General features: G+C 41.6%; 4 protein-coding genes and 1 long non-coding RNA gene across 14 annotated transcripts; 3 read left to right on the forward strand and 2 right to left on the reverse strand.

The window, feature by feature from the left end:
- Positions 1 to 7,626: 7,626 nt before the first annotated feature.
- On the reverse strand, positions 7,627 to 16,342 carry LOC145420699 (uncharacterized). 3 transcript variants are annotated; one of them, XR_013902017.1, is made up of 4 exons: positions 16,217 to 16,342; positions 13,537 to 13,609; positions 11,144 to 11,317; positions 7,627 to 10,470 (listed from the first exon to the last, which is right to left on the reverse strand). It is a non-coding gene; the product is annotated as an uncharacterized LOC145420699 (long non-coding RNA). The 3 variants fall into 3 exon arrangements; XR_013902019.1 differs by lacking the exon at positions 16,217 to 16,342 and adding an exon at positions 15,363 to 16,187; XR_013902018.1 differs by lacking the exon at positions 16,217 to 16,342 and adding an exon at positions 14,670 to 16,187.
- On the forward strand, positions 16,299 to 20,615 carry LOC113006397 (uncharacterized). The gene is made up of 3 exons (XM_026142351.2): positions 16,299 to 16,434; positions 17,703 to 17,978; positions 18,136 to 20,615. The coding sequence occupies exons 1-3, from the start codon at positions 16,305 to 16,307 to the stop codon at positions 18,807 to 18,809; spliced, it is 1,080 nt and encodes a 359-aa protein (XP_025998136.2). The 5' UTR covers positions 16,299 to 16,304; the 3' UTR covers positions 18,810 to 20,615.
- A 597-nt stretch (positions 20,616 to 21,212) lies between these two features.
- Positions 21,213 to 67,579, forward strand: pex7 (peroxisomal biogenesis factor 7). 7 transcript variants are annotated; one of them, XM_026142408.2, is made up of 11 exons: positions 21,213 to 21,283; positions 21,890 to 22,023; positions 22,354 to 22,411; positions 22,978 to 23,128; positions 23,196 to 23,273; positions 23,350 to 23,458; positions 38,023 to 38,129; positions 38,368 to 38,481; positions 41,944 to 41,999; positions 53,399 to 53,498; positions 66,225 to 67,579. In XM_026142408.2, the coding sequence occupies exons 2-11, from the start codon at positions 21,909 to 21,911 to the stop codon at positions 66,306 to 66,308; spliced, it is 972 nt and encodes a 323-aa protein (XP_025998193.1). In that variant the 5' UTR covers positions 21,213 to 21,283; positions 21,890 to 21,908; the 3' UTR covers positions 66,309 to 67,579. The 7 variants fall into 7 exon arrangements, with proteins under 7 accessions (XP_025998193.1, XP_025998192.1, XP_080146292.1 ...); XM_026142407.2 differs by having other exon boundaries at positions 21,216 to 21,427; XM_026142409.2 differs by lacking the exons at positions 21,213 to 21,283; positions 66,225 to 67,579 and adding exons at positions 21,441 to 21,709; positions 54,788 to 60,868.
- Positions 67,580 to 71,155: 3,576 nt separating this feature from the next.
- Positions 71,156 to 84,904, forward strand: slc35d3 (solute carrier family 35 member D3). The gene is made up of 4 exons (XM_026143438.2): positions 71,156 to 71,713; positions 74,423 to 74,633; positions 78,602 to 78,759; positions 78,840 to 84,904. Exons 1-4 carry the CDS (start codon positions 71,489 to 71,491, stop codon positions 79,569 to 79,571), a joined length of 1,326 nt encoding a protein of 441 aa, XP_025999223.1. The 5' UTR covers positions 71,156 to 71,488; the 3' UTR covers positions 79,572 to 84,904.
- A 13,517-nt stretch (positions 84,905 to 98,421) lies between these two features.
- On the reverse strand, positions 98,422 to 111,235 carry txlnba (taxilin beta a). Of its 2 annotated transcripts, none has more exons than XM_026142722.2 (11): positions 110,926 to 111,235; positions 104,837 to 105,065; positions 104,656 to 104,737; positions 103,889 to 103,974; positions 103,611 to 103,781; positions 103,147 to 103,341; positions 102,762 to 102,881; positions 101,931 to 102,005; positions 101,255 to 101,347; positions 100,860 to 100,955; positions 98,422 to 100,037 (listed from the first exon to the last, which is right to left on the reverse strand). In XM_026142722.2, the coding sequence occupies exons 2-11, from the start codon at positions 105,047 to 105,049 to the stop codon at positions 98,784 to 98,786; spliced, it is 2,385 nt and encodes a 794-aa protein (XP_025998507.1). In that variant the 5' UTR covers positions 105,050 to 105,065; positions 110,926 to 111,235; the 3' UTR covers positions 98,422 to 98,783. The 2 variants fall into 2 exon arrangements, with proteins under 2 accessions (XP_025998507.1, XP_025998506.1); XM_026142721.2 differs by lacking the exon at positions 101,931 to 102,005 and adding an exon at positions 102,055 to 102,129.
- Between the last annotated feature and the right edge of the window lie 32,944 nt (positions 111,236 to 144,179).

A 144,179-nucleotide genomic window follows, 5' to 3' on the forward strand; every position in this document is an offset into this window, starting at 1 on the left:
GCATAAATGACAATCAACAATACAAATCTAACATACATAAATACCCATCGCCAGTATGTACGGAAGACTAGGCTGAGTTATTTAGGTTTAACAGGCAGATTAGTGGGGGATGTTACTCCTGTTAATTGTGTGTGTCCGAGGTTTATTGAAAGGAACGTCATTAATTTGATGTGTTGGAATGAAGCTCTGTGGCATAGGTGCAGTTCAGCGTTTGGATTTTGTGATGTTTGAGTTATGAGATATGTGAGTTTTGCAAACAACAAAGTTTTTTGCAGCTGTTTACCTAAAAATGCAGTCAAGGCGTTTTTAAAATAAACATTTCAAACTATTTACAGAACAATTGGCTGTTCTGCATCAAATCTGATGCCACACAAATTATTTGTGCCACTGCAAAAAATAATTTCTGTCCACTATGAGATAAAGGAGAACAACAGCCTGATACCTGCAGGCCTGACAACAGGAGATGTATCACTCCACATCAGCCACGCCGCTTTGCTAGCTAAAACACCGGTGTCGGCACCTAAGGACGCTGTCATAGCCTGTCAACCACGTTGATTAGCTGCGTATATACGAATGGGAATCGCATCATGGACTATGGGATAAGGTGGCATCGTTCTAATCCCATACGGGAACAGCCAGTCACTTACTATTAACTACTCGATTTCAATCAAGACGCAACCTCTCGCGCTTTCTCTCTCTCTCTCTCTCACACACACACACACACACACACACACACACACACACACACACACACACACACACACACACACACACACACACACACACTCTTTATAACAGTCATCTTCAAGATAAAAAAAATCAAGTTCCAATAACTAGTGAAAAATGTAAAAACTCTTCAAGACAGCTTCATTAACATTAAATCCTAATAACTATAAACTCTTTTCCATAAATGATAAACTAGAAAAAGATTTCTGTAACATTCCTGTTAAATCAGAAATAAGATATTTGGAAATTCATCTCACAAAGGACCAAAAAGTAAATCGGTCATTGAACGTGGAGAAGAAACTAAAAGAATTCAAGACCAAACTGAACTCTGGGCTTTTGTCACGGTTCTGGGTCATTTTGACCCAGCATTTTCAGTTCTTATATTACTTTGCATTATGGTTTGTATCCCAATGCTTTTGTTATGCTTTGTTTATTGGTATTCTATGTTTCTGTTATTCTTAGTGAGGGATTAGTTCTTAGGTTGTGTCTCGTGTTTAGTATAGGTTCAGTGTCAAGTCTGCGTCTGTTTCTTGTTTCCTGTTTTATTGTGAAGGGTTGTCTCATGTCAGTGTGTCTAGCTTTGCTCCCCCGTGTCTCGTTAGCCCAAACCCTCCCAGTAGGGCTGTTCGATATAACGATATATATCAGATGACGATATAAAAACATCTATCGTTTCATTTTACGCTATCATTTGTTTCATGGTGTCGCAAAATAAACTGTTTACGGCAATATTTTTTCAGCGTTTTTTTTATGGTCACTGTAGTGGCTATATTTATTTCTTAAAGTTCTCTCTTTCTCTTATATTTAATATAACCACACTACGGACGGACAAGCGCCTGTTTTTATGGGTTGTCGTTAGCAACAACGACGGTAAAACCATTGCATGTCCGCTTGTTTATTTTCCACATAAACCTTTCACAATAAAGCTCAAGATCCTGTTGAGACTTTTCAACAGTCTTAAACTGAATCACGTGAAAAAGTATGCAGAGTATTGACGGATGAGAAGCAAAAAAAAAGAGTCGTCAGGTGCTAAAAAATAAACCTTAGACTCAAACGTTAGAACAGGCTTTTCCCCGCAGCACGCCGTGTAACAAATACTCACAAAGAAAACAGCGGCTGTTACAACCTATGTCTAAAAATGTGTAGTTTCATGCATCAGTTAAAACACTCGACTCCAGGTACACGACGCCCAGCTGGAAACACTTCACCTACCCGAGATTCACAGAATTTACAGAAAATATAACATTTTTTGTGATTTATATCGTTATCGGACGATAGATGTTTTATATTGGGATATGAGATTTTGGTCATATCACACATCCCTACCTCCCAGCTGTGTCTCCCTCCCCTTTCTCTTTCCCTGATTACTCCCCTGTGTATATAGGCCCTGTGTTTTCCTGTGCTCTCGAATTTATCTAACAAAAATGGAAAGTTTACCAAGATGTATCAATCCAACGCACACTAATGTCATTCCAGATAAATGAACAAAAGCTATTAATCAAATAAACTTTCATTTTATCTGGAGAAATAAACCTCACTACATGAAAAAGAAACATTTGATCCAATATACTAAAAAATGGACTGAAAGCTGTTTACTTTGACCTCCTTAAAAATAAACTGTTATGCATTTAGTAAAATCAGTTTATAATTTTGTGGTACTACTTTCTGTGTAAAGTAGAGAACACCAAGTGTGGTGTATGTGCGCATTGATATGCCTGTGCCTTTCCACAACATTGTTAATAAAGTAAGTTACTAACAACCAAACAGGTGTTGTTACTTTACCAGTTAAGTTATAAGAGAGAACATAACAAACTGGTTGAGATCCTGGATTAAAGAGGGAATGGGAAGAGAAGAGGAGTACAGAGGACTGATTGGTCGGTTCGTGAGGTGGTGTGAGGAGAATCATCTGAAGCTGACTGTGGCCAAAACAAAGGTGCTGGTGGTGGACTTTGGCAGAAACAGATCCCTCCCCTGTCTGCACTGGTGGGAATGATGTTGAAATAGTCACATCCTTTTAAGTATCTGGGAGTTCATCTGGATCACAAGTTGGAGTGGTCTGCCAACATGGACGCTGCCTACAAAAAAGGGTCTGAGCCAGCTTTACTTTCAATGAAGGCTCAGATGGTAAATGGGCTGGTTCTTATATAGTGCTTTTCTACTCTCATTGAGCACTCAAAGCACTTTATACAACTTGTGCATTCACCCAATCATACCCATTCACACAAGCACTTTATCTAAGGTTTTTAGTGCTTCACACTTGCATTCACTTGCATTCACACTCCGATGGATGCATCGGAGGGCAACATGGGGTTAGTATCTTTCCCAAGGATATTTGGCATGTAGACTGAAGGATCCTGGGATGAAACCACTAACCTTCCGGTGAGTAGGTGACCTGCTCTACAACCTGAGCTACAGCCACCCCCAGGGAGGTCCTTCAACATATGCAGCAGCTGCTCTATATGTTTTATCAGTCTGTTGTTGGCATGAAGCTCTCCACCCTGGAGGAGGTGATCTGTGACAGACTGCTGTCAATCATGGACAATGACTCTCACCCCCTCCATGATACACTGGACACTCTGCACAGCAGTTTCAGCAACAGGTTCCTTCAACCCCGCTGTCTGAGGGAACGTTACAGGAGATCGTTCCTTCTGCTGCCTTCAGACTCTTCAATTCATCCACTTGGTCAGATCCACACATGTGGAACAGAAATAATCACACCTCAGTGCAGCCTGTCACTTTGTACACCACAATATATTTGCACACATACTTGTCCTTTTATACTGGTATGTATATTTATACCTATATTTCCCTATTTATCTGAATATTTATCTATCATAACTTTGTTTCTACACTCACTTTATATGAGTGCTTGTTGTTTCTTGTATATTTGGTGCTATGACAACTCAGTTTCCCTCCTGGATTAATAAAGTTTTTCTGATTCTGAAATACAGTGAGCCATTATATTTGTAGTCTAACAAACAATATAAAGGCTCAGCAACCGATAGTGCCACAGCACGTCCCACTGGCAGCTGAAGGAACTTTTAAACAAAGGACTTTGTAATTTAATCTTTATTTATACAGGTAGGCTCATTGAGACTCAATGTCTCATTTACAAGAGAGATCTGTTCCAGACAAACATATTAAAATTACAACAATAAAAGAAAAGTTTGTGTAATGTACTCAGTCATATTAATAACGAGAACAAGTTCCCAGAGATGGTTTCACAAAAACATGTGTACGTCTTTTGAAGTCTGCAAGTGAAATCAACTGAGAGAGCCTTAAATCCTTCGGTTATGTTTTCCATGAAGACGGAGCAGAAAAGGAGAACGCCTTCTTCCCAAGCTCTGCACGAACTGATGGAACAGTGAATGTAATGATGTCCTGAGACTGCAGGCTATGACTAAACTGTTTGCCTAACATGTACTCTGATAAATAGATAAACAGATTTATAGATAAAACGATACTAATGGACCATCGTGTGTAAGACCAATGAGGACCAGTTAACCAGAGAACACAGAGTACAGTGGTGTGTTAAAGGTTTACAGACAGTTATAAATCTTAATGCCCCATGATGGACAAAATCCAACAGATGAAGAGAGCGAGCAGAGTCATTCATATAAATCATATCACTGTAATCCAGGGCAGGTAAAAAAAAGGTGGCAGCAACAAGCTTTTTCCTGTGAAACATGATCTGTTCCTGGAAGAGAAGCCCAACTTCAGCCTCAGTGTCTTTATTAGATGTTCAATGTGTGGCTTATAGGAAAGACTGTCATCAATCACAGTACTGAGGTATGTGTACGAGGCCACAGTTTCAATAGAAATACTTTGAGCAGATACAGGAGAAGGAAATAAAGCCGGACCCTCTTTCTGTTTGTGAACAACATGACTTTGGTATTTTTAAAGCCAGTCTGAGCCAGCTGAGACTGAATACTATCAACAGCTGCTGTAATGGTTTGAAAACTATGTTGATGGTATAAAATGAACAGATGAATCTAGATTTTGTGCCACACCGTTGACATAAGTAGCCCAGGACAGAACCCTGTGCACTCGTTTAGTGACATTTAAAAAGCTGGAAGAGAGACCATTGAGCTGAACGCACTGCTAATATCCAAAAGAACATTAAAGAACCAGCCAGCTGCTCGGTCTGAAAGGCCTATTTCCAGTAATCTATGACATAAAATGCTGTGGTCAGCAGCTCAGCTCATAAACCAAGGGACTGGGAGCAGCTGCTACTGAGTGTTGCTGGAGTTCCTGTGCTGTTAGATCCTCATCCTCTCCACGCACCTTGGAAGTAGGTGAAGTTGTGCCAGAAGATTTTTTTTGTGGTCAACAGTGTCAAAGGCTTTTGATAGATCAATAAAAAGAGCTGCATAGTCGTTCTTTGCATCCAGCGCTTCATAGATGTCTTTGAAAACTTTTATCGAAGCAGTTCCAGTACTGTGCAGTTTCCTAAAACCAGACTGGAAGTGAGATAAAATCATATTTTCATCCAGATAACTTTGAAGTTGATTATTTACCAGCCTCTGAAGAACCTTAGATAAGACAGAGTTTGGAAATTGGCCTGTAATTAATAACTGTTGAAGAATCACCAGCTGTCAGTGGGGGAGTACAGAGGCACACTTCCACATCTGTGGTAAAGCCTTCTGTTGTAGAGAAAGATTAAAAATATAAGACACTGGCTCAGCTATGATATTTGCAGCCAAGTGCAAGAAGGAAGGAGAACGATTGTGAGGACAGGCCGTTGTTAAGGTTCACATAATTGAGGAAGGAGAGTACAAACAACCAGGTCCAGAAGATCTTGGTCAAACAATTGATTTTAATAAATACACGCGTGGGAAGACCAGTCTGTACGCAGACAGGAATTAATCTTCGACTTAATCAAAGCATACACAGATTGTTATAGCATCAGGGTTTGAATTAACGACGCCCCTTCATACGTCACAGACAGAATATATACATACGTCAAATCAAAACCACAATGACTTTTAACACAGTTTAAAAGAACGTTGTCTTCTATCTTCATGGCTGGTACATCCTGTCACTGCCGGATGCTCTCTTGTCATCTTGACACATCAGCAGCAGTTCTGCGACAAACTGCTCTTTTGCAACCCCAAGCAAAACATGATTAAACTTCCACCTATAAATGATTCTCTCTAACTGAGTGTGTGTGTGTGTGTGTGTGTGTGTGTGTGTCTATGTCGTCCTCAAATGCTCTCTCAATTCACCCGTTGCACTTCTGACCTCTTACCAGACCAGAGGCTCATCCTTATGTGTAATAACCTAACTGAAACTATGTGTACTATGTTGAATAAATGTTTTAATCAAGAACTTCTACTAAAAGCTTAATAAAAGAATATAAAAGTATAACAGACAATTTGAATAACCTAGTAATTCAAATAGCCTCGTCTAACCTGCTCCTCAGAATAACTTAGACTCTGCTTTCACTTCTGCAAACTCTCTGCAACTTCCTGTCAACTCCTGCAACTTAGTCTTTCTGAAAGACACACACTGTTTAAACCTCTGAATACAATATCAATGCTGCAGATTATATTATTAATGCAATAGTAATGATGATGATTATGTACCAATAGCAGTAAAATAATTTCCCTGCTCCACACCGTGTTTCTGGTGTTGGGGCTATTCAAAGCCTTACAAACCTCTTCTACTGTGACAGGTATGAAGGAAAAGGTATCAGTAACGAGGAACTACGAGCAGAGCTGTGTGCAAGAGGTTTACTATCAGATACTGTGCTGAACAAAGAACAAGAAGCAACAAAGTGTTTGTTAAAGCAACATTTCAGTTTTGTCTGACACAGGAGTGGAGTCGATATTTAAGTGTGGAGGTAGCTCTGAGGAGTCACAGCTGGCAGAGACACTTTATAGTTTGCCAAAACCTCCTACGGTCGTTTGTACTGTCACTCGTTAAAGTAAAAAATAGTCACATTGGATCTTGATGATGGAGGCAGTAATCCGATTACACAGCTAATGAAAACGTAGCCAATCAGCATCAGAGCCAGACTTCCTGCCCAGGCCTGGTTTCTCTCATGTAGGAGGTCAGCCGGTACTGAACCAAACCGGGCCTGTCCCGACCTTTCACCCTGACCTGGCAAAAAGGGGCGTGTCTGTCCACAAAGTAGATACAACTCTCCTGTAAATATTCCCAAACTGACATTGTCAGCCTGTTTAATACGACCCCAGTTAAAACTGATGCGGGGCTCGGAGCATGAGATTTTAGTGTTTCTCACAGCACCAACTATGCAGTGATCATTCAGGTCGTTGGCAAAAACTGCAGATGTGGAAAACTTACGCAGCATATTAGTTAAAAAAAGGTCAATAAGAGAAGATTTATCTGGGTGTTTAGGATCAAGGCGTGTGAGGCTTTAAATAATTTGAGTTAGTTTTAAAAACAAGCAGCGTGCCTTAAAATCATCAGATACAGAAGAAAGCCAGTCCCAATGAAAATCATCCATCTGAAAGATGGATTTTCTGGGACAGTCTGAGCGCTAAATGTTAAATCCATCAGTTGCTACGTTTTTATCCAGTAAAGATTCGGAAAGTCTCAGAAACAACAATGATACCAGCACCGGTTGAACAGGCCCAGATTCCAATCATATCCATGTTAGGAAGCACACGACGTGATGCATGTGTAACCCAGACAGTTTTTAACATCTGCTTGTGTTTCACATTCAGCCAGAGGCCCAGGGTTAGGTTGGATACCAGACAATAATAAAAGCATTGTTATTAGACTCTAGAGCTCGTATTATAGCTGACACCACATGTAGAGTTTAAGTTCACACAGAGACGATGACATTTTTCTAAAACCAGCAAACAATAAACAAGAAATGTAACAAGAGTTTCAGAAGAAGCTGTTTTACAGAGAAATGATTCCCTGAAGACAAAATTATTATTATCATCCTTTATTTCTCCAGGTGCAAATTTAATTGAGATTAAAAAATGTTGTTTTCAAGAGAGACCTGACATCATGGCAGAAAGAGTTAAAAACACATAATAATTCAAACAAATACAAAATAGAAAAAACATCCTACATAAACTTCATAAAGTTTCATTAACAGACTTTGAACAATGGACTTCAAACTTCCCCCCAAAACAACAGAAACACATTTGAAGATAATGAATGACATTTATCCCTCTAAAGATTGACTTAGACTACGATTTAATATGAATGAGAACATGTTCATAAATGGATGAAACCAAAGATTTCATCAATCCCTGATTTAGAAACAACAGAACATTTGGTTTGATTTCAGAAGATAAGAATGACGACTTAGTTGGAAGATTGTTTTATGTTTAGTCAAATCTTTCACACATAAAGTTGGATTACAAAATCATCCCCTAAGTTTGTTGTTTTATTCAAGGAATTAAAATTATAGAGAAAATCTGTGAAATGACTTAAAGAAAACAAACCACAAAAACTCTATGATACTCTAAACCCCCTGGTTTAGGTCGGCAACCTTTCTGGTGACGAGTGCCATCTAAAATTTCCTCAGAGGTCAGTGTGCCATATGATTGCATTAGCAATAAATTTAATAACGCTCTATATTAACAGTTACACACTATATAGAACCACTTTATAGAATTATATTTGTGCGCAGATGTTGGCAGCTATCAGCGAATAGTTATCAACTATTTTGAAACAAAAAAAAGACTTTTTATCCATAACAGCAAATGAACTGTACAACAGAAAATACAAATGCTATTTATGGCCTCCTCACAACATTGATAAGAAAAGTAAACTGGGCCAATATGGCATGTTTGTTAATACAGAGACACACATGTCAATGTGATCTCTGGTCTCCCACTCAGAGACACAGGTCTCCGAGAGAAAATCTGCTCACACAGATATGTAGAGCCAAATACTGTCAATAAGGCCTCTGCAATGTTCTGAAGACAGTTAAACTTGTCAGGTAGTGATGTCCAGCAGGTGAAAATGCAGCTCCATGAACACGCACAGCTGTGGATTCCAGCGTTCGTAGTTCTGCAAACTTTGACCCCCACAGAGTCGAGCTTTTCAGTTCAATCAGCTGCATTTCGATGTCCTCTGTGTCCAGCCAGTTAATGCGACACAAATCCAGCTGCTCATTAAAGCTTTCTGGTTTGCTCAGAAAAGAAAACATTGGTCCATACACAAGAAAGTCCCAAAAACCCATTGTGAATTCTGACTCGAGTATCCGGATGTATCCGTGTATTTAGGTGGTGCTGATGCTCCTGAAGCTTTTGAAGTGTCTGAATATGGAACGTTCAACATTGCTTGAAAAAACTGCCAGCTAGCAACGTCCCTCTCACCGGTAGGCTAAGTTATTTTTAGCCAATTACAAGTTTAATCTGGTAGTTGGGGTTGTTAGCTAAGATACAGTCATTAAGAAGCGGCACCAAAGCAAATCACTGTTTTTCAATTTACAGAAATGTAATGTCCATATTACAATCAATTACTCTTTTTGATTCAATGTTTACTGTTTTTACTGTTGCCATTTTACAGTTATTAACTGTAATTTTTATGTATATTTCTTACAGTGTGGCCAATCCACCACCTTTCATCGTTTATACCGTTACAAAAAAACACAAAAAAAACAAAAAAAACCCCATCATTTTCCCCCCATAAAAACAAAAATCACCATCGGTATGCCCGATGGCCAGTGCAGCTATGATCGTGCCATCAGTTAACCCTTCACGTGCCAGCTGTGACACGCATGCCCAGGGTTGTCGATCCCTGCTCTAAAGCATCCGATTTGGATTCCTGAGATCAAATATATTTTCCTTTGGGGTTGTTTTCTTCCCATTTGTGGCTTTAATGTAGTGTTACATCCTGTTTGTTTGCTTCCATCTGTATACATGTCCAGATTCACTGTTATGTTTCTATTCTTACATTTCTGTGTGATCACTGTTCCCTCTGCTGACTGATGTGACCTTTTGTATCTCACACTGATACTTGTCATATTTGTATCTGCGCCTAAAAGATAAAAAGTTTTCCATGCTAAAACACAGCTCCACCTCCTGCAGTTCTCCCTCTGAACCACTAGATAACTCTATTATCTAAATGAAGACGTGCAGCACAGCAACCACAGCAGCCTCAAATCACACGAGTCCGGTTTTATGTATAAAAGCATGAAACAGGTGAGACAGGTGGGATCAATATTAATGTTGTGGAAATATATGAAAAAGCAACAGAAGAGCGAAAACATTTCGTATTTCTAGAAAGATCTTTCAGCTCATAGTTGCTCACAGACTGTATTTACAAGTGACAAACTGCAACTCTAAAGTACATCTACAGTATATATCAAATATATTCTGTATTCAAATCTATTGAGTGATGTTTGAAAGTCTTTCCAGGTGAGTTTGATCCAGGAGGATCTGAAGCCAGAGTCAGACAGAGACTGTGCAGAGACTGTAGAAGGACAGAGCAGCAGCAGAGCAGTCCAGATACACTGATGATCCTCTGTCAGATCCAGAGGGACACACAGGGATGATGCTGGACTCTACATTGTGTCTGATAGTGGAGCTGTTCTCAGAGCAGTTCACTCTGCAGCACTGACAGTCATCTGCACTTCTGCTTATTCCTCTGTCAGTCACTGCTGGATGAAGCTCTCCTCTCCACCTCCCAGTAACATGGCCCAGTCAGAGCATCTCTACACACAAGCTGCTGCTGCTTCAACCTCTCTGGATCATCAGGACACAGCTCCTCCTCCCTCAGCACACACACCGTCCTGTTTACCATCATCACCTCCACCTGCAGAGAGAAGAAGGAAGAGCAGAGGAGATAAACAAGTGTTTCCAGATAATCTTCATCAGCAGTCAGTCAGTGATGCAGCACATCCAGTATAAAGAGCAGCAGGGACTTCAGTGCTGGGACTGTACTAGGACTCATTGTTGCTTCACTTTTTCTAATCTTTGGATTTTTATTGAAGTTGATGAAAATGTTTTTCCCTCCTAGTTTGAGTTTGGACTTTCATTCATTAGAAGAACCTTGGTGTGTCCACTGAGCTCTGTAGGAACCCCAACAACAAGCCCAACAATCCAGATGGACGGTTCCAGCTGTTAACTGGAGGAATTCCATCCAAACATCTGCTCTCACTAAATTCTTCCTCACCTATAGACTGTGTTCTTCACTGCTTTAAACTTGGAAATGAATGCAGTCATTGGTCTGCGTGCTGCTTTGTTCAGAGAGCTGATTGGCTGTTGACAGTGTTTGATCAGAGCGTGTTAGCCGTTACTATGGTGACCATAAACTTCAGAAACAGGAAGTTTTTGTGTCCAATCCTGAAGCCTGTCACCATTCTCCTCTCACAGCTTCACTGAGAAGCTGCAGCTTTACAGGAAACACTGGATCTTTGTTTCATACTGACTGTGTTTAGTACAATACTGCTGACAGCACCACCCACTCACTCCATCACTCTACTGACCTCAGAGTCTCCAGTCTGCAGTCTGGACTCTGCTAAAGATCCCACAGCTGCTTCACATCTGGATCCTTCAGGTTGTTTCCCCACAGGTCCAGCTGTCTCAGATGGGAGGGGTTGGACTTCAGCGCTGCTGCCAGACAATCACAGCTGATCTCTGACAAACTACAGTCCATCAATCTGTATAAAGAATGAAAGATGTAAGTTTATTAGACAAAGTGTGAGCTTGAAATCATTCAGTGTTTCATCATCTGTTCAGAGCTGAAGAAGGTTCAGAATGTAGAAGTTTAGAAAATGGAAACTCCAAACAGCTGAAGCCAACAGGAAGGAGATTCAAACAAACACAACAAGAGAAAAAACTCTGAATGTTTCACATTAAAGTCTTACATTTATCATTAAAACAGAACATAGATTTTCAAAAGTCGTGTTTTTCCAACCACAAGGCTTCACTTTTAAACGTGAAGTGTGAAAGAAATGGACATATTTGGAGTCACACTTTTTTCCAGTCACATTATTAAAGCAGACAAACTACAAGCTCATTTTCATTCCAACAAGTCATGTTCTGACCTGGACTAACAACACTGGTCTCTGTGTGCAGCTGGCTGTGAGACCAGTGCTCAGGGACCATCTACAAAGTGCAACACTGAAAGAACATCACACACTAATTTGCTTCCAGCAATTTCACACAACCATCTACTGTCATTATTGTCACCAAACTACGGAGAAAAAAAACATGGGAGAAAAAAAAAATTAAGACGGACTTTTGCGAGATCTCGCAAAAGTTTTAGCCGCATTCTTCGGCCTTCGACCTCCCGTTAGCTCGAAGCTAACGGGAGGTCGAGACCTACTACAGCCAGGAGGAACACCGCTTTCCCATCACATCGTGCCTCGACCTCCCGGTCGGCTTCGAGCCGGCGTCCGAAGAATGCGGCTAAAACTTTTGCGAGATCTCGCAAAACTTTTGCGAGATCCCGAGTTAGTTTTGTGAGATCTTGCAAAAGATCTTCCTCCCATGTCCCCTGTGGGGCTCCGTACCAAACTCTGTGGATCCTTTATTGCAAATTCAAATGGGATTCAAATGGTCAGACAAAAGAGGGTTATGAGGAAATATGATGAAATGTTGTGTATTAGCAGCAAGTTATTAAATCATTTTCCTCAGAAACCAAACAAAATGATTGACAAACATGTTTTTGCAAACTCAGTGTTGGACTTGGATCAGCAGGATAAGCTGATGTTTAAAGGCATTTGAGTCCCGCTGTATGAGAGTCCAGTTATTACTCAATATTTATGGATGACGTTTTTTCAGTGTTGCACTTTGTAGACGCTCCCTGAGCCTCACAGCCAGCTACCCATGGACCAGCTGACATTACCCAGCATTAGAGGCGGGTGTAAAAAAATGGATTCTCCTATTTAAATCTTTTTAATTTGAATAAAGCGATGTTGATTCATTCAATCCTGAATCGATTTTTAATATTAATGTATTTTGCCAGGATCTCAGGTTAATGCTCCCAAAAGTATTTCAACAACAACCAAACAGATAAAACAGTAAATGAGAGCAGCTAAACACACAAAGATGGAAACACAGAGCGTGGATCGTTCACTCGACAGCATGTACACGGACACGCCGTCGGCGCTGAAAGTGGACAGCTCACAGATCCTGAAGCTGCAGGTTTCATCTGTCTCCAACCAAAACTGACTGAACCAGCAGCAAAAGAAGATCCAAACTACGCTTTACGTTTGATGAACATCATCATGAATTCTCTCTGACTTTGACGTTTACTTCCTGCACAGCTCTCTCTCTCTCAGTGTACTTCAAGAACAGTTTACCTTCAAAACTTTTTTTTTTGCATTATTCACTGCTTATTACGCACCAGTCTGCTGTTGTGTTCACTGCTGTCGGCCTCCGAAAACAAAGCCTCATTTCTGCTGTTCAATACTGAAGAAATTTAAACCTTTTAAAATGATGACAGATTACAAACTCTCAGCTGTGTCTGTAATCAAACCTCTGTAACTTTGCTTCACTTCAGCAGCATCAGGTCATGTTCACATGTTGATTCATGGTTTGCTTCAGAAGAGGTCTCTCAGTCTGGACAATCCACATTGATGGCATGGCATGAAACAGCCAGGTCGCTGGACTCGCTGCTCCTGTGTCAGCGCAGAGCAGAGGCACTTTGCTCCCTCTTCCCCCTCCTGTGTTTACATGTTGCGCTGTCACGTGACTTGACTTAGACGCGTTGGGGGTTGTTAAGTTGTTTACCAGGGCCGTGCAGAGAGGTTTAGAGGGGCAGGTGCTCAAAGTTAAAAAGGGGCACATTGAACCAGGCTGAATAACAACAACACACATTCATCAAGAATCTAATATGGGCAACAAGGCAAAGCAAATGTAGCCGATGCTTTACCTGATGGGTACAATGTTGCTGTTGAGGGGTTGCTGTGGATAGTGCTGGAGGGCAGGGCTGTGTTGATCTGAGACTGTAAACATTAAAAAGTCCATAGGAGAGATGGTAGCTGATTAAACAAGTGTCATGAGATAATAACAAAATGCAAAGATTGGTGACAGCGCTTGGAACCATAAGGCAACAAAAAACTGTGAGAAATAATTTAGGCTCTGCCTGTGAATCACTCTTTGCTTCTCTTCTTCCTTCCATCATTTCATATATCACTCTCCACTTGCTGTCTATCTGAGAACAAGGCACAACTTGCTATTGCAATAAACTATAATCTAATTATCCACACCTAACAACTCTTGCACTTAATCTATAATAAAATGATGACAGAAAAATGTTATAGCACTGCCTTTAGTAGCCTCACACAGCTCCTACTGTTTCCTCCTCATGTCCTTACAAGCCATGTCTGGACAATGTTATATCATGAGTAATATTTTTTTAAAAAATCCATTTCATAAAACACACACATGCACGCACACACAGTGATATTTTAGACCTTCTTCAGAATACTGTATATACTATGGGCATCATGGTGCTGATCCAGAATCTTTTTTTTTTATTTTTATTACTAGAGCTACAATAATAAAGCAATGAGGAGGGGGAAGTAATAAATATGAAATAATGTATTTATGATGATTCCATTTGTTTCACTATCCACTCTGTGCAGGGGCAAAGCTTATTACATTTTTAAACTGTAGCGATACAATAATTTTACTGCTGTAAAATCCAAATTTTGTCTTATTTAAAATATAAATCCAATATAATCTGCTTCTTAATGTATGTTCTTTAAAATACAGCGTGTGTTTTTTAATATATTATAATTATAATAATGCATAATTATGTGGACATGCATATTAGATCGTTTTTTAGTGAAATATAATCCCCCCAGAAAGGCAGGAAAAGCCCTGTAACTTACTTTAAAACTAAATATGTTCTAAATACTTTAAAACTAAATATGCTTCCTAAAACGGTGGACAGAGCTGCAGACCCATGACAGCCAGGTAGCCAGCAGATATGACAGCACTACTTGTAAGCCCATACTCCTAGGTGGTATACACTACAGTGTACGCTGTACACCTACTTACTGGTTTTGTCGCATCAGTCTGTGTCTCTGAGTTAACTTGTGTTTCTCCTACAGCTCCGGACCGGAAAAAATGCGCGTGCTCTTTGTGAGCTCGTTCCCGGCTCGTAACCAGCGCGTTCTGCCGTCGAGGGCGATCATTGGTTAAATGTGATCATGTGACTGATGCAAGCCAGATCCTTTTATTTAGCAAAACTGTGATTAATAGTTAAATATTATTGTTGAGGGGCACAGACAGGACTCCGCACGCACACACATTAAAAAAAAAAAAAAAAGAATAAAAAAAAAAAAAAAAAGCCCCTCTAGCCCCCCCTCTGCACGTGCCTGTTGTTTACATATTATTTATATTTTTACCAGTTATTGTTATTGAGAATTTTAATTGTAAATTTTGTATTATAGTTTCTCAACAGTACTTGTTTTGATTTGTTTACTGATTTGCGCAATTTATTGAAAAAATTTTATTAAAAAAAAAAAAAAAAAAAAAAAGTAAACTGCCACGGCAGACCTGATGGCATTTTCATGCTTCACAGCATGATTTATTCTTACAATAATCACATGGCTGCTGTAACAGTACATTCTGCTGCAGCTTTCCTGCTGCCAGCTGTACACATCACAATCAACAACAACACAGAACACAGCACAGGTTTTACGCCGGCGAGGCATGATTGTAGATGCCGCGCAGGTAAGTCCATCTCACCTGCAGCGCATCGCAGAACGTACTCCGCCACATACCCCCTTCGCCCCTGAGGCCGAATCTAACCTACTCGCCCCCTCCGCGAGCAGGCAAGGGAATCGGCCCGGATCATCGTCGCCCCAGGTAGCCTTCCATGTGGCAAACAGCGGCGGGGCAGCAGGCATGGAAGTGAGCCGGGGCTCACAGGCAGCTGAGCAGGCGGTCGGCGCGCAGTACTGCGCAGCGTGCTGCCTCTGTTGGAAGAGAGGCTGGACCGGACAGCACGCTGCCCTCGGGTGTGGCAGGACCCCTGCGCACATCTGTCTCCAGCTTGGCAGGTCCCGCTGACGCGCCAGCCTCCGGCTCACCCCAACCGGTCCTTGCCGTGCGCTGTCCACCGTTACAATAATCACACGGTTTCTCTAACAGTACATTAGTACAACCGCTGCAGCTCGCCAGCTGTACACATCACTAACAACAACACAAGCAGAGCACAGGTTTTAAGCCAGCCAGGCGTGATTGTAGACGCGGTGCAGGTGAGTCCATCTCACCTGCAGTGGCATCGCAGAGCAGCCACAATAAGAAAGCATTTTCTATTTAATTATAAACTTTATCCTAATTATGTCCTGGGTTTTAACTATTTAATAATAAAAAAGGAAACATCACAAAAAACACTTAAGGTTATAAAAATTAATTGAGATTTAGGAATTCAATGATGTATCCACCTTATTTATTGAAAAGTATTGGTATTGATATCGGCGATACTGGCCCGCATTTACTTGGTATCGGATCGATACCAAAATATGCAGTATCGCACACCACTAGCGAACGAAGGACTGAAATCTGGTCACTTTTTATACAAATGAGCTGTGACGCACCGGAAACGGAAGTAGTGTTTCCCCCCATTCGTTCTTTTATTTTCTTTCCAGTCCGGCTCCGCTCTGCCAGAGTTTTAAATACAGGAGAATGGAATACAAGCTGATCATGGCGGTCTCTGGCTTCCCGAGTCTCTACGACATGAACTCCCCGACCTATCGGGACCTGAACATGCGGAGCGACGCGTGGCGGCAGGTGGCGGAGATCGTCGGAGTCCCCGGTGAGTTTCAGAACAGCGCCGAGATCCCGGCGCGAACTTCAGCTCTCACACGGGAGCACTTTCGATGTGGGCGAGAGGGAAAACTTTCAAAACATGTCAAACATTCAGATTTTCATCAGAGAAAAGTTCAAAACAAATACGGTCCGACCCTTATTATGTTCCTACGCTCGTCGCCTCTCGGCTCCAGCACAATGGTTCCTCTTCAGAATTATCAGCACAGATTTATGAAAGAAACACTGTAAGAAAATCTACGACAACTTTAATCAGCGGCTTTTACTCATATATTGTAATTACTGGGAAATAACTGGTCGTAGTGGATTTTTCTAGTAATCAGAACTGGGGGAAAAAGGTGATGACGACCAAATATGTATGTGTGTTTGTAACACAAGTATTCATGTAGACAGTCTTTGTTAACTGAACTTAAAAATTTTCAAATACAGTAAATTATGGTTCGCTGAAGAAAAGAAAGGAAAATAAAATAAAATACAGAATAAAGGAGCTGTTAATACGCTTTTGTTATTTATGGGTTTATATGTTTTAACATTAAAAATTAATAATAACATGATAGAAATTACTGACGTTTTAAATTATATTTAAAAGCCTTTAAAATAAAATTCAACAGAAATTTTATTACTTGGATTTTTTTTTAAACAAACAGCCTAATATGTTTAATCATAAATGTATGGAAGGAAACATAATGTAAATTGTAAAAAATATCCCAAAAAATAGTTTGAATGTTTAAAATTTATCTGGATTCTGCATTTGTTTTTGTTTTTTTAAAAATTGGTTGTTATTTTATTATTGCCTTTTTTGGTCCTTTTAATTAATACTATTTAGTTAATTGTTTGTATTATTTTTAATCATTTTTTAAAATAACCATTGGAAGCAAAAATTATGATTGAAATTCATATTTGGCTAAAAGTCACACAGGAGTTTGGAGCCGTGAGTATTTTCACATGTGAGTAGTACTGTTTGTTATTTTCAGTCAAATTGCTTCAAATGTTGAATATTGTCCAAACACAAGTTTGCTGTGAAATATGACCAAGCAAACAAAAATAGTTCGGTTGTTTGGGAGTTTGTTTTAGTTTTTGCAGAATAAACTAAATTAGAGCAAAGATTAGTTTTAGTTTTTGTATGCAGGTGAAAATAAAGCGTTTAATGTGACTCTGTGTGTGTGTCTCTGGTTGTGGACACAGCAGGATGGTTTAACTGTTGGATTTGATGGTTTTATGGTTTAATTAAAGCAAACTTGTGGTTTTCCACATTAGAGTCGGAGTGCAGAAGGAAGTGGAAGACACTGAGAGACCAGCACAGGAGGGAGAGGCAGCGTGAGAAGGAGCGGCGCGAGAGCGGCATCGGGCTCTTTAACTACCGGCCATGGAGATACTCGTCCATCCTGTCGTTCCTTAATCCGTTCATCGATGCCCGGGCAGCCGGTACCAACGGCTGGGCCCTGGACCCACAGCCCTCTCAGGTCCAGGTGGCCGAAATGGTCGGCTGCAGCACGACCACGGAGACGCGGAGCGACGACGACGAGAGCTACGGTTCGTACTGACACTTCCTTCTGATTGGCCAGCCTGCAGTACTTCCTCATCAGCTTTTCCATGTGCAGTCCGAGCACCCGGGTCTCTGATGGCTTTTGATTAATATTTTCTCGTGATTCGACATCGATTTAGTTCTGATTGTTTTGTCTGTTTTCAGGGTTCGCCGTAGCTGACGCGACCACGACGACATCCTCGTCCTCATCCTCAGAGTTCCCGCAGAGGAAGCGGCCACCCTCCGTCGGCTTGGACCCGTCCAGGCCCAAAGAAGCAAAGGTTGAGGTGAACTCAGGCGCCACAGACACTGACGACGGCCTGCAGACGCAGCAGCACGCCAACATGAAGGAGCTGTTTGAGATGATGATGCACTCGGTGACATCTCTTGCTACGACCTTAGCTTCGTCACGCTCTTCCTCGCAGACCCCTCTTCTGCAGCAGGATCCGCAGAGTCATCATCGCAGCCCGCCGCTGTCCTGGACCGTGGCGCGGCTGAACCAGCTGAAGACAGAGGAGCCGGAAGGCGACGTGGACGAGCTGCTCGTCCAAACGGACGATGAGGAGGAGGTGGAGGAAGAGCGCCGCCCCGCTTCTCCCAGGCCGCTCCGGCCAAAGAGGAAGAGCGTCGACGGCCTGCTGGAGGAATTCCTGACGAAGACAGAAGCCAGGGATGCGCAGAGGGAGCGTGACATGGAGCAGAGGGACGACGTGACGCTGTTCCTGCTGAGCCTGGCTCCGGCTATGAGGAGACTGACAGCAGAGAAACAGTCATGGGTCCGAACCAAGATGCAGCAGTTTCTGCACGAGGCCGAGTTTGGCGCCACAAAGTTCCAGTGAGCCCACGAACGTTTTGATGGAAGCTCATTCAAAGGGGAAGGACTGAATCCTCCCTGTAGACTCCACACGTGCCGACTCTTCTTACAGGTGATTCAGGTAGCTCCAGATTTGATGGTCTGTCCCTGACCGATGACTCCAGATACTGGGTTTCTGTTTTCATTGATGACTAAACGGATGTCTGCACAAAGCAGGACTTCGGGCACATCGGGGTCACTGCAGGGTTAGCGCCACGCTTCAGTGTTGATGTCTGATTACTTAATGGGAACTTAAACTTCTGCACAGAGGACTCTGTGCACGTGCACATCCGTGTTCAGCAGCAGGAGACTTTCTAAAGTTTAGATTTCTCACAAGAATCTGTCCAGAAACAGTTTTTCCACGACCGACTTTATTCCTGCAAGAAGGCCGTCTGCAGATGTAAAACCGCTTCATCGGCTTGTAACTGTCAAAGTGGTGATTTGATACTAAAGTGTCTAAAATTTGAACCTTTGTAGATGAAGCCTACATCTGAATACAGAGTATTTATTCTGTCGTCTTACTCAGACGGTCAAACAGCGCAGCCGAGGACAGTAAGCAGACGCCTGTTCTCTGACTGTCTGCGTTTGTCCAGCCGTCAGTTGATCACAGAGCTAAGATGAGTCTGTGATCGAGCACCGTCAGCGTTCATACTCACTAAAGCATTCAGAGCACACACTTTAATACTTCACTACTGTACGTGCTGTACACACACACACACAGACAGACATGAACGGGTGCAGCTTGTATCATGTGTTTAATAAGCTGCAGGCTCCGCCTCCTTCATGTGTCCATGTAGCCTGAATCCTGATGCAAGCAGGTAAAGTGATAAAGATCTGCTGTTAAGATCTTTGTAGCAAATTAATTACTGTTGTTAAGTTTGTGGTCCAAAAGTGTCACACGCTACGTCAGGGCAGGTGGTGCACTCCAGCACTGCAGACACACTTTTCCTCCTCTTCTCTGTCCCCGACCAAAATACTTCTTTATCTGACGTGAACAAGGATCTTTTATGACTTTTGAATGATGCGAAGCTCAAACAGAGACGTGTTGGTTCGTGTTCCTCTGAGATCATCTCAGACTGTTAACACCACTCAATGTATTTTATGTACTTTTATTTTGAAAGGCCGGTCACACTGAGACCAAAGTGTGATCTTTGCTTTCTCCTCTGAATCAGGAATTCAGTGATGATCAATGAAATTGTAAATAATATTTGTACCTGTTACCGGTAACCAGTTGCAGCTTTCTCCTGGTTTCCATGGCGACGCAGTATTTATGGAGCTGTGGTTGCAATCACGGTTTCCTCCTGGCTGTGAGAGTGTGAGGCCACAGCGTCTTTGGTTATGTGTTCTGAGTGCAATGCTCCATGTGTGATGCAGAAAAGCACATTTTGTATTACAGAAAAGTTTCTGTCTGTATTTCTAAACAATCATAAGAGCGTGATTTTTCCCAGATAGCATTGAACGCTTCAGCAAAGGATTCCTTTCACTCTGGTTTGTGTTCGCTACTCTCCCATGTTATTCAGTCCTGAGTTGGAACATTTTTTATGTTTCAGAGTCCTGCAGCTGATTTTATTTTCTTTGTTTGTCCTGTTTTTGTTTTTTTGTTTAAAAACAAACAAACAAACTCTTCTTGCAGTCATTTGTGTTTTTATTTTAAAGTGAATGCTCACAGCTGAGTCATGCTTAGAGTGAACTTCATATGCAAACATCTGAGCAGACTGCTGCAAATATTATTGCACCACTCATAAAGTGAGCTTCAGGAGGAGCCGATTAAAACCTGATTACTGACTGAAAAGAGCTCTTAGTGTGCTGCTGTGAATATTTCACCTTAATTTGAAGTTTTCATCCTTGTGCTGTAACACCGATTCAGCAGGAAACTGCCGCTGCAAGGATGTTTTCTTACATATACAAACTATCATTTTCTGTTCTCTGGAATAACATGTGGATTACTGAACGCGCACAGACTCTGAACACAGTTTGAAGTCAGTTTCCAGGAAATTGCTGTTTTAAAAATAAAACTAATCTTTGGTCATTTCTGAGGAAATGAAAACTAATATTTTAACTGCACGAAGCACAAAAGCAGTGACCATTACTCCTTCCGTGAACGTGCAGATGCTCCATCTCGTAAGAAAAGATGTCATTTAATAGAAAATTATAATTAATAAAATATGAAGTTTTCCAGTTATTTAAAGCTTTTCTTAAATTTAAAAATGAAAATAAATTTTTACAAATGTAAGTAACATTACCTGTCTAGCTTCATTTACCTGAATGTCGTGTTTTTAAAGAATTATAATTTCTAATAAGCGCACTTGTTGGTTTTAAGGTAAAGAAATGTCTCCACCTGGCGGCAAACTGTACAACTACAAGTATAAGCACGTTCAATCCGGAGTCAGCTGATCAAAACACGGAAGTGGAGAAGCAGTGAGTGGAGTGAGAAGAGCAGCAGGAGCAGCGGGAACTTCTGTGGGTCTCTGAAGTTTTGAAGCTTTTTTCTCTCGATCCCACGAGACGACCTGGTTTCTATGAGTCACGTGACAGCCATTTTCAATTTAAATGTGATCAGGGTCCGTGAAGTCACTCTGTCACCTGCAGACCACACGAGAGCAGGTGCTGATCAGACACGGTCTGAGTCATAAAACGTTACTTTAGTCCCGCGTACTTCTTACGTGTGAACAGATTAACAGACTCAGAGCTTCACATCTCTGAACCCCACGGATTATTTGATAAAACACAACAGGGCGGGTTCAGAGCGCAAACGTGGACCGCGTTAACCGGAATCCCCGAGTATTAAGTTTTAATTAAGACCCTATCGCACCTGCTGGAGGACGAACGAGAGAAAGATTAATACGTGTGTGAAAAACGTGGTTAGAAAACCGCCCCACTGTGAATGTAAATGCACTGAATGTTTGTTAGGAAATTTGGCGTCTTACAAGTTTTGTGCACATTAATTGTCATATTTTCTAAAATATTTCGCCTGAGGGTCATAAAAAAGCTTCAAAGTAACAGTACATGCTGTAGTAAATAGTCGATGTCGTCTTTCCAGACTTTTTAAACCTTTCTGTCCATCAGGGTTTCTTTGTATGTGACGATGATGACGGTGAAGGTGTTTCGCAGTCCGGCCCGTCACGGTTACGCAGTGGAAGTGTCTCCGTATATCCCCAGCAGAGTGGCCTGTGCTGCCTCACAGTACTACGGGATAGCAGGTCAGTAGAGTTCAGTGGTCACAGTTTGGAGAACACACCTGGATGTGATAAAGAATGAATGCTCACTGCTGGAGCCTCGTGCGGACGTTAGAGGAACTCCAGTTTGTGGCTCTTCATCACTTCTGTTTCCTGACTTTTGATCCGTATAAATATTCTGAAATAAAATAAGACGTGCTGTTTGTTTCTGAACGTCGACCTCAGCGAGCTGAACAGACCCCGATGACGACGATGATCACGCGGTTTTCACACCGAAACACAGATCTGTGCGTTTCAGCTGTTTTTAAACAGTCAGCTTTCTCATTCCTATCCACTCTGTCTGTGTGTGTACAGGCTGCGGCACACTGCTGGTCCTGGATCAGACCGAGACCGGGCTCACCTTAGTGAGAAGGTAACATCTGTTTCCTCATCTCTCTCTCTCTAACATCTGTTTTTGTCCTTTATGCTTACAGATGATGATTATAAGAAGTTGCAGGAGGTTTAGGGCTCGGTTTCATCTAATTTCAGCACAGATCAGATTATTATCAGACTGCGAGGAAACCAGATAGAAACCCCTGGTTTTATGTGACTGCCACTGACTTCCAGGACTTCCACTGAGAGAGTGACATGGTCTAAAAACTCAGAAAATAATAAAAATGCAGATGATATATACAAATCAGTAGGAGTCACATTCCTCCTCATCTGCATTCTGAATGATGACGCATGTGTGATTATTCAGTAGATATGAAATCTTTGTGTGAAGTGTGCCATTTCTGAGGTTGTTGACTCCACATCTGGGGAAGACTGAAACACAGAGACTTGTCGGAAGCTGCATAGCTCCGTGCTGGAGGCGACTGCTTCACAACACCATTAAAACCCCCCCAGAAATAATCCTTTAAAGTCGAATAAAGGAAACAAGAATTCAGTCAAAGGTCAAAGATTAAGTTTTTATGTCATCCTCGTGTGTGTGTGTCTCAGCTGGGAGTGGAGTGACGGCCTGTTCGACGTGGCATGGAGTGAAGCTAATGAGCACATTTTGGTGGCAGGCGGCGGCGATGGCAGCCTCCAGCTGTGGGATACAGCCAATCACAGTGCTCCACTGAGGGTGGCCAAAGAACACACACAGGAGGTAACGCACACATGCTTACACACACACAGACACACACACAGGTGTTCTGACTGTGACGTGTGTGCAGGTGTACACTGTGGACTGGAGTCAGACTCGAGGAGAAAGCCTGATAGTTTCTGGATCGTGGGATCAAACGGTGAAAGTGGTAAGATGAAAGTTTCTCCTTTCTTCCCCTCTCCGTCTGCGTTCTGTCTTCTTCATGTTAGTTTTATCTCTGTCAGTGGGACCCTGCTCTCAGTCCATCGCTGACCACCCTCAGAGGTCATGAAGGGGTCATCTACAGCACCATTTGGTCTCCTCACATCCCAGGTTGCTTTGCATCTGCCTCAGGTGAGTCGGCTGGCCTGTCAGAGGGGTTTAAAGTGGCTGCTTTCACCATTAGATGGCGTTGTTGTGATGGTTTTTGGAAGCACGTCTGAACATTTTTTGAACTTTGCTTCAGACCGCTCAGATTCAGCTTCACTTTGGATTTAAAGCTACAAAGGAGGAAATGTTTGATGTCATGAAGCTTTTTCTCGGTGTCTGTCTGCGAGCACGAGTGCACCTGAGCTCTGGAGGTTTTCGTGGTATTCACTCGTGTTGTTTGTTGGAGGTTTTCCTCATCGTGTGCAGTGTAGGAAGTGAGGTGAGTCTGCATGATGCTAGTAAGTATACTACTGAAGGTTTTAGTCTTAGTAGGAATTCATAGTTACGAACGTAAATCTGTAATTTAAACACGACGTGGAAAGAACTGTGCTTTAATAATGTAATTCTTAAAGCACAGTATATTCAATATTCTTGATATTTATAACTGGGTGATTTGCATATTAGTGCTATTTCTTAAATTTGCAAATTCTGTAACATATTGTATTAGTTAATTAGTTTAGTCTGTTATTGTTGCTGCCTTGGAGCAACTGTAACCCACATAATTTCCTTAGAGTTAGTTAGTTCTGATTCTGATTTAAACCTGCTTTGGTGCTGATGCAGACACAGGGGTGTAGTTTGTAGCAGGAGGCGTGTCTCTGTCACTGCGATGTCATCGCTGGGTGCACGAGTCTGCCGTCCAAGATTGAGGTTGCATGTGTTTTTAGATTTTCTGCATGATGCACTTCCTGTTTCCTGTGGCACTTCTGTGGCTAATCAAGCAGTGAAGCATTTTAGGGGTTTTCTCCCATTATGAAGGAGACTGTGGTAATAGGTTGACTGCTTTGGGGATCTCCTCCAAACCTCTGTCACAGTGATTTTTCTCTGTCGTTGTGCTTGATTGTTGAGTGGTGGGATCTTTAAAGCAGTCCTCCTGGCTCTGTTTGCTGCTTCTGCTGTAGCAGTGCGCTCCACAGTGACGTCAGACTGCTGCATGTCTCATTGGGTCATGCTGGAGACATCGCCATCCGCTGTCAGAGCAGGACTTGACAGATTCTCAGAGACTCTGCAACAGCTTGAAACTTAACTTCCTGCTCTCAGACCTACAGATGTTTGGGGTCAGCGACAGTAGACAGTAGCCTGAAGTCTATAAAACTTGTCCCACACGAGCATAAATCAAAGGCATCATCTTTGAAGGATAAGTCGAAGGTGCTGCGGTGCAGGGCTTAAAGAGTTAGTTCCTGGTTGGGTGGAGACTGTGTGGAGCTTTCATGTGTCCTCCAGCAGATGTGCACTTTAGGTTACCTGGCCTCAAGTCTGGATAAAGAGTGGTCAGTAAGACCAGAGAAGCATGTAAAAGTCTGAGAAGTCGCTTTCTTGTGTGTCTGTCGAGAAAGTTTTCATCCACACAGTGATGTGAGTGAGTTTGTAGCCAGAGGGAGCATTTGGATGATCTCCTGGGAGTGTGTTTAAACTTCATACAGGGGCAGCAATTCATCATCCAATCTGCAGCAGCCGCCTTCAGCTCGAGCTCGGTTTGGGAGGTGCTGTCTGTCACGTGACTCGGCCAATGAGTTTGGGTTAATTGGTTTGTGAGCGAGCGGAGGTCTCTGATGAGATTCTCAAAGCAGGAAGATGTTAACCCCCCGCTGCTCACGGGGTAGTCCAGGTCCAACCATTTGACCTTAAATGAGTCTTTATTTTTGATTGAGTGTATATAGAACACACAGCTGGGACAATCCGTGAGGGTCCCAACTGTTGAATCCTGTGTTTGTGTGCTATAAAAGGTCTGTTCAGGTTGGGTTCAGTTATTAGAAGTGTGCTGCAGTGGACTCATGCATGCACCAGCAGTCCTCAGATGTGATTTTTAAGGAAGTTCTGGATGTTTTTCATTTGATTTTTGAACAAATTTCTGAGAATTTATTTTTCATGATGGCGGTGCTGAATTAAAACAAGTAAAATATGGTGTTTGTGTTCAGATCTGAGTTCTGAGTATGTGTCAGTGATCCCTGTGACAGATGTGTGATTAATGGCTCCTTGTTGTTGGCACCATATGATGACCGGTGCCACAGATGAACTTGGAGGCTGTAATTCTGGGGTTTGTTGTTGTGGTTGATGCTTCATATTTGTTTTCATTTGATTTGATTTTTGATCTCTCCGCTTTTTTTTTTTTATTGACTTATTCTCAACTCTGGGAACTCATAATATTTTCTGGTCTGTAAAATATCAGGTTACGGCTTCAAACTGCCCAGGACAGTGTCTCGCAGTCCTGACTTACACTAACCGGCTTTAATAACAGCTCTGCAGCTAAATGCTTTACTGAGAGCACGTCTCCATAATGAGACCTTCAGAGTGTCCGTGTCCGCCGCTTACAGCGGTTCAACTCCATGTTGGTCTCGTACATCAGCTCAACCGAACGCACTGCATTTGATATTCTGCCAGTCAACTCGCCGCACGCTCACAATTAGTAAAAACGCACAGTGTTTCTCTTAATGTGGTCCTAAAACACATAAAAGCCTCTGCTTTTACCTACAAGACGTCCATTAGACAACAGATGGTTTGCATGTGTGACAGATTTTCCGTTATTGGTGTCGATATGTGAGAGAGTAGCTTTATTCTGCTCTCACTTCTAATAGGTTCCTGTTATTAAGATCTCCGTGAGGTTCAGCAGTGCAGCAGCTCTGCTCTATAAAGACCAACACACAGAGCTGTAACATGACAGCAAACAAAACACTAATGATGCCCCTTGTCAGGATGATCTCCTCCTCACAGTTTTCTTTTATATCGTCTGATTCCTCAAAAGTTCCCTCACAGTTTTGGTAGATTTTGCAGTCCTAGAAAAATTTCAACTGGGACAAGATTTCATCTCTTGGATAAAACTACTTTATAATAATCCCACAGCCAGAATTCTTACAAATCAGACATTATCAACTCAGTTTAAACTCAGCAGAGGTACAAGACAAGGATGTGCTCTTAGTCCATTATTATTTGCCCTGGCTTTGGAACCCTTAGCACAGACAATTCGAACCCATATGGACATACACGGTTATGATACAACATACACTTCTAATTCTATATCGCTCTATGCTGACGACATATTATTATACATAACAAAACCATTAATATCCCTCCCAGCAATTCTCTCTGTGATTGATAAATTCAGTACTTTCGCAGGCTACAAGATTAACTGGGGAAAAAGCGAAATACTGCCCATTAAATTAGAGAATAAACAATGGCTTACATCTCTCCCATTTAAAATAACCTATGAAAAAATTACTTACTTGGGCATTACAATACCAAAAAAACACAGCTCCCTAATGAAAGAGAATTTTCTTCCCTTACTGGAGAAACTTAAAAATAACATTCAGTACTGGAGGACACTTCCTATTTCTTTAATAGGGAGAGTGAATTCAATAAGAATGGTATTCCTCCCGCAGTATTTGTATCTGGTTCAAAACATCCCAATTTTCTTGCCCAAATCTTTTTTTAAAAAGATGGACGCCATCATTATGCCATTTATATGGAATTATAAAACACATAGAATAAAAAAAGACCACCTATGCAAACATAGATCCCTTGGTGGACTTACACTACCTAACTTTATGTACTACTACTGGGCATCAAATTTAAGAATAATTTCCCTTCTATTGGATGACACAGCAATACTCCCTAACGGCTTACAGATGGAGCGGGAGGATTGCCTTCCTTACTGTGTTGGTGGAATACTACTCTCTCCTATTCTTTTGACAAACTCATATTACAATTCGAATCCAGTGATTTATAATACCGTACAAATTTGGAGACAAATAATTAAGCACTTCAAATTGAAAAAACTATCAATGTGTACACCCATTACAGCTAACCCCTCTTTCCTTCCATCATGTGTAGACGGAGCTTTCAATATATGGCAGGAATTGGGAATTTGTAAATTAAAAGACTTATACCTAAATGATACTTTTATGTCATTCCAACATTTAAAAGATAGATTTGGATTGCCTCACAGTCATTTTTTTAGATATCTTCAACTAAGAGACTATATCCGTACATACCTGCCACAATTTGAAAACATATCGTCCGATCCTTTGGACAGATGTCTTAGTGATGGAAAGGGGTTTGAACAGAGAATTTCATTATTTTATAATTCAATACAGGAGATGAGTATACCTTCAACTACTTCAATCAAAGAGGAGTGGGAAAAAGATTTTGGGACTCTCCTATCAGAAGATTTCTGGCAGGAGGCCTTACACAACATAAATACGCCTTTTATTAATTCCCGTCACTGTTTAATTCAGTACAAAATTATACACAGACTACACTATTCAAGGGAAAAACTTCACAAAATGTATCCAGAGTGTTCCCCCCTCTGTGAAAAATGTAAGATACACTATGGAAATCTGTTACATTGTTTTGCACTATGTCCAAGGCTTCAGGGTTTTTGGTATGATATTTTTACTTATATGTCTAATATTTTTAAGAGTAAGATTGAACCAAATCCGATAGTAATCATCTTTGGGATTTCCAACGAAACACAAAATTTACAACACTCTCAAAAAAGGTTTATGGCATATGCTTTGATTATTGCAAAGAAATTGATCCTGCTGCTTTGGAAAGGCAATGAGACTCCTGTATTAAAAATGTGGCTTACAGAACTTATAAACATTCTTCACCTTGAAAAAATAAGATATAGTATGAATGACAATGTAAAAGATTTTGAATTAATCTGGCACCCTTTACTTACATACCTTGGGAAAATATAAAACTTTGTTTACTTGTTTCTCTTCCCTTTTGCCGACAGCCGGGGTATTGGGACCCCTTATGGGTGACTGCGGGTTTTTTTTTGTTTTTTTTTTTCTTTTTTTGTTGGTGTTGTTTAATTATTTGCCTTGTTAGTTTAGAGAAAAAAAGGAGCATAAGCTATGTTATGTCAATTTGTAAAAACTACAATCATGATACTTGCTCTCAATAAAAATATTTGAAACAGTTTTGGTAGATTTTTATCCTTAAGTAACTCTTTAAGGAGTGATGCCATGAAGTTGGAGGGTTTCCATTTTTCAGGATTTTTCCGTAGTCCAAACACTTGGCTGTGGTTTTTCCGAACATTCTCTTTATACGTCTTTGACTTTTGGAGTAACTCTTCTGGTTTCTGAAGCATGTTTAGCTGACCCTCACAGCCAAAAACTAATCTTTAAAGAACCGTTTGAATCCTTATAGATACAAACAGTTATTCAAAAACAGCAAAGAACCAGCCATCACTGACTCCTACAGGGGTCATAACATAGCTCCCTAAAACGTTCCAGCTCCTGCTTTAGGAAACAGTTTGTAATCCCTGCAGCACTGTGGATTCAAGCTGCTGGAGCTGGAAGAGGAAACACTTTCTACGGCACAGGGATGAGGATGTAAAGCACTTGTCTTATCGGTCCTCCTCTGCGGTGCTGAGTGGTGTCCTCTCACCAAGAGTTAAGCTCAGAGATTTGAATGAGGACGCTCAGGCTCTTTGAAAATGTGTCTTGATCCGAGCACATCGGCGCCAGGACCTCTCAGCCGCGCGTCTGCCGCTAAAAAGACAAAGCCGACGATACCGGCTCAACCACAGAGCCGAACCTGAGGAGACTCGTTCACGTGCAGCTGTACCCCCTATGGTAGAAACAGCTGTGAAGGCGCCACTGTGCTTCCTTGGTGGGCGATGCCTTTTGTCTTTACCTTTGAGCCGGAGGTCACCTGCTGATGTCAGGACTCTGAGCAAGGTGCATGGACTCCATTTGCATTGAGACTTGCCTGTGAAACCCACGCTGAAAATCTGCAGCATTACTGAGCTGTGCTATCAGCACACAGCAGGCTACAGTAAAGGAGCCAGTGCAGTATTTATTTTGGCCTCAGGGTCTCATGAAGCTCTAAATGCTAAACACCTTGTCTGTACTTTTGTGTGCAGCTCTGCCTCCCAGAACCGAAGCAAGTATTTTAATGAAACATGTTGAACTTTATTGCTTTTTTAAGCTTTTTAAAGCTAATTGTGTTGGATGTGTTGCACGCAGGCACAAAAACTGGCAGAGAAGTGTGAAGCCAAACCTAAAAGTGGTCTGAAAGCGAGAGGAGAGTAGCTTGTGTTAAAGCTTTATTTAATGCATCCAGTTGCCAGTTTGTTTACGGCAGCAGCCGGAGGCGAAGCTCTGCTGTGCACCGCTTTCTGACCTGCAGCAGGAGTGATAAAACTCGGCATCAAATTAGCCTCTGCGTTTATCTCTGTGTGCTCCTGCTTCCAGCAGGCGCACTCACGCTCGATCCAGGTTTCTCGGCGTTCTGCTCGTCCTTTTTTCTTTTCTTTAACTTATAGACTTGGTCACAGCTTGCTTCTGCGATCAGGATGTGAGGTGGGCGGTCAGTTGTGGGTTTAATGAGGAAATAATGAGCAGAGCTTTGCTGCAGTTATAAGCTTGGTTATGTAGTTATGTAAAATTTGAGTGATGAGCCGACATTCTGAATATTCATTTAAATTAGAAATGTCAAAGTTTAGGTTGCTGTCAAGGGCTTCTGGAGGATGGTGGTCCACAGGAGACGGGCGATGATTGATGCTGGATGGGTGCGGTCTATACAACCTTTATTTCCCCCAAATAGTGTTGGCATCACCGTGAGCCTGGCGGGTCCCTGTGGGGGCTCTTGAGACATCTGACATGCACAGGCATCAAAGACCAAAAACAAGGCAAGGCTGTTAAGACTCATGGGCCCTCCTGGGCCATGGCAGCATGTTACCTGAACAGCGTGACTCCTTAAAGGTAAGACTGTGTATGATGTGAACCCTCAGAGGGGAGTTTTCGTCATGCATCCATGTTGCCCACTTCCTAAAAATTAAAGTCCAGCTGAGGGATCATCGTGTTTACACACTGGAGGAGATCCAGTATCCTTTGTAGAGGCACACGTAAAACAGCCGAGCTAAAAGCTGTCCAGAGGTGCCCGAAAAGATGATCGTGAAGTGGAAATCATCATTTATTTTTTGGGGACGTCTTCTCAGAAGGTTCTGATCATGCCTGTACTCTCAGCACACTCTTAGCAGAGGTTGGAGTCAGAATGGAAGCTCTAATAAAACCTGCAAGCTCACCGCAGTTTAGGAATCAAATATCAAATCTGACATCACATTTTGAGTTCTGTCACACGCCTTCAATGTTGGAATAAAGGTTATTCAAAGCGGCCGGTGAGAGGTGAAGGTGTTTAAACTCCAGGCCGTCAAGGGCCGGTGTCCTGTAGGTTTTATTATAAATCACCTCCTCAACATATCTTGAAGTTCTCCAGAGGCCTGGTAATGAACTGATCATTTGATTCATGTGTTTTGACCCAGGGTGAGATTGAAAACCTGCAGGACACTGGTCCTTGAGGCCTGGAGTTCCCCACCCCCGCTTTAAAGCGTTAAAGCTGCTTCTGCTTCAAATAAATCTTGACACACATTATTTTTACCCACATTTTCATTTCTGCCTCACAATAACAGATTTATGAGAGTTTATGGTCAATTTCAGTGAGATTCATTTGTAATCACTGATGTGCTGCTGAGCCTCGGTGTTCTCCATCGCTCCTCACAGCCTCACCGCCGTGCTCTCGTGTTTTGTTCTCCAGCCAAATGATATTTGCTGCAGGACACTGAAACACACACACACACACACACACGGTTTCATACCGCTCAGTGTATGTGTGTGTTGGACTTTGTGAGCAGGTAGTGTCTGTTTAAATAAGTGATAGCAGGTGTCCACCAGATACAGCAGGCTCTCTGTCTCTGCTACACACACACACACACACACACACACACACACACACACACACACACACACACACACACACACACACACACACACACACACACACACACACACGTACGTGTGTGCGCGCTGAGCAGTGTTTGGTAGGTCCTGGCCTCAGGGAAACTTTAGCCACACTCGTTCTCTGTATCTGCAAACCTACATTAGGTCATGAGCTGTGATAACAGACACACACACAGACAGAGAGACACACACACACACCGGCTGGTGTCGATGGAGGCGCCGCGTCTTGCTTCAGAGAGCGCTGCTGCAGGCCTGGTCACAGCTGTAATGAGACGATGGCAGCGATCAATGGTGAGAGAGGAGCGCTTGTTGTGATAACAGCATCGTTTTTTTTTCTGAGTCAGTAAGCTGTGAAGAGTTCCTGTCGCACATGCTCAGTGTGTCCTCTCTCTATTTGGGTTTACTCAGGTGAGAAAAGAGACGAGGCGTTACCGAGGTTGGAAACCCAGAGGTCTGCTCACGGTCATATTTATGATGAGAGCAGAGGACAGATTATTCATTTTTTCATGTTTGTAACTGAACAATGTTTGTCTGAGAGTTTCAGGCATCTCAGAAACATCTGAAGAGAAAAGGTTTGAATCATTTTGAAAAATGTGATGCCACTCTGGATTTTGGAGCTCAACACAATTTAATGACGGTGTGTGATGGTGTAATTGTCAGGCTGGTGGAGAACGGCTGAAGTGGGTCCCAGTGGTGTTTCTCAGTGGGTGATCTGACCTTTTACTAGTGTACCTGTGTTCCTGTGATGTCAGCTGTCTCAGTGGAGCTGGCCTGTACACACACAGAGGCTGAGCGGCAGTTTGGAGTTTTTTGTTTTTTGCTGAAGTCAAAAAAATACTGGAGTTTTTATCATTATTTGAGACTTTACAGTGTTGAAGATCGGTGTTGGCGAAATATTTTAATGGTGCTCATGTTGAAGCCAGAGAAGACTCTGCTCGTGCTCCAGAGTGTTTAAACAGACTGGTGGATGTCAGCACCGTGCCTTCATGGTGAATCACTGGTGGAGCGCTGGATGCTCATAGATCAGTGACCTGTCAGTCAGAAGCTCTGTTTTTTTTTTTTTGTTTTTTTTTTTTAAATGACTTTAAACTCAGCATTGAGACCATCCAACCTGCTGTTTGCAGGGATAACCGATCAGAAGACGGCTGCCTTAAAGGGGGGAGGAGCTAATATCACTTATTTGAGACAGAGGATGAACTGAGGAAAGGCAATATGAGATCCATATGGATTATTTTGACCTGTGAATCATGCAAAGCTACCCTACAACAGGTCGCCTTGGATCATGCTCTCTGTGCATTATTATTATTATTATTATTATTATTATTATTACTTGTTATTAGGGGTTTAAATCAAAATTCATATTTTTGTATTTTCTGTTATAACTTATGAGTCGGATAATAACTGAGAGGGATGGCTGGATGGATGAGTTTTCAAGCACAGCTACCTATGATTAGTGTATGGTGGAGCTTTGCCACCTTATCTCTATCTTACGGCTTCCCCTCTGGTGGCACTTAGTGTTAGCTTGAGAGGCTACAGCCACTCATGACTTTGAAGAGAAAGGAAGTGACAAACCGGGAGAAGCAGAGATACGGTGAAGGCGTGGTGCAGATGGCGTCTCATTCCGATAAGCTTATCTGGGTTTCCATGCTCCTCACTGCTTCTCTCCCTTGCCTCCTCTTTTGTTCCTTGCCTCCTCCTCAGTCCTCTCATTTCTCTTTCCGCTTAGCTCGATTCAGTGGCAGACAAAGATCCCCACCTCCAGCCTGAGAATCAGATGAGGGTCTGTGTCTGTTTGTTAGGCTTCGATCTGCCCTCCAGGTCTCCTCTGGAGTCTGCAGTGCTGGTTAGTCGCTCTGAGCTCTCAGTGAATCAAAGCTTCAGTAATCATCAGTTAAACTCTGACCTTTCAATGAACTGTGTTTAACTCAGACTCCACCTACACGTGTCATTCCTGTTTCCTGTATTTAAAAAAAGGCCCAGAACGACTGAGGTTAAATAAACAATGGTCACTCACGTTCTGTCCATCATATTGACAGAAAGCCTGTAAAATTACAGGTGCGATCAAAAAGTTCAGCCCATGAAAATATAAACTGGATTTAAACTTTGTCTGATCGCTCCTGCTGGTGCACGCTGGATCTACTCCAGTGTATCGAAACAATGATCCTAGAATATGAACAATAAAGGTTTTTTTTTTTTTTTTTTTTTTTAAATGAATGAAATTGCAAATCAGTGTGCAAATGGATAATTATCTCAGAGACAAAGTAACCAATGGTTGATAACAACTTACCAATCAAGGCAATTCTTCCTTCAGTTTATTTCCTGGTCATTGCATTAAAGTTTTAAAGGTTCATCTCAGCACTGAGTGCTCATGCTCACATCTCTGCCACTTTTAAACTGGATGTGCATCCAGGGAGCAGCTACATGGACCCATCGTTACCAGAAAGGAGAGAAAATCCTGTTTTCAGTGCACGCTCTGGGTCATGTCCTTCAGATGCTTCAGGATGTTGAAGCAGACTCTGTGCTAACAGTCTGACCCGGGGAAGGAAGTCATGGTGCACAACCCTGCGAGTGTTCCTCACCTTCAGGCAGCTGGCTGGATGTTTGATCTCTGCAAGTGTGAAGTCTGTGCTGAAATCCCAAAATGGATGAGTAATGGGCCAAATTAAAAGCAGGTATGGTAGATTTTATGGACTCATTCCACAAACTTGTTGAACTCTGTGCAGCATCCTTCATTTTAATGAGCTGATTGCATTTCGTGGTTTTTACTGGAGACAAAGCTGCTGAGATGCTTGGATTTTTGAGTCAGCGAAGCCCACATTTATTTGTGTAGGTTGAAGGCTTTACATTCATCTACCAGCCACCTCTCTTTGTTGTCTCCTGCACACGAGCACAGCTGTGACGGAAAGTAATCTCAGAATATAAAGAAACTGTTCGTCTGCGTGTAATTCCTCTGCTTGATTGCTGCTGTGCCAGCTCGCTCTGATCAAAGATGCGATGAAACTGCACACGTGCTCGTTTGAACCAGTGGTCGTGGTGCTTCAGATAAGCTCTGGAGGTGGTTGATCTCCGTCTGCTACTGAAAACAATCATGTAAATCTTTGTGTTTGCAGCTCCTCCTGCAGCTTCTTATTTGCACCCTCTTTGCTACAGTCTCCCACACACTCGCTGTGATCACATTAAGCCTGGACTCTGGAAATTCAAGTGAAACGAGAAAAAAGGTTTTAAAATGCAAATAGTAAGGCGTGAAGAGAGAGCAGTGCTCCCCCGTCCAGAGGAGGTTTGGAGCCAGCAGAGATGCCATCAGCAGCTGGAACCAGTTTGGAATCAGACGGCTCTTTTTGACCACCAAGTTCTCCAGAGACCTTTTTTAAGCGAGGTTTAGATGTGAGGTTTTTGTTTAAGCATTTTAACCACCTACATACATTATGTGTATAATAATGCTTATATTAGTGTTGACAGGGGTGTATTCAGAAAACAGTACATGATGACTTTGTGTGTGTGGACCAGAATGATGTACCCACACTGTGGTCCACACAGACGTTCTACACACACAGTTCAACACACACAAAAAGAAACTGGTGTTGAAACAAAGACTTTCCTGATGAACTGTAAAGTCTTTAAGTGAGATGAGTAGAGGAAATCACCCCCGCTTTGCTGAGTGTGGATGGACCAAACTCTTCAAGCTTTTATCAGCTGTTGGGCGTCTTAACTCCTCGTTTCTGATCTGCAGCCACAGCAGCTCTCTCTTGCTTGCTCGCTCTCTCTCTCTCTCTCTCACACAGTTGAAGAGCTTGAATTTCATCATCCTTAAGTGAAGGTTTGCTGTGGTTGGAATCAAACACAGAAATCTGTTTCTCATTTATTTATTTGTGTAAATGATCCTCTGTGGCTGTGCTTACAGCTAGTGTCCTTGTTTATTTGTGTGCTACGATCACTTTTGTTACATAATACGAGCTTAAAGCGCAGACTCTCTGCATTCGTGTCCAAACTGGAGGAAGGGTTTGGATTTGTGACTCTTATATAATTATACATGTCCCCCTCTTTACAAAGAGCAAGCGTAATTGGACAGTTGACTCAAAAAAAAAAAAAAAGTGTTAGACGCTAAAACGTGGCTGCAGGTGTGTCTGTGTGTATTAGCTGAACCTGCTGATACAGCAGCGATTATAGGTGTAATAAACCGTGACCCTTTCACAGAAGTCAGCACTGCAGAACACACACACACACACACACACACACACACACACACACACACACACACACACACACACACACACACACACACACACACACACACACACACCTCAGAGTGTGAATGAGAAAAAGAACCAGAGAGGAAGAGGAGGATAAGGGTTAAAATGTTACTCAAAGAATCGATGAAGAGCCGTGTGGAGGGATGCTGGGGGAGGGTGCAGAGCCATTGCTGGGATTAAAGAGGAGGTGCAAGGAGTGAAGTAGAGAAGGAGATTAATGTGCTGGTCAGCAAACAGGAGGTGAAGCCTGGGAGAAGCGACTCCCCTCGGCCTGCTCTTTAATCAGTCCTGGAGCTGATTATTCAGCCTGTTGGCCTCCAACGGGCTTCAGGTGGCGTTGTTTCAGGAGAGCCGCTCACACAATCCCATTAGCCACATTTATTCTGTTCCCAGATACGTGGCCCCAACTTTTATCCCCTATCCTTGTTCTTTGGCTCTTTGACATTATTACAAATTTAAATAAAGCTCTGCCAGAATAAATGTCAACACTGGGTTTATTCCCAAGCTTCTAAAGCTTGAAACCATCACAGCTGAGAGCCAAACCCTAACCCAACTCTGACTTCACGCCTCAGTCCTTCCATCATTACAGTGACTCAGGAACATGCAGACAACACGTTTGACTTCATCACTTGTGCTGTCTGATAAAGCTGCAGTCCTTCATGTCATGCTGGTCTGGTTGCACCTCTCAGTTCATCCTCTGTCTGAAACAAGCGTTAGGATGCAGCGTTCTTCTGTTTGGACGCTCCTCACAAACGGGTGGATAGCCATCTTGACCAGGTTAAGGACGCCCACCCTCCTTGACATCACTCAGAGCCAACCCATATTGAAAAGATATATAAATCTTGTAAAGTTTGTATCTGTCTTGTGTGAAACTTGTATGAAAAGCATACAAGTGTGAAAACAGATATAAGATCCCTTGAAAAATTATATAAATGAAACTTGCATGTTTTGGATACTTCTTAAAACAATACATGAAAGTAATGAGAAAGTGGCCACTTTCATGAGTAAATCATATAAGCCTTATATGATTCACTATATGATGCAAGTCTTTTAGAAGATTTCTTTTCCCTATGGGAACAGTGGAACACACGGTGTGCAAACTGACTGAAACAGATGTACTGTGCATGACAGAAATAAGGACACAAGCTTTGGGACTTGACTCACGGACCGTCAGCACAGGGAACCAGGATGTAGTCATAGAAGTAAAACTGATATTTCAAGGGTGAAGCTTTCTGAATGGGAGTCGGTTGGAGGTTTTAACTCCGTCAGTTTTATTTGGAGGTTTTTCTGCTGTGGCTTCAGCCTTAGTCTGTGACAGTCAAGTTTTTTTAAGACGGAAGTAAAAAAAAAAACTGCTGCCAGGTCGACGTGAAGAACACCGAGGTCTTCACTGCAGTTTGAATAAACCTCTGAATGAAGAGGAGGAGGAAGAATAGGAGGAGGAGGGGTGTAAAAGTTCTGCTTGATGATTGTCGCAGTGTGTTGGCAAACCCTCAACCTCTGCCCAGAAACTCACTTACACACACTTTTCTGTGTGTGTGTGTTGACCAGTAGGAACATTCTGGTCAGTCTGAGTTTATCACGTTGGGAAAGAGGTTCAGATTTAAAATCAGCTTTTAATTTGGAATTCGCATTTCGTGGAATTTTGTCAGACTAACACACACACACACACACACACACACACACACACACACACACACACACACACACACACACACACACACACACCACCTCGACTGGACTGGGTGACAAAATGAGTACACAGATCTGTGTGGATGCCATAATGAGTGGTCCCTGAAATGAGTCCCATAACTCATGAGAGACGATGAAATGAAGGAGCTCATGCGCTAAAATAAAAGCTGACGTCAGCAGGAACTCGAAACACTGGCAGCAGTGTTCCCCTCAATTAACCTCCTTTTACTTTCAGTCTCCACCTCACTTCTTTTAGATTTCTCTTCACATCCTTCTCTTAAATTCTTCACCTCAGAAGTTTATTTCACTTCATGGCTGATGGCGAGTGAGTTGGGATCAGCACATTGATAATGGGACAAATGTAAATCCAGTAGAAGGTCATATTATAAGCCCTCCATTTCCATAGTTTGTCTTCATCATTGAACGTTTTTCAGTGGTATGTGAAGTTTCTGCCCAAATCTCAGCTGTCTGGACGCCTTTTCTTTCTTTTTCTGCAGGAAATGTGTTTTCAGTCATTTTCAGGCGTCCTGAATTGATTTTTTTCCCCCATGTCAGCAGATATGATAAGAGAAGCTCTCAGAAACTCCTGCAGGTTGAGCAGCTCTAACCAAACACTTTTATTGCTGACTCTCAAACAAATAAAGATATATTGGATTGACTGTGTGTGAAATAAAATAGAACAAATACTGAGCGAGGTAAGGCGATAAAACTGAGGAAACACAGAAAAACAAGGCATATTTACACAAAAACACCTGGATATATTATATAAACTCGAATACTCTTCTCTTTCTATTTGTACTCTCAGGTGACGGGACGCTCAGAATTTGGGATGTGAAGGGTGCGGCGTGCAGATTGGCCATCCCAGCGCACAAGGCAGAGATCCTCAGCTGTGATTGGTGCAAATATGACCAGGTACAGGCCCTCCAGTTGGTTAAAAGGTTCCATATATTAAATGGCATATTTGGTTTAAAAGATACTTAAAAACAAACAAACAATACATTTAAAAACCTCTATGCCAGCCTTCATTTATACAGAGAAGTGTGTTTGTTTAAATGCATTTTACTATCTGCATCAAACACTAAAATTACATCTGATTTTGTGACCTTTAACCCGGTTAGCTTTGTAAAGATTAGCTGGTGTCTGTCTGCAGAATGTTGTGGCCACAGGTTCAGTGGATTGTACTGTGTGTGTGTGGGACCTGAGGAACATCCGGCAGCCTGTCAATCAACTGCTGGGACACACGTACGCCATCCGCAGACTCAAGGTACACACACACACACACACACACACACACACACACACACACACACACACACACACACACACGTGTTGGGTTTTTATATCTTGTGGGGACATCTAATTGACATAAAGCTTTCCCTAGCCCCTTACCCCCAACCCTAACCATGAAAAATGTTTTCGCGTCACACACAGACTGCATAAACGGAGACTTTCGGAAACAATGACACATTTTAGTCATATGATGCAGTCATGTGACCAATGAAACTAAGATAGCAGAGGGCATTATAGGGCAGATGTTTTGTTTGCTGTCAATTTTGACGACCCTATTAAAGATTAATATCAGTTTGTACTGATAGCTTTTCTTTAAATTCTTTAATTCTCAAATAACAGAGGTTGAATCGTCTTTAGTTTCATGAATGCGCAATGCAGGAACATAAGCGTTTCAGCTGTTTCAGTGTGGATGAACAAATGTTCTGAAACGACTGAAAATGATAGTGTGGACGCGGAGCATTTTTAGATGAAAACACCGTTTTCAAATTTATCCGGATTAGTGTAGACGTAGCCTAAGTGTGTGCCGCTGAAGCATATTCACTGTAATCTGCATCAGTGTAATGTCCTCCGTGTGTGTGTGTGTGTGTGTGTGTGCGCGCGCGCTGGTCGAGATGTAGTGTGAAGTCTGACAGCGTCAAAACACCCAACCAAATGGTGGTAATAAGACCTCACTCTCGTGCTACACTGTGTGTGTGTGTGTGTGCAGTGATGTATGTGCTGTTCTCACACACACACACGCGCACGCACGCACTCTCTTGGAGGACATTACACTGATGCAGATTTCGTGCAGACTTATTGTGGCATCGTCGCTACGTCGTAACCACAGACCTCTCTAAAACACTGCACGTGCACTTCCCTGAAACATAACCACATGTCGTGCCTCTTCACTACTGTCGATTCTGCCACCTTTTCTCTGTGGTTTTTACATTTATAATAATAATAATAATAATAATAATGGATACTTTATTGATCCCCATGGGGAAATTACTTGTTTTTCTCTGCATTTGACCCATTCACTCAGTGAAGCAGTGGGCAGCCCACTAAGCAGGCGCCCGGGGAGCAGTGTGTAGGGACGGTACCTTGCTCAGGGGTACCTCAGGGTAGCCGTTAAGTGGATTCGAACCGCCGACCTTCCGATCATGGGGCGACCACTTTACCTACTGAGCTATCCCTGCCCCATTTATCAGTGAGAGAACAACAGGAAAAATAATTATAGCATCAAAATGAGGACTGACCGATGTCATCAGATTGGGTGGAATGGGCATGAGGGAATGTACAAAGAAGTGGAAAAACTAGACGGACATATGGAGAGCCATTCTCCATAATAAAGCATTCATAACACACACTGGGTCACCAGAACGGGGTAAAAAGGAACATGCTGAGATAAAGTCTGAGAATTTCATATCTAACGAAGCACACAGAAGCGCTCCAGGTTACAGGTTAGCATGTTCACAGCATAATAACCATAAACATTCTGCATTCAATAACGCGGAGTCTGCTTAGACTCATTCATTCCCAGTAACTGTGATCCTCATTAGGGATAAACGAATATATTGGCCAAACATGGATATCGGCTGATATCATTCCTGTTGACTCTTGGCAGATTCACTGACATTTAAATGTTCAAGAGTCAAGAAAAAAAACTCAATGACCTGTTCAGATCAGCCAGGCTGTTATTTTAAAGGTTCAGCCCATCGAGCTGCTGCTGTGGGCTTTTTCAGCACAGCTGTACCCCATCGATCGAGGAGACTTGCTCTGAAACTGCTTGTCACCATTTGCAAATCTGTCAGCTTGTATCGATTCTCTGCAGGGAGCACAAACAAGGTGATCGGCAGCAGGAGCGTAACGAGATAAAAATAAAGCAATGAACAGAGGCGGACCGCGGCGCTTCTGTTCGGCTGTCACATCAAAAATTCACGGTGAGCGAGCGAGTTTCTTACAGACGAGTGATCAGCACGTAATGAACCTCTGACAAAAGAGGAATCCCTGTCTCGAAGTACACAAGTCAGAGCATGCTCAGTCCGTTTTGCGTACTGCTCTGGCTTTACAGGTGGAAGGCTCCTCACTCAAACTCCAGCCAAACCAAACCTGGGGTAAACTATCAATGGATATTTCACTGTGACCTCACTCACTGGTTTGTTGAGTCCTCATTCAAAGCCTTGATTTTTTTTTTTTAATCGTTTTTCACTACATTGTCCCGGTTGGGCACATAAAGTGTAGTCTGAATGAGATAATGAGGGAATATAAACCCCACAGACACACACATCTGCTAACTGCTGCTAAATAACAGATCAGATGGTAGAATGTCACCAGACTTGTGGACAGTCTGTAAGCTACACCCACCTGTGTCGACTTCTACCTGTCAGGTAAAGCGGCCCCGCCTCGATCTTTAAGCTATACTATGAGGACCGACTCACTGCTGCCGGCAGCCTTAAGTGGACGTCATAGGAAGTGCGGTTTTTGGTGCTTCTGTGATGCCTTTACTTTCCAGCCCTGCCAGCTGCTGCTTGGTTAGCAGTTTCTGAGCAGCTTACCTGCAAACCAAACATTTCTGCTGCATCGTCACAGCTGCCTGGGTTTTACTTTGGTAATAAATGTGTTTGCAAGTAAAGCAGCGTTAAATGAACGTGAAGTGCAGTAAAGAGAAGGATGTTAAACGAGGCCAGGACTCGATATGAAAGGTGAAACTGTCAGATGCAGAGAGGGGAACAAATGAGCGAATAAATTAATTTGGGAGTGCGTCGTCAGTGAAATCGCTCTCTGTGGACTCCTCGCAGGCTCTCCGTGTCTCTGCACAAACTGCTGAGCAGAGAAATGCTGCAAACTCTGCTCAGCCTGCCGGAAGCTGTTTTTCTTTCATGATGGAGACGAAAATGTAGTTTTTTTTTGTTTGTTTTTTTGGATGATGGGGACAAACTGGAGCTCAGCATCAGAAACAGTGGCATGTGCATGAAGCACAAACTGAGCAGCGTCTTCTGTTGTTCTGCATATTGTGAAAGGAAAACTGCAGTTATTACTGGCGTTTTTGTAAAACACACACAGTAATTTTTACTTTAAAAGTCTAAAACATTTCAGCACTTTTTCACGTTGTGGTTATTATCTTGTGTGTGCACAGCGGAGCTCGAAGTTCCAACGACACATTGTAAAATGTGTCATTTTTTTCATTTAAACCTTCAAACTGTCAAACATGCCCTACCTCCTTCACCTCCATGCTGATTTAAGGTTAAAAGGTCTGCAGCATGTCCCTCTGGAGGGTTTTTGACTCCCCTTCACATTATTACATATTATTGTTTCTTTGTAATCAGATTATGAATATTTGAGGAAAGCAGCAGGTGTTCGTGATGGAGATTAAAGCTGATAACTTGCTATTCTTCCTTTCTTCCTTTGGAAACATGATCTCAATAAACCGTTTTCCATTTTGTTCCTTTTCCTGCAGTTTTCTCCCTTTGATAAGACTGTGCTGGCGTCCTGCTCGTATGACTTCACTGTCAGGTAAGATCACCTGTGGCGTTTCTCTCTGTTCGACCTGTTTATTTAAGGACCTTTAAACAAGGTTCTCTGCAGCTCAGTGCTGGTAGAACGTTAGGAGCGCTAACAGGCGAGCAAGCATGTGGAACTCATTTTGTTCCACATCATTTTGTGAAAGCTGCTCTACAAGTTTAATGTGTTTGCACAGAGAAATGGAGAGAAAACATTAGAGAGCAAAGCAAAGCATAAACCCCACTGAGCTCATTTACACATTAAACAAAGAAAATAAAGATGCGAACAAATAGTTCAAGATGTTTAAAAATGATGGGCCTGACGTCGCTTTGCTCTTTAGTTATTCAGCTCCGGAGGTTAATGCAGAACATTATTCACAACAGGCGTATTTAGAAATGATTGACGTTGTGAGCTGCAGTGGATGCCAGAAATCAAAAGTTTAATCTGAAATTTGAAACATCTCAAATAAATCAGACTTAAATAAATGAAGAGATCACCTGAGTTCGACGTTTCCTGAAGCTTCGACTTCACTTGAGACAAAATGGACAAAAACACGAGCAAACTCCAACCATCTTCACAGCTCCTTGTGGTTTCCGCTCGTTTTTACCCCCCAGCTGAAAGCCCTGGGTACCAAAGAATGAGTGTGAAAAAGTCCAAATTCCCAGTGAGCCAGTACATCATGTGGAAGAACGAGCATCTACTCTGGACAAATAAACTCCGAGGTCGGCTTTAAGTTACAAAGAGGAATCCAGGTGCCAGCGGTTATTTCAGGGCTGGGGCGTGCAGCATGTGCACGGTGTGGATGACCTACACCTGCAGAGTAATGTTAACATTTCTGCAGAAATGAGTCTCCTCTCTGGGTCTTTAAGATAACCTGTAAAGTTTTTGTCATGCAAATTTGATTCTTTGAAAGGAACTTTCTTTCGAGGTTAAAGGAGCGGCGATGTGATGTGGCCTGCACAGTATTTCTGCTCCTTTCCTTTCAGTTACTGCCAAAGGGAATGGATGGTGTCATCATGGCAGAAGCAACGAGTCAGGACACTGAGGGAGAATTTGCGGTAAAGTTAACCAGTGTGTGAGATGGAGGGACGGACACAGAGGAAGGATGAGCTGCTCCTTTATTGGGCCACAGAGGATGAGTTAATAAAATGTGTAATTTCAAGGGAGACTGCCTCTGTGCTTCTCATGAGAATATATCTGATCCGTCCTCTCTGTCCGCTCGGCTCTTTAAAACCACAGAGGAATCGATGTTGTTCTGTGCGTCTGTCAGGCTGTGCGGGCAGATGATGGATAAACAGATGCAGTAAGATGGATGAAAGGTGAGGTTGCCCTGTTGTCCGGCCTGGAGCAAGACGTTGTTTAACGGTGATTAATCAGTGAAAGGAAAACGAATGAGGAAGCAGTCTGGCAGTCGATGAGTCATTTAAACCACTCAGTAGTTTTTTCTTCTCTAATGTGAGGAATGTGTTTGTTTTGGGGACTGTTGCTCTGACAAAATAACTCATTTGAAGATGTTGCTTCAAGTTCTGAGAAATTCTCAGAGGGGTTCCCAGAGCTGGCCGCAATGTCTTTCGAACCAGGCGGATCACTCTGCCCCGAGATGACCACTTTAGGGTTACGCCCTCTCTGTGACATCATGCAGCTTAACGGGACAGAAACAACTGGTTGACTTGAGTGTTTGGAGCAACCGGAAAGCTGAGGGAGTGTTTAGTTTGCAGGGATGATGTTTTAAGAAGATCCAACGTTGTAACAGTGGATGTACGATGGAAAATGAGTGACAGCGGGTCTCTGCTCATGTTGCTCGATGCATCTCTGTGCTGCACACGCTTAAGAAACGAACAAAAAGCATTCAAACTCTAAGTTTATCTTTAATAAAGACAGGATGTGAAGCTTGTATGCTAATTATGCAGAGCTGCCGGATGGAAGATGATCTAAAATAATTGATTTTTTTTAAGAGACGCAAGCTTCTTTCAGATGCTTTGCTAACAGTGTTAGCATTACATAATGACAGCCAGTGCAGAAGGTGCTGACGTGAGATCCGGTATCTCCAACCGTCCCTGCAGAAGCGATGCTGCTGTGTGGCCTCCACTTATTTTCTCTTCCCTCTGTAGTTTGCGGACAACCTCAGATACGATTATAATAAATACAATGATGATGTTGAGAGGCACAGATGGGAAAGACTCTCATGCTAACATGATATGAAGACAATTGAATGATTACAAGTATTAAAAGTTGAAATGGGAACTAATTTTAATGCTTTGTTCATTAAATTTATTCTTTATTATACAGAAGATCAGTTTTGGTTGATATGAAGTGTCCTTGATTACAATTATCATGATGAGTGAAGTCTCAAGTTATAAATAAAACTTGGACATAATGACATCCGCCTTTAAAAGTCTAAACGATGTTTCAGATAACACATCTGTAACAAGGTCCATTATGTGGTAATAAGCAGCTGGAGGTAACTAAGAAACCACTATCTGTACCTACAGCATTTTCATATGAAAAATAAATACCAGAATCCGTTCGGACCAAGTTTAGATCGCTTTCAGTCTGGTTTGGCGCTTAATTTTGTCCTTGGCACAAACTTTTCCTTCATGTAGTCTCTCTCTGGTTCCTCTGCCTCTTCAGTTCTTTTCATTTTTTTCTAGTCAGAATCAGCTTTGACCAGAATAAATAAATGATGGATACGCGACCAAGGGAGTTTTTCCTTCCCACTCTTTCTCTGTATTATCATCTTTACAATATAAAGTACTGATGGAGAAACAACGGAGGCAACAGTAGTTGTGATTCGGTGGTATATAAATAAAACTTGTAAACACATTATTTTGATTTCTTCTGTTTCTTCGTGTGATCCCAGCCCGAGTCCATTATGATTATCCAGTTGTGGAATTGGTTTTGTGCTCTTGGTCTTGTTTTAGATTGACTTTGTTCTTCTTGTGCTTCGCGTCGCCGCGATCAGGGCTCTGTTTGGGTCAGATCGTTGTTCTCGAGAATTTCTTTACGTCTCTGTCTGATTTTGAGTCTGAGTGTCTGCGTAATAGATAAAACATGAAAGTATTTAAAGTGCTTGTATTGCACGGTATAATTTGAGTGTTGAAGTGCTGCTGCCTGTTTGTATTCAGCAAACCTTCCTTGCATATACAAAGTGTTTTTCAGAATTTATTGTCCTAAATCATTTGTAATCGTCACTTTTATGCCAGAAATCTTTCTCTGCAGCCTCGGGGCTTCATTGTAAAGGACGGCAACAGTAAAAACCTTTGTTTGGTGCTTTCTTAGTGTTTCTGTGGATTATTACTGCAGATGCTGACGAGCTCACAGCCGCAAGCAAAAATCTGCTGGAATCTGGCAGGTGTGTGTGTGTGTGTGTGTGTGTGTGTGTGTGTGTGTGTGTCCGTCTTCCCTTTGGCGTTTTAGCTGTTTTTCCCTCAGTTATGTTTGGCATCTTAAATGTCTGCTGTTTATTTCCGCGGGCTCCCTCTTTCAGCTCGCCACCAATCTTTCCTTTCATCCTTTGTTTGGTGTCTTGTCAGCTGCAGGAGCAATTGAGTCATGCAGAGAAACGTAATTCACCAAATCACGCGGAGCTTAAGATGAAAACACGGCAAAACCAGCAGAGCGGGTCCACTTTGAAACTGTCTTAATACCTGCATGTAATAGGAAAGCAGCTGTTTGTAATCATAAACCCACAAAGAGTGATGAACGGCTCAGCAACATAGAGCTTAAAAGCTCTATGTTGCTCCTAGTTTTGGTATCAAGTCGTTTTTGTAACAGCAGCAGGAAGTAACTGATTGATATCATCCTAGAGGTGATTGACCAAACAGGTGTGTGTGTCTGTGTATGTGTGTGAGCGTGCATTTACATCTTTGTGGGGACCAAAAATTGGAAGTTTACTATGCAAAATCCTGGTCCCCACAAGTTTGAAGACAACTTTGAGACTCAAAATGTGGTTTTATTGACAGAGTTACATTTGGGTTATGGTTAGGTTTAGGCTGAGGGTTAGGCATTCATGTTTCATGGTTAGGGTTAGGAGAAGGGGCTCGGGAAAACATTATGTTAATTAGATGTCCCCACAAGATATGAATACCCGATGTGTGTGTGTGTGTGTGTGTGTGTGTGTGTGTGTGTGTGTGTGTGTGTGTGTGTGTGTGTGTGTGTGTGTGTGTGTGCTTCTTCAATAGCAACGTGATGCATGTTTGTTTTGCGTTGAATACTCCAAACACAGGATATGAAGACAATTATCACCCATTGTCAGCTGTGTGTGTGTGTGTGTGTGTGTGTGTGTGTGTGTGTAAGCATCCCTCAGGTGTGACAGTTGTGGGCTCTAATAACCCCAAAAGGAGGAAACGCCCCTCTTCACATTCAGGTCCACAAGCTCTCACACACACAGCAGTGTGTGTGAGACATTTTCCTCACTTGTTGGTATTTGGGGTCACACTAGAACATCTGTTAGCATTGTTGCTAATGCTCGCTGCGAGCGCTCAGACTGCCTCCATGTCCAAACATTCTGAATTCTGTGCAGGTGTGAATCTGAGCATGAGTTATTGTCTGTCTTTCTGCTGGCCCTCTGTCTCTGGGCAAGCCCTGCAAACTTAGATCAAATAAGCAGTTAAGGATGGATTATGGATGTATACATTATTTATGTTTTGGGCACTCATTGTGAAATTTTAATTATTAACATGTTTCATTAATGTCGTAGTCACGGGGGGGAAACAATGGTTTGAGACCGCAGCATGGTCAAAGTCATTGTCTGAAGCAGTTGCTTTGTAGACGGGGAGCAGGTCTGCTGCTGTCTGCAAAGCAAATTTGTCAAGGCAATAAGATGGATTCAGTTTCTCAGTTTGTGACTGAATGGGGTCAACTGAGTGGGTGAACTGGTTATTACATGCAGTCTGTTTGTGGTGATAAACTGGTGAAAATCGTAAATCTTCATGCACAGATATTCATGTTAATGCCTTTCATTCAGAGTCCAGAGAGAACCTCACAGATCTGAAAGAGAAATTCGAAAAGTCACCGAACTGTCTGAGTTGGACTGCAGTCACTCCGAGTCAGACCGGGATTGTTGGGAGACAGATAGCCTCCCGCCAGGCGACCTGTGGTTGACAGTGGGCGCAGAGCAACACGTTCTCAGCGATTAATGATTTCCCAATCATTAATCGCTTTGGAAAACACTATCTAATACGATTAAGATTGTGGTTAAGGTTAGGATAAAGGTTAGAGTTGGACACGGCTGGAATGCGTGTTACCGCCAGGAGTGTCGTTCCATTGTATGCCATCCACAATCCGGCGCGTATCATAGGGACGCGGAAGGTCACCTTTCGCGTTCCTATGGGATGCCTCGAGACATGACAAATCGTCGGTATGTTACGCGTTGGGAATGAGAACGGTCTGCGCAAAGAGAGATTAAAGGTGAGGCATGTTCAAACTCAGTTTGTTACCGCAGCTACTTGTAATCGTTTTTTTCTAGTCATGGGGCGGTTGCCGTCCTGTCCTGAGCGAGCCATCATACACAAAATATTCACTGATTTGAACCAAAACCATTTTGTTTTCCTAAAGTTAATCAGGTGAATAACTGAAAGCGTTTAAATGCTTGTGAATATTATCCTAAACACACCACCACCACTGCTGCAGCTAAAGTGAACTTTAGGCAGTTTCAGTGGTCAGTACTAAAAAAGGTGCTACGTTAGGTTTGAACTCTGACTCAGTAAACATCCCTGCTTCTGTGGGCTTCCCTTTGTGTTGAGACACGTGTGGAAGCAAACACTCGCCTAATCCACCTGTACACTCACGGATATACATGCAAATATACCAACACACACACACACACACACACACACACACACACACACACACACACACACACACACACACACACACACACACACACACACACACACACACACACACATAGTTGTTTTAATCACTTTCTGTCCTGCTGTGCTTGAAGTTTGATTTAGGCTTCTGCGGGAAATCTACGTCCTAACTACAATGTCACCAGAAAATCCTTTTAACCCTATGCTCCAACCTTCCACGCCATTCAAGTGTAATTACATTTCATGGGAGGTGCACATCAGGTCACGTGGAATGTTACGGCGTAGATTTCAGGGATTTTTCTCATCATGAATGTATTAATGTAGTTTAAAATGCTCTGCACAAACACTTTTAGACTCTTTTAGGCCACAGTAAAGTGATGCCAGCCAGAAAACAAGTGTTCCAGTATGTGTTTTTTGTGTTTTCGTGGTTTTTTTTCTTCTCTTCTTTGGTTCTTCAGTTGTATTTTAAAGATTCAGGGGCAGGTAAGCTGAGAGTAAATGCTGTGCTACATTCATATCGCCCTACACATTAATGTCAAATAAATTAGATTAAGATTTGCAAGCTTAGCAAAATTAAGGCTATAAAAGATCTATAATGCAGCTCTGCATTTCAATCCTGTCAGAGAACAATCGCGGTACATTTAATACATGTAATTAATCGTCTTTTCCTTTCTTTTTTTAGGCTTGCTTTATATATTATACTTCATATTAAAGATTGACTTCAGCACCACAATCCAAAATATATGACTTTTAATTAAGCCTTTCTTCTCTGCGGGCTCTTTTGAAACACACAGAGTTGGTGTTTAGTTTGAAACGGAGACTCTGAGATCATGTTTTCCTTTTATAACGTCTCGTGTTTGCTTTAGATAACACAATCTGCCGCGTGCGTGTATTTGTGTGTGTGTGTGTGAGACCCTTAACATTAATTTCCTGTTTAAATTAAACTGATCAGAGCCATGAGCTTAATGGGCACGTTCTCTTTATATTTCTGTCTCGTTGTCATCTTATCTTTAATGTTGTTGTGTACACGTTCTGTTATTTTTACAGCCTTTGCCCTTTATTTTCGCCCTCGTGACCCCCCTCCCCCCATGCTGTGAGTTAATGAGTTTTATAGTAATGCACAAAGCTGGCAGGTGAATGGATAGTTCTATAGAATAAAACACAAAAGCGGCTAAATAATCACCTACCATGGAAAATGCAGACAAAAGACGGCCAAGCTTCATTTCTCCAAATAACATGTTGTGTTTGTCTAAGTGAGACAGTCACTGGGTGTCACGTATGTTCACACAAACACACAAACGCATGACCTGCTGTCATCTATAACATAATCTGAAGATCCCACTTCCTCTTCCTCACATTTAACCTGATGACTGCCGGTGTCTCGTTTTTGTTGCAGTGATGATCGATTGATTAGTAAGAATGTGCAACTTTATGATTGGATCCCAAAAAACTAGTCATCACTTACAGTACTGTGTAAAAGTCTTGAGCCACCCATTATTCTTTATGTTTTGGCAGGTGGATGATTTATTGAAACATACATGGATATACATATACAGCATATACAGTAAAAACAGAGCTTGTACTATTCTAACGAGCTTCAGAGTGAATATTAAGTATGAGTGCCTTTATTCTTCAGCTCTATGTCAGCTCTGTGAGGATCTTCAGGATCAGTTCTCCAGGGTTCATGAAGGATGTTCAAAGCTCTTCTTTGGATGTTTCTGCCTTTTGTTCTGTTCTGTCAGGATGATCTCACAGAGATCTGGCTCTGGGGAGGCCCATCCATGACTGATAGTGTTCCCCTATATGTTCTTCTATCCAGGTATGATTTAATTATTAGCAGATGCGTTCCAGATGGTGGATCAAACTGACTGTATTTTTCTTCCCTCATAATTCATCTGTTTATCAAAGATCTCCAACATCACAGACTGACCTGCAGCTGAGACCATGACAGAGCAATCTGTCTGAGAGACTGCAGTCAGTCCAAATTGGGCTGCAACTGTTTGGAGACGGGTTGCCTCCCACCAGACAATCTGTGCAGTTACTCTGCAGTCAAAAGACGCTGAGGGTGTTACACGATCAACATCTGGGCCTTTAGTTGGTTGCTGGAATTACTTGCAGTTCGTCATCAAACAAAGAAGAAAATTCAGTGTAATCACGGGACAACCACAGATTAATCTTTCCCTCGTCACAAGGAGTTTGTCATCCTATTTTTACTCTAGTCCGGGGGGGGGGGGGGGGGCACTCTAAATTGCGTCCTCAATGTCTTGAAGTTCTCCAGAGGCCTGGTAATGACCTGATCATTTGATTCCGGTGTGTTGACCCAGGGTGAGATCTAAAACCTGCAGGAGACGGGGCCTTGAGACTGGAGCTCCCCACCCCTGCTCTAGTCCAATATGATAAAAGCTATCTTGGCTCGTACTAACTGCTAATGGAAGGAATCCGGTCTTTGGGTGATGACGTAATGAATCCTGCTTCCGGGCCCAAAGTACTCTGTGTTTAATAAGGCTTTTGTGTTTTTTACATGTTTTAATGCTTTGTGTCTTGTTCTATTTCATCTCAACAAGCCCTAAAAACAGTCAGTGATCACTGTCAGCCTCTCTCGGGTTTTATTACCACTAATCATTTTAAAGCTCAGTTTTCAAAACCTTATGATGTAACTGCAGCCCAGCCCATGCAGCAGTATATTAATAACTAACCTCGTATTGTGGTTGGATTATCTCACCTGTTCTCCCGACTGAAGTTCGGTCCGTTTACCGCATCCTTCCATGCGATTGCGTTTGTCCTGAACCTTCGGGAACACCCGCGTTAACTTTGAGTGGAAAAAAGTTAGCGTTCATCGTCTAGCTTCACTGTTTATATTATGCTAACATAGCTGTGTCGCTAGCGATCAAGTAGCACATCATTATATACCAGCTAACCCAATTTCAGTAACCCTACAAACGTCACTGCTATTTTGTTTTCTGTCTTTATTTATGTTGGAAGTGATAGCAGAGCTGTACGTTTTAATTTGTTTTGTAAATCTCTCAGCCACAACATGGTATATTTTATATTTAGATGGAAACTAGCGAGCTAACTCCCTGCTAACTTCTAACTCCGTTACATTTCATAAATTTGGTTTTCATGGATGCCTGGATGTTAAACTTAATTTTTACACCTGGTAGAGCAACAACGCTGATCATTTTATTACAGATGAAAGGAGTTGGACAGTTTTAACTCTCAGTGACGCCGCAGTGATTGTGTGACTTAGGGACCTGCAGCGGAGTTTAGGCCCAGGCACGACTAATGACGTAAGACTTAAAGATCGGATTGGTTGTGGTTCTTGTAAACACAAACCCCAAACATCTGGCATCAAAGCAACACAAATGTGTGACTCCTCCCTGACAGAGGTAACTCTGGGCAGTGTTCAACTTCCCCAAGACAGAGAAGAGCAAAGTTGTCTCTGATGTTCATTCATGCAACATTGTGTTTTCATGCTGTTTACCATTCAAAAATGAAGGATAAACAGTTATATTAATAGTTCGTGATAAAGTGAATGAAACATCAGTTAACTAATATCTGTATGTTTTCATTCATTTTTCATAACCGCAGTGAAGCTTGTGCTTTCTGTGCTCAAACAGATTTATTCCCCCACAGTGCTTCACAGGACAGTTCTGTCACAGAGGTCCCATTCAGTGCATTAAGAGGCAGAATAATTATCTAGCAGCTATGAGCTGACTGCAGTGGCTCATGCTTTTAGATATCGATACTGTGGAAAATGTAGAAATCGAGCTGATTTTGTTTTTATCCCAATATTTGAGCATTAAATCATTAGATGATAATAAGAAAAATCTCATTAAACTGAGACTTTTTATTTCAGAAAGTCTCAATTTTCCAAGAGGTCACACAATGCTTTTAAAAGACAACTGGCTCAGCACCAGTGTCCAGATGTTTCTGTTTTCAGGGTCCTGATGATGGATGAATGTTGGGATGTTGGTTTTTCTTTGGAAACAGGGTTAATAGGTTGAAGCAGCAGCAGTCCTCCTCTGCTTCATGCAGGAGTCTCTGGAAGAGATCGTGGATCCTTTATTTGAAATATAAAGGCACTGGGCCCGGTTCACTGATATATTTGTAGAAATTGTTTTTACTTTCTGTACGAAATAATCAAGATCTCAAAATCTCGGGTGCCGGTTTAGTTCAGCGTGTTGAGCGGGCGCCCGCATGCCATATGGCAGAACGGCCAGCCCAGGTTCAAGTACGACCTGCGGCCCTTTGCCGCATGTCTTCCCCCTTCTCTCTCTGCCCCTGCTTTTCTGTCGTTTCTTCACTGATCTGTCTAATAAAGCTGAAAAAGGCCAATAAAATAAAATAAAATCTCAAAATCTCTTGACTCATCACAAGTGTTGTAAATTTAAAAGCTTGTTTTGAAAGTGCTGTTGTGTTGTTTATTTCAGGTCCTCAGAATTTTTATCTTCATGAGTGTGAATTATGAAAAAAACTCTTGTTAAGCTCGTTAAGTAAATTAGTGTGTATAAGAGCAAACACACACACACAGAAACATGTACAAGTGCAAGAAATTGAGCATGAACAGTGATTTACACCAACACACTCAGCACATAATATCACTAAATGCTCGACTGTCCCCAGACACCTATCACTCTGTGTGTGTGTGCGTGTGTGGGTGGGTGGGGCCTCAGTATTAATATGGGCCTAATGGAGCCCAGTGAGAGCTGCAGTGTTCCCTCTGAAAATGATTTAATTACATTTGCAAAGTGGATGAGTCTGGAGGGAGTGTTTGCTGCGTCAGGGCTTAAACACACACACACACACTTACAACCAGAAAGAGAAGTAGTCTTTCAATTAGAGTGATTGGCCGCCGTGCCGGGGTCTGGATACTGTTTTATTTGCACTTACCTCGCTCGCTCTGTCACGTCTTTATTTTTCATAACCTCATTTTGGAGATTGCTCTCTCACTCACATCTCCTCCTCTTTAAGCCTTTAAAGCATCGACTCTGGTTCTTCCTTTTCTTTTGCTCGTAGTATAATAGGATTTTAGAATCGGTGCACAATAATGATGAAATGAACTTTGAGTTGGTTTCTGGCATTCTGTCTCCACAGCGCATGCTGTCGGGATGCTTCTTGATCTGAGACCTGGCATTGCAAAAAAAGCTTGAAGGATCCTCTGTGGTCATTAAGCACCTTTTTTATGCAATATGCATCTTACCGTTTTGTTTTGTTATGGATGTTATGGAAGGGAGGGTGGCCTCATAAATAAGAATTATTTTGAACTGTGAATCATGCAAAGTCTCTCTAGTCGCACCTGAATAATAAGTATAGGTGTGTAGTCTATGGCAGAAACATGAATGAATGAATGAATGAATGGTGATGAAATAATGATGCACCATATCTTTAGCTATAAACAGCACAGAGAACACTTGGGGTCGTCGCTTTGGTCCCACTCTGTTACCTAAACTTCTAACATCTTTTTCTCTTCGTCCCTCTCCTCCTCCTCCTCCTCAGCAGTTTGTCATTGCATTGAATGGAAAAACACTGAGCTCTTCGTTTGTCTTTGACATGCTGCAGCTTGAAAATGATCAAATATTTGTGTGTGTGTGTTTGTAGGTTTTGGGATTATAGCCGACAACAGCCTCTCCTGGATACTGTAGAGCATCATTCAGAGTTTGTCTGTGGATTAGACTTCAACCTGCACATCCCCAACCAGGTAACATCACCCACCTGTGCTGTTTGTAATGAGCCAGCTGACTTACTGAGGTAACACTCAAAGGATGAAAGAACCAATGTTTTGTGTGTATGGGTGTATGTGGGTGTTCCTGTGTTAGCATCTGCTGAACAGGTTTTAGTTCTCAGACCAAAACACGCTCCCAGACTCATATTTATCCACATTCATAAATACATGTGTACACTCAGCTGGTTTTTTAAAGGTCTCCATTTTAGAAGTTTTCATGCAAATTTCCCAAACGTTGAGTAATCCAGCTAAAGACAAACCAAATGAGTAATATAACCTTCCTGAGTGTACGTCAGCCTTCTCACCACCATATAAACATAACAGTACTCCAAAATGTCTTTTAGCAGAGGTTCTGGGGACGATCTGTGTCCCCAGAACTTAGTTTAACATTGTGACACTCACTCAGGTTTAAACATTACCAGCGATGCTTGCTGAGAGTAATTAGATGCACAAGAGCGTAAAACCGAGTCAGGTTGGCCTTTAGACTTCTGCCATGAAACTGTGAAAAATGAATTCACTGGATTTAACTTGATTAAAACGGCAAAGAGTGAAATTTACTAACATTTTATTAATCAAGTTTTTGATTTCCATTATTCTATGAATTTGGTATTTTTAATAGACGGAAATGTACCATTTAAAAAATCTGGATCATTCCTTCTTCAGGTATTCCTGCTGACTTCCATATTCAGGCATATTCCTTCTTCTGTTCTCGCCTCATTGTGCCCACTCCGTGTTTCTAGTAGTTTTGAATTGGGGCCATAAATCAATATGTCCGCACAAGGCTAAGTCTTACCCACACACCGAAACGCTCAGCCCCAGTCGCCCGTCACCGTGTGGGGTGCTCTGATGTGTCAGGGTAAGAAAGCAGTGAATTGAAAAGGCCACCGGTGTCCAGTCCTGTTTTTGGACTAATTTTGACAGGAGCTGCACCGCGTGGCTCTCAAACTGAAGGAAACATGTGACATCCAGCAGACTCCAGCATAATGCTGCCGGATGAGTGTGTGGGGTATCCTGACTAAAGCTATATTGGGATTCTCATCAGCTGGGAAATTAGTGATGAAATCAGCTGCAGCTGCTTTAGGAAAGCGTGAGCTGAGGTTATCACTCCTACATCACTGCGCCATGTTGAAAGTGTTCTAAAAAAAGAAAAAGGTTTAGCTTAGTTAGCCAAAGTTCACCATAACCCTTAAAAACACCTTCAGCCAGTTTCCCGTCTACTATTTGATGCAGCGATGCACCTTAACCAAGCAAGCTCTGCTTTACAGGATTCAGCCCGTTAACTTTAAGTGATGCAGAAATCCCAGCTGAGCTTTTAACGAACCGCACCAGAAGTCCTGAGATTGATTCCTTACCCTCCGGGTGGCCATCGGATTCACTTCATTTAGGCAGCTGTTGGTTCCTTCCTGTGTCTTATGGTGGATATTTCATGGAAATGCAGCATTTGTCTTTGAGTTTTTTAATAAAACACAATTTTTCATGGAGCTATTTTGACTCTAGATTGACTTAACTTCAAGTCACGACTTGGATCAGCTGCTGCAGACTGAAGCAGAGAAGAAGCAGTTGAAAACTAGCCTGATAACTTTAGGTCAAAAATCCTTGTTTAGCCACTGTTTTTAACAAGGAAGATAAAAAGTTAAATAGTTTTAGCCGATTTGATTGGATTTTATTCTTTGCCTGCACAACCATGACCAATCGAGAAGACTACCAACAAAAACCTGAAAAATTTCAGCTCCAAAAATCGGATCCCTTCTGATTCTCCATCATATGTACATATCTGTAAAAGTGAGCGGAGAAGGGATTTCTGTCGCACTCTTACCTATTTCCCCCAGGGTTACCACAGCAAATGGATCCACGTGTTTGATTTAGCACCGATTTTTCCAGGACAGGAGCAGACTGGCTTGTGAGCCCAGAGGCAGATGTGTTATAACCACTACACTACAAGAAAGTACGAAACTCAGAAACAGACCCACATTTTTTTTTTGGTTGTTTGTTTTGTGGAGGTTTGTGAAGGATGGAAATAATTCACCTCTCCGCCTTGAGAGCATACAAATTCATTTTGTCGGCGTGCACCATCGTCAGAGTTTTCACTTGAAGCCAGAAATAGCTCAAGTGGAAAATCAGATTGAGCAGGATACAAACGGTGACGAGGTGGAAGTGCGTACGTGATAACGGCCTCACGATCCACGGCGTAACCCCACAACGTGATGGTAAACAGTCAGTTACCCACAGCAACCAATCACAGAGGGCAGGCTGTCCCGAACGCCAGAGTTCACTGTGACAGTCAGCGAGCTGTGTGTATGTGTGTGTGAGAGAGAGGTGCAGTAATGAGCTGCAGAGTGTGTGTGTGTGTGGGTGAAAGCACCAACAGTAATGAGTTGTATTGTTAGCCGCGCTGTTATCAGTCGTGTCATTGTGGAGAAGCAGGCTGTGAAAATGCGAGCCACACTCAGTGACAGTGTGGAGGACACTTGCACTGACGTCATGGATCAGATCGCCGCTCTTATTTTCCGTCTTCCTCTGGGGTCGAGTTTCTCTCCTTGGGACGTCTCTCTGCTCGAATCACATCAGATACTCAGGGGAAAAAAACAAAAACTCTTTTCAGGGATAATTTAGAAGCATTTCTAAATAATTTGAATGAGGAACAAGAATCGACATTCATCTGTCCTGCTTTCAGAGGATGTTTCTGGCAAATAATCGATTAAGTAGAAAGATTAGACTCTAAAAAGTCAGAAAATCGTCTAATAGACGAGGTTAAACACTGCTGAGACAGATATTGCACATGCATTTAAAGGACATTTGAAATCACTAGTCAGTAATAAAGTCATATTTTACCTGCCAGTGAAACATTAGCTTGTTTACTGTGGCTAATTTTAGCAGAGCTAGCTAGCATTAGAAAATAAGACAGAAGAAGAATACGAATTCTTTTATTCACTTTGTATTTTAAAGTGTGAAAGTATTCAAATAAAGTGCTGACATCAGCAGAATTATAGAGCAATAGTAATGATGCTGAGTAACTTAAATGGAGGTAAAAGAATACAATAACAGCTTCACCTTGTAAGTCTGCAAGAGCTGCACAACACCGTCACACAGAAAAACAACCACCTTTAGCTCTTCCGGTCATACAGACTGAGCGCTCCAGTGATTCTCACCAGCTGCTAGCATCCCCTCCTTTGTCGCCTTTGTTCTTTCTACCTCAAACAGTCTTCTGTAATATTTTACAAAGAGCTGAGCTTCGTTAAAGTAGCTTCTGTTTACGTACTAACATCATGTTCGAGGCTAACGTTCGCCTGGCTTGCCTCGTTGTTGTACTCATGATACAGCTCTGTCCTCCAGTTGATTTCCAAACCTGTTATTTGCCAGTTTCATATGTACTACTGCAGCTGCGGTTCTCTTTTTGCACCTTCCCCTTTGACGTAAAGTCTTAGACCACAGTGTCAAACAAATGGTTTGCACCAAAGGGTCCAGTCTGGCATATTTTATGAACTGCTGTTCTCTGCACCAGGAAAATAGTTTTCAGATAGTTCGGAAGTGGTCATACCATTATGGTGGCTCCAACAGGCCTTGGGCATGTTGGACTTTATGACTCATAAACTAAACAGTCATAAAATTCACCGCCCCCATGTTTGACCCAGCAGCTGCTGCAAATTGATAAAACATGAATAATTAATATAACCGGCTAATATTTCAGGTGAAGTTTGTCTGCAGCTCGTGCGAGACACTGACAGTTGTGACCTGCTGCTTCCTCCACATCACGTGATTGGCTCATTCAGATTTTTGTTCTCTGCATCTCTGTGGGTGGCCGTTGAACACGTGCCTTTCATTCTCAATAAGACACAAGTTGAATGTAAAAGCTATAGAAGACCTATTGACGGGGTCAAAGGGGGAATTCTCCAGAGGAAAACTGCCCGTTACTCAAACGTGATTAAAAACCAGCTCTTTGGTGTTCAGGATTTAAAAAAATAGTGTGTGTGCAGAACTTATTTTCTGTTCTGTTGTTCGAGATGAACAAATTGACCAAATATTTACGTCAGTGGTCAGTCTCGCTGGTGTTGAGCAATAATGTCCACCTTTTGAGAGTTTGGAGGTATGGCAGTGGGGTAAATACGACAGAACAGTGTTTTGGTCTGTTTTCACTTGCTGATTAGTTTGACTCCCACCGAGGGCACGGTTGTGTTTAGGCACTACAATCTAAGATAAGATAAGATAGAACTTTATTAATCCCTCGGGTGGGTTCCTCTGGGAAATTCGACTGCTTGGTTAGGTTGAGAAAATGATGATGGTTTGGGTTAGAAATCCATCCGTCTGCTGCTGAAATGTGCTGCGTCACAGGACTGATACACTCTGTTTATCTGAGAGACTCCAGAGCTTTTAATGAAACAGCTAATAAATGTCTTCAAAGTCTCCTCGACCATCTTAGAGAAGCAGGGACTGACTGACCCAATCACTGACACGCAGGCTGGTTTGTCTCCACGTGTGAGGCTGTGGATAGTTTATGTGGTTGTTTTTTTTGTTGTTTTTTTTACTGATTAAGTGTGGACAGTCGAGTGTTCGGTGTGGCTGGTCTTGGCTTTTTGTTCCAGCTCGTCTCTGGGAGGTGAACCATCATCTTCAGGGTTTTTATCAAAGCTGCAGATTCCTCTGATTATCTGTGGCATGGACATTTTATAAACCTGCCTCATAACTGGCAAAAGCACAGTTTTGTTTTTTCCAGAGGCAGAAAGTGTGTCTGGCTCCATCCTTAAAGTATTTTCTTTCGATCATACTGCAGCTTCTGCAGTATACAGTATGGCTAAGCATTAGCATGAAATGGGATTCAACTGTCCTCAGAATGTGTGCGCATACAAAACATGTACAAAGGATCTCTAATCCAGGTAGGAAATGTTTGTGCTGTTAGATTTCTCCTTGCTTTCCCAGGTTTCTGTGTCTTCTATACTAATATCTGCTCTCTGTGACCAAACATGAAGACACGAGTAGAAACAAACTGTCATAAACTGGATGTTCAGAGCAGTCTGAAGGCCGAGCTTGTGGTCTACCGGGACTTTGGCTTTCTCTGTGTTAGCTACCCTTTCCTGCTGGAGGTTTCTTCCTTTTAAAAGGGAGTTTTTCCTTCCCACTGTCACCAAGTGCTTGCTAATAGGGGATTGTGTGATTGTTAGGATCTTTATTACAATTATCAATATCTATAACTAAAACTGAATTGAAGTGAATTACTTGTGCTTCTAGAAAATCTGAAGATAAAACGAAATCCTGAATATGTTTCATGTGAGTATGAACGCCACAGCAGGTTGTGTTCGATGGGGAATCTGTTGAAACAATCTAACATAAAGTCAGGAAACACAGTATTCTGAAGTACAGGTGCTTGTTGTGTGAAGTGGAGCACACATGCCGAGTCGTGTTCCACTGAGCGAACATGCAGACGGAGATTTGAGGGAAATGTTGTGCTGCGTTCGATTTTAGTTGTAAGCACTCAAACTGAACTCGCACATCATTTCCATAAACAAGCTGCCCACTCCGTTAATCCTCGCACGGGCTAATCTACCGGAAACCCGATAAGACTACACTATCTGTCCTACTGTCCAACGCCATTCATCATCCTGAAGTCTGCTCTTCACCACAGCTTCCATATTTTTCTGGTCTGTTCATGTTTAATATATTTCAGCTCTTGTGTTTTAATTTCTTCCTCTGATAAATGTGCTAACTCATGCTCATCACTTTTGTCTAAATCACTTTCTCTTTTGCTTTGCTTTCTCCGTCCATCACACTGCCTTACCTCCCTCACTGGTGTGGTTTTATTCTGGCATAGCCATGTGTGTCTGATGGATCACCCGCCTTTACCGCGCACACACACAGGGACACACACTGCGCACTGTTTAAGTGGTTATCGTGTGTGTGTTAGAGACAGAGTAAGGCGATAGATCACACAGGACTGCAGGATGACATCTGTTCACTGGTCTGTGGATTGTTGTTGTTTTTTTTTTAATTAAAACTCCTTCTAATAACAGCTCAAAGCTTGTACAACTGACCACTGTTATTTTTGTTTCATTGGAAGAATTATTATTTTATTGTATATGTTGTTATATTATGTCTGTTATGTGCACCGTTAAAGCACACAGTCCAATAAAGAAGCACAGACTGCTAACGCGTAGTTAGGTTTGATCAAACAAAGAAAATTTGCAGTAAACCGAGCGAAATTAAATCTCCCACACATGCAAACAGTATATGCACATGATGGACCAGCTGGTCATAATGTTTTGCCTCATCAGTATTTAATATATCAGTAAATAAGTTTTGGTCTTAGTGTATGTTTGTCTTAATGCTATGCTGTCCTTTTGTGGTGTAATACAGACTGAAACTAACTGTGGGGTTATTTCTAACTCGGGATCATGCTTTATACTGAGGATCTAGATCAGGAGTTGGGGAGCTCCAGGCCTCAAGGGCCGGTGTCCTGCAGGTTTTAGATGCGTCCTTCATCCAACACAGTTCATTAAATGGCTAAATGACCTCAACATGTCTCGAAGTTCTCCAGAGGCCTGGTAATGAACTGATCATTTGATTCCGGTGTGTTGACCCAGGGTGAGATCTAAAACCTGCAGGACACCGACCCTTAAGGCCTGGAGCTCCCCACCCCTGATCTAGATGTTGGATATATTCACCATGCTTGTGGCTCAGGTCTGGGCTTACTTGTCCAAAGGAAAAAAGAAAAGGTAGCTCAGTAGCAAACCGTTCAACTCCTCCATTATGCATTTGCTTTATAGATTATAGGAAAACACAATCTTGTCCAAATCTTTCAGAGAATTGCAGTTCAAAGTCATCGAAACCAAAATCCCAGATCCATATACTTAAATAAGGAAATGTTAAATATATTAGCATAAAAACATTAAAAAGCAAGAATTTTTTTTTATTTCGAGTTGGATAACAAGACAAATGAGGTTAAGGTTGTGTTTTTTTTAAGTTTCTTAGTTACCAAAGCTGAAAGTAAAAAGTCTGTTAGCGTTATTTTTACCCCTCAGATCAGAAATGGACACATTTCTGTGGTTCTCGCTGTATTTACTCTTTGTCATCATAAAGGGGATGTCTTTGGTGGGGTGGACATTTGAGGACTTTGCTGCTTTGATATGTCACAGACAAAACAGTGAATGGATTTACTGAACAACTCTTTGTACATTCATAAAGAGTAAGTACCTTGAAGCAGTGCTATTCAACGATTAAATGTGTATATTCTGCTACATAAATGCATGACTTTTGCCTGAGAGTGCCATTTTGCCACCAGCTTATTAGTCTTTTAATTACTCATTTCATTCATGTTTTTCTTATGTTAAATAAAAAATATTTGAGGAGACATGAAACGTTCTTCAGACTTTAAACTATTTCTTCCTGTGGCCTTTTTCTTCTCTTACCTCTCCTCATCACACATCTTTTATTATTCTTGCTTTCTTTGTACATTTTTCCCTCTTTGTGCTTTGCTGCAGTCTTGGCAGCCTTTGCCTTCTTTGCCTTACGACTGGCTGTTAAAGTTGATTAAAGAAGGGCATTCCTCATCTCAGTGGCTGAGTCACTGCACGGCCACTTTGCTTACTCATTCCCTGAAAGGCCATCCAAGCTTGTTAAGTCTGATTCAGATATTCGATGGAGCAGGAGGAAAGCCCGATGGACAAAAGGATGCTGATAGTGTGGTTACTGCGATCACAGTCGAACACAAAAACAGAGTCTCAGTCAGGTTTCAGAGCTCATTGCAGTACAGAAAAAACAGCTTTAGTGAAGGTTACAAATGATCTTCTTACAGCCTCTGACAGTGGACTAGAACATGTTGTAGGTATTACAGGTACTGCGCTGCAGTAGTTTGTATCATATCTATCTAATAGACCCCAATTTGTACATGTAAATGGAGAGTTCCACAGGGTTCAGTGCTAGGACCAATTCTGTTTACATTATACATGCTTCCCTTAGGCAGTATCATCAGAAGGCATAGCATACATGACACCCAACTTTATCTATACATGAAGCCAGATAACACAAACCAATTAGTTAAAATACAGGAATGTCTTAAAGACATAAAGACCTGGATGACCTCTAATTTTCCGCTTCCAAATTCAGATAAATTTGACCTTATTGTACTCGGCTCTAGAAATCTGGATGAATGGATGGATGCCATTACCTTGGCCTCCAGTAACACTGTGAGGAATCTTGGAGTCATTTTTGACCAGGATATGTCCTTCAATGCACATATTAAACAAATATGTAGGACTGCGTTCTTCCATTTGTACAATATCTCTAAAATTAGAAATATCCTGTCTCAAAGTGATGCTGAGAAACTAGTTCATGCATTTATTACTTCTAAAATTTCCCTGAAAAGCATTTCAGACTTTTGCTGCTATGAAACTGTTTCACAAAAGCAATTTGCAGGTATTCAAGTTCAAGAGTGCATCTATGTTTTGTTTTTAAACCTGACCTCTTAAATCCAAATGCTGAACACCTCTTCAAGCCACTTTTTAACCAATCAGGTAAAAACCTCAGCTTAGTGTTATTGGCGTTGGGTTGTCAGATGAGTCAGAGATGGCAGGTGAGTGTAAAAATCAGCAGTAGCTGAAACACGCTAAATTGATCAAGTTAAACAATAATATAATCTGAACATGTGTTAACATTTCTTTTGACCATACCCAGCTCATGGCTAATGGTGTGTATGGATTTTTATAACTTTAGGAAGCAAACACGGCAGGTAAAAATAACCAGTTAGGGTGTTTAATTCGCCCTCCATCTCTGTGATGGATTATAACAAATCAAAGGATATGCAAGTTAAACCTGCAGCACATTTACAGAGCAGGATTTCTTCAATCAGTTCTGTTTTTACAACCTCAACAGCACCCAGCAGACTTCATCCCGCGTCTTCTTCACTGTTCAATCCAACGCAAAGCTGCTTCTAACACCTGCAACAGCACAAATCTTTAAGATTCACGAAAGTGAAGCAGAACCAGGGTTGTACTTTGAAAGCTGAAATCATGAGCCACTCTGCAGCTGGGACAGATGACAGTGAGGCAGTGTGTCATTCAGCTGATAGCCTCGTCCATGCTGAGGCATGTCATTCAGATGATAGCCATGTCCCGGCTGATTATAGAGTAAAGAGAGGGAGGTGGAGCTGCAGCTGTATTTTCTCCTTCACTGGATCGTCTGAAAGCTCTGTCTGTGGAAAAAGACTTCAGCCGAATATTTTCAGTCAGGATTTTTTACCTCTTGAGTTTGTTTCAAACAAAATGTTGAATTTTATTTCTTATTGATTAACTTACACTGAATATTTGTATGACATCGTGCAAATTAGGGATGGGTATCGTTTAGGTTTTATCCGATACCGGTGCCAAACCGGTACTTTTGAAACGGTGCCGGTGCTTAAACGGTGCTCGAACCGGTCCTTAAAGAATGGAGAACACAAAATTGGTCCAAAAACCTCTCATGTTCAGCTGGTTTTTTTTGTAAAAAGATAACAATGTTAGCCTTTTCTGTAGCTATGGGGCATATATGGTATCACTCTTGGCTGGAAGCAGTGCTTAAATAATGGAAAAAACACAAACTTTGTCCTAATCCTCTCATGTTTAACTGTTTTCCACTTTTTCTTTGGTCATTTTAACCTTTTTGGCCAGGGTGAAGGGAGTATCTGCCATCAAACAAGAAGACAGCCACGTAACTACGACGGTGTTTGCTAGTTCACCTTACATGCATTAATGTAATAACGTGGTTAGCCTACTCAACGTAAATTACACACGAACAACATGAAGCTACTCACGCAGAGAAGAACGGCTGCTGCTGCCATCATCATCCTCATCATTTCTGCTACACTGGCAGGGCTACGGGCCAGGACTCTATTCTTTGGGTTCTTGGGAAATGTTGCTCCGGGTCAGATAACAGGCAACCCACGCGCAGTAAATGTGCTCGGTGTGAGGTCTCGCAGCAAGCTATCAAATACGGCGCATTTCTTGGCTTTTAACAAAATGCTATATGTCGCCAGGTGTTTCACCAGATTCGAGGTGTTACCTCCTTTGCACAGTATCACCTTAAAGCACTTGTTGCAGGCTGCTGAGTTTGCATCTTTTGCTGTGAAGTGCAGCCAGACTTTGACCGCTTCCCTAGTGCAAATGCTCCAAATGAAAAAGCCTGACCCCTGACATGTGGACTTACCAAAGAGTGTCAAAGAGTGCTAAAAGAGTGCTAAATAAATATAAATCTAATGTTCAAAAAGATGAATTTACGGTTTCTGTATACAGTGGCACTGTGGTGAAGGGGAAACATGATGGAAATGGCAGAGATTAGGGTAAACAGTATTCCTGCCTTATTGGGGGTAACTGTTTTTCCTTCTACTCTTGACGTATCAGTTGTCCTCGAATTGCTGTATTGTGTGACTTACAAACACTATCTGATTTTGTAAAAATGCACCAGCTAAACAACCAAAAAGTATAAAATGAAATTTAGGCTCCGAAATTTAAATGTGAAGGCTTTAAAATTACAAAATGTTTTATTAGTTAGCTTCATACAAACTGCAGTAAGAAAGAAATCGGATACAGATACCGTTTTTTTCAAAGTCTTCAGCAGGCAGGTCGTTTAAAATCATCCAGGAGGAATGGGAGAGGGGATGATGGCTCGGTCGTCTGCAGTGTTGGCACTTAGATGAATGAAGTGTGAGTTTTTGGTCTCTGATGTCAGAGTTCCTATATCTTTCTTCTTGAATGTGGTTCCATCACTGAGAATAAGAAGTGGGCTAAAGGCTGAAACAAAGTTATCGATACCCATGTACATACGAACAAGACCTCATAGTCTGCGATGCTAAGATCAGGACTCTTGTGGATGGTGGTTGTTCTTTAAGACTTAGATGTCTCGTTGATGACGCTGTCTGAAAGACGAGAAAAAGAAAAAGTTACATGAAAGTACAGGAAACATTTGGGTGTGAAGAGTTTAACATGACTGACACTGACAAACTGTCCTGTTCTGATTCGAGTCAGTCTGAGTAAATATTCTGGTATCTGGATGGTTGAACTAAGAACTACCTCGACTCATCTGAGCCGGCCGGCTCCACCTTCTTAAAGCGCTGTGGTCACTTTTAACCCAATGAATGAATAAGCTGACAGTCCCAGAAAACTCTAAAACACAAAAATATGACTTTTTTATTTTTATGATTTAGCTCTCAGCTGATGTCGTGACTGCTTTATGTGTTTGTGCTGTGAAAGTAAACCCAAATCAAATGTTATTTCTTAACAGACACTCTTTCCTCTTCATTCATACTGACGAGCTTTTGGGAAACACTCAGTATCTGTGGTTTGATGTAAAACCACCGCAGCTGAGATGAAACCTGGATGACGAAGAGAAAATACTGCAAATATAAAAGCATGTTTTTATTAATACACTCTCAGTCCTGCTCAACCTGCTGGTGAATCAGTGGAGACTGATGAAAGCAAGAGGATGAAGTGCAATAAATGGATTTATGTCGATGGACAGCTCTTAAACTAGCCTTCACAAACCTGAGAGGATGTTCTTTGGAGGCAAAACACAGGAAAGAAAAGAGAGTTTGTTGTGCAGACCTGGAGTCTGCACGCTCTCTAAACTCCTTTGTGCCCGACCTGATAATGGAAGCTAATTCAGGTGGAACACTTTGATGTGTTTGTGAGAGGAGACAGAGACCACACTTAACCCGAACTCCTCTGTTGTCTCAGAGCTGCAGGTAATTTCAGCTGGAAGCTTGAGCGTGATTTAACTTTACCACAGAGAACCAGCTGTTACCTGCCCAGTCACATCTTCTTTTTTTTTGCTGCAGAAAAGAACATTCAGTTTATTCCAGATTTTCTCTGGATACGTGCTTCACTTTACATCAATCTTCACAAGCTCTATCTTCTGATTTCTAAAAGTATATAAATTGTGAGAGTTTTGGTTCAGACATGTTTCTGTCAGTGATGTCGATGCTTGCTTTATAGTCCTGGATTAAATCTGTGTTTAACCTCGTGTGGTGGAAATGAGCCTCATTTTTCCATCTTTCAGGGACTTCAGTTTTCATTAATATGAATATAAAAATCCAGAAATTTCTATATAATGGGGTTTTCCCATCATTACGGAGTGAAAGCATTAGATTCTTCTCTCACTGTCAGTCATTCCTTACTTGAACCATCGAGGATTGTCAGTAAATGCCGACTCAGACTTGCAGAGCCTCAGGAATCATCTTGTTTGTTCAAGCACCAAAAAACATGATTTTACTGTGATTTTAAGCAGTAAATCCTAAATCCATTAGAAGCTGGAAACAGAATATGTGGCTTTGTGTTTAGTGTTTATTGTTTTTGTTTTTTTTTTACGAGTGTCATTAAATAGAAGTATTCCAGATGTTTCTTGCACCGTATTCTGTAAATCGTCAGCCTGACATGTTTAATACGTCTGCATACTGCAGGATGTTTTTTGTTCTATTGATTCACTCACTCGGTGAGTGCGAATGGTTGTTTGTCCCTGTGTGTTAGCCTTGCGACAGACTGGCGACCTGTCCAGGGTGTACCCCGCCTCTCGCCCTATGACAGCTGGGATAGGCTCCAGCGCCCCCCGCGACCCTGAAAAGGATAAACGGAAGTGAATGGATGGATGGATGGATGGATGATTCGGTTCATTTGATGCTGCAGGTTCAAATCCCGATGTGAGTGTGAGGTGCTCTTGAACAGCATGTGTGTGGTTGTGTGTATGCAGGTGGTGGACTGTTCCTGGGACGAGACGGTGAAGGTGTACACACCTGCGTGCCTGTCGGTGGGAGCGCACAGTGCAGCCCCTTAAAATGCCCACAGACCTCTGAGGACGATTTCACCTCGGCGCTGGTATTCGAGCACTTCTCCCCGATGAAGCCAGTGCCTCGTCCTGAACCATAACGACTGCTTCGCCGACGCACACCCGACTCTTCACTTCTTCCACAACGTTGTTCAAAATCCGAGCCTCAAACTGTGAATGGTTAAGACACACGCCACTGAGACGTCATTGCTCTGACACTTTGGTACCAAATCGGAGCCAAAATTCTGAAAACATAAGTTTCACAGGTGGCTACTGGACCCTTGTTTCCATAGGAACTGGAAAACACCAGCCATCATGTTTGGGCAGATGAGCTGGACATTACTCGGTCCCACGACTGTGATCGACTCTGTCAGAATAAAGCATGTGTTGGCATGTGTTTGAAAAGCAGATATTTTACTGTGATAACTTTTGTTCTTGGTTTTGTTATTCTGGGCATTTCACATTATCAAACAGTGGCACCCCCGTATTCAATGCTGCCTACTACAGTGGCATAGTGGTGCAGGGGTTGGGTTTGTTGCCTCACAGTGGGAAGGTTTCTAGTTCAAACATTTTTGTGTGTGTACTCTGGCTTCCTCCCACTGTCCAGAGACAGGCATGTTGAGTTATTCTAACTGACCATGGAAGTGTGGTAGATACATGCACACACACGCAAACACACACACACACGTCTGGTTTGCATTCCTCATGGGGACATCCCATTGACATAATGCTTTCCCTAGCCGCTTACCCTAACCCTAAACCTAGCCTAGCCATAACCCATTTGTAACCTTGACACTAAAACCACATTTTGAGTGTGAAAAATGCCTTCAACCTGATGAGGACCTGGATTTTGGTCCCCACCAGTATAGTAAATTTCAGATTTTGGTCCCCACCAAGATAGCAAGAACCCGTACACACAAACACACAGCTATACTATTTGCTCTCAGACCTGGGAACTTTGGAAAAACTCCGGAGTTTAGGAGTGAAGCTAACACCTCACACTGGACTGAAACAGGTCTCCCCATCATCCGTGTGTTTAGTGTTTTTATTTTTTAATATTAATTGCTGCAAGTTAATTTATCATTTGTTTCTCAATCAGGGATATTTTTGTGTCTGAGTTGAACTTTAACCTTTGTACTCTCTAATCAGTTTGAGTTTAAAACTGCAAATGTCCTTCATGTTTCACACGTCACTGAAAAGTTTACGGTGAGTTTATTTCACAGTCAGTTGAGACGGCTTCAGTGTTTGGCGATGTGCCTTGAATAAAGCTAATTTTAATAGTGTGGATCATTTTTTGTGAAACACGCACATCTGTATCACTGGAACATTTTCATATGGGGAAAATGAAAAGTTAAAGTCTGTCCCTCACTTTGGAAGAAAATGGGGATGATCACACTGACACTGATGTTTGTTTACATGAAGACGAATTCATGTCCAGGAAGATGAATTATTTCACATCATCATTTTACATGCTGTGAGACTCTTCAGTGTCTTCTAGATAAATCTCAAATAACCTTTGAGTCCTTTCAATTTTTGCAGGTTTCACTGACATAAAATGTTGATTATATATATAAATTGTAATATTTTTAATATTGATATTTTTCCGCCAGTGTTGAAAAAAAAACCTGTTCAGTTTAAGTTCAAAATGAAATGAGACATTGTGTACGAGCCCACAGACGGGTGAAACTGTCGCTGGCTTCAGGCGACGTGGTTTCTCATTCCTTCGCCGTGATTGTGTGCTACACATTCATTTGGAAATCCATATTAAAAATGGATTCACGCCTGTTAAGTTCTGTGTTTGAAGTTAAATTACTCGGCCTAATCTATATTACCTATAGTTTCTAGAACAATGCATGCATGTATTTGCAGTTTCCCCTCCTCCCTCTCTCAGCGAGTTCCGGTCTAAATCCTCGGCCCGTTTTCCCAACGTTTGAAAGCGCCTCCGTCTTCTCCTTTCTCCGCGTGTTAATTGAAGCTAATGGTCTGAGCTCGATAAGGGCGGATTTCCCTTCCCTGTGGCCTGCAAACTGATTTTCTGATGAAATATTTCAATTAAAATATTGTCCAAGTCATTTCCACGCCTGTTACGACTGATGGTGGAGTCTCTGTTTTTCGATAAGGAGGTGGAGGAGGCTTAAAGGAATGAAAAATAGAGATGTCTGTTTCTCCAGGATCATGGCAGACGTCAAAATATACATAGAGGGTTTTTGTTGTTGTTTGTTTTTAGCTCTATCGAAGGGAAATCTTAATAGGCTACTGCAGTAGATAAATTGTTCCATTAAGAAATGATTTTCTGTGTCTGATGCGGAACAACACGAGTTCAGCCTCATCCAGGATCTTCGGGATGAGCTGGTGGCCAGAACACAGGGATGGAAATCCCCGCAGCAGCATCACTTTCTCAGTTCAAGGCTGGAAGCGGGGACGTCACAGAGTCCCCGCCCTGTTTTATACTGTTACACGTGCGGCGATATCCAGGTTTCATCGTCTGTGCATGCTGGGCAAGGGTTAAATTTGATGATCTGAATCCTCTCACACTCACATCCATTCATGAAGGGCTCAAATGCAAGAGGACACACACAAGGGTTATTAATGCTCTGTGAGTGAGAAATTATCCACCAGTTTAATGCTGATATCAGTTATGTAGATGGAATATTTTACAGTAGGTCGCACACCTGCAAACATCGGGCACGCGCTTCCAACAGCCCCTGCATTTATTCAGGTGACGTACCCTCCAAAATCCTCCACTCATTCAGCTTCCTGCAGATGCCACAGATGTGAGGTCAGGGGTGCTTTTCTCCAAAGAAGGGCTGAAGATGCGTTACACGAGTATAAATGCAGGTGTATCTTCACATTCTGGCTTGTCGTTGTCCCACGATTGATCAGGTGCCCAGTCTGCTGAGGTGAACCAAGAATGTGTCATTTCATTTCTCTACACACCTGGAGAACAGAGAACCTGAAACCTGCTCCACAGATCCGGGCCGATTCCATGAAACACGGAGTTAATAAAACTCGTTTAGTGCAAATAAATGAGCAGCTCATCCACGAGGTCTTTAATCGAGTAAACCTCTGATTTCAGCGTCTTTAGTGTGAGGATTTTCTCTGGGGGGGTTTCAGCTGCACTTTCAGATTTTTCTAGCATCTTTGTTTTTTTATTTCTCATATTTTACAGATTAATTAATATATTTCAAAAGATAATAGGCCTACTTCCAGCCCACACTCAGACTCCGAGGCCCTGCACTGAACATGCTGAGCTGCTTCCTGTTAATATCTGTAAAATCTGTTGATTATTTCATCCTATATCCACGCTGTGCGGTTTTCAGCTTCAGCAGCGTATAAATCTATGATCTGTCACGGCAATAAATCTGATTAAGACTGAACTGCAGAAGAGGTAAACACGGCTACAGTCATCTGTACTCTTGCTGAGTCTTTACAGTCGTACTCGTCGGCACTGGCGGCTGTGATCCGCAGCAGACGGAGTTTAGGAGATTATTACACCTCCAAATAAACGTTTTGCTCTCTGAATCAGAACAGTTCAGGTTTTAAGGTGGAAGAAATGACTGCTCAGATATGCCAGATACAGAGTGTACAGGTCTAGTCTTTATCAATCTACCTGGTAATGTTTCGTTGTTTCCTGCATGTATGTAAAGGCTCCCTGCTTCAGACTGGAGACCCACGCTGAATCCCACACCTGAGACAGGTTGTGGCCCCGTCATGACTCTGAGCAAAGGAACAAAGTGGATGGATGCTCATGTAAGCTTTAGCTCTACAACTGTAGAGTTTATCTGGAATCTGTAGCTCAATAATAAGGTCTTTTTCCACCTTTCCCATCAAATTATAGTAATTGGCCGTCACTAAAATCGTAATTCCTCTGTAATTTAATTAATTTCTATTATTATATTTTGAAATTACAATGTAATTATACTTATGTACAATTAGGTAGCTACACTAGAGTAACAGTGACGGCAGATGGCTACCCCTCCCAGAGCCTGGTTCTGCTGGAGGTTTCGTCCTCTTAAAAGGACACCAAAGCGCTTGCTCATAATTGTCGGGCTTTTCACTTTTTTCTGTGTATTATTTAGGTCTTTAACTTAAAATATAAAGTACTTTGAGGCAACGATTGGTGTGATTTGGCACTGTATAAATAAAACTGAACAGTCTTGAATAAGGAGGTAACAAGTTAGATTTGTATAGAAAACAAGGAAATATCTATCTATTTTTCTATTATTTAACTGTCCTTTTTTAACTTATACTTTACTTCAAATTTACTTACAGTATAACTTTTAAGTAATTGTACATAAACATAATTAGGCTACATTATCATGTCAAATAAATCCTGGTTAATTACTCAGAAATAAAGCCCTTAGTCTCAAGCCAAATTATAAAGTGTTACCAAAGACACAGAGACATGTATGTATGGGGTCAAGTACTAACTCTGGGAAAAACGGGAAATAATCAGAAGCCACGAAAACCCCCCACAAAGAAACAAACTACAGAACGCACCAAAGCATGGATAAATAATCTAGTAAATTGTTGTTGACTCAAAAATCCGATGAATGCGCTCTCACTGGTCCGATCCCTGCACACAGAAATGTTTATCATAGCTGGAATTAATATTACAGAGTATTTAATATCTTCATCTTTTGGTTTTGGCTCGTGAGGGTTATTCTCTCTGATGAAGAGGAGGAGGTGCCGAATCAAAGTCATGAATATTTAAACTGCCTCTCAAAACAAAGATAAAGACATTTCCACGCAGACACTCGCGGTCATGTATCCTCCGTGACTTCATTGATGGAGCGGGTAAACACCGCCCCCTGCCCCCCCCACCCCCCACGGTTCTGAGCCAAGAGGCTCTGCGGCAAAATGTCATTACAGAGTGCGCGCTCCGAGGAGAGGCTGCTGCGCTGTTTGCGCCGCTCTCCCACTTCTGCAGGACTTTTTCGTCTGATTTTATTTTCCGAGAAAGAAGCAGAGGAGAATGTCCACGGGTGATGATGATTCAGTGGAAACTAAAGTTTGTGTCACGTGCAGCACCGACTCCGAGCGCGAGCTCCTGCTACGTTTCTCCGTCTGAACGCTCCTGAACGCGGACAGCGGGCTTTGTGCAGCCTCAAGTCCTTCCTCTTCCGCGCCTGGCAGCACCCAACCTGTCCACAGGGCTCCCCGACACCGACTCCTCTCTGGCCCCCGTCATGGATGTGTTCAAGAGCCGACTTTTGGGAATTTCCGTGGCCGTGGCGCACGGCGTGTTCTCGGGCTCCCTGAACATCCTGCTGAAGTTCCTCATCAGTAATTATCACTTCGGCTTCCTCACGCTTATACAGTTTCTGACCAGCAGCACCGCAATGCTCACCCTGGAGACCCTCAGGCGGCTGGGGAAGGTCGAGATCCCCCCGTTCAGCCTGCAGCTCGCCAAGGTAACCAGTGTGACAGGAAGTCTCCACAAAGTGTCTTTATTCACTTTATTCATTTAGAGGCTCGCAAAAATGTAATATTTCTGTTATTTAGATCAAAACTTCACTATTCAAAATGTATTCATTATAAATACACAGATTCAAGTATTTATACTTAGTGAAGTAGTGAAATCAGTTTCACTACTTTTTTAACGCATTTTAACGGATTTTTCTCTAAATCCACGGTCACTCATTTAAACTGCAGTTTGTGAAAGTTACGGTTTGAAATAGAGGAAACTGCTTAATCATCGGCTCAGACCTGCCTCAATAAAACTAATGACTGAATGAAATTTGTTTTAGAGTGGAACATTTTTCTTTAATTACTGGCTGATTGACAAGATACATTAAAGAGACTGCAGTGATGGAACGGAATCATAATCTGGAGGAAGAGCGTAAACCTGAATATGGTACTTTTTCATTCATGTCCCCACTACAATAACTGTAATAACAGACTGTATATTCTGCATGGACTCATTGAGCTGTTACACACACACACACACACACACACACACACACACACACACACACACACACACACACACACACACACACACACACACACACTGTATAACAAAGATGGTTTTCCTTTAAACCCTGTAAGGTTTAATTCAGCAGTCTCTGGGGACGGGCTCAGTTTTTACTACTTCATCATTAAAAACAATGTAATTAGAATAAATAAATGACACCTGCTCAAAGCTTGTGTTTGCCAAAGCTTTTAGGAATAGGAGCTTTTCAGAAATCAACGACTTTTTTGTTCACAAGATTCTTTTTATTCATTAAAAACGTCCAGATCTGAGAACTGAACTCATCATACTGGATGCTTATAGTCTATTTATCTTTATTTTATTATTAATGTTCTTCTTCACTTCAGCTGTATCTTTGAGTTTAAACACTGTATTGGAGCTGCCATCCTCATCATTCATAATTAATGTGAGTTTTTACATAGAACAGGCCTCCCATATCTCACTCAGTGAAACAGGGTATAAACGAGGCATCAGAACAACACAGAGACACGACTGCGGTCATTCCACCTCTGCTTGCATTTGTACGATTCGCCTCCTCGACAGTGAAAAATGATGACAGTCGATGTACATTAAACAGAGGCTGTGGGTTAGAGTCCACTGAGACCCAAGGCGTGATCCGTCGAACACAACGAGTGTTTCTGGATGAAAGTACAAATACTACACGTTCAGGCACAGCACATTAACTCCAGCTGCACTCACTGCTGCTTTAGGAGGCAGATTTAGCTGAGATTTTTGGACTTCAGTGTAAATCTGAGGCATTTCTGTTTTGCTACATTTCAGGGGAAATGCTGTACTTAAAGTGGAGTTCTGAAGTGTAGCGATTTACTGACACTACTACCATAAAAGTGGAGTTCTTTAGTGCAGTGCCCTCAGTGTTTTGGAGTGGTAAATACTGTGCCGCTCGAATATTATCCAGGTATCTGAATACTGACCACACTGCAGAAGCAGTGTCCGGTATCGTAGCTGTGTCCAAATTCAGGAACCACATCCTCCTGTGCCCGCATTTGTAGGCCAATTACATTACAGCGACACGACGAAGACTGCTCAAATTCGAAGACTCCGACAAATGCGCCCTTCATTTCCCCAGATTTGAAGGATGGGTTGGGTGTATACTTCGTGGCCCAACATATCCCAGAATTCATAGCACGGCCCTGCTCAGTTTCCAACAATGGTGGCAGCTAGTTAGTTTTAATATTACTCTTATTATTCTTTCTGGGTCACAAAATAAACGTTTAACATATTTTCAAGCGAGAATGTAGCTGTGTAAACCTCAAATATCTGCTCAGTTTATCAAGACACCGCATATTTTCAAAAGCGCTCCGACGTTTTCGGAGACGTCCGTTACCCACTAGCTCGATAGCGAGCCGGGGGCAAGGCTCACTAGAGCCGGTGAGAACACCGGACTCCCCGCAAATCGTTTTCAAACCCACCGCCGTCTTTCGCTACTCAGGTTAAACATGATATATAAGTCGCTTAGATAACTTAAAAATGTTATCGTTTGGCTTTTTTTTGGTTTTCATTTGTTCCTGAGTAAATCTGTTTGGCTGAGATTAAAGTTATAGTTTTTACACAGCTGAATAAACGTCAAGCAGACAGCTGATTATCAGAAGTGTGAGATGCTGGAGAATATACTCCGGTGTCCTGTTATATTTTAGAGAGCAAGGAGCAGACGGCTGAGTTTATTAAACTTCACCGAAACAATCTGCAAATGTCATTAACATTTAATAAACTATCATCTTGTCTTTATTTTTAGTTAGCACACACCTTAAACACTTAAAGCTGTAAGCTAATGATAGTTATATAAGAGCAGATGCTGCTGGTGCAATAAGCTGTACGTTTTACCTCCAATGGATGATCTGATTAGTCGACTAATCGCAAAAATAATCGGTGACTAGTCGACTATCAAAATAATCGTTTGTGGCAGCGCTATGTAGATGCAAACAAGTTTCATTTTAGTCGCAGAAACATGGAAACACTTCAAGTCTGTTTCAGGCCTGAGAATGTGTGTTTGCATCAGCTTGAGCAGGAAGGAGATTTCTGTTATTGCTCCAGCACATTCAAGATACTCGAGTAAAGTGGTCAGGTCCTCAGTGAAGTGAATGTGTGTTAATGTGTCACCATGGATGCTTGTCTCTTCCTGTCTGTGCAGGAGTTTGCCTCAGTGTGTATCCTCTCCACGCTGCAGTCCACGCTCACGCTGTGGTCTCTGCGCGGCCTCAGCCTGCCCATGTACGTCGTGTTCAAGCGCTGCCTGCCACTCTTCACGCTCAGCATTGGCGTGTGCGTGCTCAGGAACGGCGTGCCGTCTGTCGGGGTGGTGACCGCTGTGCTCATCACCACCGGGGGAGCTGCGCTAGCTGGTGAGCACAAACAAACACTCACACACTTAGTGACAAACTAGTGCACTGAGGCAGTTTAAGGTGCTCAGGGTTCTGTACTGCCCATAGTCCTGTTTATGTCTTTGTTACTAACGTGCTAACAGGTTTTAGCCCAAGTCCAAGAATATTCCACATCCCATTAACGTGCTGACACACACTACCCCACCAGAGCTGCTTGTCCCATTGTCTATCTTTGCATCAAAATGCTTTCCTTCTTTCTCCCCCTTACACCCTTACCTGGTTGCCTTGGACAGCTGCCCTTATTCAAGTCTGGTTCTGCCAGAGATCTCTTCCTTGTAAAAGGCATTTCTGCATTTCCACTGTCAGAGTGCTATTTGTAGTGGATTGTCTCAATTTTGGGGAGTTAACATTTTAAGGTCTTTACTTTGCAATATAAAGTGCCTTGAAACAGATGTTGATTTGCAAAATTAAAAAAATTAAAGAGTGGAGGAGACTCCAGTCATGTCTATTATTGGCAGACTGGTCCACATAGCCTCCGTCTGATTACTTTAAACACCTTCTTAAAGAACAGAGGTGTTAGGATAGTTGCAAAAACATTTTGAATGCTTCTATATCAGTGCTTGTCAGAGTTTTAACATTTTTGGCTTTTCTTTATGCACCTTGGAAGTTGGTGAAGTTGTGCCAGGAACCTGTTTTCTTCTATTTTTGAGCAGCTCCCACAGTCCTATAAGCTGTTGGCTGGTTGGCTTGTAACACCCACATAGCCAAAGCGATGTGCCGTAAACAGATTCTCAAACAGCTTTTAACTTGTGTTGTGTTTGTGGGAAACAATCCCTCACTCTCTTATTCCTAAAGCACAAGTGTTTCAGGTCAACTCCATCTGTCCGTGGTCAAATGTCAAAGGTGTAGCGTGTACTTTTTAAAGAGCCTTCTCTTGCTGTTCATTCATCCCTCTGTTAACTTGTTTACTCTGCCTTTCCATCTTCTTTTAATGTATTTGTTTTTTTCATAAAGGAGAAGAAAATATTGAAGCTGATCCTTAAAAACAACAACAGTTAAAGCTGTTTAAACATTAAGTTATCTGTCTTATACAGATCTTTTAATCATCATTCTCAGCAGTAAATGTTGCCCTTCCATTAGCGATAACGATCCTGAAGTCATAAACAAAAACCTCCACGCACAATTCATTTCCTGGATTAATCCAGTCTGCTGGATGGGGGGTTGCTGGAACATGGACTGTGAACTCTGCAGAATATGAATCTAATGGACAGATTCATCATCCTGGGTTTTAATCTTCATGATAATTACCGCTTCTCGCAAAAAAATGTAAGATGTGCATCTTCCATGCGTCCCTTGTGGATTAGCCAAATCTCTGCAACATTTGGATTGTTTGTCACGTCAACAGTTTGCGTATGAGGCACATCTTTCAGCCATGATTAATATTATGGGGGAGATAGCTTATGACCCCTTCCCCCACCCCAAGTTTAATAAGCCTTTGTGATGGTTGATGTTGTTGTGCAGCGAGTCTTTTGAGCCGAATGTTTTTCAGGGTCTACTTCCTGTTGTATGTTGGCACATACTGTACCTCAGAGCCTTTATTCAGATTTTAAACTTTATTCTAAAAGTTGTAAAAAATATCACACATGCTTAACAAGGGGCAGATGATCACACCAGGAGCACACCTGTGTTTAGTTTGCATGGGGCTTTTATTTTGAAAATCCACTCAATTCTCTCTGCTGAGCTTCTGTGAAAATTATACCTGACCCCATTTTGAATCATATGAACTCAGAAAAGTGCTGGTGAGAATTTTGTGGATTTGTAAGTGCTTAGTGGGCACGAACGGCTTTGATGGCTGCCTGAGATGGAACAGGATCCCCATCCAACTTTACCAGCCCCCCTCTCATCCTTTATCAGGGATGCTACACTCGATTGTAACACCTAGGGGAACAGCTACACCAATTACATTGAGTTGAAAGGTAATAGACCAACTGTGGCGCCTTATACGTGGTGAATTATTTTAGAAGTGGATAGTCATCTCTAAATTTGATTTAAAATAATAGAAAATGCAAATTATATATTCTCTCTGAGTTTAAAGGTGTTTTTATGATAACCCACTGAGCAATGTTTGCACATCCATGAACATATAAAGTAGCTTCTAATGGTTGTTTTATGTGCTTTTAGTGACATCAATTTAAGGAACAGCTAAACATTTTAATAAAAAAACGGATTTTATTAAAACAGCTGGTTTTTACAGCTGCTATAATATAACAATATAAAATGCCACAAAGCAACTCTTGTTGTGATTTGGTCCTGTTTAAATGAAACTGAATTGAATTTAAATGAATTGGAAAATTGGTCACATTCACTCTATCCTGGATTAACATCACTGAGGTGAGGAGGTAGTATAAAAATCCTTCCGCCTACCTGCAGGAATAAATCGTGCATCTATGGAGCTTTAAAGGTGCAAATGCTACAAATGGTTGGTGTTCACTGCTGCTGATCAGAGCGCATTCTGCACCATCACCAGTACTGAAGAATTTCTAAAAGGCTCACATAGAAAAGGGGCCGTGTGGAAGAAGAGCAACATTGTATCGCTGCAGATGATGATGATGGGCCAACAGAAGCATGCGACTGCAACAGTGGAAGTCGTTATGAGTCAGAACCTGATTCACTAAAGTTTGTGGTTTTTAAAAATAATTTTAATACCATCTTTCTCAAGTTCCTAATGAGTTTCATTGTAGTTTTTAGTCTTTTCCTGATTTCTACCAACAAGAAGCGTTTCTAAGTAACAACTTCTGACTTGCCAGCCCAAAGCCAATTACATTAAAAATATCCACAGTCACATGTATTATTGTGTGCTTTAAAAATGCAGCAGTTTTCTAACAGCAATGAGCACCACTTTCTCAAACACGAGGAACTTGTGCATTTGTAAGGGACAGTCAGCAGCAGTGGATGAATCCAAAGATGGAATATGTAAAAAAATGGAAGTGACTGCTGTGTGTTTGCCAAATCTGATGGGCAGGTTGACCAAGTGTATTGGTTGGTTTTCACTGACAACACGAGCACTGACATCACGCTGGCAGACGAGGCTTCAGTTAGTGTAGTTTGTTTTCAGTATGAGAAGCTTCCTTGTCAAGCTTCCAGCATACAGGCTCAGCACAGGATTAATTCCATCTTTCCTTCTTTATCATCTGTCCTCATTCCTCAGCTTTCCCACCTACAAACTCCCACAATCTCCCATCTTTTGATATCACAGATATGCTAAAACACAAGGAAACCTCTCAGACACAGAAGGAGAAGCTGTCTGAGAAATGCTGCTCAACATTTCACAGTAACGTTAAAGCTCTAGAACCCAATGCTGCAATGACACAGACAACGTCCAGATCCCAACACGATCGAAATGCTGTGGAATGAATGAATGCCTGCAAAATTCCTTCACAACCACATGAGAAAATAATGAATTCTTCGAGTATTTGTGCCCGAAGTTCTTTTTATAAGCAATTTAATTACAGGGTGTACTTAAGCTTTCCCCGGACAGTGTGTGGTTTCAGGTTACTATAGCAAATTACCCATCAAATAAACAGACGTCTTGATGAATAAAGAAAAAAAAAATCATCCATTTAACAAAGCACAAAGCTGCTGGGAATTGCTGTTGTGAAGGGACTGGACCCAGTCTACCATCTCTTCCTGACCGGAAGTTGTTTTGACTTCCTAAACTGATCCAACAAGCCCCGCCCTTCAATGTTGGGACGTAGACTTAGCGGGCATCTGAAGTAAGGTGCAGTTGGCACTCGACAGGGTGCTATTGTTTGTTGCCCTGTTACAAAAAGTTGTATTAATATTGATGTAGGCTGTGGATAAAACATACCATATCCCAGTTATACTGAACTTAAAGTTCAGAAAAATATCATGTAAATAAAATCGAGAGAAACTTTACAGATGTTGAAATAAAAAAATGTAAAAACTTGATTTAAATTCTTTCTCCGCAGGTGCCGGTGATCTCACAGGTGATCCCTTTGGTTACGTCACCGGTGTTTTAGCCGTCATCATCCATGCCTCCTACTTGGTTCTGATCCAGAAAACCAGTCTGGACAGCGAGTATGGACCGCTTACCGCACAGTACGCCATCGCCATCATGGCCTCACCGGTATGGAGTGGTGTATTTTCAAACTTTACTGCCATCGTTATTCTCGCTTCTCATTTTGTATTTTTATCGGCTTCTCTCAGGTGCTGCTGGTGTGCTCCTTCATTTCTATGGATGCCATCAACATTTGGTCATACAAGGGCTGGACGGACCCTCACATCACGGTCATCTTCATCTTCTGCATCTTCATTGGCTGTGCCATGAACTTCACCACGCTGCACTGCACCTACATCAACTCGGCTGTCACCACCAGCTTCGTTGGTGTGGTCAAGAGCATCGCCACCATCACCGTCGGTATGTTGGCCTTCAGTGACGTTGCACCCACCAGTCTTTTCATTGGCGGTGTGGTGGTGAACACCATCGGCTCCATCACCTACTGTGTGGTTAAATACTACGAGACAAAGAAGAAGAGCTCGTATGAGGACCTGGAGGTGGCGGGAAAGGACAACGGGCTGCCGGGCAAGCCTTACAGAGAGAAACCTCCGCTGGACGGGAGTGGTCCCACTACAGGATCTGATCCAGAGCAGCCAGAGACAGAAGGAGTGCCGAGCAGTGACGACAAGGAGGAGGCAGCAGCCACGGCCCATTTGGCTAACGGACAGTTGTGGACGGGAGAAGGTGAGAAAGGTGTCAATTCTCATGTCATGACAGAAAAAGAGGCACTGGAGATGCAGAGGGAGCACCTCCACAAAGAGAACACCACTGCTGCCACGTCACTCAGTGATAGCTATGTCGGAGTGTGGAGGTCCATCAGACATCTGCAGTTCCTAAAGAAAGACCCCTTGATCGAAAACATGGAGCAGCAAAGTCCGTGAGGGTGGGACTAAGAGCCGAACTAAAAAAAAAAAAAAGGAAATTAATAAAACGTCAAGGAAACCAGAGAAGAAGAAAATGACTGAACCTCTACTGTATGTACGCCAGGAACCTCTTAGTGCTTACTGAATGCTCGTTGGTCGTGTTCACTGCTGTTGCTTCAATTACCTCGACGAGATCTTTTGTGCCAAAAACTCTGTTTCATCACACAGAAGTCTGAGTGCTTTATTTCTTTGTTGTTTATGAGTGGTGGAGAAAAGTGGATGAAGAGCTTTGGGCAGAGCTGCCCGTCAGTGATAAATCCTGCCTCTCGTGTCCCTCGGCTCAGCGGTGGGGTGGTTGGGGCTAGGCAGCGTGATGTGGATTGCGTCTCCAGCTTGCAGAACAAGAGCAAGCCTTGTAGAAAAAGAGTGCATCTTGTGCAAACTTGAAAATCACACCCATCAGGGAGGAGCTGAACACAACTAAAGGTTTCTGTTTTGTGCTTTGATCTTGTTTCTGATTGGCTGTGGGCATGCGAGCGACTCTATGGCTGTAATCACTCCGGGTTTCTTTGAGTTCGTCCAGCTCAAACTCTGCAGGTCTACGGTCACATTTTACTGCTGGTTTCCTGTTTCTGTGTTTACTTTAGCAACATTAAGTGAAATAATAATCCTGTCATTTCACGCTCCGCTTCTGTCTCATTTTCTTTTCTGTGTCTTTTCCTTAATTTTATATATGCGTTGTTCTTCTACTGGTGGATGTTCACAGAAAACAGCCAAAGTTTCAGAACTAATGTTGGTGTATGTAAAGGTGATCTCTGTGAGAGGAGAGCTCAGACTTCAGAACTTTTTTTTCTATCCTTGGATCTTTATGATGTCAGTGAGCGCAGATATTCCTTGTATGGTCATCTCAGCCTTTCAGTTCAGGCGTTGAGCACAGAAGCCCAACTAGCTATGCTTATGCATTTAACGACAGGGACAGAGAGAGAGAACTAAAAACACTCCAATAGCTTCTTTAAACAGGATCAACTGAAAAACTGCACCATGGCCCAAAAGGAAACACAAGAGCATAATGGCCGTTTTAAACACTTGTATTTATTTTTCATTTTATGCTTTTTTTTGTCAGCTAGGTACATTAAAAAAGGTTTCTTTTTGCTTTATATATTATAAAACAAGATGTTTTCAAATACAAGTAATTACAAGTTTACACAGTATGAATACAATTAAATACAGCTGCAAAAAATGAGACATTATAATTTGAAGCCTTATAGTTCTGATTTCCACTTATTTCACTTTTGAGTCCTTCTTCAGTGACACAATGATTTTAAGTTCTGGTTGCACTAAACAAGCTTTGTGAAGTTCTCATTGTTTCCAGAATTTTTATTTGACGTTTCAAAGTCCGCTGGAGAAATAATTAAAATAATTTTAATGTTGATTTCAGTTCATGTCGAGGCTTGATGTAATTATGGACTGTGATTCAGGTAGCACGCACCACACAGCATAACGTGCTTAAGTGAAAGTACCTTTTCTTCACTTGTCATCACACCAGTGTTATTACAATGACTGGACCGAGCAAGGATGTTCTTCAGGCTAGCTTAAGAAGGCTTTTTCCCAGAGATGTATCTAAGACTATCTAAGACTTATTTATGAGGCTTTTTGTGCCATTTGACTATGACTGGGTGCAGGGTCGGGTGGCTTTAATATTGATGTCTCTTCTTCATCCATAAGGAAGTTTATTTACCAGCAGAGTAGAATGAAAATGAGCAGTTCAGTACACCTAACAATCTGAGATTGATCATCTTGACAGAACACCTGTAATTTGATGACAGCACTTAGTTTTACTGCGGCGCTTCCCCTGAAAAGCGTCTTGGCTCCACAGATCGCACTGTGAATACTTTTTTATTATTTCTACCTCCAGTAGAAATTCGTGCCCACGGGGAGGTCTGTGCAGAGGCATCTGGCACAAAGAAGCCTCCAGTGGCTTTTGTGATATGCATATGAATCCCTTAACGCACACCTTGCTGGAGATTATTTCATTCTTCAAGCCTTCCTAATATGTTATTTTGGGACGGGATTACAAATGGCTCGGGAAAAGATTTGTAGGAGGTGTAAGAAAACGTGGCTTCATGATTAACTGTTGTTCGCCAGATTGGCGTGATTGGATTTGAAGAGAATACTGGTTACAAAGAATTTAATATAATCTGCTTTAAAAACACAAACTGTTCCTCTGACAGCCTCAATAACATCATGGGAGCTAGAAAGAAACAGTGACATGTGCCCCACAGTGTCTGCGTGTGGGTTATGGATAATCAACAAAATAAAAACAGTGAAATCATTTGAAGAAAGCTCATTTTTGCAGTCAGTGACTGTTTGGTTGTGGTGTGATTAGCTCTGGCTTTGCAGAGTAGAACAACAAGCCCAACCTTCCACTGCTCAAAGGTTCAGAAAAGAAACTAAGGAAGCAAAACTATCTGGCCTTGGTGCACCAGAAAACTGGAGAGGCTTGCTGCTCTCCTCCAGGCGATTCGCCGACAGTTTCTAATGAAATCGGTGAAAATCAGCCGCTCTGAGGGAGATGTGTGTGCCACTGAGCCGACCACACGTCTCAAGGAATTATTCAAGCATCCTCCACATGTGGGCTGAGCCGTTGTGGGCAGACATTTTAAAGTAGGGCTTGATGCTAATGATCACATCTGTTCCACTAAATATAACAGCAGATACCAAAGTTTAGTTAAATAACCTTACATAATCTTTTTTTTACATTTACTATTTTATGAAAACATGTAGAAATATTAACAGGAACTTAAAGAAATAGTTTTGGAAGCTCTGTGGATCTAGTCCAGTATCAGTCTCTGTCACGAGGTGCTCAGCATAGCTTATTATTAATATTGCAAGCAGATGGAAACAGCTAGCATCTGCTAAAGCACAGCTCACTGACATGTCGTTTGAGAGTGACTGTGCTCAACATTTTAACATGAACGTGAAGAAACTTTGCCAAAGCAATTTAATTCCCTGTAAAAAATATAGCTTCTGTTTTATTTGTTTATGCTTGTGTAGTAATATAAAAGATAAGATGGTTGTAGGCTGTAACTAATATTATTATTAATAGAAATCCAAAATCATAACTTCTGCTGACGTCTTGTTGTGTTGAAGATAAAAGAGGCAAATCTTTAAACAACGAGACACTAAAGGAAGAGAAAATCTGAATCTTTGTGTAAAAGGTTTATGATACAGTGAACTTTTTCAACACTTTTTGATTATTCTTCCACAAGTTGACTGATTAATCCTAATGTTTTTAAACCACTTGGTTCAAAGGCTGGAAGAATCTTATAAATCTACTAACAACATTTAGCTCGGCACCTGGAGGTGACCTCTTAAAACTACTGACGTCTTTAGAAAGGCACTAACATCAGCACGTCTGTGGTATCACAACATGTTTACTGTTGTGAAAGCTTCACAATCCTTTGGTAAATTCAGCTGCATTAAACACTAACCTGATACTTCTGGTTGAAAGTTTTGTGTTTCTCCTTATCTTCTCTTTTGAGCTTTCCTAGCCTGGATCTTTTCCTGCCTCTGTTGTTTCCCAACAGAGGCAGGAAAGGACTTATAGAAAATGTCTCTGTGACACCTCTAGAGCTGAAAAGCTGCAAAGGTTAGCTTTAACGGCGTCCCTGCAATCAAAGCTGAGCTACAACAGAGACACAAAGACTATTAACACAAACGGGGAGCATTTATCTGCTCTTGTCCAATCTTAGGCTCCTTCACAAAGGAGGAGCTTCAGGCAGGGTGAATTGTGTGAAGAGAAGAAGCTGTCAACCTCTGGTATAGATCGATATTGATTTCTTCCTCACACTCTGCAAACTTCATTTAATGCTACATGAGATGTGATGTCCCCCGGAGCTGCAGAGAGCTGGGTGTGGGCTCTCTGAAAGAGCCTCGCTGAGGTGCCTTGTCGAGATTTAATACTTCAGAAAAGATAAATATGGTTGAAAAAGCAGGACATGTGGATTATTTGTTGGTTTAAAGGTGTCTAGGGGTGATAATGACTCGAAAGCATGAACAATTAGAAGCCACAAAGTGCATGAACGTGTTTGCTATGTAGAGTTTTACAGTTCTTACATTTGAAAATAAAATCTGAAAAACAACCTGAGGCCAAATTAGCACAATAGGCTTATTATTGTTCTTAGCAGGTTAGTTGGTTGTACTATAGTATGTAAATTGTTACCTATGAAAGGTGAAACAGAGTTTGTTTGCTTCCCACTGATTTCTGTCTCAGCATGTAAATCAGGACAGAGCAGGTCAGCCGAACATGGGAAATCCTAAATTCTGGCCGAGTTTAATTTAATATGTGGAAAAAGTAAATCTTACAGTCATTAAAAGTCTCTTATGTTTCCTTTAACTAGAGCTGGATCACTGAAAGATTTTTAGTGAATCTGAACGGATGCAGTAAAATCCAGAACAGCTGAAACATCTGTATGGGTGGCTTTTTGTCACTGTTAGTCTTGTATTGTTGTCTGTGAAAGTACTGTGTGCAACCCCTCACCATCACCATCACAGGTGGATGGAATACTGAGTAGGTCTCTTGTCTATCCCGGGTAAGAGCATTTATAAAAAAAAGTAAACAACAGAACCATAAAGACACAAGTCAAAAAAACCAGGACGTCTGAGCAGTGATGGAGACATTAAGACTGTAGTTCTGAGTCTTTGCACTTTATTCAGTATTTTCTGACTTATTTACAGTATCTTTCTACTAATGCTTTCACTTCCTGAGTAGGTTTAAGGCATTGCAGGCACATGAGAAGTCTGTAGTGACAGATCCCTAACCTGTCTCTGGCATCAGATATGTGTTTTGCAATGTTTTTTTAACATCTGTCCTGAACCTTTCGCTCAACTGAAATAATTCCAATGCAAAAAGAGTTACAATATTTTGAACGAAAAGTCTGACCTAAAACCAATCGGTTGTTGCCTTAATGCCTTAAGGCACAATGTTCCAGTCTGACTCTCCCAACACTGAAACGCCTCATAATACCATCTGTGTCTGGTTTCTGGAGGTTTGTGGGAGTTTCCTTTCCTGAAGAGCCCGTTTCTTCATAATCCATCCAAGATCATGTCACATCTTTTAGTTTTAAACCACAGTGTGTATCAAAAACAAACCATCAGGTGTGAAGTGGGACACAGCAGCATGTTGGAGTTGTGACAAACAGCCCGGTGTCATGAATATTGTGAAAAGAGCTGATGTCTTTAAAAAAAGAGATGTGATGTGTGTTGTGCATGAAAAGTGAGAAATATTTTCTGTCTTTCTATAAAAGAGCTGTCATGTTTTTCTGAAATAAAGCCAGTCTGATATTTCAAAAGATTGTCTCTGGTTCAGGAGGGGCTTGGCATCAGGGGCAGCTACAACTCTTTCCCTGCAGATGTGGTGTGGCTCTTAGTGCACCTACACAGGCCTTTGTCCACTCCTTGTGAACCTCCAGTTTTCTAGAAACTCCTCTCACATGTTTCCCTCCCACTCAACTTTCCTATAACAAGCTTTAAGATACCTTTGTTGAGGAGCGTCGATGATCATCGCCAATGATTCTGGTTACGTACACCAAACTAGACCCAAATATTCTTTTTTGGGAGATACTGTATTAAATAAAATGTTACAAATACAGAATTTACTAAAGTGTAGGAGAAACAAACTTCCTTATTATGTTGAATCTTTTGAGATGCACTAATATGTGTAATTGTAGTGGAGATATCATCTGAATTTCAGGAGCGGGACCACTCCTCCTTCACGCCCCCTCTGGCCTCAGGCTATAAAATCCCCCTTCTCCAATACCTGCAGTTCTCATTTTTATGCCCCACCCTGCCCCCCCTTTTCTTTCCTCTCTTCTCCTCTCCTCTCTTCCTTTCCTCCATTTATTTCTCGTTAGTACATGGGAATCTGCCTGGACCGAGAGCCGTCGCCAGTCCCCTTCAAGGCCTTCCCCAAACCACAGCACTATTCACACTTCCTCATCCCTCATCTCTCATCGTTACCAAGGATGTGGTTCCTGCTAGTGAAAATAGAGATAAAAGTTCCCAGTTCTAAACAAATATTCAATTAAAAACCTAAAATTAAGTCCTTGCAGGCTTTAGGTAACTTATTTGACATTAGTGCGAAACTGGGAACATGTTTGTCTGTTGTATTAATTTCCTTCCACTCTTGGAGAGACTCCATGATTAATTTACTTACAAATCCCTTGTTTAATTAATTTGAGTTATTGGAGTTTGCTGCTTAGGCTGACACTCTGGTTTTTAATTTAAACAGAGCGTAAAGGTGAAAACATAAGCAGCACAGACATAGGATGGAGTTGGGAGTATATTAATGTCTCCTACAAGCTGGCAGATTCAGCTGAAATAATCCATTCAGAAGTAAAACGTCCAAATCACGTCAAACCAAGTTTAACCTGGAAGAGTTCCTTAAATGGTCCTCGTAAATATAGTCCAAGAGTACACAAACACGGAGGCAATGCATGCTGGTTTGAAAATTATATTTCAGTCATGGTCAGATAGTAACACATGCAGAGGCACAGCTTTTATTTATATCGTGTTCATGTTTCCTTCTTTATTTGAACACGATTTTCATTTTTGTGTGCGATGAGGTGAAAGAACCATCAACGTTTCAATTTCAACGCTCACTCCAAAGAAAACTGAAAATCTTTTTTCTACACCAACAAATCTCCCCAGTGGGATGAAACCCTGTTCACAGAGGCATGTACACAGCAGTGTTTTCATTAGGAGACCTTAGCGAGGAACGAGGACCACCACGCAGGAAACTGATGCACAGATTCACATGGAAGCTCAGGGACAGGCTCATATGGTTTTATTATTTGGTGTGAACCATTATGTAGCTTGAGCTGCTGTATGTTTTGTATGTGCTATCAGTGGTCAAAGCATGATGTTTGAATCATGTTATGAAAACAAAACTTTCAGGGATCTTTGCTGGAATCTTGTGACTCGTTATCTGTTGACTGATCCTTTCCCCGAACTCCTCATTTAACTTCCAGTTCTCCAACCTCACCTGACTATTGAAGGGATGAATGAGGTAAAGCCATCCCTGGGTTGTGATGACTTATCCTTCACCTGTGTGCTCCGCCTTCCCACCTTTTCTCACAGGGTTTGTGCAGGTGAACAGTGCTGGGTGTCAAACTGTTTTCCTGTTACTTGCCCTACATAAAAATGACCCAGCATTCCTTTTTTATGGGCAAAAATCACTTGATCTTATTTCACGAGGAAGACAGAATAGAAATGGCAGACCGAACTCCAAGTTTGTCGAAATAATTGTAATCTATTGAATGTCGGTACAAGAACATGGCAGAAAAGATCAAACTGTCCTGTCCAGAACCAATGATCTGTCACTGAAAACGCGACCTCCACCTACCTGGGAGCAACCCATTATCTACGTCAGTAGTGTGACAGTTGACCCCAACCAGTTGACCAAAGTTCAACAAAAGCAGATAACTGAGCCTGAGTCACTGTGCTGTCATCTTTATGCTAACGCTTAGACATCCAACACAAAGAAATACTACATTTGATTTAGTGTTACATTGTTAGCTAAAAATTATACAGACCATATTATTCAGTAACACAAAAAATAATGTAATAAGTAGCGGCTACTGTACTGGTCTGACGCTGATGTTGAACGGCTTGATCAGCGCAGTGTATGCAGTGACTAAAAAACCCTGACTGGGGCCAAAAAAAAATGTGCTGGGCAGCTGGACCAGCTGCATACGTGAAACTAAACACCGACTTCCACATGAATAAATGCTGCTGCCGTCGTCAAGCTGAGATGAAATGAATGCATGGATCACCTCCTCAGCATCAAATAAATGAAGGAAAGGCTTCAGCTTTGCAAAGGCCTACAAATCAGAAAGTGTTCTTAAAGTTGGAAGTGAGGGTAAAAAAATATTAAGTGAGCTAAATTAGATGGCACAGCAGTCCAAAAAAATACAACCAAAATGTAATGTGAGTTAGTGCTGCTGCTGCTAACGCAGGAGGAAGAGGAGGAGGGATGAAGGGATGGAAGACAAGTGAAGAATAAGGAGACAGTTGGCTAAGAGCTCCATCCATCTGAAAACTGTCCTTCAAACACTTAAGTAGGACACACACACATGCACACACACACACGCCCGTTCAGCTATCTTAGTGAGGACCTTTATTCACATAATGGTTTCCCTAGCCCCTAACCCTAATCATTAAAAATGAATGCCTAACCCTTACCCTAAACTTAACCATAACCTAATTGTAACCCTGACACTAAAACCACATTTTGAGCCTCAAAAATGCCTTCAAATTTGTGAGGACCGGTTTGTGTGTCTTTACAAGTGACTGTCGGTTCTCACAAGTATAGTAGAATGCAGATTTCGGTCCTCACAAAGATAGATAGACAGGAACACACACACACATGCATGTAACTGTATAATTTGCAGGTTGTCTTTTGATAATGGGAGATTTGCAGTGACTGAACATCTTTGTTTGAAGAGGAGGAAGACTTTGAATGAGAGTATGAAACCAGGTGTGAAGGCTATATCACTGAGGAGGAGGAGGAGGATGTTTTTGACAGCTTGTTTTTATCTTTTCGGTAAAACTGAACTAAATCTGGCTCACATTCAGGCAGAAACCAACAGGCAGTGATTTTACTTGTGCAGTGGCTTCCAGACCTATTTTGGGATTAGTTTCTTGGCTCTGTGATCATTGCCCTGTGAACCGTTTTTTTTTTTAAGTACTCTTCTTGAAAGGTTATTCATAATAAGCAGAAATAGCTCAAGCATAATACTGCATTACATAGCAGAAGAGTCAGGATACAAGCCTTTTTGGATGTAATGTTCAAAGAAAACCGTCAAATCTGGAAGCTGAGAGTTTTTAATGTGACTTATTTCGAAAATAAAATGCTGGAAACTAAAAATCTTTCAAAACAAAGCAGCCAAATGTCCCAGTTTAAACATAAGTTTAGTCGTCACACCGCAGCGGGACGAGGACCTTCAGCACTGTTTGTTGTTTATACATGAAGAATAATGAGGAAATTGATGTAACATGGCTTTTAAGCTTTCCTGCTCAAATCCATGTGTTTGCGGAAAAAAATACTAAAATATGTAATGACGGAATAAAGAGCAACACACACACACACACACACACACACACACACACACACACACACACACACACACACACACACACACACCACCTCGACTGGACTGGGTGACAAAATGAGTAAAAGTTTGTTACATAAGTGATGTTTATTCAAATACTTGACTTCACGAACTTAAAAGGCTTCTGCATTTTGCAATGATCTTTGTATCCAATGACCCTTAAATATATATTCTCATAAAAACAAACCAAAATTTTCTTAAATGTGTTTTAAAGATTAGAAATGCACAAATTTATAAAGAATTTGTCTAATTTATATATATAAACTTTTTCAGGAAGTCAAAAACAAGAGTTGTTGTTAAAAAATTTGTTTCCTTCAACACATTTTTGAGAATGTAGTTTAGGACCCGGTTACGCAGGCCTAGAGGATGGTAGGTGACCATTGGTATCTAAGGAAAAATGTGTATTTCCTGACTGGTGAGGGGTTGGTGGCAGTCTTTTAATGACACTGATTTCAAAGTAGTACACAGTGCTGCACTAAAAACCTGCTTGTGATTGCTTTGATCATGGCCACTGGACACTAGGTTGTTAAAAAAAATATCAAAACAAGACATCATGACTTCAACAACGGTAAACCTTGTAGAGATTCTGCGACCATGATTAAACATTATTGCACGGTACTGATGGACTCTTACAGTGTGCAGGTACCCTAACCAAACCAAATCCACCTGAGCTGTTATTTGGTCTTAAACAAATGTAATTTGAAAATTTCAGGTTTAATCTGAAGATGACAGCATATTCTGAATGCCTGCCAGAAATGAAGCCAATCCATCCAATACTTCACGAGACATTAAATTCAACTGCGGACCCTCACCCTCCTTATCCTCTGGGAACGATGAATGCCTGTCCAAAAAGAATGGCATCTGAGCGATAACATTTATGCCGGAATAAATAATAAAATAAAAACAAGGAAGAATTTTCAAGTAAAGGTTCTGGCATGAAAACCAAGATCAGTGGCAGGTAACTGTGAGCATCTCCTCTCCAGCAGCCTGCAGGTGAACTGAGGTAAAGTATTGATTAAGTGGAGAGCGATCAACATCAGCAGTAATGTTTTGCAGCTGGCGAGCTGCAGCAGCACTATACACGCTGAATGATTTCACACAGTTAGCAGCTCCAACACAAAGACATCGTCATTTAGCTGACTCGACTCCGAGTCACAGTTTGTTCCAGAGACTGAAGCCCAAAGAAAAAGCTTCACACTGCACAAGTTTAACATTCAGGGAGACACTTCAAAGGGATCTGCACCAAACACCGAGCAATATTAACAGGACTCCTCAGTGCTCGATTTAGAGGACTTCTTCTTCTTCTTCTTTTTTTAAAATTTATGATGATGTTCCAGCTCTCATCTAAAAGGCTTCTTTGTTTCTAGAAGCTGTGGAAGTCTCAGGTATTTAACCTCTGGAGGATAAATATGCAACATTCCCTTTCGCATGTTTGCCATATAGAGAATCAATTAAGTGGAGCTTCAAGAAAGTTGCTGTTAGTGAGTTTGTCCCTATTCGAGGGATTATCCTGACGAGTCAGTTAGTGGAATTATAATCCGATTCTCCCTTTTTTTCTTTTTATGCTTCAACTAAATTAATCAGGATAGTAATGCTGGAGCAGGCCACACAGAGCAAACTGGTGTCCTGCTGCAGCTCGAGACAGTGGGCATGCTCCACGTATGCAAGTATTTTATTTAAGAAAGTTTGGGTGGATCTTCTCCTGTGGCCGTCTGTGCATGGGTGTACACGTGTCCACACATGAAACAGTCTGTAGACTAAAAGGACGGAGACACAGCTGAAGGGTCTGATAGCAGCGTGGAAAAACTCACGACTGAGCAGCATGTCAGACTGCTCTGAGCTGAAGGTCTGAAAGGCAGAATTACAGGCACAGTGAGCAGCTTGATCCGGTCACGACCACTTTAAAATAAAATCTTACATTATAAGAAAAAAACCCCTAAACAATGGCCACAGTGTGCTGCACAGCCCTGTGTGTAAAGCTTAGCTGTATTGTGTGTTCATCACAGGCAGCAGTAGCATCCAGCAGATAATGTCTCCATCAGTCCAGGCACACATCATCGGCAGCGCGCTGAACTGTACAGAGCTCAATACAGCCAACACCATTACACACTGCATCAATAATGACAGGACACCGCAATACAGAGACACACATCCACAGGAGGAACACAAAGATATGAACCCCACCCCCACACGGCCTTCAGAGAAACGAGACAACCGACCTGGACCAGAAAACATTACAACAAAGAAAGAAGTGTCGAAGCTTTGGGTGGTCATTTAGTGACTTCGTTACAGGCGCTCATATTAATTGGTTACATCCATCTGTACTCATTTAGCATTTACCTTGAATCAATGTGTTTCTTTTGATCTTGGTTTTGCCTTTTTTTTTGCATCTTTTAGTTGTTACCATTTTTATTTGTATTGTTTTGTGTCTTTGTTTTTCTTAACAGTCTTTTTTTTAAGATGAGTTTCTCTCTTTGTTTTTTTGTGTTCTCATTTTTTTCATTTAGTCCAGTTATTTGAGTCTCCAGTTTTAATGGAGCTCTAATTCACTAAAAATGGTGCCATTTTAGCTTCTTTGGTAACTTGTTAGCTTCTGCCAACTTCTACTGATAGATGATGCGCTCTGCTTTCTTTACGTGGTTGGTTGACTGCAAATCTGGTTAGCTAATGTTTGACTCATAGTAAACTACCTGCTGTCAACCTTATTTATATTCTTTGATGGTTTTTGGAGGAATTTGTTTAATGGAAATTCCAAGTACTGATAAAGTAAATTAATGTATTCAATTCAATTTTATTTATATAGTGCCAAACACAACAACAGTTGCCTCAAGATGCTTTATATTGTAAGGAAGGCCCTACAATAATACATAGAGAGAAAAACCCAACAATCATATGACCCCCTATGAGCAAGTACTTTGGCGACAGTGGGAAGGAAAAACTCATGACCTGTACTCCAGGAAGTACAGGTCATGAAGGAGGACCTGCAGTCCTACTCACACTATAAACACAAGAAATCGTCCAGGATCAGAAATCTTGTCTTTCTTTTAAAGACTCTGTGTATTCAATTACAGATTTTACTTTGGTTATAGGCTCAATAACCTCTACCAACTTTAAATAGAGACTTGATCCCCAATACCAAGTCTTAACCATCAAACAGCTGTTTGGAAAAGCAGAGATTAAAGTGCAATCCAGTTTTTTAGAAAGATAGAAAAATTAGACGAGGATACACTGATCTGTAGCTCACCTGCTGTGGTGAGGATTTCCTCTGAGAGCGGGAGCTGTCACACAGAAGCATGAGTCTGACAGAGGCGAACAGACACGTTAGCTCGAACTAATCTTCCGCTCTGAAGCACGCTTCAAAAACAGTTATACCATCGTCTGTAGATGGAGGTGCTTTACTGTAACAAAGATTGATGTAAATCCCCAACAGATGAAACAGATTAATTTAGGATTTAAAGTAACAAAAAAAATCTGCCTGAAGTTTGGAGGATATTTGGACAGAATTTGACTTCTTTAAAGGGTTTTTTACTGGCCTGGGGTTCCATCAGACGACACAAGGACATGAACAAACAAAGGGAGCAGTCAGATAGAGAAACTGATCCCCTCGAGTCTCAGCTATGGTTACACTGTGAGCTCTGAAGAAAGATCGCAGACTGAGAGTCACGCACAGGCTCGTGGTTCACTGCTGGAATATAGTTCACGAGCTCTCCTTAGATTAAAAAAAAAAAGAGGACACGATGGAAGGACAAACAATGGAGGAGTTACTGCTTTCTTATCAAAATGATGGTTCAGAGTTTGGAGCTTAAACAAGTTGTTTATTTGCACACCTATTTTACTAACTGAAAGTCTGGGCTGACACCACTATCAGACTTTTATACTCGAAGAAGAGTTTGAACTCTTTAGATTTTTATCATCTCTTCATCAGATTGTTAACCTTTAGATTAACGTGACACTAGATAAACATTAAGATAACTGTTCACAAATGTCATCTTAAAATGCCAATGGCGGTCAGCAAGGCTGATTTTGGCAGACATGTGCAGCACTACATTTTACAGAACAAAGAGCCAATTGAATGCCATTTGTATAACTACAAAATATGATTAACAGGCGTAATTTTTTGTTGAAACACTTTTTTAAATACGGAATGATTTACTAATAAATTACTACATTAATAACAATAAATAATTTAATAATAATAAATTACTATCATTACTACATATTCACTTCAGAAAACAAACCATTAATCATTACTAATAAACTAAAAGATAAAATAATTATCAAATATGTCTAATGTTTGTGTACATGTCATGTATGACAAATCCAGCAGGTCTTCCAAAAGATAGATTTACTTAAAACTGTTAAATAACTCTTATACCAACGTGTTGAAACACTGTAAACAATGCTTATTCAGTAAAATGTTGTTCTATAGTCATAATTATTTAAAATAAAGTTCTCTTTGATGATATCGTACCTAAGGTTTTCCAATAAAAATATAAAGGGTCAGTAAATGCTCTTTGACAAACGACAAATTCATGGAATAACGCGACTGGGATTTGTTTCCAAAGCTTCTGAAGCCAAACTGCTGACACAACCTCAGTCCTACAGCAAAATACTCATCTGTGTTCTTATCAATAAATCACCATCTACTTGTTCCCCATGCCGGAAAAAAAAAAGCTGAACTTTGTGAGATAAAAAGCAAGATATTTTTTTAACGTTGCTCTCCTGCTGATCAGGTGATTTATGGTCAAATGTTGCCACTGTTGCCGCCTGCATGTCTGTGCCTTCAGGAGATTTGGCAAAGGAGCAGCTGATCCAATCACAACTTTTTAAAAGATCATATTTTTCGTCATTTTTCTTTTAATTGAGTGAAATTACAAGGAATAACTCAAAGGACAATCTGTGCTGATGAAATATCTGTTTAGGCTTTAAGACCAAGATCATTTTCAACCCTAAAATGATATAAACCTTTTAGTAGTAACTAAATGTCCAATTGCATTTATTGGAAAATTATGTGTTTGAAAAATTGGGTACTGTCTATTTTTTACATAAAATGCTGAATTTAGTATTTAAATCTGCACAAAACGCATATGAACCTTGGTCGTTTGTAGAATTAATTTTGGTTGTCTGTCAAACTTACAGTTAAAGTCCATTTACAGTCAGTCTTTCCAAAATGCTCTTATCCCGGTGCATTAAATATTTCCACTGACCTCCAACCCGGAGGAGATTCCCAGAGCTCCTGTAATGTATTTTGGTGCTACTGAGGAAATACATTTATAAAACCTGAAAACAAGTCAAAAACTTCAGGAGACTAAATCAAAGAATTAAAAGGCAGAGCAAAAAGCAACACATTATTGATACTGTCAGATTTATTCTGTTTCATGAGACAGTGACAGCAGATTTAGTAATAACCAACATTAGTGTGTTTCAGGCTTCAGTGATGAGGACTCCCTTCTCTTCATCTCAGCCAATCAAGTGCCAAAGTGTTTCCCATGCTTAAAAATATTTTTCTAAAGAAGTTTGTTAAGTTCCATAAAAGCTTTGTGTATAAACAGAAGTTGTTGTTGCTAAGCCCACTTCACCACCACTGATAAAAGCTGATTATGCAGACTTAATGGTGCCACTTTACCAATGGGGTCCAAATTGGAGCTTGCACCCCTTAATCATTTTGACGGATGTGCCAGACAATAGTGTGCTTACATCTTTATTTCAGCACTCAGGGGAAGGCCCCTTCCTGTTTAAGCATGGCAGTGACTCAGTTAACAAATCCAGGGCCATCAAGGAAAAGGTGGATTTCCTTTTGTGTGGAAGAAACTGCTGTCCATCCAGTCAGCTGGCTCAGTGCTGGACCTCACTGTTACTCAAATGTATGTAATATGAACGAGGGTTGATCCCAGCAGCAGGTTCAACACCTGCTGGACAGACTCCAGATGAGTGGAGGTTAATGTTACACACTTGTGTTGGGTCCCAACTTTATGGGATGATTTATTAATGAAGGCTCCCGGCAGCAGGAGTCAGGAAGGCTTTCATTCATGGGGATTAAAAGGAGGTCAGCAGGTAAAACATTAATGTCTCCTTGTTCTCTTTCTGCCTGTCAGTGTAATTTCACACATCCATGTGTTTCAGGCTCATCACTCTGAAAAAGCAGCTCAGTTTGATTAGCCACACAGAGAAACCCCCATCCTGCATGTTTCCTGCAGATAGGCACGAGTGTGTGCTGCTTCACTTTTCCACCTGCAGTTTCTCATTGAGCATGGTCACAATTCGAAGCTTAAATCCTATCCAAGCATCCAAATACTCCCTCTTCATATGAAATGGAGGTCTAAGTGCTGCAGAAACTGACCTTTAGTTTACCTCAACGATCACATTAAGGCAGTATATATGTACTGGAATACTTGAAATCAAGTTACAGGAAAACAGCATCAGGATGACAAAAGTCAACTCGTCTGAATCTTTTCTTTCTGGGAATGTCAAGATTTTAACTAGATTGTAAATCAAATTTAAAGGTTAAGGCTGATAATAATATCCAAAGCTCTGTCTGACTCTCAGTTCTAGAAAATGGGAACATGAAACACTTCTATAATTTGCAAAATCTGTTTTTATATCAATATCTGTCTAACGTGACAGCTATTATTTGCAACTTCCTGTTGGCTCGATTAAAATACACACACACACACACACACACACACACACACACACACACACACACACACACACACACACACACACACACAACCTAAGTCACACTCACAATGTCACCAAAGACATCCTACAAACACTTAGGACCCTTAACCCTGAATCTCTCCAAAAAGAGTCTTCAGTCTTCAAGTACAGAGAGGCTCTTCACAGCTACAGGAAGCCTTTCAGTACAAATACAAAGGTACAACTCAGCGGTCTCTGTTTGTGTGCACTGTCAATACCACAATATGCATTTAAATTAATGATCACTGCAGACAAACAAAGGACAGGTAACCCCATCCAGCCTCTCTAACAGTCTAGCTTCTTCTTTGTTAAGCAGGTGAGATGATGAAGCTGGAGCAGGGAGCGGGACACTGATCCAATCAGGCAGCAGATAGGTGGGACTGAGGAATGACAAGTGAAAGCACCCATTCTGGATGCTCGCTGGCACGTAGCATTCTGCACAGAAAGGATAAATCCCACAGAGAGCGAAAGGAAGAAAGTCTTTATGGGTCTAACCTTTTTCTGTGGACGGTTTCATGTGGAACAGGATATTCAGCAGCATTCTTTAGCAGCAAGGTACCTTCCTATATGATTCATGTTGAACGCTGTTACTGGGAGCAAAGTAATTAACAAGATATTCAAAGACAGAATATTTAATAAAATTTGCAGGCAAACAAAAACTTAAATGTCAAAATGGTTCAAATTCTTTCAGCTCCAATAAAATAATCAGTTTGTAACATCCAGGCATGAAAAACATGATTGTTGTCTGCAGTATTCAATTAAATGGTGCTGGGGGATACGGAGAGCCCGTGGGCTCGGTTTTTTATAAGAAATGAGCTTAAAGACATGGAGTGCAAAAGGAGTCCTAATGAAAGCTGAGAATGATTCAATAGTTTTGAGAGCTTGTATCTATTTAAAAACCAAACCTCAAAGAGTGTTAAAGCAGGGAGAACCTCATCAAATATGGAAATAAGTTAATTATATAATAATTTAAATAGACAGAGACTCTGAAGGCCCCCTTCCCAGCGATTGGGTAACGCCCACTGTGATGAACTATATTCAAGGACATGATTATTACTTAGCTAACCGCTAACGTAATGATGAGAATGTCTTTCGCACAGATGCGCATACTCCTTAATCCAGCTCTTATCTTCTGCCACAAGGTGGAAAATCTTCAAAAACACTTCACTTCTGGCAAGAATCAAATCCCTCTCTCCCTTATCTGCCCTCCTTTTAAGCTCTTAAATTAATTTTATAAAACCCTTTGTTCTCTAGTGTTTTTGCTTTTTAATTATCAATAATTCTTTTCATGCACAAAATATGGCAATGAAGTGAGTCTTAGAGGTAGGAATCTCTCCCTCTTATCTTGTAAGCCAACTTCCACGTCATGAGGTTTCTGTGGTCTCTGATGTATTTCATTAGAGACACGACCCTGCATGCATTTATGTTTAAAGCATTTTAGTTACTCCATTATCAAATTTGATTGAAGTCACTTTAGATCAAGTCAAAAGCTTTGCATGAACATTTGAACCACCTATTATTGAACTCATGCTCAGAAGGATAAATAATGATTGTTCAGCCCACAGCACAGAATCTAACTCGTTTTGTAGAGAAAAGGACATATATCTGCAGGAAATGTCTCTTAATAAATATCTGTAGAAATGTATTTGGACCCTCAAGTAAATATCGAATAACTGGACTAATTTAAATGTATTCATAGTTACATAATCACACAGTTACACTAAGTAAAGTAAAAACATCACCTGTAGTACTGATTTTCTTTTTTCAATATTCTTTTCTTGAATTAAGAATTTGAAGACCTCTGTCTCCATCTACTGGCTGTAACTCTGAACTGCATTTTGATTATATTAAGACGTATAACCCTTCACATCTGAATATTTTTGAAGCACTGCAACTGCAGAAGTGTATTACTGAATGTTTCTCAGTGCAGGAAGCTGTACCTGCTAAAATGAGGACATAAAGGCTGATTTTATGGTTAAGTCTGGTGTTTTAGCCTGAACTATGCTTTTCCAGCTGCACAAGTGGACACATTTCTCTCAAAATTGCATTTTTGTTGCTGTGTTTTTTAAAATAAAGGCCCATATTTGGAGCATGTGTGTGTGTTTTATTTAAAAACAAACCTCATGGGGCTCTTTGTATAAATACTTTATTACTTCGAGCATTATTTTAATCAGCAACAGTTGCGGAGACAGTGTCACTGCAGGGTGGATGTCAGGGTGGATGGCTGGGTCCAAACAAACCACACTTTGACACAGTAGTGAGCAGTTTGTTTCCCGTTTCAAACAGCACTTCAAACAGTCCTTACAAGGCAGTCATGCTTTGTAAGGACCTCTTAATATCACATCATCACACAGTGGTACCTATGTAGTGTAATTTTTTAGTGTGCACCTGACCAGGATTAGGGGTTTTCACCCATAAGATGGATTCTGCATCACACTGGGGTCCCTTAATTTTTGACGTTATTATTCAGGTTTTTATTTTATGTTCATTTCCAGATGCTCTTTGGTGAGATTTGGGAAAAGCTCCAGTTTTTTTGTAAAGCAAACGTTAGAAGGTATAATTCTGCAACAACTTCTGCAATAACTTGGTTTTTGGTTATAAAGTCGATGCCTCCTGCCCCAGTCTATTGACATACCCTGTGGGGATCATTGTCAATGAGACGAAACGTGCCCTTTATTTGAGTTCAAATCCACTTATGACCCTCCACCACCCATAAATCTCAACAAACAAAGGTGTATATTTTAAGAAAAATGAAGAAAAAATACTCAGTATGAAGCAGAAAAGAAAAGAAAGAAAAGAAAAAGGCAATTCTCCTAGATGGAAATTTAAATACTAACAATGCAGTGGCCAAATAATGGACAAAATGCCTTCTCACATGTACCATAGATTTACAGACCCATAAGATGTGGCTATAGAACAAGATATGGCAGCTGATATCGAAGCTTTAAAAGGATAAAGACTTTCATAAGTAAATGAAAGTAAATGAGACCAGAGAAATGTCAGATTATCATTTTTATTATTTGAGTCATTTTAGCACACAGTACTGTTTGTTTAGGAGAGAAATACTCTTTACTGTCCTCCAGCCAGCGGCTATACTTTCCTTGCCTTACATAAGGCACTTTTAGCTTTTCATTGCAGTTAGTTACCAGAAAATATTCCACTCATGAAGACCCATGGGTCAACATGTCAGGCCTAATTAAATCTTCATTCTAACAAACTGTAAAATACATTTGTTGATGTTTGGTGAGACTGAATAACAGTGAAGAGAACACTTTAGCTGATACTACCATTTAAATGAATTAATTGCAAAAGTTCATATTAACACCAAATAACAGCACACACACACCTACACACTGTAACTTTAGCTGGCATTCTTGCTACTTTTCTTCTTCTTTTTCTTCAGGACCTGCTTCTTGGGGTCTGCGTCAGAGGATGGAGCTGATTTAGTGTTCACAGAAGATGAGGCTGACTCTGAGGGTTTTAAGACTGCTTCTGGTGCCTGAACGTGTTCGGCTATCTGCTGCTGATCCTTCTCGTCTTGTAGAAGCACCATTGGCTTGACCTCACTGATCTCCTCCTTGAGCTCGGCCTTCATTTCTTCTGCATCCATTGCTGGAGAGGCCCTAGTTTTCTCAGTCTCTAGTGTTAGTAGAGACTCAGATGGCTGTTGCTGATCCTTATCATTTTGCGGAGCCACTTGTAGTTTGCCCTCACTGGACTCCTCCTGGATCTCAGCCTTTATTGCGTCTGTTTCTGGATCAAACTTGGCTTTCTCAGGGTCTGATGCTGATGTAGCTTCAATGGACTGCTGCTGGTCTTTCTCATCTTTCACTGGTGCCCCTGGTGTAATCTCACCGGTCTCCTCCAGGACCTCAGCCTTCATTGCCTCCATTCCTATTTCAGCTTTGGCTCGTTCTGGTTCTGGTTTTGGAACAGGTGCGACTGTATGCTGGATCTCTGCGTCTGGCTCCGCTTGGTGCGCCTCTTCAGCCTCAACTTGTGTCTGAACCTTTATCGCCTCTGTATTTGGATCTAATGCTGTTTCTAAAGTTGTCTTCTGAGTGGTTGTGGCTTCTGCAGCAGGCACAACCTGATCTAGAACCTCCTCCACCTTCACTGGCTGTGGCAGCTCTGAATCTGATGCTTTTGACTTTACATCTTCCACCTGCCCAGGGACTGAATCCAGACCCTCTTTGACTTGAGGTTTTGCTTTGAAATGGAAAAATGCAGATGAAACTAGATCTTCTTCAAGGTCTAACTCATTATTTTCCTCTTCCTCAGTGTCAACAGTTGTCGTCAACAGGGAGGCAGCAAACTCTTGCAGCTTGGTCTGCTCCTCCTTCAGGCGGGACATGCCCTCTGTCAGAACCGGGTCCTCCTCCTCGATTTCCTGCATCTCATCAGGGGTCAGTAGGGCAGATTCGTCAGCACCCTCAGGCTTGTTATTGAGGTTGGAGATGCCAAAGACCTTTGTTTGAAGGTTGGCATTAGAGTAGCGAACATCCTTGATTTTGTCATAGAGCACTTTCCTTTCATCCTGGAGGGCACGACAAAGCTTCTCCAGCTTCTGAATCTTCAGGACGAACAGATCGTACTCTCTACCTTTCTCTGTTCTCTGAAGAACAAGAAGGGATGAAGAAAATTAGACAAGATGACACCATAAAAAGACGATGCTGTTTGAGTAGGGTATTTATGAATCGCTAAGGATCTTTGGTTTGGTGATGCTTTGCTGTCATCATCTAAATTAGGTCACTGGTGCAACATGGCCCAAGACCCCATTTGTACCAGGACCAATTGGAAAATGGATTAGCTTGTGTGTTGGATCAGTCAGTTTGATTGTATCTATCTTTTTTTATCAGCTAATATGTTGGACCCATGAAAACACTTCTCTAAATATTTACATTTATAGATGGGATTATTTCATGATCTCCAACTTTCTGCTTCTAAATTCAGATAAAATTGAGGTCATTGTACTCTGCCCTGAAAATCTTAGAAATGTGGTATCTAACCAGATTCAGGGTTTTCCTCTGTATGCATTATTGTAGGGTCTACCTTAAAATATAAAGCATCTTGAGGCGACTGTTGTTGTGATTTGATGCTGTATAAATAAAATGGAATTTAATTCATGGATTTGCAGGCACCTCTACTGTGGCACTAAATCTGACAGCTTAGGAATTAGCTAATAAATTGGAGGAGTGTCTACTCATTGGCCACTGTGTAAAAAAAAGAGTAACGGAATCTAAGGAAATACTATACATGAATCCAGCAATTATTCGGTCCTGTGCTGGGGCCAAAAAATTTGTACAAATTTGAACAATCGTGTTTTTATCGATAAGGCACTGGCACCACATGGATTCAAAAAGGATTAACCAAGGCCTGTAGGTGTCTCTCTCCAATTGTGATTAAATTCTCCAGGTAGTGCATCGTAAACATTTACCTCTTCAATCATATCAGTCAAAGCCTTGTTGCAGTTCTCAAACCTCGTCTTCCACAGATTGGACTCTTTCTCCACTTTCTTCATCTTGTCTGACATCTAAAAAAACAAAACAACAACAACCACGAAATAAAATAAAATCTACGAATCAGACTTGTGTCAGATCCATCCAAAGTCAAGAAAACGTGCTAGAGCAACAACCATCCATTTACATCTCACACACACGCAAAAATTCTGGTAAGAGGGGTTTTCTTTAATCGTCACAAATTAATTTCTGCACTTATTGTGTCCGACATAAAAGATGAGAGTAACTGTCCCCATTTACCCTACACACACACACACACACACACACACACACACACACACACACACACACACACACACAGGTCAAAACTCACATTTTCCATCTCCTTTTTGAAGCGGACGTAGATTTCATTGCTTTTGGCCAGAGTTGCCTGGAACTCATCAAACTTCTCACCATACAGGGTCAGCTGTGGTTAGAGGAGAAGGCTGATAAGTCAGAGTCATAGGACAGATACGTTTATATTAGCAGATCCCTCATAATTTCTATTCAAATAATATGACGACAAACTAAAATCAAGCTTTATTCACTGCTCCTGCAAGAAAACCTCCAAAAAAACCTCAAACAGATCTTGGTTAGACAAATTTAGAACAAATTAAACTTAACTGCAGTCATTTTTTCCTATGTATTGATTTTTGAGGCCCAGACTAAATCTCCACATTCAAGTAAGATGCAGTATTCAAAGTATACTCTAAGTATATTTGCACTAGACGGAAAGATGTTAATGAGACTTACATATATGCATTTTTCTGTAAAAGTGTTTTTTTTTTTCAAATGCATTTTAATAAATTCAGCTTTTCCAGATAGCTTATTCAATAATTATTTTTGTTTTATATAATTAATAAAGAGAACAGGAGCTTTTTGATATTATTCCTCACAGTGTGGAGACGTTTTAAGCCGTCATGCACAAAATAAGTGCATTCAGCTCATTGTGGTCTTGTGTGACACCTGCGGTAATCTGCCTGACTCAGCCTCAGTCAGTGAATATTCACCTGCGCCTGCATGACAGTCCCCTGCTCTCTGAGTGTCTGAGCCTGCAGTTTCCATTCAGCAGCCTGAACCAGTAACTGGTTAGAAGAGAACAGACAGAGCCAGACGTTAAAGACGTTTCTTTACCTTCTTCTTCATGGCCAGCTCCTGCTCCTTCATAGCGAAGCATTTCTTTGTTTTGTCAATAGCCTCCCTAAGCAACTAAGGTGACAGAGACAGTATACAGTTAATCTGCATGGCCTTCAAAACAGATTTAGAGAAAATTCATCTTGATTATCAAGCTAACAGCAAGCAGCCCGTTCTCATCCCCTGACCGTCAAAGCCTTTATGCACAAAGTGTCGTGGTTATTGCATTAGTGAGATGGGTCTGTGACACCCAACTCATTACTTTCCAGCTTGTAGGGTTACTGGTAAAAAAAAACCAAAAAAAACATTTATTTCAAATCACCAGTTTTCCCAGAACCTTGAGAAAAATGAGATCATTAAAGTCTTGGTGGATAATTTTGCCAGTGTCAGTGCATCGCTTATGTAAAAGGAAACATCTGACCAAACTGGAGCAGCTGACACACGGAGATGAGAATATGTTGCAATAAGACTGCTGTGCCGAAGTCACATTAAATATGTTTAAATGGAATTTTAAAAACAGACATATAATACCATTAATGATATTCATTGATATGACCTTTTAGAATTGACATGCCAAAGTTTGTTTACATGTAGATAAACTGACATAAGTGATATCTGGAGAGCTCTGGGTGAATTCTCAGAATGCTGGGACAAAGGCGTATCCTTTATTTCTTCACTGGTTACAATGGAAGCAATGGCACACTCACGTATTCCTTCTCTCTTTTGTGTTTCTCCTCAGCTTCGGTCAGCAGAGCGTTGGCCTGCTGCAGTTTGGCTTCAATCAGTTTCTGCTGCAGGTCACGATGCTTGTTGATCTTCTCCAAACTCTGCAGGACGGAGGAGAACAGGAAAGAATTTACCTTCATATCATTTTCTCAAGCATTTCATCCTATGAAAGCTGGGTAAAGGCTCCAGCCCCCCTGCGACCCTCAATTGGATAAGCTAAAGAGAATGGATGGGTGGATCAATGGATCAATTTACCAATGAATCAAAAAGAAAAAACTCATCTGAAATAACTCTAAAGTTTTGTTTTTTATTCAAAGATATCTGAAAATACATTTTAATGTGTAATGTTGACCTGTGACCTCTCACCTCCTCCCTCCGTTCACACTGGGTCATGAGGTTCTCCAACTTGTCGGTCAGATTGACATTTTCACCGCACAGCTTCTCATTTCGTGCGCTGTGCAGCTCAATCTGGCTCTGGATCTCACCCAGCATGCTCTGGAAGTGGGTGGTGATCTCTGTTCTCTTCTCCTCGTCCTCCTTGCAGCGCTGCAGAGTCTCCTCCTGGAGGAGGTAGCGGTGGCAGTCGGGGAGAAGTGAATGGAAGAAGAGGAAGGTGAAAGAAACAGAGTTCTGTCAGGCTTCAACTTTCCTTCTTCCTGTACAAGTGAATCAGTTCTTCCAGATAATAACCACCATCTAACTAACTACAAAACACTGAGATGTTTAAATTGTGTTTTTATACGGTTTGTGCTTATCGTGAAAGTGGATTAAAAATTATGTCTCAATAGCTTCTCCTGCTGTGCCAAAGTAAATGCAAACATCCTCCACACCCTCAGAACATTGTAGAATGACTGCTGCTCTCTGCACAGACTCTCCAGTTTGCTGCGAGCTGCGATGCTGCTGCGATACTCGGCCTGCAGCTGCTGCCGCTCCTCCAGCACGACGGACAACTTCTGCTGCAGAGCACTCAACCTCTGCACATCGCAGCGCCGCAAGGCCGCCTGCGAACACAAGGAGAGGTACTTGCTATGAATTTTAAAGACCCAGTGCCAGAAACAGTATAAATACTTCCAGCAAGCAACACTAAAAACTTCAGCTGCTTCCTTACCAGTTCAGCATACTTCCTGACCAGAGCTTCCAGTTTCTCCTCTGGAGAAGAGAGTTCGTTCAGGGCCTGCATGATGAGAGAGGCCTCTGCAGAGAGAGATACAGTTTCTAGCATTTTGATAATACACACAGGATATAGTATTCATTATTTAAGCTTTCATTTGCTATGACAAAAACAATTTCGCTTTGGTTGTTTTTATTAATTATACTTTGTATTAATAATGAGATGGTTCACCCTCTCATGTTTCTGGCTTTTTAAATTTTATTTTTCTAAAGAAAAGTTGTTGCTGCTCACATCAAAGGCGCTATAAGCTAAATAAAAAAAGAAGTATTAAAAGTGCAAGATAAAAAAGAAGATAAAAGCTCAAGTAACTTGCATATAAACTAGGCTAAGAGCTACTAGAGTAAATAATAAATAAGTAAATGCAGTTCATCCTCAGTATGAACACGATAATATTGCAACAATAGACAACATAAGTTTCATTTTAGAGTTCAGTTCTTTTAAGGTGCATTGGTTAAAAATTGTTTCTATTTTGGGGCTAATAAGACTATCTGACACCTGTCAGCGCGATCAGCTCAAAAGCACCAAAAATTTGTTGAATCAGAAACAAAACTTCAGCATTAAAACTTTACTTTACTAAAGTCCACATGCAGATACATTTCAGATTCATTTGGGTTTTTGTGGGGTTGACTGATGGTTGGATGGTTGCAGTATTTATTGGGAACTGGGTAAAGGAATAAAACCATCCTGCTCTCTGGCTGCCTCACCTGTGTCATCTGTGTCCATGGTGCTTGTGATGTCATCTTTTGCCTCCTCCTTCACCTTTTCCACCTCTGCCTCCACCCCACTCTACATCCAAAACAGTATAAAACATTGCTTTTTACATTTGTTCGGCACACATCACCAGCAGCCAGACATCAAGGAGCAGGTGTTGTTAACTTTTAAAACCTGTTTGTCGAGGACGCCGGCTGCGGAGCTATACATGTGAATGATGTCATCCAGCCGTCGACTGAACTGCTCCACAGAGTCCGGATTGTCAGGAGAGGAGGCGGAGCAAGCCACACCTGCCGTCTCGCCCTCACTGCTCTCAGGCTCCAGTGAAGATGCCTTGACAGATGTGGGAGGCACCAACACCTCAGCTGCTTCCACCGACGTCTCCATTGTCAGTTTTCTGGAACTAATGCACATGGATTTTTTATTTTTTTACAGCAGGCAGATACAGAGATTTACAGAGAACCTAACAAGACGAAGTAAAACTTAACTGTTGGACGTCACTCATTCAAACTGCAGCATGTAAAAAAACTTTGATTTCACTCTATTCATATACAGTCGGGCAAAAAAGTATTTAGTCAGCCACCGATTGTGCAAGTTCCCCCACCTAAAATGATGACAGAGGTCAGTAATTTGCACCAGAGGTACACTTCAACTGTGACAGATAGAATGTGAAAAAAAAATCCATGAATTCACATGGTAGGATTTGTAGAATCAGAATCAGAATCAGAAAGGGGTTTATTGCCAAATGTTGAGCAGGTTTACAACATTAGGAAATTGCTGCGGTGCTTCAGTGCAAACATAGTGTCATAAATAGCACTTAAATAGACATGAAAAAATAAAAGTAGGGATAAGAATTAAAAGTGCTACGTAGAAAGATATGTGCATGAGCTATACATGAGATATATACATGAGAATAAGAATTAAGAGTGCTACGTAGAAAGATATATACATAAGTGCAGGTGGTGATCAGTGCCAAACATGGAATGATGCAGTGACACAGCGTAGGGTCATGTGTTAGTGGTGGGAACAGCCATATGGTTATTGTTCATGTGTCCAACAGCAGAGGGGAAGAAACTGTTCTTATGGCGAGAGGTTCTGGTGCGAATGGACCGGAGCCTCCTGCCTGAGGGGAGCAGGTCAAACAGACTGTGTCCAGGGTGAGAAGGGTCAGCTGAGATCCGAGCTGCACGCCGCAATGTCCTGGAGGTGTACAGGTCCTGCAGAGATGGGAGTCTGCAGCCAATCACCTTCTCAGCAGAGCGCACAACACGCTGCAGTCTCTGTTTGTCCCTGATAGTGGCTCCAGCGTACCACACGGTGATGGAGGAGGTGAGGATGGACTCGATGATTGCAGTGTAGAATTGCATCATCGTCCGTGTTGGCAGGTTGAATTTCTTCAGCTGCCTCAGGAAGTACATCCTCCGCTGGGCTTTCTTGATGACGGAGGTGATGGTGGGCTCCCACTTCAGGTCCTGGGTGATGGTGGTACCCAAGAAGCGGAATGAGTCCACAGAGGTGATGGGGGTGTCAGTCAGGATGATGGGGGGGAGTGGGGCTGTGTGCTTCCTGAAGTCCACAATAATCTCCACTGTCTTCTGGGCATTCAGCACCAGGTTGTTGTGGCTGCACCAGGACACCAGACGTTCAACCTCCCTCCTGTAGGCAGACTCATCCCCGTCCGAGATGAGCCCAATAACGGTGGTGTCATCTGCAAACTTGATTAGCTTGACAGACTGGTGGGAGGAGGTGCAGCAGTTGGTGTACAGGGAGAAGAGCAGAGGAGAAAGAACACAGCCCTGAGGGGAGCCGGTGCTGATGGTCCGGGAGTCCGAGACATTCTTTCCCAGCCTCACGTGCTGCTTCCTGTCCGTCAGGAAGTCAGTGATCCACCGGCAGATGGGATCAGGCACATTCATCTGGGAAAGCTTGCCTCGGAGATGGTCTGGAAGGATGGTGTTGAAGGCAGAGCTGAGGTCCACAAACAGGATCCTGGCATAGGTTCCTGGGGAGTCCAGATGCTGCAGGATGAAGTGTAGGGCCATGTTGATGGCGTCGTCTACAGACCTGTTGGCTCTATATGCAAACTGCAGGGGGTCCAGGAGGGGGGCCGTGAGGGTCTTCAGATGGGAGAGAACTAGGCGCTCAAAAGACTTCATGACCACAGATGTCAGAGCCATGGGTCTGTAGTCATTTAGTCCAGTGATCCTAGGTTTCTTGGGGACAGGGATTATGGTGGAGGACTTGAAGCAGGCAGGCACATGACATGCCTGCAGTGAGGAGTTGAAAATGCCAGAAAACACTGGGGCCAGCTCGTTTGCACAGTGTCTGAGGGTGGCAGGAGACACACCGTCTGGGCCGGGAGCTTTCCGAGCATTCAGGTTCTTAAACTGCTTCCTCACATCTGCTTCATGAATATGAAGAGTTGTGGTGGGAGGAGGTGGTGTGAAATCCTCTTTTGTGTGGGGTGAGGAGGGGGGTGTTGTAGGTGAACAGTTTGAAGGTGGTGATGGCTCTATGGAGGGGGGAGAGGTGGGGGAATTAGTGTCCAAGAATTGTGTAAATAGTGTAAAGAATTTATTCGTAAATTAGGGTGGAAAATAAGTATTTGGTCACCTCAAACAAGGAAAATCTCTGGCTCTCACAGACCTGTAACGTCCTCTGTAAGAAGCTTTTCTGTCCCCCACTCGTTACCTGTATGAATGGCACCTGTTTGAACTCATCATCTGTATAAAAGACACCTGTCCACAGCCTCAAACAGTCAGACTCCAAACCCTGCCATGGCCAAGACCAAAGAGCTTTCGAAGGACACCAGGAAAAGTATTGTAGACCTGCACCAGACTGGGAAGAGTGAATCTACAATAGGCAAGCAGCTTGGTGTGAAAAAATCAACTGTGGGAGCAATCATCAGAAAATGGAAGACATACAAGACCACTGATAATCTCCCTCGATCTGGGGCTCCACGCAAGATCTCATCCCGTGGGGTCAAAATGATCATGAGAACGGTGAGCAAAGATCCCAGAACCACACGGGGGGACCTGGTGAATGACCTGCAGAGAGCTGGGACCAAAGTAACAAAGGTCACCATCAGTAACACACTACAACGGCAGGGAATCAAATCCCGCAGTGCCAGACGTGTTCCGCTGCTGAAGCCGGTGCAGGTCCAGGCCCGTCTGAAGTTTGCCAAAGAGCACATGGATGATACCGCAGAGGATTGGGAGAATGTCATGTGGTCAGATGAAACCAAAGTAGAACTTTTTGGTATAAACTCAACTCGTCGTGTTTGGAGGAAGAAGAATACTGAGTTGCATCCCAAGAACACCATACCTACTGTGAAGCATGGGGGTGGAAACATCATGCTATGGGGCTGTTTTTCTGCCAAGGGGACAGGACGACTGATCCGTGTTAAGGACAGAATGAATGGGGCCATGTATCGTGAGATTTTGAGCCAAAACCTCCTTCCATCAGTGAGAACTTTGAAGATGAAACGAGGCTGGGTCTTCCAACATGACAATGATCCACAACACACCGCCCGGGCAACAAAGGAGTGGCTCCGTAAGAAGCATTTGAAAGTCCTGGAGTGGCCTAGCCAGTCTCCAGACCTCAACCCCATAGAAAATCTGTGGCGGGAGTTGAAAGTCCGTGTTGCTCGGCGACAGCCCCAAAACATCACTGCTCTCGAGAAGATCTGCATGGAGGAATGGGCCAAAATACCAGCTACTGTGTGTGCAAACCTGGTAAAGACCTATAGTAAACGTTTGACCTCTGTTATTGCCAACAAAGGTTATGTTACAAAGTATTGAGTTGTATTTTTGTTATTGACCAAATACTTATTTTCCACCCTGATTTACGAATAAATTCTTTACAAATCCTACCATGTGGATTCATGGATTTTTTTTTTTTCACATTCTGTCTCTCACAGTTGAAGTGAACCTCTGGTGCAAATTACTGACCTCTGTCATCATTTTAGGTGGGGGAACTTGCACAATCGGTGGCTGACTAAATACTTTTTTGCCCCACTGTACCCTTTAATATTTAATTGAACTATATGACAAAATCAGATGGTCTAGCAATTGTTTCTAGCAATTGGGAGGTATGTTCTGATTCAAGTGTAACAGAAGGATTACTCTGTGGTTCTATTCTTTAAAAATGTACAAGTTTAAGTTTGGACAGTGAGTTTGAAAAATCTACTGAAAACCTTTAACAACTATACAGCTCATAAACAGCTCACACCAACTGCAAACATGCTTTCCATTGTTTAGCACATGCTAATCCAATGTAAAGTATCTGGCAGCTGTCACTTTAAATTTAGCTCACTGATAGCTGTGACAGATCACAGCAGCGTCACAACTACTTTATACTAGACTCAGGAGGAAAATGTTTGCAGAGATCAAATCAAAAAGCCTTTTCTGAACAGTCTACTGTAGACCGAAAGTGTTTTTGCAACCACAGCTATATCCAATCTCACTTTAAGCACATCTGCACTGGCTTCTTTTTTCTGACCAGGAAGATACATCCATGTCTTGTACTGTCTCCGGTCTCCGGTAAGCTTCAGTTTTGGGTACAAGTCAAAAGACAAAGTACATCTATTAAAGGAAACAAGCTCAGACTCCAAAAGTCTTTCTTGGAACCAAGAACCAGGAGTCTATAAGTTATAAGGTTGTGTTGTGTTTCATTACATTTCTTTAATTTTAAATCATCCATTCACTTTTATCTCTAAAATGTGTCCAGAAAATGATTTGGGAAAAAAAAACTGACAATGTGAATATGGTTCCATGAAAAAACCCAACATATTAAAACCCAGAATCTATAAAATGCAAAGATTTACAGTTTGTCTAATCAATAAATTGACCGGTGACTTCACGGTAGGTTTGTTGATGTCTTTGAAACAAATAAAACTGCCATGTATAGTGAGGGGAAGGAACCTTTAATCAGCGACCAACATTACTTTTATTTTCCCATCAGGCGTCATCGAGCTCACCGCCTCTTCCTCTGTGTGTGTGTCCACATAGCTCTGTTGCAACATGACGGCTGCCACCGTTATTATATCTGTCAAGTTAAAATTAGCCATCACAGTGAGATAGCCAACTCTGCCCTCCCCCCCATCCACACACACAGTCACACACACACTGCAGGCTACAGCTGTTGTAGTCTCATCTATTCTGAGAGCATCCAAATATGGTTCCAGGCATACAGTCACAGATTTTAAGGCTAAACATTATTATAAACTTGTTTTTTTGTTTGTTTGTTTTGTGTGTCTGCTTCATGTTTCCACTGTTTTGCCGCCCCACTGCAAAAATACACTAAGCTCCTCCCCTCTATATTACACAACCAATCACAGCCCCTCCCCCTGAATTACAAACTGTTGACCACGACTAAATAAACTGCTCATGGTAATGTTTTTACTTGATGACTGTGCTCAAGCTGGATGATGGAAAAACCACATGAACATAATCTGGACTTTGAATAACTGCATTCTTTGTTCTTGATTATCAGCTAAATCTTAAAATACCAATGTTACGCTTGTTTCTTGTTTGTGTTTTTTAAGGACATTCTTAGTTTTGGACAAATGATCCTACACCTGACCTCACTTTATGCCTCCAAAATAAAATGACCCATTTACAAAACTAAAAGAAAGACATTACTGTCAGAATGAGCCAGAACAGCCAAACAGAAAACCTTTGGAAAAACCAGGTAACTGCAGAAAGATGTAGACAACCAAAAACAGCACAAGCAAGGCCAAAACATTAGTAATTGTTTACATGTGACAAAGTGAACAGTCCACCAACTAAACTGAAGTAAAAGGAGGCACAAGGCACCTTTAAAATTATCACATATATCACATTTTTCACTGTACTGAATTATCAAAATGATCCTTAAAGAATAAGACACTGCTTTCTTCAAATGCAGGTATTTTTTACATTCCAGTCATGCTGTGTATGAAAGTGCTGAAGGGCTGAATATAGACACGCTGACAGTGACACAGCCCTTTATTGTGTCATGGCTGCCATTACAAAGCTCTTCATGTCTTTTCCATGTTGTACTTTAAAGTTATTTATTAAAATGAAAACAAAGCAGCAATAAAATTTTTTCATCTTTAAAAATGACCATCAGGCCCCATTTATGCCTGAAACAGGAGGAAAAATACATTTCCAGTTTGTTCCACAAAGTAGTCCACTTGTGGAAGTGTACCCAAATGCAGCAGTAAGAACGGTGAACACAAGTAAGTAAGATTTCTGAGGAAGGGAGGAATGAAAAAGTCTTACCAGGATCAGCAGAGTGAAGGAGGTGAAGAAGAGACAGCAACAGACGGAAGAAGAACGGGAGGAGGAGGAGGGTCCTGTTCACGGGACAGCTGACCCCCAAAATAACATGAGAGGATCAGCTCAGGGACACGCCGGTGACTGCACCAGAGTGTGCTGCGACTGTGGATAAGGGGACACATTCTGATGGGGGTGGGTGGGTTCCCGAGAGTCTTTTGTGATTTTAGAAATAACTTCATCACCAATATTCACAGGTCACCTAAAAACCTGGGTCTTAAAAGTTTTTAGGCTAAATGTGTTAAAAAAAAAAAAGCGGAAGTGAATTTGAAACGGATTAGAAAAGAAACTAACAGTAATGATGACGTTGGGTCAAAGGAATCATCAGACTCAGACTCACAGTCTTTAACACAATCAGCACAGTAACAAGTGGTGTTTAGGACATTTCAACTACAACAGCGGAAGACTATTCAATACAATCACACACACAAAACACTGCTACTGGAGACTATGAATGAGTATGTCTTGGTGTTTCTAATCTCCAACCTTCCTTTAATCTCAAAACTTCTTGAAAGAGTAGTTGTCAAACACCTAACAGATTATCTTATTCTAATAGTTTCAGTCAGGTTTCAGAGCTCATCACAGCACAGAAACAGCTTTAGTGAAGGTTACAAATGATCTTCTTATGGCCTCTGACAGTGGACTCATCTCTGTGTTTGTCCTGCTAGACCTCAGTGCAGCGTTCGATACTGTTTGAACTTCTGCAGTCAGGCAGAAGGTTCCATTGTCACGACTAATAGCAGGGACTCAAGTGCAGAGCAGGTTGACGTCTCCAAACACAGTTTATTTACAACACCAGTCCAAGTCCAGGGCCCTGTTTCAGGAAGCCGGTTTAGTGCAAACTCTGAGTAAGTATACCCTGAGTTAACGAAAACTCTGGGTTTTCGGTTTCACAAAGCGAGTTTAGATTAATTCTGAGTGAGTCATAGACCCACAAGATTTATCAAAGAGGGATGCCACAAAATTGCAGGTATCAGGATGACCAAAACTTAATTCATGATGTGGTGATACTTGAACTACTTAAATTTTACATTTATTCTCACGGTTCCCAGGCGTGATTGGCTGTATAGATGGCACTCACATTCCAATCATTGCTCCTTCAGTAAATGAAGGAGACTATGTGAACAGGAAGTCTTTCCACAGCATTAATGTACAGGTACATAGTTCCCTGTAGCATTTCAAACTAACAGATTATTTCATTATAGTAATGGATGCTAATTTGTGTTCTCTGCACTGTGAAGATCATATGTGATGCTGCCAACATTATCACAAATGTGGAAGCCAAGTGGCCAGGCTCTGTGAGTGGTGGTGGTGGAGGACCCCCACCTGTTTTTCGGGCCTCCGCTTTTTTTCTAGTGGCTATAACGGGTCACATTTGATCATACAGAGTAAGCAAATATGTACTTGTAATGTGCTCAGATAATTTCAATAAGTGCTTACAGAGGGGAAATTAATGTAGCCTCTAACTGCAATTGATTTACATCGGACAAACAGACCAAGCACTATGGCTCATAATACAATTACACCTCACCTGTTTGGACTATATTTTTATATTTCATTTTTACTTGCTGCCAGGAACGTTTGGGGCCTGTTGGGTTGCACCTGCGCTCACATCACATCACAAAATAAAATGTATGAAATAAAAAATAAAATAAAATATAATGAAATATAATAAGATAATGTGTTAAATGGGTGGAAATCCCTAGATCAATGTTTAAATGAACACTCACGCATTGACTCTGTCGGCTATGTTTTGCCATGCATGCTCCCTTTCTTTTGCAGCTGAGGCTGTGTTATTTTTTTTCCGCAAAATTTGCATGTTATCGGCATATGCTGCCATCAGAATTTTGGCCTCAAGCGCTGTAAAATACATTGACCGCGCCTTCTTTCCCTCCGTCTCCATGGTGACTCGCTTAATCTGTGCTCCACTAATCAGGGCTTTATGTATCCTCGTGCGCGCGCTTAACTTGGGGTTAAAGCAACACCGCGTTGACTGAACTAATTGTTATCAGCCTTTCTGAAACCAAATATTCCGAGTTGGACAGTTCGGGGTTACTCAACCCTGCGTATCGTTTTTCACTCTGAGTTTTCTAAACCGGCTTCCTGAAATAGGGCCCAGGGCCCTGTTTCAGGAAGCCCCGAACTGCCCAACTCGGAATATTTGGTTTCAGAAAGGTAGAACAGCAATGTTGTTTATTTCTTTACTACAGGAAAATAATGAAGAAACATTGACAGCTGTTACAGAGGAGGAAGCAACAGAGACACTTTATGAGGTTTACATCTTTTAATACTTTGTGTACAGGAAACACAGTCGACCAATAAAGCCAGTTGAACAAAAAAATCTGTTTATTCTTCTTTCAACATGTTGAGGTGATGGGTCAAAAGAAATGATTGTGACATATGGTGTCTCTGACTGCTCTTCCATCTTGTAGGTCCGTGGGAGGGTCAGGATGTTCATGGTTTGGATCACTGCTGATGTTTGGTTCAGAAGGACAGTGTTCTCCTCTAATTGTGGCAATGTTGTGAAGAATCACACATGCCACAATAATGTCACATGCCCTTTCTGGGGTGACCCTGAGTCTTTGCAGGCACTGGAACCGGGCCTTAAGCATTCCGATAGTCATTTCAACTCTGGCTCTTGTCCTGCAATTAGCCAGATTATATCGCTGCTGTGGGCCCGGTTCAGGGTCAGAGTAAGGGGTAAGCAAATAGGGTAAACATGGATACCCCCTATCACCAAGCAAGTAGCCAGTGAACTCTCCTAAGACAGAAGGATACACTTCAGTTCAAATGTCCCTGAAGCAATTGGTCTTTATATATTTTAAAGTATTTTCAACTCACCATGTCCAAATTTTGTGCTCAGTGTACATTCACGGAATATTTGTGAGTCATGGACAGAGCCTGGCCACTTGGCTTCCACATTTGTGATAATGTTGGCAGCATCACATATGATCTTCACAGTGCAGAGAACACAAATTAGCATCCATTACTATGATGAAATAATTTGTTAGTTTGAAATGCTACAGGGAACTATGTACCTGTACATTAATGCTGTGGAAAGACTTCCTGTTCACATAGTCTCCTTCATTTACTGAAGGAGCAATGATTGGAATGTGAGTGCCATCTGTACAGCCAATCACGCCTGGGAACCCTGAAAATAAATGTAAAATTTAAGTAGTTCAAGTATCACCACATCATAAATTAAGTTTTGGTCATCCTGATACCTGCAATTTTGTGGCATCCCTCTTTGATGAATCTTGTGGGTCTATGACCGGGGAACACCACAGACGAGTACAGGAGACGTTTCAGTGCAACTGTAACATTCCTGACTGCCCGACAGACGGTAGCCTTGGAAACGTGCTCAGCGTCACCAATATTATACAGAAAGCTCCCGTTTGCAAAAAACCGAAGTGCAATACAAATAATATGTACAGAACTGAGAGCATGTCCGCGATGTGTCACATGCGTAATATATGGCCTGAGGATGTTATCCAAATAAACTATAGATTGTGCTGAGAAACGGTAACGTTCGCACAGACAATCATCAGGAAATGATAAAATGTCCAAACGCGCTCTGATCACTCTCTCCCGGCGGAGAGCTCTGCGGAGAATTTGGGCTTCACGATCTACTGGCTCTTCAAGGAAGGGGCACGCCATGTCTGACACTTCCTACTGTCAGGTTTCCGACAAAGGGGCGGAGACAGTCAGGGTTAGTTGTAGTAAACCTGCTAGGGGGCAGGTTAGCTTCACGGCGTGTGTCATCATAGTGACTCACTCAGGCTTCAGCTGAACTCGCTTTGTGAAACCGAAAACCCAGAGTTTTCATTAACTCAGGGTATACTTACTCAGTTTTTCCACTAAACCGGCTTCCTGAAACAGGGCCCAGGGCTCCAAAGGTCCAAGGGGAAACTCTCACACTCGCTCTCGTCTTCAAGCCCAAACTCACACACGATCGCACTGCAGGAAGGTCACAGGTCCGGGGAGGAAAACTATTACACAGGGAAAAAAGAAGTTACTCGCAAGTCACAAAACACTTAAGCACAAATTCATGGAAGCTGAGAGGACCACTAATGAGAAGATCTGTGTCCCAACCTCAAATAATGGACAGGTAATGACAGCTAATCGTGTACAGGTGTGTGGGCCAAGGGCGGGAGCCCGCAGTGAGCTCCGCCCAGGCAGAGAGAAGAGAGAGAGAGAATACAAACACATGTAGCCTTGTGGGGCCGGCTGGGCAGGCACGGAAACCATGACATCCACACTAGCAGGTCAAAAACAGAGACTAAAGAGGAGCTTCAATCCTCATGCTGTCCGAGTCCTAAATCAGAGCATCACCATAAGTGACTGAAACAGGACCTTATATCATGTTCTTCTCACATTCCAGAACTTTCCCAGTCTTATTTCATATCATATCTGATTTATTATTACATCACACATTGCTACACTGATCATGCTGCTTCACTACTGTTTATATTACTGTGGTCACTCTGGTCACTCTGTTTGTCTCTTGGATTGCTCTGTCAATACATTGCTGTGCTATGTGGCACGAAGCCCTTTATCATTCCATTCACACAATGTACATTTTTAGATTTTTAATTTGAATTTACTTATTGTTTATTGTCTATAATGTCTTGCACTTTAATGACTACACATATGACAAATAAAAAACTCTTGAATCTTGTCGAGCATAATATCCTATTAGAATGATTAGAGCATGCTGTAGGTATTACAGGTACTGCGCTGCAGTGGTTTGTATCATATCTATCTATAGACTCCAATTTGTTAAAGTAAATGGAGAGTCCTTGTCACACACTAAGGTTAATTATGGAGTTCCACAGGGTTCAGTGCTAGGACCAATTCTGTTAGATCCAGCAATGACAAAAGTCATTTTTAATGAAAGACAAGATGATTTATAATAAAGAGGATGACACTGGATTAAGTTTACATTACGTAAGTTAAAGCTTACATCTTTCAATTTAGTATTTTGTTTTCTTTACATGCAAAGTAATTTTTTTTATTTTTATGTAATTAATCATAAATCTTTCCCTTTTTTGGCTTATGGTGTTGGAAAACTATAAATTACAACCAAAGAGAAATCAATAACAACATTATTTAATAGAAAAAGGAAACTAATTACCAGACTAGAAAAAGAAGTTTAAATACAGAAGACAAGTGACAGACAGACGCTTCGAGTAATGCCACAAAGCCGAAAATATGACAGGATATATAGAAATATACTGTATATAAGTAAATATTACAGTAATATATACAGTAAATATTAGTAAGTATATACAGTATATATTACAGTAAGTGAGTATTCTGTAGTTGACCAGCTGATGGCAGCAATGAGCCACCAGGCTGCTTCAGGGAACTCCATTAAACAGCACTGTGTGTGTGTTCGTTTGTGTGTTTGTATTACATGTTGTGGGGACATAAATCTGTTTTCACGTGGACATTATGGCCCTCTGTGGGTACAGTGTGGACCTGCTTTCCTTGCGAAGACATAAAGTACTCACAAGTCCTTAGAAAATTCTGGTAAGAGAGGTTTTCTTTAATCGTCACACATCCATTTCTGCACTCATTGTGTCTGACATAAAAGATGAGAGTAACTGTCCCCATTTACCTTACACACAGACACACAAACACACTTTTCACAACTACCGCTGTTTTCTCCTTAAAGTCAGCTGACCAGCAGGGCTACAAATGCATTAATAAGAAATATGTCAGGCGGCCTGAATCATTCTTTGAAGCTGCCCTGCTAAATCTGTCCTTTCAGTATCCAACACCTTGACCACAACCTTCCTTTGTTTTTAAATCAATAATTTATTACAGTTGATACCTAAATGCACTGAACTGTTTCCTGTTTCTCTACACCACACAGTGCATCACTGCAGACCATCTCTTGGGCACACAGTGGCTGCTGACTGATAAACCTTTGAAGCATTGTCTGATTTTTACTTTTTGCTGTCAGAATTCAACGTTTTTACTAATTGTGGCCTATTTCAAGGTGCACAGATGGAGAAAGCCCATCTGAACTACAGCGAGAGATTCTCCAAAAAAGGAAGACCCAAGACATGAAATGGTCCCAATTTTTACTTTGAAGAGAAAATGAGTTTTATTTCCTGCGTAAACCATGTCTGGCACCGAGCATGCAGGTATTAACCCATCAGCGACTCTCTGACAGGCTTTTAGCTCTGATCTTGTCTCAAAGTAAAAGGCCCTCTGAACCCTCTGTGATTTTATTTCCAAATAAATAAATGATGCTTCAGCAGCAGTTAAAGGATGTCCGACACTCTAAAATAAAGCTCTCCTGACTGACTGCGTGTTTTTCCTCCATCAATGTTTCACTTAATTCCATTTTTCACTTAATTTGAATGTCTACATCATTTTTTCCCTTCATTTTCTCATTTATCAGACATCCTCACATTGGAGTCTCATTGTAAGTGATTTAATAAGTGAGAAAATAACAAATAATGGATCTATAATTGAAGGCACCATTTAGTTACCCAACCTCAGATACTACAGACCAAACAGAGCAAACTTTCACATTCAGGTTTTTAAAGATTCATTTTATATAACATTTTAAATACTATAACACTTGAAATAGCAAAGTGACCACCTCACTAGCTCAGTACTTCACAGAATCACATTGCTCAGTATCCTGCCAACCCTGGAAACTTAGAATTATGATGAAGGGTTTGCAATTCTGAATAGATGGGGTTTTTTTTTCTTCTTTTTTTTTCTTTTTGCCTGTCCCATTTGGCTCTTTTGCCATCAGAATTGTTGTCTAAAGGCAAAGAAAGTTGCCAAACGGATTTACTTTACCAAATTGACCATCCAGCCTTGCCGTAATGGTCCATTTGATTCACCTTTTATTGTTTATTTTATTTTCACTCACTGAATACGGGACAGACTTGACTGGGGGAAAGAAGGGGAGAAAGAAAGAGGGAAAGAGATGGGTTTTAAGACACAATTTAAGAGTGCAGTGATGGCTGTGTGAAGGCAGGCAGGACATGGTGGACCCAAGAGCTGGACTCACGGAGGCAAAGTGAACTCAAAACACACTGCTTTATTGCGGGTTTGCAGACAGAACAGAAAACTAGCTAAACTGGGAAAGCAAAAACTAACAGACAAGTTGGCAAACGGAACAGTACGAGGGATAAAATGACATGGAACTAAAGGAGACTGACATAAAAACACAGAAGGCTAACGAGAGAACACAGGGAACACAGCTGATACTAATAATAATACTACAGGGAAACGAGCAAACACAACATAACACACACAGACGAGAGACTGTCAAAGTAAAACAGGAAGCACACAACAGACACAGAGATCCAGACTAGACACTGAACTTTACAGACAGACTCATGAGCAGACACTATGACATCATGGATAGACAGAGGTAGGCAGCCTGGGATCGAACCACTGACCTTCTGACAAATGTGTTTGTGTGTGGAATGTGAATGACTCAGTTTGCACATAGAACAGAGGTTGTTTGATTATTAAATACATGCTGTGAAGCAGAATGTAAAATACCACCAGACATCTTGTAGATGATTAAGACGCAGACACAGAAGACAGACAGAACTGAAAATCAAAAAAGTGGATTTTAGGAAAGTAAAATGGCAAACTGATAAACAGCAGAGTGGAGTAGTGGTTAGCACTGTGGCCTCCCAGCAGTGGCGGTCCTAGCCTGTTTGGCGCCCTGGGCGAACACTGCCTCTGCCCCCCCCTCCACAGACAAAACATATTAAGGATTGTACATTAACATAAAGCTGTTGTACACACACACACACACACACACACACACGAAGAGTGAGAGAGTATGCATAGTATGCAAAAAGCTACCAAACAGCCATCATAATTCATCATACAATGAGAACAGGACAAATTAACAATGACTAATTAATATTCAAATCTGTAACATAATGTATTGTTTGGAGTTTAGTCTGTTACTGTTACTATTTTTACCATTTCTTCTTGGAGCAACTGTAACGCACATAATTTCCTTAGGGATTAATAAAGTATTCTGATTGTTTCAGGATGACCTGCCATTATCCAATGACACATCTGCTTACCTGTATCTTTTGCTTGTTTCTCCTCTTCTTTTCTAAACTGAGGACCTGATGGCTTTGAACTTTTCTTGTCCATCTTCCATTGGTTTTAAGTTTGCACTCCAGTATGAACACCCATCCCTCAACCCAAGGATCACCACAACATGATCTAACACACCTAGGTTCACAGATTCACTTTGTCTAGGGTTTATTTCTGAGATTTCACACAACCCAGGATTCATATCATGAATACATAATGGGCTTGGATTTACAACATTATAAATGAAATGTGCTCTATTTGGAAGCAGCTGCCCCCCCCCTCCCCTTTCAACAGGTTGTGTGTGAGACTTTAAATCATCAAACTGTAAATTTTAAATTGTTATTGATCCCTTTATTCCTAGTCCTAAAGTGTATATTTATTTTCTTACTCTTTTCTCTCTCTCTCTCTCTCTCACACACACACACACACACACACACACACACACACACACACACACACACACACACACGTAACTGGAGCCTCGTCGTCTCGTCTCTGTACTGTACTGTATGTAGCGGAGATGACAATAAAGTTTAGCAGGCGCACCGAGGGCTCTCGCGCTCACTTTTCGTGTATAGAATTTCGAAAAAACATCGGTGCAAATTATAAGTCTGTATTATAATGTCTGGTGTTTTCGTGTTTGTTGGTTTGTTTTTATTTTGTTTTATTTTGCGAGTTGGTTATTAGATGCTGCTCCAGCCGGTCAGAGAATCCCCCGCCGCCCCGCCCTCTCCTCTCTGCGCATCTCACAAACGAATGGCGCCCTTACTCCCAGGAAATGGGCGATAGAAAACCGATTGGTGCCTATGCCATTCCCAAAATGCGCTGGCTGACGTCGGGGCAGCATGAGTACGAGCATTCTTTTTTTTTTTTGCCGATGCCCGTGATGCCGCCCCCCACCACGATGCTACCCGGGCAACCGCCCGTATCTAAAACCGCTACTGCCTCCCAGCAAGATGGTCCAAAATTCAATTCCATCATGAGACCGGGGTCTTTCTCCATCGCATATTCTCCCTGTTTTTGCATGGGTACTCTGGCTTCCTCACCCACTGTGGCCCTAAATTGGATAAGCAGAAGAGAATAGACAACAAATTGATACATTACATGAGTACATTAAATACACCATCATTTTCTTTACTTTCAGGCATTAAAAAGCCTGTTATCCGGTCATTAGCCATGTCTGGGACCAGTCAGGAGAACCACCAAGATAATCCCTCCACAGTTAGCCATTAATATACTGCTGCATGGGCTGGGCTATAGTTACATCGTAAGGGTTTAAAAACTGAGCTTTAAAGTGATTAGCGGTAATAAAAACAGAGAAGCCGACAGTGATCACTGACTGTTTCTTGGGGCTTGTTGAGATTAAATAGAACAAGATACAAAGCACTAAAACGTGTTAAAAACACAACAGCCTTATTAAATGCAGACTACTTTGGGCCCGGAAGCAGGATTCATCACATCATCACTTAAAGACCGGATAGAATGTCCAAGGATGCAGTTCAATCATAAAATAAAGCTCAGTTTTGCTCCAACTGCCGCCGCTCAAGGCTCAGTTCTCTGTCACACAGAGGAATCTTAACATGCTTTGGTGTACTGGCAGGAAAGAATTTGCATCTCTTTATCTGTTTGATTGCCTTGCTTCATCTTCCAGCTAAAGTCTCATTATTAATCACACTTTGGGTGTAAATCATGCTGCATGGTGGCACTGACTGAATGACACATTCTGGTCAAACAAGCTGATGTGAATTAGAAACCACTTGAACGAATCAATACAGACCAGCTTCTCAAAAGATGGTCTGTATACGAACAGTTGGGGCGAGAGTTCAGATTCTCCTCTGTTGCATTTATTTAAGCCACAAACGTTTTTTTAGTAGGTGACAAGATTACATTTCTTTTTCATTATGGATCTATCATCTTTCAATATATTCACAATGACATTTCGCCATAACGCTTAAATTACTCCATTGCAGATGACACCACCATCATAGGACTGATTGAGTACAACAATGATTCAGCGTGCAGAGAGGAGGATCAGCATCTAAAGCGATGGCGTGACAACTACCTCTATTTAAAAACCGTATTTATTATAACAGCAACCAACATTCCTACCTCTTACTCAATGTGCACTACCACCGATCACATTGCACCTTATATTGCATGCTGAGGTGGCAACCCCTAACCATACTTTATTTAAAGTTATTTGAGTAAGTGTTTGGAAAACTCTCAAACTAATTTTCTTGCACTATGTTCATTCACTCACCTGCTGCTGTAACATGAATGAAATGGCTAAATTGCCACCCCAGTATGCAGTCTGTTGAGTCTTGCTAATGACCTGCTAATTTCTCAGGTGTGTTGCAGAAGGGAGACATGCAAAAGTTTCAGGACACCGGCCCTCGAGGACTTGAGTTTGACACCTCTGGCCTAGCGTTATCAATGGGGACTTGATGTTGATGGTTTTCTTGGATTGGTCAGCACAAATGTTGTGTAGATGTGACATTTGGTGCCACCTAGACTTCTCAGATCCAGAACTCATGAACCGATCTTCTGAAATTCTTTGGAAGACAACTGTTACCAAATGACTTTATGTTACCTCACAGCAGAGAGGCCTGAGTCTGAGCCAGCGTGAGCCCCGTCTCCATGCTTCTTTCTGGCATTAAAGACATGCACGGAAGAACTTACTTATAGCACATGTTATCCTTGGGCACTAGACAATCCCCCCGCTGTCAGGTGAGGGCTGTGTGCAGGCAGGAGTGGTGGTAAGGAGGACCCAAAGTGCAGACTCACAGAGATGGAAAGTAAACTCAAACATAGATTTATTGTAAAACAAAAACTAAACTGAAACCTACACAGCCAAATGGGCTGACAGGCAGAACATACAGCATAGTAGACAGTAGAAACACCGGGCTTAAATACACAGAGGGAGCAATCAGGGAATGGGTAATAGGAGGGAAACACAGCTGGGGCAAATCAGGCCTAACGAGACAAGGGGAAGCGAAACCAGATACATAAACATCAGACATGGACCTTCAAAATAAAACAGGAAACATAACACAGACTGAACTAAAGACACAGGCTGTATCCCAATTCAGGGTCTGCAGCCTTAAAGTACGCATTTCAAGGCCGATTACGTCACGGCGGTGCGCCGAAGGCTGTCCCAATTCAAAGGCTGCTCGAAATTCGGCCCTGAAATGCGTCCTTCATTTCCCTGAATTTTAAGGCTGTGGCAGTGTAGACTTCGTGGCCCAACATATCCCAGAATGCATAGCGCGGCGGTGGGTGTGGAAAAAAAAACGGCGGATGAGGGGCGGCCGAAGAGTAAACTTTAAGTAAGTACTGAATATTATGTCACTTATTTATGTGCAAATGTTTAATAACGAAGAACATTAAAACATTACTGTTGGCCACATGTCGGCAAAGTTATGTGACATTAGTGACGTTTGTACTAACTTGGTTTTAAAGCCTTTACTTTAAAATATACGCTGTTCAATAGCTGACCTTAATCTTACAGAGAATGATCAAAGCTCATGTAGAAACAAACAAACAAGTGAACAAAAGATTTTCTCTTTCATTTCTGTCAAACAAAGCTGTATGAAACGTTTCCAGCTGTTAGTATCATGGTTGCTAGGCAACCTGGGCAGCGCAACGGAGGCTAGACCGTCCCATTTCACAAGCCTCGCACTTCCGGCCTTAGCGGTCTTTGAGTACGCGGCCCTTGAGGATCGTTGAGGCTGCAGACCCTAAATTGGGATACAGCCACAGACTCACACGCAGGCACTGCAACAGAGGGAACAGAGACGTGGGACCAGGACAGACACAGATACTGACTCGACACGGGGATAGCAACTAAGGATGCACAGAGACATAAACCATAAAAGAGAACTCTAACAAAGAAACCCAAGATTAGAAATGATAAATAGTATAATACATTTAAAACCCTGGGTCCACGACCCAGGCATCCTAACACCCGCTCCCAAAACTCAGGATCTGAGAAATACAGAGATTGAACTACATAACTTTTCTCTCTTATTTCTTCCTGTTGGTTCCACCTTTAACTGTAGTCTGTTCTGAATCCAAGGATCTTGAATTCTCTCGCTTCGTCACAGCCACTTACAGATATGCCTGTTCTCAACCTGCTGGCATGTCTTTGGCAAGGTGTCCTTTGGAAGGTATTGGTGAGATGGAGCCACCCACGTCATACTCTTTCAGTATCCTTGGTCAGTGTTGTGGTGTATTTTAAGCCAAACATTGATCTTTCCCAAAACCTAACCATTACTTTTTTGTGCCCAAACCTAACCAGCAACTAAACCTCTCCAACATCATACCTCAGAGTTTGTCAGTCTGTAAAATACTGCCAGTGTGTAAAGGCACTAAAGATAAAAGAAGTTGTACCTAACAATGAGGTACGTACAACATCTGACAAATCTGCATCCGCTGACAGTCTTGGATGGAAAATATGGTAGTAGTGGAAAACCTTTTTGGCATTACATTTGATCAGACTGGGTATGTTTTATTCTTCAGAATGCAGAGTTGGTGATGTAAAATTGTGATTTAGGCCAACATGCACTACCTTTTGTTTTAAATGAGCCAGGCTGGAAATGGAAAAAAAAAGTGAAAGAAAGGGAGAAAAAGAAGCACAAAATGTACAAATGGGCTACAGGTACTCTCTCCTGGACAATAAGCCTGTGACTATATGTGCCGTCAACTCTTATTTGAAAATCTTTCCTGTGAGAGAAAGAAAAAAGTGCAGCAGAAAGTACTATAATTGACAACTCCCTCCATAACAGCTTCACCTAAAACACAAAATAGTAATATTAAAAAAAATGGTCAAAGGCCTCTTTCTGTATGTCAGTGTAAGAAAACACAAAATAATGATTTTCATCTAAATGAGTTTCCTCTTGCAGGCAGAAGACTGATCTTTAAAGCCCTGCATACAGTGCAAATAACAGAGCCCCGTCTGCCACAGGGAGGGAAGGTTTGACAAACTGCACATATGGCAATAATGGTGCGCACTATTTAAAGTGATCATGAAGTAACGTCAATCATATCTTGAAGCCACACACATTGCCAACCAGTCCCTGATGAATCTCTGATTATTTCTTCAAGCAACTATGAAAGAATAGGGGGTTGGGAAGCAGTAACAAAAGGCACTCATTGGCTTTCATTATATAAAGTGAGTTTGTTTAAAACCCATTTTAAACTGACATCACTGAAAGTCAGAAATGTTTCTCAATCTCAAGTTAAATGAAGGTAAAACAAAAATGTAATGGAAGTTATATGACTCAGAAGAACACATGAAACAACGAGGAGAAAAACTGGAATGGGAGAGTAGGAAAGGAACAGGAAATAATGAAACCAAAAGAAGGACATGAGGGAAATGATGAGCAATAAAACAAAGGTAAAATTGAATGATGGGTCTGAGGGCATACACAGTCTTCAATAGGCCAAGGCAGAGCCATCTCATCAGCAGTAATACCACTGACCCATTCAGAGGTTTGATTAAGGAGCCATTTGCAGAAGCAATCAAAGAAATGCAACATTGTGGATGTTCCCTCATAACTCTACTGACTTCACTTCAGTAATGGATTATTTCCAACGCTGCTCATTTATTTGTGCTTCTGGAAATGACTTTTGAAAATATCATTTAGAATAAAGCTGTGATGTCAGCACTGACCCCAGAACAGAGTGTCCTAGTCTTCATGTTGTCTGTGTTTAAAAAGAAGAGAATCAACCACAAACTCAATCTTATGTGTTTTTATGTGATTTGTTGTGTTGTGTAGAATAAAGATTGATTGATTCATCCAATGAATCCACTTCAATGCCAAGTACAGTGCACTCACATGCTCATTTTGGTTTGTATCTTCAAAGAAAAAATTTCCCCGTCTCACAGGTTTATGTTCGGCTCTAAATTTGAACATCTTTGCCAAAGGCAAAAGTCAACATTTAAATCCAGGATTTTCACAGACTGCAGCCAACAGAACCAAGAACGCAGCAGTGTTTGCTGAAAGGTTTGTTTTCCAGCCTTAATTCTTTATCCAGGTCTATGAGAGAAAATAGAAACAGTCAGCTGTGATCACTAGTTGGGATTAGAAGAGCAACACGCACCTTGTTTATTCTCCCTTTTATGTTATGTCTCGGTGTCTTGAATGTTCCAATAATCGTTTGATGTTCTAATGTTTTAAATAGGTTTCAGCATAGGCTTCACATTTTTTCAATTGAATTTAAACCAGAATATCAAAATAATTACAGGACAGCAGGGTTAGTGTGACAGAAGAGGATGCTTAGAACAGGCTGAGATGGAGGAAAAAGAAGAATAAGAGATTAATTTGTATTTTTGTCAAGTGGCTACAGTTTAGACTGTGAGATTTTTGGTGTTGCCACTGCAGATTTGCATTTTATGAAATATGGAAAACACTGGTGTTCAAAGAAGTGCATGCTGTCTGAAAAACAGCAACAGTAAACTCAAAACTGGGAGACAGAATTCAACATTTTTAAACATTAGGTAATTAACACTTCTGGCTTTATAAATTTGTATTTTATTATCCTGACATGTGTCTGCAACCCTGTGCTCCAGGTCAGCTGCCACATTCAAAGCAAATTTGGTGCACAAAGAGTGCAACAAAACAGCAATCAGTCCGCAGTTTATGTGTAAACTGTTTAATTACCTGATAAAATCCACAAAAATGGCAAATATATTGCTGTATACATACACAAAATTTACATGGATGCCACACATTCAGAGTCCAGTCCAGTCACAATCTCAGATTTGAAGATGAAACAACTCCACAATTGTGTAAGAAAAGCAACAGGTGCTTGGCAACCTTGCTATAGACATGTAAGCAGAATACAATGAGTTGCCAACTACTGCAAAGATCCTTCTACAAAGGCATCAGTGAAGACTGACTCATATTGATTGTTATGTTGGTAATTTGTCTGGATTGAAAAACTGTGATTATTTGCAAGTCTTGTATCCCTTCTCCTCTCACAACGGATGGGAAACAACTTTCTTAATTGTGAAAAGCATAAAATCCAGCTAACCAAGAAAGGATTTGTCGCATTACAAATTATGCCCAGAACTGTGAGGAAAAAAAATAATCTTTCAGTATGAATATTATCACTATTTAGATCATCCATGTGATCTGAGCAAAACATTAGACACACGCAGTGCATGTCCATCTATCGAGCTATCTAGTTTAAACATGATGCAGTCAGTTAAACAGAAAGGGGTGTATGACAAAAATATGGCCTTAATTAGAGGCAGAGCAGAATGGGGGGATAAAGTGAAAGTGAAGTGCTTCTTTTCCCTGCTCCCTTGCGGACCTGAGGCTTTTAATTTTCCTCTTAACACCTGCTTCACAGCTTTAATTCAGATTGTAGATCTGGGGCATTGGTTATGTCATGAAGGGAATTAATTTTCTCATTCTTCTTCCTCACCTCAGAGGCCTTCTCTCTAGACTCTTTCAGCATGACTTTATTTTCTCCACTAAGCTGAACTGTTAAACAAATTAGGAGCTGTTGTCCCTTGACAGCAGCTCCTGCCTGTGGCTGGTGAACTGCAGTAAACCAACCTGTGCTTTGTCCATGCTCTCACAGTAACACCTTACCTGTTGACTGGGATAGATTTAGTTCAATCATTTACTGATTATCCACATAAAGGTTGCTATGATCGCTAAATTAGCTTGTGTTTTGCTTTTGCAACAGGAGAAGATAATGAGGAGCCTGACAGATTTGTGAATGATGAAGAAGGACGATTTTGATACGCCAACTAAACAGCTTACCTGCTAAACAAAGACAATGACAAAAGACAGGTGGACAAAGAGTGGCCAACACGGAGATGCAACTATTCACAATCACAATCACACCAACAGCTAATTTAGAATTTGCCAATTAACCTAACCCCATGTATATATATATGGTATTGCTAATATATCAAATCAAATCAAATCACTTTTTATTGTCACATCACATGTGCAGGCACACTGGCACAGCACATGCGAGTGAAATTCTTGTGTGCGAGCCCCACAAGCAACAGAGATGTGCAAACACAACAACACAAACGAGCAAAATACAAGAATGGCCAACCTGAAACTAATAAATATATGTACAAATGTGTGTGTGTGTGTGTGTGTGTGTGTGTGTGTGTGTGTGTGTGTGTGTGTGTGTGTGTGTGTGTGTGTATACACATTTTTACAAATTAAATAGTAAAAAAAAAAAAAAAAAAAAATATATATATATAAAATATACAGAGTTGAATATGTGCAAAACAAGTGGCATTTATATACAGTATGGAGTGCATAATGTTGAAGTTCCAGTAGTGAAGCTGAGGTGTCTATGACGTGTTCAGCAGTCTGATGGCCTGATGGAAAAAGCTGTCTCTCAGTCTGCTGGTACGGGACCGGATGCTGCAGAACCTCCTTCCTGATGGAAGCAGTCTGAACAGTTTATGGCTGGGGTGACTGGAGTCCTTGATGATCCTCCCCGCTTTCCTCAGGCACCGCTTCCTGTAGATGTCTTGGAGGGAGGGAAGCTCACCTCCAATTATCCGTTCAGAGCACCGCACTACTCGCTGGAGAGCTTTGCAGTTGTAGGCGGTGCTGTTGCCATACCAGGTGGTGATGCATCCAGTGAGGATGCTCTCAATGGCACAGTGATAGAAGGTCCTGAGGATGCGGGGGCTCATGCCGAATCTTTTCAGTCTCCTGAGAAAGAAGAGGCGCTGCTGCGCCTTCTTCACTGTTTTGTTTGTGTGTACTGACCACGTAAGATCCTCAGCCAGATGTACTCCAAGGAACCGGAAGCTGCTCACTCTCTCCACAGCAGCGCCGTTGATGGTGATGGGGGTGTGTACTTCTCTGCACCTCCGGAAGTCCACTATCAACTCCTTTGTCTTTGCGACGTTGAGGGTGAGATGGTTGTCTTGACACCAGTGGGTCAGGGCGCTGACCTCCTCCCTGTAAGCCGTCTCATCACCGTTGGTGATAAGACCCACCACTGTAGTGTCGTCCGCAAACTTCACAATGATGTTGGAGCTGTTAGTGGCTGTGCAGTCGTAGGTGTAGAGTGAGTACAGGAGAGGGCTCAGTACACACCCCTGTGGAGCACCAGTGTTCAGTGTGATGGGGGATGAGGTGATGCTGCCCAGTCTGACCACCTGGCGTCTGTCAGACAGGAAGCTAAGGATCCAGCTGCAGAGGGAGCTGCTCAGTCCTAGATCCTGCAGTTTCCTGTCCAGCTTCGAGGGAACGATGGTATTGAATGCTGAGCTGTAATCTACAAACAGCATTCTCACATACGTGTCTCTCTTCTCCAGGTGTGACAGGGCAGTGTGTAGTGTCAGGGCTATGGCATCATCAGTGGACCTGTTGTGGCGGTATGCAAACTGTAGAGGGTCCAGTGAGTTGGGTAGTGCAGAGCAGATGAAGTCCCTGACCAGCTTCTCGAAGCATTTGCTTACGATGGGGGTCAGGGCTACAGGTCGCCAGTCGTTCAATGAGGAGATGGTGGAGGATTTGGGTACAGGGACGATGGTGGCCATTTTGAAGCAGGCTGGGACTACAGACAGAGAGAGGGAAAGGTTGAAGATGTGCGTGAACACTCCAGCCAGCTGAGCCACGCATGACTTGAGGACGCGGCCGGGAATCCCGTCCGGACCAGTAGCTTTGCGCGCGTTCACCTTCCTGAAGCACTTCCGCACATCCTCCTCAGACACAGTGTGCGGGAGAATTTAGTTGTTTGTAAGAAGGCATCGATGAGTCCACTATTCTCTCACACTGATGAAAACACTCACCAGGTAATTGAGGCGTATAGAAGGCCACCAGTGAGTAGTGTAGTGAAAGTAGTGAAAGATAGAACAGCAACAGCTGGTTGATGGTGACTCGGGAAAAGGGAAAGGGTGTAGGATTGGGTTGGACTCCCTTTAAGTAGGAGAAGACCTCTCTACAAAGATCAACAATGCGACATGCATTTAAAACATATAAATATACATAATATACATATAAAAACATGGCATGAAAACGGAGAATTTGAGTTTTTAGCACATCAATTAGCTTAGAGGCTGGAGAAATGTGGCTGAGGAGGGTACTGTGTGGTAATGGGATGATGAAATACCCAAAATGTAAAGAGGGAGAGAGACATGCTCATTGCTTGATGTGCACCACTGTGATGAAACTCATACTGTCATTAATTGTGCATAGCAATAGTTCGGACAAGCCACAAAGTCAGGCTCTGCCAACAGTCCCAGTGAGCTGATCTGAGTGCCAGCCCACATCAGATTTTGGCTGAGCATGTGATTTATGATGCACCTACACCCAGCTCTTCTATTTCATGTCAGTTATTCATCATTAATAGAGCAGCATGGTGGTTAACACTGTTGCCTCACAGCAAGAAGGTCCTGAATTTACATCCATCCCCTGGCCAGGGCCTTTCTGTGGGGAGTTTGTACGTTCTCCCTGTATCTGTGTGGGCTCTTTCTGGGTACTCCGGCTTCCCCCAAAGTCCAAAGACATTCGGTTAGTGGGGCTCGGTTAATTGGTAATTCTAAATAGGTGTGAATATGACTGTGAATGAATAGCTATCTCTTGTTTAGCCCTGTGGCCTGTCCAGGAAGAACCCTTCCTGTGGATGGATATATTTTCCCAGCTGTCATATTGTAAGAGATGGGGGACTGAACCCATGTGGAAGAGCCAACATTACTGTGATCCCATTTTGAGTGAAAATGAATGAAAAGTATGACAAATCTAGTTTTAATTATCTGATTTTAATATTTACCGTTGGAATACAAAAACAAGATTAAAAGGACAAGGAGTAGTGCTGCTTGAGTTTATCCGAACAACCCTCAACCACTTTTCCACCAAATGGGGAAATATATTCACAGTTTGAATGTTGCCCCCCTATTTTTTTCAGATAATATTTGAATAAATAATGGATCTGTATAAAGTCCCATCCTATACAAAGATTTAATCCTGATGAGAATATTTTAACAAGGACTTAGAATTATGCCATTTTATAAGAATTTCCAAGATAAATTCTTGTAATGATGAAAGTTAATTATAGAGCATTTTAACTGTTCTGGGGCATTTCCAAGGTGAAAAACTTTCAGGAGTATGAAAGAGGACCATAAAAGATGTTTAAGAGTTCAAGGAGAGGAAAAAAATGTCAAAACAACAGAGTTGCTTCTAGAATCAATCAGAAACATGATTTTTAGAGTTTGAACAATCTGGTTTATTTTATTTTTTATTGTAAGCCAGATGATTTATTTATTTAAATATTATTCAGATTCACTAAGAGATGTTCATCACATGAAATGGTACTCATACTGATTATCCTCATGCCTTAATAGAGACTAAATACCATGATTAGGTCCATCACTGGAAATTTCAGTTTAATGGAAATTACTGCTATTTTTGATTTACTCATTTCAGTCACACATTTTTTAAATGTTTTTTTAAAGAACGTGTCATAACAACACCCAAAATGAGACTCAGTCCTTTCCTAGTTTAGCACAATCTAATTTCCCAAATCATTTATAAGCTGGGAGTCCTTGTTAGAAATTTTTAGGCAAAGTTAGGAGCTCTCTTAATATCCATGGATATGTCCTCTCCAGTGTTTTGTTTGCATCAAAAAAAAAAAAAGAAAAGCCAACCCAAATTCAAAGCAACAGCAGAGCTGGTTTCATTTCCACCTGTTAACAACATTCTCACTCTGGCCTGTGAAAGTTATGGCACATCACTTCTGTCTCATGGTCTTGAAAAGAAATGAGGATCTTTCCAAACACATGACACAGTCTTGACTTCCTGGACTTACCAGGTGAGCCTGTTAGCAGCTTCTGGCCTAATGACCTGCTGCATCCACAGTGCACACAGGAGCGTTATCGCATGTCCTTCCTCCCAGCAGCTCTTAGACTTTAAAACAATAAAAAAAAAAAACCTACTCAGTTGCACATTTCTTTGACTCTGAGTATGCTATTTTTAATAACTGTACAGCACTTTTTTATGTTGTAAATTTGCCCTGTACAGTCACTTATTTCTTGCTTTTTTTTTCAACCTTTTCCCAATGAGGGACAATAAAGAATATTTCTATTCTATTCTATTCTATTCTATTCTGAGTCCATGTCTTCTTTGAAAGTTTTGAGCTTCTGTCAAAATACTGTGCCAACCTTTCCTGCTTATTTAACTTTTCTTTTTCTAACTACATAAAATCTCTCTCTCGCTTCTCAGAGTTTTTGTTTTCTGTCTGAGTCTTCATAGCTGCATGTAAACTAGTTGAGGTTATAGCAGCAGACCAGCTGACACAGTTCAGGATGTCTTCAAGGTCTGCTGCATGAATAAAAGATGGAGAGAGGTAAACGCAGGCCTATTTAAATTGGAACTTGGAAACGGCTGACAAGAGAGCAAGTGCATAAACCTTGAGAAGTCATATGGCTGAAAACATCCCTCCCCCACAGCACCAAGGGTGCTGACAGCAGTTTTTGTGCCAATATTTAATAAAAGGTTAAATGGATGGACTTTCTGAGTCTCATAAACCTATGAGACAAAATAACAGTTTATTTATTTTTCCATTGAAAACAGGAGATGGAGCTGAAACTAGTTCACAGCCAGCTGTTCAAATCCCCGAAAGCATTGAGCTTACTCTGACTTTTCCATTGTGGTGTTGGAATTTTAGGTCTCCTTTTTGGAGCCAAGTCAGTTTCCATTTAGCAAGATTTAAATGAGCACTGAGGTTGTTTGTAGGCTGATTTTATTTGCATCTGTTAAATCATTACCTTTCCCCAGTATTAGTTCAATTCAGTTTTATTTATACAGTGCCAAACACAACATCAGTCAGTTCAAGGCTCTTTATATTGTAAGGTAGACACTACAATAATACATACAGAGAAAAACCCAACAATCATATGACCCCTTAAGAGCAAGCACCTTGGCGACAGTGGGAAGCAAAAACTCCCTTTTAACAGGAAGAAACCTCCACCAGAACCAGGCTCAGGGAGGGGCGGGGCCATCTGCTGCGACCGGTTGGGGTGAGAGAAGGAAAACAGGATAAAGACATACTGTGGAAGAGAGCCAGAGATGAATAACAAGTATGATTCAGTGCAGAGAGATCTATTAATAGTTAAAAATATAACATTTACATTAGTGTTGTCACATATCTGGTTCTTAGATAAATCTTCACTCAGCACATGATTACATAATGTTTCATAAAACCACATCAGCTCCCCAAATGCACTTTGTTATTGTAAACTTCAAAGAACATAGATGCTCATACATTTGCTGTTTGAACTCTAGTCCAAGTAATTATAAAGAGATTCCTACTTGCTGTACCTCTCAATCCTTTAAATCCTACTTTAAATAAAGTACAAAGTATAAAGTCTTACAGATCATTTTAAACATCATCCGAAAAAATTTAGCCTGACATATTTGGCATCTTTGAACAAACTTTGGAGATTTCAAGTAAAGTTTTGAATGTAAATAAAGTCTGAATTGCAAACAGCTCACATCTCTACAGTGAAGTTTTTCAGGGGCAAAAAACACAGCAATGGTCTCAGTAACAAAGACAAATGTGATCTTCATTAACAACCCATAAAACTTTACATCTGACACATCTGACTTCAGAATTTATCGCCAGTCAGACATCTCACAAGTAAAGGCCACCTCTACAGCACAAGTGTTGTGTCAAGTCTCTTTTTACCTCACTGTAGCTGGTCATATTTCAGTTATTTGCTGTTCTCCATCTAAGACGTTGACATCTAAAATTACGATGATATACTGCAGTTATGTGCTATGCTTTTTTGTACTTTTTCTTGCACTTCTGCACATGCTACTCCTTCCTGGGTAATACCTTCCTAGACTTTATAGTATAAACTCAGGACACAGTTCATCCTGTGGCAGTCAGCATTTTTGCAGCATACGAGCTGTGTGTGGTTCTTCAAGTAAACTGAACTCTGAAGACTTTATTTTGCTTTGGTTATTATTTAATCATTTATTATTTTTAAGCAAAGTAAGAGTTTATTTTAAATGTGGTGTGTCAGGAGCAATTTTAGCTTTAAATAAATTCTAAATAATTATATATTCCCAGTTACTTTTACATGGGAAACTTTATCTCCTTGCTGATTTTTGGGACCATATAATGTTTTTTTTTTAATATATATATATATAAAAAAAAAAAGACTAGAACTTTCCCCCATATTTGAGTTGCCCTCTTGACTAACTCAATCTCCACTCCACCTGGCTTGGTGTGCATCCACAACCAAGCTGTTCAGTCATGAACAGCTGAGGTGAAAGCAGTTGTTACATGAATTGATTACACTTCAGTTGTTTCATGTCAAAAAAATTGCTACGTTTTTTTTTTTTTTAAAGCTCAAGGGCACATCTTCAAATAGACAATGATAGGAATATAATCTCAATATTAAATATTTTCCATAGATACAAGGTGCCTTAGGCATTTGACAATTGGCATATGTCTACCACCGACTGTTTCATTTTTCCAGCAAGAGAACAAATTTAATGGGAGTAAAGGGTTTTGTAGAAGGTGTTAACAATAATGGAAAAAAGAAAATATAGTGAATTAAGGGGAAGGATAAATGAAAACAGGAAAAAAATTTGGCCACTATGGCTGGTTGAGCCACAAGGATGATGAGAAGATGAACAGTGAACATGTGATTATGACAGAAATAGGAAACACCACATACATATACATATATATGAAATAGGCTCCTGTAGGGTTAATGGCTCCCACTCAGGCAGCAAGATAGTGGGCTGAATGAATTTGTGCTTCTTTTTTTTTTTTAACCCAACCTCTCCAGGCTGATAGCCTACTCTGCTCTGCTGAGCACTGACCAGCAGCACAAGGGAAAGAATTACATTAAAAATACACAAAAGGTGTAAATACATAGCTGTGAAAGGTTTAAGCAAAAGTCATTTACTCCTGCTTCCATAAAATTTATAATAATGGCAAAAATAATTCAATGACAATTATTGACAGACACTGACCATAACCTGCATCTACGGCTCCTGCTACACAGATTTTAATACCAAATTTCAGGATTTTCTGTTATTACCATGAAATCAAGGGAGTGCATATTTCTAGAGCTGATGTCATGAACCAACATGCAGAGTAACAGAATAGCCACAACACTGATTGTAAGAGTTGCGGCTGTAATCAGATAATCCGACTATCTCATTTCACTTTATTTGTTTAATATATGAACTTTCCTCAGTATGTGAAGGAAGCAGGTTGAACTCTTCTTTGACTCACTGTCTTTATACTGCCAACTGTCACAACTGCTGAATATTTACTACAAGACAAAATCCACTTCAGCCAGCAGAGCTTGTTTGACAACAGATCACAGATGTATTTATATTGCGGCGAAGTCAAACAAACAACTCCAAGCTGCTTCACACTAAAACTCAACAGCCCCAAAGTCTCATCTTCTCATCAGTGTGAAGGATTTCCTATGTTGACTCTCAATCAGCTGTATGACACAAAGCTGTGTGCCTTCTGTTACACCAGCTGGAGGCACTTAGATCTTTTTTACTCAGTTTTATCAAGGTGTGCTTGATCAGTCTCTTAGACTGGTTTTTGACACATTTTCAGCTTCAATTGGAGTCATGTGCTACATAATCTCCCTGCACAGAACAGATTATTTTATTGGGCTATCAATAAGTTCTCACATGTCCCAGGGGAGACTGTTGTTGCAACAAAAACCACCTTGGACCATCAAAGATAAACTTTGGTTTATGGTTTACAATGCGAAACAGTGCAATAGAGGAAAAAAGATCATGTTTGATTTTGAAAGAGGAAGAAGATGAAGAACCAATGAGAGGTTGGAAAAACAGTCAAGCTAAAGAAAAAACAGCAGATCTGACATCTTTACTTAGTTATCTATCAGCCTGTTATTTCCATTGGGCCTGGTCTTTTTCATTTTCTTGAAATGAATACGTTTTTAAAAATAGGAAAAAAGGAGTACTTTCAGAAAAGGAGAAAAAAAAAGAGCTTGCAATGCACAGTCGACCTGAAAAATAAAGTAGGTGGGGTCTTTTGTTTCCTTTTTTAGCATTTAACCTCTGCTGCAAGGACTGTCTGAGCTGATATCTTATAAGACTTAACTGAATAAGTTATATTCAGTTAAGTCAGTTAAGTTATAAGTTATACTCAGTGGCGGTCCTAGCCTGTTTGGCGCCCTGGGCAAACACTCCCTCTGGCACCCCCCCCCCCCCCCCCCGCCCACACACACACACACACACACACACACACACACACACACACACACACACACACACAGACAAAACATATTAAGGATTGTACATTAACATAAAGCTGTTGTACACACACACACACATGAAGAGAGAGAGAGAGTATGCATAGTATGCAAACGGCTACCAAACAGCCATCATAATTCATCATACAATGAGAACAGGACAAATTAACAATGACTAATTAATATTCAAATCTGTAACATAATGTATTATTTGGCGTTTAGTCTGTTACTGTTACTATTTTTACCATTTCTTCTTGGAGCAACTGTAACGCATGTAATTTCCTTAGGGATTAATAAAGTATTCTGATTCTGATTGTTTCAGGATGACCTTGTGGGACTAATAAAGGTATATCAAATCAAATCAAATCAAACCTGCCATTATCCAATGACACATCTGCTTATCTGTATCTTTTGCTCGTTTTTCCTCCTCTTCTTTTCTCTTTTTTCTAAACTGAGGACCTGATGGCTTTGAACTTTTCTTGTCCATCTTCCATTGGTTTTAATTTTGCACTCCAGTCCTAAAGTGTATATTTATTTTCTTACTCTTCTTATATTTATTGTTTGTTTACTTGCACTGCTGTAACTGGAGCCTCGTCGTCTCGTCTCTCTATATACTGGACTGTATGTAGCGGAGATGACAATAAAGTTTGACTTCAGCAGCAAGCAGGTGCACCAAGGGCTCTCACGCTCCCTTTTTCGTGTATAGAATTTCGATTATAAGTCCGTATTATAATGTCTGGTGTTTTCGTGTTTGTTGGTTTGTTTCCATTTTGTTTCCATTTTTTTTTCATTTTGCGAGTTGGTTATTAGATGCTGCTCCAGCCGGTCAGAGAATCCCCCGCCGCCCCGCCCTCTCCTCCCTGTGCCGCAAGCAGCAGGTGCACCAAGGGCGCCCTTACTCCCAGCAAATGGGCGATAGAAAACCGATCGGTGCCTGTGACATTCCCAATATGTGCTGGCTGACGTCAGGGCAGCATGAGTATGAGCATTTTTTTTTTTTTTTTTGCCGATGCCCGTGATGCCACTCCCCACCACGATGCCGCCCCGTATCTAAAACCGCTACTGGTTATACTTATAAACCTTTTTTGTTTCATTTGATGCCTTTTTCTCAGTAACGTATTGCTGTTTTTATTTCTTACAGTAATAAAAGTGCATTACACATGCTTAGCAGTAACCCTGAACCTTGTTTTTTTACAGCAGAGTAACTGAGTGTTGCAATAAATTATTAAAGTTAAAATGTTACACACACTTGCACTTACACAGGAGCTCAAGATTCAGTTGTAGATGTAGTTTAAGTAAACTCTAGCTCAAATGCCTTAGAAAAGATGGGTCTGCTGTAATTTCACCTGTCAAAAATAAAAGCAAGTACACACTATTTTTGTATTTAAAGAAAAGCCTGACGGTCTGTCTCCCACATTGCTTTTTGTTCTAAAGCAGACAAACTGTCTGATATTTTAATGATCTCACAGGGAAACCATTGTTTCCACTGCAACTCAAAAACAGATCTACCTATGATTTTCTGTCAAGACATCAAATAAAAACCAGGTGGAAAAAAAACAACGGATGGTGACTGTCTTCACTGGCTGTCAAATCAAACAATAGACTAGAAGAATAATACTACAGACTTTACGTTAGTGGCACAAAAGGTGCTGTACTGATTATTACGGAGGGGATAAAAGTATGCCTAAACGTGTCCATTTTCTTTCTTTTTATACGTGGTGCAAAACTGTTGGTAAAATGCAAAATGTCATCAAAGATGGCTCAAGACTTGTATCCTGGCTTTCCTGATCTATACCAAAGTTTAGTGTTGTAGCTTAAATCTAACTATTTTATTTAAATACGTATATTCATTCACATGCTCAGACGTCATTAACAAATCACCAGACACCCCTGCTCTGTGTCACATTAATTGGTAGTGCTATACCCACATACACATTTGTCTGACAGCTTTACTTTCATGACAGATTTATGTGCAAGTAGTAGAATCAATTGGAGAACAAGGGAATCATTATGTCCAAACCAGAAACAAGTAAAAACAGTGAAAGAACAACAATTAAAAACAACTGGCATTGACAAAGAAGACAAAATAAAACTGGGGATGGGAGAGGTCGGCATTAAGAACAATGGAGGGATGTACCGCAACATGTGTGTTGATATTTGATAAACCAAATACTGATACATAATCCCATGACAGACATTCACTCTGAGTTGTGACTTTGGAGATTAACACACAGTATTATCTGTAATCAAAATATTTCTCCAACTCATTTAAGATAAAATAAGACTTTACTTCTCAGAATTAACGCTACATCATACAATAATGATTCACCCAGCTCTTTTACCTTCATGTCTCTATTTGATCATTTTGAGCCTGCTTCACTTTCTGCCCTAATATTGTTGACATGTTAAAGCCTGCGATGTGTAAATCAGACATTATTCCCTCTAGTCTGTTTAAATAAGTTTTTTTTTTTTTATCATTGGGATATCACTTCTAACAATTATATCATTGCTTATTTAGTCTCACAGTATTTACCAGTGGATCTTACTGGTGCTTCAGCTTTCATCTTGAGCACTGTATTGGTAGTTGTGACACTGCCTTCAAGAGCTTTATTTGAGTAAGAGGTCCCTTTCCATTATTAGAAATTGGACTTATTCTTCCAACACTGGCCCCTTAACGTGTAGTGTTAGGGTTAGGCTCCATAGTGCACACTACCACTTGGGTCTATATTCAAATAACACATTGTTTACCTGTCATGATCCTGGGCCATGTTGGCCCAGTATTCTTAGTTCTCATGTGTCTTTGTATTCAGTTCCCTGTTTAGGCTCTGTTTCCTGAGTTGTCAATGTGTTGTTCCCTAAGTGCTTTCCCTTTGTGACTCTCACCCCCTGTGTGCCCCTCTGTGTATTCATGAGCCCTCGTCCCCTTTCGTGTTTATTCCGTGTCTCCCCTGCCCGTTATGTTGGTGTTCTACTCGTGCTCTCTCTCCTCCTGTCTGAACCTCTGTACTTCCTGTTTCACCTCTCCCGTCAGTGTTGTGTTCACTCCTGCCATGTCTCGTGATTATTATCAGTGTCACCTGTGTTCCCCATGTGCTCCCACTCCGCTCGTTAACCCTTGGTGTATTTATGTCTGCGTCTCCCTCAGTTCTGTGTCGCGTTCTCCCTCATGCTGCGTGGATTTCCCTGTGTCTCTGCGAGTGTTAGTTTACTTTTCCCAGTTTAGTTTTGTATTTCCTACGTTCTGCCGTTCCAGCATTAAAGCTGGGATTTTTGAGTTCATCCCCGTGTCTGTGAGTTTTTGCATTTTGGGTCCTCCTCCTGCCTGCCACACAGCGATCATGACATTACCACTTTTTTGAAGATAACACCCAGATTAACCTCTCTCAAATTCTTTAAGCTGCCGTCTAGCTGGAAATTTTGGCTCTCACAAAATGGGTCCTTTTTCTTAATGCTGACCTAATTAAACCTAACTAAAAAATGAATGAATAAATAAATAAAAATGACAAATTATGATTTATCCCACTTAAAAGCAGTTAAGTTTTCTACTATCCCTTCCGATCTGGCCCTGGCATCATTTCTTAAATGTCAGTCAAATCTTTTTAACTTAAATTCAACTCACAGATCATGTTGCTTGAATTACTGCAACCTGTTATGTTACACTGAGTAAAACACTTTGTGGCTTAGATGTGGTCCCTGGTTCAGCTGCAGGGGAGGAGTGGTGCAGTGAGCTCAAAGGGGCGGTACCGGGAGGCAGGTGAGCCACAGGTGGTGGCGATTGACTGATGACGGTGTTTCTTTCTGTTTCTCTATACGGCAGACGGCAGAGTTGAGCGGCGAAAGAGAGAGCTGGACTGGAACGGACTGTTTCCCATGAGCACAGAGCTGTCAATAAAATACCGTACTCGTGAGCACAATCACCGTGTGTCGTATACTTTACAAGTGGTGCCGAAACCCAGGAAGTGGGATGTCTGACCCACACGATGCGTCACTTACTCAGCCTGTGCAGTTGTTGGCACAGATACTGGTGGAGTTGCCAAAAATGTGCTGAGACCAGGCGGTGGCCCAGTGGGAACACCTGATTAAGCTGCAGGATCACTCAGACCAGCAGACCAAGGTTCTGGAGAAACTGGTTGGGGCCACTGTGTTGCCGAACTCCCCAACTCTGTCGATAGTGATGCACCGGATGGGGGATGGTGACAATCCCCAGGTTTTTTTTGGAGGCATTCCGTGCAACGGCAGAGGTGTGCCAGTGGCCACAAGCGGAGTGGGTCCTGTGGTTGATTCCGCTACTGTCCTTGGAGACTCAAACGGGACAGCTTTGTTGACGTGAGCCGGGCTGTGTTGGAGCAGATGGGCCTCGCCCCGGAAGATCATTGCCGGCAGATCAGCGCCTGCAGATGACTGGGGAGGATCGGCCGTTTGCATTGGCTTTTAAGCTCCATGACGTGGCAGTGCGGTGGCTGCAGTAGGTGCATTTGGCAGGAGAACCCAAGCTGGTGGACAAAGTCGAGCTGGAGCAGTTTGTGGAGGGGCTGCCAGCGGAGACAGCTAGATGGTTCCTTTTGCCATAGACCAGCGAGCCTGGAGATGGCGGTCTCCAGGCTCAGAGATAACCATCGCTGCCTGTGAGCCACAGAGAGTGGAACAGACGCCGGGACAGGAGTGCTGGAAGTTCAGGCAGCCGGGACACCTGAGGAGGGATTGTCCTCTGATGGAAGTGGGGCAGGTGTTACGGGTCACTGGTGCCCCAGCACTCTCTCTTGGTCCAGGAGGGACATACAGCATTCCTTATCGGAATGCTTTGGTGGACACGGGCTGTACGTAGACCCGCGTGCACAAAAGCTTGGTTCGCCCCTGGGCATTGCTGGAGGGTAGAGTGGTTGGAGGTGAAGTGTGTTCATGGCGATTTGCACAAGTATCCCATAGTGCCACTGTTGTTAAAATATAAGGGCAAAATGCATAGACTTAAGGCTGCGGTTAGCCCGCGCCTTTCGCATCCCCTTGGGCACGAGTTAGCCGGGGTTTCATCAGCTGTTGGGGCAATATGCAGGGATGCGATCACGACCATTAGTAGCATGTAGTGTCTGCACGGCGTTCAGCGGTGACAGAGGGTCATCCAACACTGACTCCGGGAAGGGGGAGACGGCGGGCCCTTCGAGGGAGGGTGAGTCGTGACGCTGGCTTGCACTTAGGAGCTGCCCAGTTGTTGGTGCCACGAGGCTGCCGGGAAGTGATTTTGTCATTCGGCTAGTTCAGAGAACCGGCCACCTTTCAGTGCCTCATGGACCGGGTGCTGCGTCCGCACACTGCGTATGCTGCTGCCTGCCTGGATGACGTGATAATCCACAATGATAGCTGGGCGGAGTCCTCAAGGACTCAAGGCCACAGTCCTTGAGTCCTTGAGGCAGGCGGGGCTCATGGCCAACCTGAAGAAGTGTGCGATTAGACAGAGGGAGGTACAGTATCTGGGGTACCACTTGGGAGGCGGACAGGTGCATCCACAGGTGGAGAAGACGGCGGCTATTGCATGCTGCCCGCGCCCAAGACGAAAAAGGAGGTCCAGTGGATGGGGCCCTGCCAGGCATCGTTCGTGCAGGTAAAGAAACTCTCTGTGGTAAGGGGGGTCGACCGTACTCTACATTAGCCAGAAGTTGTTGGAGCATGAGAGAAGGGTACAGCACTGTGGAAAAAGAGTACCTGGCTAACCGGTGGGCGGTTAATTTCCTTCGCTATTACCTCCTGGGACACTCGTTCACCCTCTGCTTGATCCCGCTGCAGTGGTTCCACCGCATGACGGATGCCAACGCCCGGATTGCACATTCTTAAATCATTTCACCAATGTCCTGTGGAATATAGTATCGATATTAAAATATTGATGCTCACATACAATTGCTTACATGGATTCCCTCTTCATCCCTCTTCAGATGAGGTCATCTTCATCTCAAAAAACCTTCAAATCCCAATGAAAGTGCATTTCTTTTCATTAGCTTTTCCTGCATCAGACTAGTGTTACTTTATTGTTATTCAGCACTTTGATAAAAGTCTATTGTATTTAAATTTACTATATAAATATAATGACTTTACTGTGGTATGCTGGAGTTGCTGCTTCTACTAAAATTAGTTCATTAAAATCAGTAGAAAATCAAGTTCTTTAGTCTACAGATGTGTGTAAATCTGAACAGCTATGCATCTAATACCAGGGTTCACAGACATTCACAAACAGTATTATTGGATATAAGTTGGATTTTGCAGGAACAGATATGACGGGTTATTACCTGATCAGACCCATCTTTATTACATTGTTAGTCACGTACTTATTAGAAAACATCAAAAGCGGCCTTCTCCATCTCACCCTCTTCTGTTGTTTTTCTGCTTTGTGCCTTTCATCAACACAATCGCTGTCTGATCCACACCTGGATGAGATTCTTTCCAGCCTTTTTTCTGTTAATTTTTTTTTTTTAATTTTTTTAAAACACAAAACTCTTTTCACTTTCTTTCTCTAGTGCCCAGAATAAATGCTTCATGCTATAAGTTTAAATGCATTTTCTAACACTGAATCAAGGTAGGTGTGATGTAACATCTGACACTGATATCATAAAGTTTCTCCTTCATTACTGGAAGTGGAAAAAATAAGTCATCACCTTTTTGCCTGTATGGAGTCTGTAAGGTTTACAGTTGACTGCGGTGCAAAATGCTGGTTTAAGTCAGTGTTGTGAATGTCTACAGAAACACTTCTGACACAATTACTATTTTATAATTGTATTTTTAATCAGCTCCACGATGCTTAACCTACTTTTATGCAACGCTATAAAAGAACAAAAGCTAAAAAAAATCCAAAGAAGGAGAATAATTTTGTGATGAATCAAAACTATTGACAGAAGTATTCATTTTTCATCAGTTTTCCACTTTTCTACTGATGTGCACCGTTTCTGACTTTCAGTACTTTTTCTTCATTCTTCTTTACAGTGATTTGCTATGGTCGCTAACGCATGTTAATATCTTTAAAATAAAACAACTTTTATGCCTCTTAGCTGAGCCTCTGTTGCTGGATTTAAAGTATATAGGTCAGAGCAGATTTGTACTAACTGGCTGTACTAATTTTATAAAGACAATTAATTCTTGGGGGAATAACACCCAAATTCATTACAAATCACTACTTATGTAACCTCTAAAGTGCTTTAGCGTCTGTTTTTGGCATCAATTTCTCCACTAATTTTCCCTGTGCATACATTAAGTGGCATAATTAAAGCTCTGTGCTTTATTTAGCATCCTTTCTGCACACCCTGCTGCCTCTGTCAGTCTGAGATAAAAGACATGGGCGCCATGTTGCATGCAGGAGGTCGCCAGCCTGCGGAGACTGTATCCGTTAGTGTGAGAGTAAGTTAATCTGTGGTAATGCCGGATCTAACCACAGCTCAGAGCTTGTAATTTGTATAAATTGGAGGGGGGAAAGGAAGCGTGAATGGTGATGCGGGAGGTTCAGGGTTAGCAGGCAGAGGCACTAGTTAAAGAGAGGTGTGCTTTAATTTTATTTTATTTCTCAGAGGTCTTGTTCAGTTCTTAGAGAGTTGGTAGCCTTTAGGTATAATTCAGCCTGTTAGCTGTTTGACAGAAGTTATAGAGTGTTTGACCCTCAAAGTGTTTGGAAGTACTTTTTGTTCACATTATGAAAATGGATTCTGCTTGCTCGTCTGCCGAGACGCTGAGGTGATTTATTTTCATTTCATTCCCTGAGTCAGGATATTATAAATGTTACTGAGCAAAGAATGTATATTTAATGGTAAGATGGATGAGCTGCTCCCTCAAGCTCATCTTTTATTACCGAGCTATATTTTGGTAACACAGAAACTGACGTCTACATAGATCAAGACTTAAGAGAATTTGAATTTAGCTCTGAAAATTAAACAAGCTTGTCCTTTGTTTTTTGGTTTTTTTAGTCCTGAAATAGAAAAAAAATTTTTTTTTGATTAATGCATGGCAGCATAAATAAACACGTTATGTATGTTTTTCCCAAGGATTTTGACCTACAGTGGGGCAAAAAAGTATTTAGTCAGCCACCGATTGTGCAAGTTCCCCCACTTAAAATGATGACAGAGGTCAGTAATTTGCACCAGAGGTACACTTCAACTGTGAGAGACAGAATGTGAAAAACAAATCCATGAATCCACATGGTAGGATTTGTAAAGAATTTATTCGTAAATCAGGGTGGAAAATAAGTATTTGGTCACCTCAAACAAGGAAAATCTCTGGCTCTCACAGACCTGTAACGTCTTCTGTAAGAAGCTTTTCTGTCCCCCACTCGTTACCTGTATGAATGGCACCTGTTTGAACTCATCATCTGTATAAAAGACACCTGTCCACAGCCTCAAACAGTCAGACTCCAAACTCCGCCATGGCCAAGACCAAAGAGCTTTCGAAGGACACCAGGAAAAGTATTGTAGACCTGCACCAGACTGGGAAGAGTGAATCTACAATAGGCAAGCAGCTTGGTGTGAAAAAATCAACTGTGGGAGCAATCATCAGAAAATGGAAGACATACAAGACCACTGATAATCTCCCTCGATCTGGGGCTCCACGCAAGATCTCATCCCGTGGGGTCAAAATGATCATGAGAACGGTGAGCAAAGATCCCAGAACCACACGGGGGGACCTGGTGAATGACCTGCAGAGAGCTGGGACCAAAGTAACAAAGGTCACCATCAGTAACACACTACAACGGCAGGGAATCAAATCCCGCAGTGCCAGACGTGTTCCGCTGCTGAAGCCAGTGCATGTCCAGGCCCGTCTGAAGTTTGCCAGAGAGCACATGGATGATACAGCAGAGGATTGGGAGAATGTCATGTGGTCAGATGAAACCAAA

Source organism: Astatotilapia calliptera, chromosome 15 (genome assembly GCF_964374335.1).
Source record: "Astatotilapia calliptera chromosome 15, fAstCal68.1, whole genome shotgun sequence".
Taxonomy (NCBI): Eukaryota; Metazoa; Chordata; class Actinopteri; order Cichliformes; family Cichlidae; genus Astatotilapia; species Astatotilapia calliptera.

What these genes read in the sequence shown, in the direction of transcription:
- LOC113006397 (XM_026142351.2), top strand. Translation starts at nt 16,305, where the DNA reads ATGGAATACAAGCTGATCATGGCGGTCTCTGGCTTCCCGAGTCTCTAC. An exon ending in GGAGATCGTCGGAGTCCCCG is followed by an intron (nt 16,435 to 17,702) that starts GTGAGTTTCAGA and finishes TTTCCACATTAG; the next exon opens with AGTCGGAGTGCAGAAGGAAG. An exon ending in CGACGACGACGAGAGCTACG is followed by an intron (nt 17,979 to 18,135) that starts GTTCGTACTGAC and finishes GTCTGTTTTCAG; the next exon opens with GGTTCGCCGTAGCTGACGCG.
- slc35d3 (XM_026143438.2), top strand. Translation starts at nt 71,489, where the DNA reads ATGGATGTGTTCAAGAGCCGACTTTTGGGAATTTCCGTGGCCGTGGCG. An exon ending in CGGGGGAGCTGCGCTAGCTG is followed by an intron (nt 74,634 to 78,601) that starts GTGAGCACAAAC and finishes CTTTCTCCGCAG; the next exon opens with GTGCCGGTGATCTCACAGGT. An exon ending in TCGCCATCATGGCCTCACCG is followed by an intron (nt 78,760 to 78,839) that starts GTATGGAGTGGT and finishes GGCTTCTCTCAG; the next exon opens with GTGCTGCTGGTGTGCTCCTT.
- txlnba (XM_026142722.2), bottom strand. Translation starts at nt 105,049, where the DNA reads ATGGAGACGTCGGTGGAAGCAGCTGAGGTGTTGGTGCCTCCCACATCT. An exon ending in CCGGCGTCCTCGACAAACAG is followed by an intron (nt 104,738 to 104,836) that starts GTTTTAAAAGTT and finishes TTTTGGATGTAG; the next exon opens with AGTGGGGTGGAGGCAGAGGT. An exon ending in TCAAAAAGGAGATGGAAAAT is followed by an intron (nt 100,956 to 101,254) that starts GTGAGTTTTGAC and finishes TTGTTTTTTTAG; the next exon opens with ATGTCAGACAAGATGAAGAA.
- pex7 (XM_026142405.2), top strand. An exon ending in TCGTATGACTTCACTGTCAG is followed by an intron (nt 42,000 to 53,398) that starts GTAAGATCACCT and finishes GTGTGTTTGTAG; the next exon opens with GTTTTGGGATTATAGCCGAC. An exon ending in ACCTGCACATCCCCAACCAG is followed by an intron (nt 53,499 to 66,224) that starts GTAACATCACCC and finishes GTGTGTATGCAG; the next exon opens with GTGGTGGACTGTTCCTGGGA.